Below are 144,179 nucleotides of genomic sequence, written 5' to 3' on the forward strand. Positions count from 1 at the left end.
ATTATTTGTTGTGGTTTTTCACGTATTGACAATGCAGAATAAAGAGCACTTTGGCTCAACCTTGCCTTTCGCTTCCTCTGTGCCGCCACCGTCACAACAGGTATTTATGTTTTCAGGTTTGTCCATCAGCTGGTTTGAATATGTGGACTATTATGGGTCATATACAGAAGACTGAACCCATTATTCTGAGTTGTAGTCCAAACTCTGGTCTATGTAGTTTTGTTCTCATCTCCCCCCACTGCTGTGCTCATCTTTGTTCTCACTGTCAGCGGGAGGGCAGGAGCAGAGTCCAGCGCTGGTTTGTATAAAATGGGAAAAAGTCTCATTTAAATACGAGGAACAACAACCAGTCCACAGTCCAAAAAGCAAACAGTGTTAACAGGCAAAGGTCAGCACTAGGAAGACCAAACAGCAGACTTTGGTAAAAAGGGCAGACACACAGAAACAGAAACATGTTCAGGAAAAGTGGAAAAAAAAACAAGACTACTTTGCATACACCAGCTCAGAAATACAACTCAGATGAGTAATTTTCTAAAGTTAGTTACACATTCTCACCTACACTGGGCTACACAACAGAATTTACTCTAATATCTTTGTAATTATAATTAATTCAGGTAAATTTATTATGTTTTACACATGTTACATCTTGGCCTGCATCTGTTTCCATAACTGGCTGTGAAAATGTGAAAGAGAATGTTAATGTGGGTAAAAGAGAGATGTGTGTGTGTGTGTGTGTGTGTGTGTGTGTGTGTGTGTGTGTGTGTGTGTGTGTGTGTGTGTGTGTGTGTGTGTGTGTGTGTGTGTGTGTGTGTGTGTGTAAATTCTTTAGGATTAATGAGTGGTTCAGCTAACACCTTAAATAGTAATTAGGGTACATGATACATTAGTTACAAAGGGGTTTAGGAAACACTTACAAATTAACAAAAGTACCTTATGATGGAGATCATGATGTACTAACACCAGTGCAGTAATGTGTTTATGAATGAAAATACTCACACAGCTTTTCTGGATGCTGTGACCACTGGAAGCAGTCTCAGTAGACATTCCTCTGATGGGTCATATTTACTCAGGTCAAACTCATCCAGCTCCTCTTCTGAGTTCAGCAACACAAACACCACAGCTGACCACTGAGCTGGAGAGAGACTGGCTCCATGGAGACAATGGTCACCTCCTCTGCTTAGGTATGTCTGGACTTCCTGTACTAGAGAATGATCCTTTAGTTCATTCAGACAGTGGAACAGATTGATGGATTTCTCTGGAGAGGGATTCTCCCTGATCTTCTCCTTGATGTAGTTGACTGTTTCCTCTTTGCTGTGAGAGCTTCTTTTCCTCTGTGTCAGTAGGCCTTGTAAGAGAGTCTGATTGGACTCCAGTGAGAGACCCAGAAGGAAGCGGAGGAAAAGGTCCAGATGTTCGTTCTCACTCTGTAAGGCCTTGTCCACTGCATTCATAAGGAAGTCAGACATGGTTGATCTTTTAAAGAGACCTTTCTTTTGCTGTTTCAACACATTTTTTCTTTTTGGAGATGAAGGAGAGATATGTATATAAAGCAGCCAGAAACTCCTGAATGCTCAGATGCACAAAGCTGAACACCTTCCCCAGGTGAAGCCCAGACTCCTCTCTGAAGATTTGGGTACACACTCCTGAGTACAGTGACACTACTTTGACATCAATGCCACACTCTCTTAGGTCTTCCTCATAGAAGATCAGGTTGCCCTTTTCCAGCTGTTGGAAAGCCAGTTTTCCCAGTGACAGAATTGTCTTTTTAGTCTGTTGAGGATCAGTGTCAGTGTTTCCATGGTACTTTCTATCCTTGTGTTTGATCTGAAAGATCAGAAAGTGTGTGAACATTTGAGTCAGAGTCTTGGGGATCTCTCCACTCTCTGCTTCACCCAACATTCTCTCTAGAACAGTGGCTGCAATCCAACAGAAGACTGGAATGTGACACATGATGTAGAGGCTTCTTGATGACTTCATGTGTGTGATGATTTTGTTGGCCAGGCTCTGATCACTGATTCTCTTCCTGAAGTACTCCTCTTTCTGAGGGTCACTGAACCCTCGTACCTCTGTTACCTGATCAACACACTCAGGAGGGATCTGATTGGCTGCTGCAGGTCGAGAGGTTATCCAGAAGAGAGCAGAGGGAAGCAGATTCCCCTTGATGAGGTTTGTCAGCAGCACATACACCGAGGTCGACTCTGTTACATTCCACAAGTTCTCATTGTTCTGGAAATCTAGAGGAAGTCGACACTCATCCAGACCATCAAAGATGAAAATGACTTTGTAAGCATCACAGTGTATTAATTGTAATTGTTTTGTTTCTGGGAAAAAGTGATGAAGCAGATCCATCAGACTGAACATTTTCTCCTTCATCAAATTCAGCTCCCTAAAAGGAAGTGGAAATATGAAGAGGACGTCCTGATTTGCTCTTCCTTCAGCCCAGTCCAGAATGAACTTCTGAACAGAGACCGTTTTCCCAATTCCAGCAACTCCTTTAGTCAGCACTCTTCTGATGGGTTTGTCTTTAAAGAGGTCATTGCATTTGATGGGTGTCTCCTGTGTTGCTGGTCTCCTGGATGCTGTCTCAATCTGTCTCACCTCGTGTTCATTATTGACCTCCCCACTCCCTCCCTCTGTGATGTAGAGCTCTGTGTAGATCTCATTCAGAAGAGTTGAGCTTCCTTGTTGGGAAATTCCTTCATTAATTCTTTTAAATGTATCCATTAGTTTGTGTTTGAGATTTCGTTGATATTCAGAGAATAGCTCTAATAAACAGAAGAACATGATCACAAATATTTTATTTTCTTGTTATCTTTGATGTTGAAGTTTATCAAAACCATTTATCAAAACCATGAAACACTTTGCACAAACACAGAGGACAAAATTTAGTTATAGTGATACTGTCATCATAAAGCCATGATCCAGAGCTCTTACTGGTCTGTAGTGTGTTAGCAAGGTCTGTCTGGTTCATGTTCCCCAGCACATGCAGTGTGATCTTCAGCGCCCCCTCTCTGGCACTGCTCTGATCCTCCTCATCCTCCATCTCTCTCTCAGAGCATGCTGGGTAATCTGGACTCAGCAGCTTCTTAAACTTCTTCAGCTCCTTCTTCACCAGAGAGACGACTTTGTGCTCCAGCTCCTGGTTAGGAATAAACAGCAACAGACAATCAAAAAAACACCACCATTGTTACAGAGAGAGATCACTACATGATTTTGTTTCATGATGGAGAACATTCTGGCAGTGTTTGGGTAGTTACTTAAAAAAAGTAATGCATTACTCATCACTTATCTAAAATTGTAATGGGATTACTGTACTCATTACTTAATGGAAAAAGTAATCTTATTACTGCTGTTACATCCTAAAACCCAAATATACTAGAAATCACCCCCACACTTACATACCTTGAATATGGACTCCAATTGTTTTCTGTAGGTGAGTTCTGCTTTTTCTCTTTGTACACTGTGGACAAACACAACAGACCTTTATGGAGGAATATGTAGCACATTCATACCTGCACAACACATGATTATACAGACAAGTAGATATTATACAAGATTATATATTATCAACACTTGTGTTTCTGCATTTCATAATAGATCTGTGATGCTGCCTGGTGTGCGGCAGCAGAAAGGATCAGGATGCAGGTGTGAGTGTAGAAACTCAAAAAGGCATTTAATAGAAAGTGAAAGTAAAGCAAATGTGCTAAACACACTCAGCCACAAGAAAACAAAGGTCAACAAACAAGAACAGGAAGACAGGAAACAGGAGAAGTATATACATGGACGAATCTGGGAAGAGAACAATGCAGAGACTAAGGACAAGTGGCTGAAATGGCAGGTGGAGTTAGTTCAGAAAGTGGCAGGAATGGTGGGTGGAGTTAGGCTGGAAAGTGGCAGGAATGGTGGGAGGAGTTAGGCTGGGGAGTGGCAGGAATGGTGGGAGGAGTTAGGCTGGGGAGTGGCAGGAATGGTGGGAGGAGTTAGGCTGGGGATTGGCAGGAATGGTGGGTGGAGTTAGGCTGGAGAGTGGCAGGAATGGTAGGTGGAATTAGGCTGGGGAGTGGCAGGAATGGTGGGTGGAGTTAGGCTGGGATGTGGCAGGAATGGTGGGAGGAGTTAGGCTGGAAAGTGGCCGGAATGGTGGGAGGAGTTAGGCTGGGGCTTTGGCAGGAATGGTGGGTGGAGTTAGGCTGGGGAGTGGCAGGAATGGTGGGAGGAGCAGGGAGAAGGACAACACACAGATGCAACAATAAACAAAGGACGACACGGGAAAGCAAAACAGACAAAAGGGCTCCTTTACAAGATGATTTGTTAGAAAATAATTACATTTTATTTATAGAGCACATTTACCACAACAGCAATGATCAAAGTGCTGTGGAAAGTTAGGAAAAATATCTTAACAAAAACCTGTGAAATGTAAAACAAAAGGAAATGTGCCATCAAACATAAACATGGACAGAGAAATGAAAATGTCAGAGTAAAAAGAAGTGTTTGAAATCTGCACAAGAGGGAGCAGAGCTGATATTCAGAGAAGGACTGTTCCACAGCCTCAGTGCTGCAACTGAACAGACACAGTCACACTTCAGCTTCAGTCGAGACTGTGGAACAGACACAGTCACACTTCAGCTTCAGTCGAGACTGTGGAACAGACACAGTCACACTTCAGCTTCAGTCGAGACTGTAGAACAGACACAGTCACACTTTAGCTTCAGTCGAGAATGTAGAACAGACACAGTCACACTTCAGCTTCAGTCAAGACTGTGGAACAGACACAGTCACACTTCAGCTTCAGCCGAGATTTTAGAACAGCCAACAGCTGATCTGAACAACTCTGAGTGCCAGTGAGTAGATGACTTGTTCCTAAGCATGAACAAAGAATTTGATTTTGGGAAATTTCTCTGAACTTGTAAAAATTATTCCTAATAACAGAATTGATTTGCTGATCAAATCTGAGCTCTGGATCAAAGATAACACCAAGATTTTTGTATTTCTAGGAATAATACAAGCAGATTAATCAACTGTTACACAAGTGTTAACCCCTCACTATCTATGTTTACATGTACACCCATGATCTTATATTAGTCTACAACTGTCTTACTTAGATATGATCATGTTAATATTACAGTCTGATTGTTATAGTGTGACATAGTGTCTTAGTTGACCTAAGCTTAGGCTGATTAAAACATGTGTTCTAGAATAATATTAGCCAGACTATGTGCACATGTAAACACACACTGATCCACGGACTAAACATTTGTGCTACATGTCTGGCAAAGCCTGATAAACATATTATACATATATTGTACATACATTGTTTTATATATATATATATATATATATATATATATATATATATATATATATATATATATATATATAGAGAGAGAGAGAGAGAGAGAGAGAGAGAGAGAGAGAGAGAGAGAGATATTTCCTTATGTACCCCTGTTTTTTTCCCTCAGTTTGGACAGAGCACTCTCAAACCATTTCACTGCGAGTTATCTATGTACATGACAAATAAACCAAACTTGAAACTTAAACTGTAATTTAGAGTTTGTTTTTGTCTTGTCATTAAAAGAGGAGCTCAGCAATGTTCAGTAACAGCATTACTACTGTAACTAAATCCAGCTCATCTACCTACAGCTTGATCCTGCCCCAACTCCTCTTCTTAAGTGTTCTTCTGCTATTTCTCCCATGTCTTCTCATTAATACTTCCCTTCGGATTCTGTCCCTACAGCTCTCAAAACCTCAGCTTTAACTGCCATTCTTTATAAAACAGGACTAAATGCTGCACTACTTGATAATTACTGACCCATTTCCAATCTCCCCTGTCTAATCAGGGTTCCAGCCTCTCAACTGCAATCTTTCTTAAATACTCAGGATCTATTTGAACCTTTCCAATCTGACTTCCATACTATGCACAACACTGAGAGAGCCCTGTTACATGGTTTCAATGATCCCCTTCTCTCTACTGACTCTGGTGCCCTGTGTGTTCTCCTCCTTCTAGATCTTCTAGATAGAAGTGCTGTGTTTGACACAATTAAACCATAACATACTTATCAGCTGCCTCTCAGACATTGGGATTACTAATACAGTTCTTGAATGGTTTATCTCCTATATCTCTAATAGATCACATTTTGTCACACTTGGTAAACACAAATCACACACTGTTATCGTTACCCAAGATGTTCTCTAGGGATCGGTGCCTGGTCCTCTCCTATTTAATCGATATGTTGCCCCTTGGTCAGATTATCCGCAGGCATGGTCTCCGTTTCCACTGTTATGCTGATGACACTCAGATTTATAGTAACACCAAAGGTAACACTACCTTACCACTTCCTGCTTTACTCTCTTGTATCAAAGATCTCAAACAGTGGATGAACATAAACTTCCTAGAGTTAAATCCTTACAAAATAAAATTTTAGTTATTGGTTCTAAATCCATAATCGCTAAATTAACTGATTTTAAACTCAGTCTAGATGGGTCTTGGTCAAATCATCAACTGCATTTTGGAACTTTGGTGTACTCCTTACTCTTTCAACCCCACATCATGTCAATGGTTAAAAATGCCTTTTTTTTTACAGTCACAATATCAGTAGACTTAGGCCCATGCTCTCCAGACAAGGTGCTGAAACTCTGGTTCATGCTTTCATCACATCCCATCTTGATTACTGCAACTCTCTCTTCATTTACATCCCAGAATTCTCTTAGATGTTAAAAAATGTCAGCCCACAACACCCCGATTCTACATCAGTTACACTGGCTCCCTGTCCCTCAACACATTCAGTATAAACTCGTCCTGCTTACATTCAAAGCTCTGCATGGTCTTGCACCTCCCTACTTAGCTGAACTCCTACATCCATACTGCTCCACCCATACACTTAGGTCTTCTGATGCAGGTCTTCTCTCTATCCATAAGTTAAGATTGGTCTCTGTAGGGGCAGATATTTTAGTGTCATGGCCTCAAAACTAAAACTATGGATGAACTGATGGAGCTCATGAAGGGCTTCATAATGAGCTGAGTGAGTTTGATCAGGTGGGATTGGGAGTGAGGAACACTGTCCTAAACCAGGAGATCATCAACTCTCATCAGAACACTCTCCCTCTCTGAAGTGTAAGTGGAGGACTCCATCTTACCTGAGCTCAGGAGAACAGTCACATTCCCTACATCATCCTAACCTGAGCTCAGTAGAACAGTCACATTCCCTACATCATCCTTACCTGAGCTCAGTAGAACAGTCACATTCCCTAAATCATGCTTACCTCAGCTCAGTAGAACAATCACATTCCCTACATCATCCTTACCTGAGCTCAGTAGAACAGTCACATTCCCTACATCATCCTTACCTGAGCTCAGTAGAACAATCACATTCCCTACATCATCCTTACCTGAGCTCAGTAGGACACACTCCCTCTCTGAACTGACGTTTAGGGTCCATCGACTTGTCACTCTTCATGGACACACAGCTGGGTTCCGGGGAGTCTGATCTCTTACCCTGCATCAGACTAACATACACAATTAAAAACATATTGTTGTAATGCCAAAATACTAATGTGTGTATAAATGGTGCAAATATAAATTAATATGTATTTATCTCTATCGATGGTCTATCAAGACCATCACCTCTCATCAGAACACGTTCCCTCTCTGAAGTGTAAGTAGAGGACTCCATCTTACCTGAGCTCTGGAGAACAGTCACATTCCCTACATCATCTTTACCTGAGCTCAGAAGGATACACTCCCTCTCTGAAGTGTAAGCGGAGGACTCACTCTTACCTGAGCTCAGTAGAACAGTCACATTCCCTACGTCATCCTTACCTGAGTTCAGTAGGATACACTCCCTCTCTGAACTGTAATGGAATGTCCATTGACTGGTCACTCTTCATGGATACACTGCTGGGTTCCGGGGAGTCTGATCTCTTACCCTGAATCAGACTAACATACACAATTAAAAATATATTATTTTAAGGCCAAAATACTAATGTGTGTATAAATGGTGCAAATATAAATTAATATGTATTTATGTCTATCGTTGCGATTTTTATTGAATGTTTTTTAAAGAATTCATACAAAGATGTTGAAAACACTAAATTCATTATTATGTTTCTTGTTATTTACTAAGTGATCTTCAAGTTGACCAGAGTTATACCAGAGAGCAACTTTACATTACATTAAGCTGGTCTTAAACTTTCTGAAGTTTATACTTATCTTTCATCTTTGTATTATGCATTGTGTCTCTGTCTCAGTAGAGACAACTGTTTCTGGCAGTATCTGATTTAAGATTGTTACCTGCTGGTACTATTCAAGGGTTTTGTGAATGGATATCAAAGCACTTTTAAGAGGTCTGTGTGGCTAAGAACATCTACTAAATGCAATAAATATAGATTTATTCAGATATCCCAAGTAAATAAGTGCACAAACCTATGCACTGCAAGTATGTTTATTTATGTTCTCTCACCTGTCTCTTTTCTGTGTGTGCTGTTCCCCAGAGACACGTATTTTGGAGGTCATGTCTCCTCCTACAGATTATAGCTGTACACCTGCAAACACGCACATGCAGATTAATAATCAGAACACATATCCAATTACAATATTTACATTTACTGCATATGGCAGACACCCTTGTCCAGAGAGACTTACAGAAGTGATTTGTTGTGTCGCTACAAAAAACATAAATAAAGCACCTTTGTAAGTCGCTCAGGATAAGAGTGTCTGCTAAATTTTATAAATGCAAATGTAAACATCCTCATGTGATCACAGAGAGGTTAGTGTCAAGATCACTACCAGGCTAAAGCCCTGGCTAAACTGCAAAAGAGGGCAGTAAAGATGTGTTTTTATAATAAGTGCATACTCCAAATCACTGTCACACAAATAAACAGCGCAGAACTTCATAAATTATTAGCTAGATTTACATGCGCACCGTTGGTACAATACTAGTCTGACACTGTTAGTTGAACTAACACACGATCGTATAAAATCACTGTCTTAGCCAGTTCAAAACACGTAGCCGAGTTGGACGTGTAAACACGTTCTGTCAGATCTACTGGTTCACAGTCCGAACTGCAGCCAAGATCTCCGTTTAACGAGTCACGACCAAGACATTCACGTGCCTATAAGTGAAACATTACAGTATTTTCTCGCTTAATGTTCTCAGAAGAGAAACAGTCATTCATGTTTTTGAAGAGCTTTGGTGTAGACAGGCACCTTTACTAACTTTATAAGTACAAAATATAGTTTATTAAAATGAGCAAATAATGCATAAAGTTTAAACTGTAATCTTACAGCACTAAAACAAACTCAAAAACGTGGGTGTAGTGAAGAGTATCACTGCAAAGTGGAAAAGAAGACAGAGGCAGGAAAAATGTGTTCTATAAGTGCATAGTGGGTCACAGACTAACTCAATCACTGTCATACAAAGAAACAGTGTCGAAATATCACTTAATAATATTACTAATAAATATTATAAATATTACTTCTTTAGTTACACTGACATGCACACTATTGGTACAATACTAACCTCACACTGTCAGTCTAATTACGACATGATCGTGTAAACAGCACGGTCTTAGCCTGATAAAACAACTAGTCTACATCTAGTTGGACACCTAAACACTTACTGTTAGATCTACTGGCTCACAGTCCGAGACATTTGTGACACTTCCTGCAGTACGACGCCTGTTCTATTTGCGCAGTTTGTTTCTGCGGAGAGGACAAAATAGAAATATATGAAGTATATAGTGCGTTTATTAGTACTTTTTATACAGTTCATGTAAACATGTTGATTCGGAACAATTTCTTAGATGAGCCTAGAACGACTTTAGTTTGGTTATTCTGAATCAGACGACCTCAGTTCTATTGCTCTATTTCGCGTAAACGAAGACACCTACTGCAACAGAATAGCGGCTAAAAGCTTTACGTTTTCAGACATTAACCTTGTTAATATTCAATTCTGTTAATATTAAATTTAAGAACTTGTTCTTTGAGTAATATAAGTTCATATAATTCTTGATTGACAGCTCAGATTCAGATACTCAACGGCTTTGTTTTCTAAAGATATTTGTATTCCGCTTCTTAAAATGGAGCACAAAAATTTCACTTTCGCGTTAAACCGGACTGAACCGGTTTTGTCAAGGATAATTGTTTTTTAGGGGCCGGACTGCTGTGACCAGTCACAACACTTTATCCAACCTTCTGCGGGAGAGAGAAATCAGAGCTACAGTATAGAACTGTATTTAAATAACACAGAATAGCGTAGAACAGTGACAGTAAATTACCAGTGGATTTTGACTGTGGGAGAATTTTATTTGTCATGGAGCTTATACAGCACAGCTGTTCTGAGCAGACGTTTACTTAGGTTTTCACACACACACTCACACACACACACACACACACACACACACACACACTCACACACACACACACACACACACACACACACACACACACACACACACACACACACACACACAGAGAGAGAGAGACAGGTTATTAGTTTGTGTGTAATACCTATTCTGTGCTCACAAACTCTATATAAAATGACTATTTTTTGTCATTAAGTTTCGTTTCTAGCATACACTCGCCTGAGATGACAGTTCAAACCATTTTGAGTGTTTGAATTAACCATTTTAAAATGGTATCTTGGGTCTCTCCTCTGCTGATCGCCATGTCCAGAGCATATGCCCAGTGATGTAGTGGTATAAGACAGTATGTGAACGTTTAGTTTGTGCCAAGACATGTATCTGAGAAGAAGACGACCCAAAGACGTTAATCAGGCAGATCTATTTACTAGTAGGTAACATCTAAGGTCAAGGTTATGATGGAGCTGTAGACATAAGTGAATGTTTTAAGGGACTTCAGACAAAAATTCTGAATAAAAGGTCAAAACACGACAAGGGACATAATCTGCATTAATTGGAAAAAGCGCAAAATCAAACATCTGTTTTGTTTTTTGTTTTTTTCACACAGTATTGACGTGTAACTCGCAGCATTCACGGATCTCCTTTGCTCGCATGCAAAATCTACATGTGCTCACTCATATTTGCTCTGCTCTCGCTTACATTTACTTTGCTCTGCTACAAAACTGCTTGCACGTGTTTAGATATATCCTGCTCTTACACAAACTTGCTCTTCTGCACACACAAACACATACTGTACGCTCGCGAATGTTTTTGTGTTCTTGCGCACAAGAACACAATTCTTTAATTTCATTATTATTAACTGTGAATGAAAAGGAAAGTCATTCATGATCATGATACAAATGTTATTATAAAACAGTTAGAACTTTAAAATAATTGCGGCACATTCATATACATAATATTATGTGCCATTTCACAAAACAAAAATATGAATGTATTTAACACATATTGTTCTTATACTGTATAATATGTATGACTGTGGAATTTGCTCAAATAGATAAAGAAATAATATGATTTGAACTTACAGTAATATGCTCTGCTATATAAAGGAAAATTACCAATCTGCTACCATTTAGTGTTAGTAACCAACTTTGGTAGAGTACAAATTCAGTCATTAGCCACATTATTTACCACTAATATCTGTAGCTCTGAAATTGACCACCTTGTGGTTTCCGTTACGTCTCCTTCCTGATCAGGTTTATCAGAGGCATGACAATGGTTTTACTGCTTGATAAAAGTCAGACACTTAAAGTCAAATTGCCACTGCTGGCGTTACTGCGTCAGTGAACTGTTCCACTAAGACGCATTAATGTAATTATGACATCACAACCTAAGGAAAGTGTAAGTTATTTAAAAGCGTTCCAACACACTAAATACCTACATGCTTTTCTGAAGGAGGACAAGGTGATTTTCAAGGTATAGTGCGACCAGAATTATTGCATATTCTAATAGTTTTCAGCAATAGTATCAATATTACTTGCATTATTTATTATATCATTAAATTAAGTGCGCCGTTAATTATAGAAATATCTAAAATATTTTATATTATCCGTGTATCCCCTGGATTCAGGAACGATCGTGAAAGGCCAAATTAAATCAATAGAGAAACATGATGAGTTTTCCTCAACATGGGAAATTGTTGACCAGGAACAAAACGTGGACACTAAAAGAAATGACGCAGGTATGCAATTTTACTGCCAAGCTGCCAAATAATATTTGTCTGTCTGAACATCCATCCGATCTGTTTGCTCTTTTTTTTAATCCAGACGATATCCGAGCTGCAGAAGGACAACTTTAACCTGCGCATGCGTATAAGCTTCCTCAAGTATGAGGGCGGCTCGCAGAAGTGCAGCAGTTGTACAGAACAGATTTACAACGCGGCAGAGGAGCGTTTCCCAGTGGCGACGCAGCAAAACTTAGACGTGAGGAGACCCGAGTCTAGTTTTTGTAATCAGAGCCGGTTAATTGAGCGGACGAGACTGGGGACACTTGTTAATCACACTCCGCACCTAGATAAAGGGAGGGCGCTAAAAAATCTAAATACAACTTGAAAAGGCAATAAATTGACCTTCTCAAATGCATAAATTATTCTGCCCAAGCCTCTTTATTCTCTTCCTTTTTAGAATAGTTTTAACTGCTACTGCAGTAGGAGGACCAGACACGTCTCTTGAATTGAATTATTTGTTCATTTCACGTAATGCTCTTCATCCACCTGTCAGGAGCTGAGCAGGTGCAGAGAGGAACTGGAGAAGATGGAAGCGCTTTTCCATCAAGAGAAGACTCTCCGCCTACAGCTAGAGAACCAGCTACAAGCCTACACATTACAAGACCCGCCCTCTGAGGATCAGAGCCAATCAAAGGAAACCTTTGAAGAGCTGCACAGGTCGGTACAGGCCTATATTTAATTCTGATAAGAAACATTGTTCATGGAAGATTTCCCAGTTAGAAACTCGGGCTGTTTCTCCAGGACAACCACATCAAAACAACAAAATTATTTGACATATTTCCATTTTAAATGCTAATTTCTGACCACTTAAGTTAAACCTTAGGGCCTTCATTAAACAATAATAATCCTTAGCTAGTAAATCGCTGTACTTTAATTATAGAAGAAATTATCCTTAGAAATGCTTTGTTTTTTATTCTTAGCAAAAGACAATTATATTATAGTACCTAGTCCTGAGCTGGCACACACCATTCTAATGTGACAGTGATTTCAGTGGAGTTTCTCCATGTAGTTCCATGTAATTGGAATGTAATTCCAAGATGAATCTGTGTGCAGAGAGTCCATCTCATAGCTCTAAATGAACATGTGAAATAAAATGTAGCCTAATCGAGTGTGTGTGTGATGGCTGTCAGGTACATAGAACAGCTGCAGGGGGAGCTCAAGGCTCAGAACACCATAATCAATCAGCTGAGGAACAGGAGCACCAATCAGAGCAGTGGACACCAGCCTGGCCACGCCCACAACTCCACACTCACCACCCTGAGAGAGGATGACATACGTGTGAGTGTGTATGTGTGTGCAGGTGCATGTTCCTGCATACATGTATGCTTATTAAACTGTTACTTTAAGACACTAAAAACTTTAATGTTTTAATTAGGCTATGAGAATACATTAAAAATTATAAATTGTATACTATATAGGGAAATCCATTTGTACTAAATGTTTAGTATATTTGTACTCTATGTATTCTCTCTCTCTCTATTTAGGATCTGAAGAACTTGTTGGAGTTGAAAGACTTTGAGCTGCAGGAGACCAAAATCAATCATGAGGCCAGTAAAAACGACCTCCAACAGGTCCTGATGGACAAAGAGAAACAGATTCAGGTGGGTGTCTCCAAACACATGGCAACCTACAGGTAAAAACAGGCGTCCAAAAATATGCTCTTAATACAAAAGACCTATAGAGCCTCATTTAACCCCTGCCTGAACTCTGACCCCTGCAAGAGAAGGACTCTGCACCAATATTCCTCATCACACCAGGGGGGTCAGCAGGGAGTAACACTGCAGCAGGGGTTGTGTGCATTTATGAGGGTGATTGTTGATGTGTGTGAGCAGGGGCTGCATGACATTCTGGAAGGTTACATCCAGGATCTAGCTGAGAAAGATGCTGCGCTAGCAGAGAGCAGGTCAGAGCTGAAGAATCTGGAGGCTGATGTGAGCAAACTCACTCTACAGCTTGAGAACAGAAAGCAGCAGTTCCAGGTAGCAACCCGACGTTTCATTCAGTCAGACCAGGTGCAGGGCGGAGTTTAGTGTTTTTAACATACTAAAAATACACCTGATTCACAACTCATCTGATATAATGGACCGGTACTCTAAAGATTAAGACTAGGTTTAGTCTGGATGCAAAGAATGGTTCCTTAAGTTGAATTGACTCTATTGAATCTCACACTCTGAATTTGATGTTTATTTACTTTGTTCATGTTTATATTCAGACTAAGGAGCTAAACTAAGGTTTAGAATCATCACAAAGGGAAGTGATGCAACTAGTGCTGTCCTAGACAATAAAATGTATAATATCATTTACCCAACATAAGACATTTCTGATTATTTCAGTATAAGGGCTCTGATCCTTGTTTGGAGTCATTATTTCTAATTACTGGTTTCTCTGTGTTTATGATTGCACACACACATACAAGGAAGAGGATCCAATTGCAAGAGGTTTTATTAGTGAAATCAAACAGATCAGAGGGGTCAGGCATGTATTCGTAGTCCTGTTGATTCAAGGTCCATAACATGGGGCAGAGTCCAGGGGTGTCCAGGGGTCAGGCAGAAGTCGAAAACCAGAAAGACAAAACCATAACTGAACCACTTGGTATGCAAAATAAGGTTGGCAATACTTCATGACGTGAGTGTGAGGGAGGGGAGCTTAAGTAAGGGAGCAGTGATGAGAGAAACAATGATCAGGTGTGTGCTAGTATTCCAGTAAACCAGATTGGAGGCATGTGTGGGAAGAGGTAGGCGTGGCAGTGCAGGGCTGAGCGTGATTCCTGGGGTTTGTAACACTCTGTCTCTCTGTGATGATCTTAGCTCATGTCTGGGCAGCTACAGGAGAGTGTGAGTGAAAGTCAGCTCCTGAAACAACGCCTGAGATACACAGAGGCCTTTACACATCCTACATACCAGATCCAAGGTGCACTCTGCACTGTGGGACTGATGGGGTCTTTCATTTTTGTCAAACTACTCTTGCTAAGTTATTTTCAAAGTGAAAAACCAAATATAGATGTAACATATATCTATAGCAACCTTGTAACCTGCTGCTAAAGATTTTTCTTATTTTAATACCCTGTACATAATTGTTTGCATTATAACTATTAAAAATGCTGTTGACAAAAATATAAGAAGCTCCTGATGTGGTTTTATCAGCAGTGGAGAAGCATATGTTGGAGATTCATCAACTGAAACCAACACTGCTGGGGACCATCAGGAGGACCCAGGACCTGTACAGACATCTGCAGGGCGCTGAGCGAGGTGCACACACCAGTTCTACAACACGAGGACACAATCCAGAATTAGCCAAGCTATCCTCATTTACTAAAAATGTTCTCTTGCGGAACCTGAAAAATCATGTCTTCCATTTCCACTTGAGAGTAGATGAAGATGGTGGTGAGTGTAATGATTTAATGAAGGTGTAACAAATGACTTCAGCAGAAAGATAATGACTTAATAGAATTTGTACAGTTACACCTGCAAGGTGTTTTAAGTGGCACCATTTAATGAAAGGTTGTCAGAAAACAGATGCACATTACAGAAATGACTGGAGGTGTGGAAGGTATACTTTTAATAACCTCTTTACCGTTGCTCATCGTTGTTTTGTTGTTTTGTGCTGTGTAATCATGTCACATTAATGCACTCTTGTTCATCTTGCTCTCGTAGCTTCAGTAAAGAAGGACCATTCTGGGAGGGACAGTGGCAGTGTGTGCAAGAGCAGCTTCAGATCAGTGATCAAAGCGTCGGTCTGCTGCTCAGATCCTGCCCAGCCCTGCCTCTCCTCCAGGGCCCATGTTCATGGCCTCCACGTCCTGGTTCCACGTGAGATCTATGACACGCTGCTGGAACAGATGTGTGAGGGGAGGGGTCTGATCAGTCATGCAAGCGAACTGATCCAGCATCGCCTGCAGACCCAAGGCCGACATCACATGCAGGTCCACGTGAGCCCAAGCACGCGACACACAGATTCAATTGGTTAATCGTCACATTTCATGGATAATTTTCACTGAGCTGATTTTCCTATTTCAAATGGACCATTTGTCACTGACTGTGAAGATTATTGAAGGATAAAGAGGCCCAGCGGAGGGCGAGTGGGGAATATTAATCCTTCATGTCTGTTTCAGCCAGTGGACCAGAACCTGCTCAGAAGCCTCTTAAACATCATCAATGTCACTCAGACAACTCTAGAAGAGGCCAGTAAACTGTTGACATCTTCATCAGATGTCTCTAAAGAACAGAACCACGACAGAGAAAGAGATGATGTAGGAGTTATTTACCACTTTTTGCATCTTTCATAAGTACCACACCAGTAAGAAGTGAAATTCATTTAGCTGTTAGCTAAGTCTATTTACTGGAAGAACTTCATATTGGACTAAATTATGTTTTTTTGATTGACACATACGAATAATATGATTATTTTGGATTTTTGCACATTTGTAAATTATTGATTTATTTATTTTTCTTTAGTTCTGCCATCCTCAAAACCTCAAAATGAAGAACAAGCTGAAGAAACCAAAAGTGGAGAAATCATATAAGATGAATAAGATGCTTTCAAAACACTACGGCGATTCAAACATTGAGCAACACTGACATTAAAATGATCTCCTGTGATTATTTTCTCTGTGATGGTCATATTCCACCCCTCTATCATCCATCAGTCTGTGCACCATCATACATTCACTCTTTCATTGTTGTTGTTTTTAGTAATTAAAATAAAATAAGTGTTGAAATAAAACTACATTCTGAGTATAGATTTTTTTCAGACTTATTGATGATTCTTCATTATGATTTAATTTTTTTACACCCTTACATACTAATAATTAAAAATTGGACAATTCCATGCAACATTTATTTATTAGAATGAATTTTGAATGTCCAAAAATAATAGCATTCTGCAGCAGTCAAGACAAACTTGCAAAAAGTCAGCAAGTTTATTTCTTTTAAAGATCCTTAAGAGACTCAAAATTATGCAAGTACAATAAAACTGTGCAAGTATAAAAGCAATGTAAGAAAAATAAATAAATTTAGCTAAATCAAAATAAATTCAACAATACCTCTTGATAGTTTTTCCTCATGTGAAACGCTTCTACATCACTAAATCAGGGTTTTGCAGTCTCAAAGTTGTAGCTACTATAATAGTTTGCTAAATGAGTAGAAATTAAATAATTTTCACACATCAGGCTACAATCTCTTATGTAGTGATTTAGATACAGTAAACTAAAATATGTAATAATAACACTAGGGAAGCTTAAAAGTGAAGGAACTGAACCAGTTAGGAAGACAAGCAAGACTGGTGTTAATAAGAAATGTTTTACCAGCCAAAGCATGTGCTTTTGTGAATATAAGGATGTGTATTTCACAGTGCAGGGTGAGGTAATAATATGATATTGTAGAATATGGATGGTTGGCTTCAGCATAAAGCCTCAGAAGGCCTCTTTGACAGGCCTCTAGGGGCCTCAGTTGGGGGATCCTTGGTTCAAGGATGGGACACCCCGGCCCAGCACCGGAAGAAAGAATATGGGCATCTGGTGCTATGAAAAAGGATCACCAGAAGAAGCAATATGGGCACCTGGCGGTAGGAAATAAGATTGCCTTTTTAAAAAAAATAGAAGTAGTTTAGGTTGAACATAATGATACCAAGAACCAGTTGGTGTAAGTATTGAATATCAATTTGCATATATTGAATAAAGTATGATTTGAACATAATAGTGTAAACCTGGAAAAGTATTATAAATGTCACGGGACGCCCCCCCCACCCCACACACACAAGTCACATGGTACGGCCTGCCGCGTGCAGGGGGTTTAATGTTTGTAACCATGCCCTTTGTAATTGTATGCACCTGTATGGGGCTTAATGTCTTGTGTCTTTTGTCTATTTAAATCTCTGATAGTGTGTGTACTGTGTTGGTCATTGTTAGTCTGCTGTTAAATGTAAAATGCGTATGTAATCTTCGTTCAATGTTACTAGAGTCTGTGTTTTGTTACGTGTATGATTCATGTCTTTCCTTCATGTTGTATATGAGTGCCACTATTGTTGTTTGTGTCTTTTGTTAATAAACGTGTCACTTCATCGAGGGAATCTGTGCATCCTGCTCCACGCCCATCAGCACTCAGGCCAGCAGATTCGTTACAATAAAAAAATTTAAATGGTTATGTAAGTGTCCTTGAAGAAAATATATAAAGGTCATGCCCACCTGACACTGTTAGACATTCTCCGGACAATGCCTCGTTTGTAACATTGAGCTCAGAATAAAGACGGGACCAGCTCTTCTCTTCAATTCATTCCAGAGTCTGCATCTTTATTTCTATTTAATGTGTATTGAGTAAACAGTCTTGAATTTAGGAAAATCTATGAACACCATTAATTGGTGGCTGTACCACAGGGATCAATTGGATTGACTGGCAACGGACCCACGCTGTCAGCAGGACAAAGCACCAGCTGACGGACAACCCAAAGCTGCACTGTTCTGTGAGTCTGAATCCACACGCGCACTACCAAAGGTACTTAAATCCCTGTTAAAACATTCTGCATAGGTGGTATTCAGACCTGGTCCACAGAGCTTTGTAGTCAGGTTTTGGGGGTCTTAAGGGTGCAGACTGGGAATTGAAGGAGTGAGAATTGTCTGCTAAAAATATAAAATAACAAAAAATGGAGTAACAGTTAGAAAATCAACCGGTAAAAGTGAAAACAGTTTCACAAAAACTTACTGTAAAGGGAAATAGTGAAAAAAAAAACAGTTGAATAAAGAAAGATAAAATAAAGAAAAATGTGCAGTGAATAAAGAGAATAAAGAGAAATAAATAGAGCTCCAGAGAAAAAAAGCGCTGAAGAGATGAATGTTAACAGGTATGTTTGTTCCAGTTGTTTCTGTATAAATGTGACCACAACAAGTGAAGTAAAGAAAATGTGCAGAATAAAGAGAATAAAAGAATAAAAGAGAATAAAGAGAATAAAATAATAAAAGAATAAAAAGAGAATAAAGAGATTAAAAGAATAAAGAGAAGAATAGTAGATCTCGTGAGTAAAGCAGCACTAAGAGAAAAGTGTTAAATGTTTTGTCTGTAAAAACTGTTTGTGTTGATGTGGCCAACGCGAGTTAACAGATTATCAACAATGACGTATTGCATGACGCATACCAGCATAACAGTTTTTTCTGGATTATAATTAAGATTATTTTGGTTTGGTCATTTAACAAAGGAAGTGAATGGATATGCAGACAGATCTGTCTAAACGTCATTATTAATATCTCATTATAAAATGCGTGCATGCAAAACATATAGACATTGTTTTAGTAATAAATATAAAGTAAATGATAGAGGTATCGTATACAAAACTGGTAACAGTTAAAGCAGTAGCGAGCATACATATGATGGACATTTTAAAATAGCAGCAATAGGAGAAGAGTAAAGTTAAAATATACAGGATAAGAAATTTAACCAGAGCGAGTGGCGGTTAATAGTATTTTTGGAACACTGAATATCTAATTTACCCAAGTAAGTTCTGGCTAAATCAATATTCAATAATCAATAAGCAGTTAAATCTAACAAAATAACTTAGAATCAAGTGAATAGATTTGCGACTAAAATAATCACATGGATAGCAATTTGTTAAATGAGATGCAGGGAGTGCAAATGCATTTTTGGCTTGAGAAAATATATAGAAACTCTGCAGGTGTGGCGTGTCGGAAATCGCTAGACTTAATACATTTTAAATTGTATCGGCTGACTAAGTGACATAAATTGGATGAATAAGGAATAAGGAGGATTTGGAAAAGTGCTCTGTTGGCTGCAGTTGTTGTTTAGCCAAGTGCCTGTAAGAGCAACAGATGGAGTGGAGCGTTTGCCATTGGGACCGTTTGAACCACGGCCAGTGCTGGATGATGGGAGGCGGTGTGTAGGGTTAAAGATTTGAATAATGACAGACAAGAGACAGGTTTACTGGGATAGAGGGCTGGCTACGTCCATATTGGTGAACAGAATTAACTCATTGAGCTCAGAGAATTGGAGGCAGACACCTGTGCAGAAAGCTACAACTGTAAGAAAAAAAGTATTACTGTGATGAATTCCACAGTGTGTCCTGATTGTTTTTATTGTACAGGAGGAAAAATGTGGGAAATTTCACAAGGAAATGTTGTAGGATTTGGATTATGGATTACACTGAACCTGTTATATTTCAACTTTTAACAATACCCATTATTTTGACAACTCCAATGGAACTTTTGTAGAACAAGACCTGGTTAATCATGCACGTCTCATGCAGAAATATGATGGTGTCGTAATTCCGGATGCTCATTGGGTATGTGGGGGTAAGAGTCATGTTGATTGTGTCATTTCCTATGGTTCCTGTACCTGAAGCTGTACTTCCCACACAACGATGCTTATCATTGTGTTCAGCAACGTGAGGCACCGAAGGGTAGTTTGGATGATAAAGTATCATTGATGCTATTGGAGTTCATAGGGGGGCTTCGGATTAATTTAAGGCTAGAAATCAAATTGCTGCGGGATCTGAATCAATTCTCTGGTGGTTTACTATAAACATAACTATTGATTGTATAAATTACATATACTATAATCAGCATCATTTTATTAATTATACTGATGCACTAATAGCAGTGGCGGTGCAATTGGAAGCTATGTCATTAATGACCTGGCAAAATCGTATAGCTCTGGATAAGTTTTTGGCCGAGAGGGGAGGTGTATGTGTTCTGTTCAGAGAATTCTGCTGGAATTTTATTCCAAATAACAGTATTAACATAATTTATAAACTGAAGTAACTGTATAACCTAAGATATTTGTGTGATAATATAAGAAACCTTCGCCATGCCCAATGGATGTTGGCCACATAAGTAAGAAAAGAATGTTACAGGGCACGCAGTTAAATTCAATAGTTCATATTAGAAATAATAAACTAAAGTCACAACATTGTTAACATTTATATAAAACAATGACACATTAAGTAGAGACAGCGGGACAATAGTTCATGACAAAATCGTGAAAGGGGGGAATGAGGTGATCAAATGTTTTGAGGCAAAGGAAAGGCCAAACGTTAATCTGTATTTTCATGAGACGATCTGTGATCTAATTAAAATAGGCTTTGAAGCTCCCTGTCACACGTGCAGAGTGGTGCAAGACTGTCTGAAAGCATAAAGATGAATAATGTTTCTGGGGTATCTTAAGGTCAGAGACCTTTTTGAGTCTATATGTGCAAAACAGAGGCTCTGATGCAGGTGGTTTCAAGGCCTCTGTATAAGTCTAAGGCAGATCACACTGGATTGTTCCCATGAGAAATAAATTCATTAGTGTTGGAAAAGATCTCTGTTTTTAAAAGACTAGAAAGCTTCCATAAACTGTAAAATATGGTCTTTAGCACTTTTCTTATAGATGATTTCAGTCTTACATCAAATAGTGAATTCCACTACATGCACAATGCTACATTTTCAGGGTGGGCGTGGCCTGGGGTGATGGGAAGGTGGAGCCCAGTGTCATATCTTTTCATGGGGCCCAAAATCCCTGACGGCGCCCCTGAGTCAGCTTCAAAAGCTTCCACAACCAGCATTGCTCTAAGGGATTATTAAGAGTACACCACCCACTTTAATTAAGAGAACACCACCCATTTTAATTAAGAGTACACAACCCACTTTAATTAAGGGAACACCACCCACCTTAATGAAGAGTACACATAATTCAGCCTCTTTATAACTGAGTGAATCTTAGCTCAACCAGCTGGAGTTTTGGACACACTATTTTGTCATCGATAAGATTTTATTGGGGTCCATTTTCCTGTTGAAGAGACTCTTGGTCAGAGTCAGATGGCTCAAACATGGAGCTAAACCACACTGATCCTGCCAGCTGTTTCTCTCACGCAGCAAGCAGGATCAGTGTGGTTTAGCCCAATGTCTGAGCCATCTCTCACTAACACTGGGATGTTTACATTGCCAGGGAGACACCACTATTAAACATTATGTGAACAATATGAATGTAAACATGTCACTAACATCTACACATGTGCACACAAACATATGCCTGTAGGGCACTATGCTTGTTCTCATCCTAATACCTTTTCACTTATGAGGTCATACTGACCTCAGCATGCAGAAACAACAGGCGATGACCCAGGTGTTCATTAATGCAAACCACAGGCTTTATAAAGCTAGGAGCCTCTCCCCTCTTTCTGTCCACAAATATCACACACCACAAGGCAGAGGAGCACTGCTGGGCATATACAGTGCCTGGCCAAAAAAAAGGTCACACACTCTAAAATTTCGTTGGACCGCCTTTAGCTTTGATTATGGCATGCATTCACTGTGGCATTGTTTCCACAAGCTTCTGCAATGTCACAACATTTATTTCTGGCCAGAGTTGTATTAATTTTTCCCCAAGATCTTGTATAGATGATGGGAGATTTGGACTACTGCACAAAGTCTTCTCCAGCACATCCCAAAGATTCTCAGTGGGGTTCAGGTCTGGACTCTGTGGTGGCCAATCCATGTGTGAAAATGATGTCTCATGCTCCCTGAACCACTCTCTCACAATTTGAGCCCGACGAATCCTGGAATTGTCCGTGCCGTCAGGTAAGAAAAAATCCATTGATGGAATACCCTGGTCGTTCAGTATATTCAGGTAGTCAGCTGACCTTATTCTTTGGGCACATAACATTGCTGAACCTAGACCTGACCAACGGTAGCAACCCCAGATCATAGCATTGCCCCCACAGGTTTGTACAGTAAGCACTAGGCATGATGGGTGCATCACTTCAGCCGCCTCTCTTCTTACCCTGATGCGCCCATCACTCTGGAAGAGGGTAAATGTGGACTCATCAGACCACATTACCTTCTTCCATTGCTCCAGAGTCCGATCTTTATGCTCCCTATCAAATTGAAGCTATTTTTGCCAGTTAGCCTCACTGATAAGTGGTTTTCTTAAGGCTACACAGCTGTTTAGTCCCAATCCCTTGAGTTCCCTTCACACTTATATTCAGCTTTTCTATTGTAACACGCCTAGCTCTACATGATTAGGTAACATTGACATCATCTAACACATTCAGAATTAAGACTTTATGAATGAAAGACCCAGCAGGAATAAGCAAAATGCTTTTTGCTTATTGCTTGTCACACTGAATAATGTTGCATTGCTCTTCATTTAACACAATAAATCCAAGCAATGACTAAGAATTTGCACATTATTACAAACTAATACATTTTTATTTATTGTATTTTTTGAGTTGAAGATTGTTCCATTAACTGCTCTGACCAGATGTAGCCATTTCATTATCATGAGCCCCCACCCTCTTCTTGTGCATATAATATAATCTCTGTTAATCCCCTCCTGTATAAACTGGTATTTTCAGAGACTTGCAAGTGTTTTTGGGAACTGTAGGCAGTGAGTGGAATTAGTTGAGGTTGCAGTTTCCTTGTACTTGGTTCTGCTGATGGTGTGAGGTGCTCTTTGTGCTTTGGGGGTGGAGCACCCTCTTCACACTAGGAGGGGCCACTGCTGTGCTGGTCTGGGTTTATGGACTCTTTAGACTTCTAATCTGAGACATCACATCATCCTGAGACATCAACTATAACCTTGAGTGGAACATATTTTTCCTAATAATGTAGCATCTAATAAATACAGAAACCGAGCAACATCTGTAAACAGGAAGGAGTCTGAGAAAAAAAAGGATCTGGTAAACAAAGACAGCAAAGAAGGTTTTCACGTGTCATCAGGATCTCATGAGGATATTACCTGTGTAAGGTTGTGATTATATGAGGATATTACCTGTGAAAGGTTGTGATCATACACATATATGAGGATATTACCTGTGTAAGGTTGTGATTATATGAGGATATTACCTGTGAAAGGTTGTGATCATACACATATATGAGGATATTACCTGTGTAAGGTTGTGATCATACACATATATGAGGATATTACCTGTGTAAGGTTGTGATCATACACATATATGAGGATATTACCTGTGAAAGGTTGTGATCAAACACATATATGAGGATATTACCTGTGTAAGGTTGTGATCATACACATATATGAGGATGTTACCTGTGTAAGGTTGTGATCATATGAGAGTATTACCTGTGAAAGGTTGTGATCATACACATATATGAGGATATTACCTGTGTAAGGTTGTGATCATATACATATATGAGGATATTACCTGTGAAAGGTTGTGATCAAACACATATATGAGGATATTACCTGTGTAAGGTTGTGATCATACACATATAGGAGGATATTACCTGTGTAAGGTTGTGATCATATGAGGGTATTACCTGTGAAAGGTTGTGATCATACACATATATGAGGATATTACCTGTGTAATGATGTGATCATACACATATATGAGGATATTACCTGTGACAGGTTGTGATCATACACATATATGAGGATATTACCTGTGAAAGGTTGTGATCATACACATATATGAGGATATTACCTGTGTAAGGTTGTGTTCATACACATATATGAGGATATTATCTGTGTAAGGTTGTGATCATATGAGGGTATTACCTGTGAAAGGTTGTGATCATACACAAATATGAGGATATTACTTATGTAAGGTTGTGATTATACACATATGAGGATATTACCTGTGTAAGGTTGTGATATGAGGGTATTACCTGTGAAAGGTTGTGATCATACACATATATGAGGATATTACCTGTGTAAGGTTGTGATCATACACATATATGAGGATATTATCTGTGTAAGTTTGTGATCATATGAGGGTATTACCTGTGAAAGGTTGTGATCATACACATACATGAGGATATTACCTGTGAAAGGTTGTGATCATACACATATATGAGGATATTACCTGTGTAATGATGTGATCATACACATATATGAGGATATTACTTATGTAAGTTTGTGAATATACACATATGAGGATATTACCTGTGTAAGGTTGTGATATGAGGGTATTACCTGTGAAAGGTTGTGATCATACACATATATGAGGATATTACCTGTGTAAGGTTGTGATCATACATATATATGAGGATATTACCTGTGTAAGGTTGTGATCATACACATATATGAGGATATTATCTGTGTAAGTTTGTGATCATATGAGGGTATTACCTGTGAAAGGTTATGATCATACACAAATATGAGGATATTACCTGTGTAAGGATGTGATCATACACATATATGAGGATGTTACCTGTGAAAGGTTGTGATCATACACATATATGAGGGTATTACCTGTGAAAGGTTATGATCATACACAAATATGAGGATATTACCTGTGTAAGGATGTGATCATACACATATATGAGGATGTTACCTGTGAAAGGTTGTGATTATACACATATATGAGGATATTACCTGTGAAAGGTTGTGATCATACACATATATGAGGATATTACCTGTGTAAGGTTGTGATCATACACATATATGAGGATATTACCTGTGTAAGGTTGTGATCATACACATATATGAGGATATTACCTGTGAAAGGTTGTGATCATACACATACATGAGTATATTACCTGTGAAAGGTTGTGATCATACACATATATGAGGATATTACCTGTGTAATGATGTGATCATACACATATATGAGGATATTCCCTGTGAAAGGTTGTGATCATACACATATATGAGGATATTACCTGTGTAAGGTTGTGTTCATACACATATATGAGGATATTATCTGTGTAAGGTTGTGATCATACACAAATATGATGATATTACCTGTGTAAGGATGTGATCATACACATATATGAGGATATTACCTGTGTAAGGTTGTGATCATACACATATATGAGGATATTACTTATGTAAGGTTGTGATTATACACATATGAGGATATTACCTGTGTAAGGTTGTGATATGAGGGTATTACCTGTGAAAGGTTGTGATCATACACATATATGAGGATATTACCTGTGTAAGGTTGTGATCATACATATATATGAGGATATTACCTGTGTAAGGTTGTGATCATACACATATATGAGGATATTATCTGTGTAAGTTTGTGATCATATGAGGGTATTACCTGTGAAAGGTTGTGATCATACACATACATGAGGATATTACCTGTGAAAGGTTGTGATCATACACATATATGAGGATATTACCTGTGTAATGATGTGATCATACACATATATGAGGATATTACCTGTGAAAGGTTGTGATCATACACATACATGAGGATATTACCTGTGAAAGGTTGTGATCATACACATATATGAGGATATTACCTGTGAAAGGTTGTGATCATACACATATATGAGGATATTACCTGTGTAAGGTTGTGTTCATACACATATATGAGGATATTATCTGTGTAATGATGTGATCATACACATATATGAGGATATTACCTGTGAAAGGTTGTGATCATATGAGGGTATTACCTGTGAAAGGTTATGATCATACACAAATATGAGGATATTACCTGTGTAAGGATGTGATCATACACATATATGAGGATGTTACCTGTGAAAGGTTGTGATCATACACATATATGAGGGTATTACCTGTGAAAGGTTATGATCATACACAAATATGAGGATATTACCTGTGTAAGGATGTGATCATACACATATATGAGGATGTTACCTGTGAAAGGTTGTGATTATACACATATATGAGGATATTACCTGTGAAAGGTTGTGATCATACACATATATGAGGATATTACCTGTGTAAGGTTGTGATCATACACATATATGAGGATATTACCTGTGTAAGGTTGTGATCATACACATATATGAGGATATTACCTGTGAAAGGTTGTGATCATACACATACATGAGTATATTACCTGTGAAAGGTTGTGATCATACACATATATGAGGATATTACCTGTGTAATGATGTGATCATACACATATATGAGGATATTCCCTGTGAAAGGTTGTGATCATACACATATATGAGGATATTACCTGTGTAAGGTTGTGTTCATACACATATATGAGGATATTATCTGTGTAAGGTTGTGATCATACACAAATATGATGATATTACCTGTGTAAGGATGTGATCATACACATATATGAGGATATTACCTGTGTAAGGTTGTGATCATACACATATATGAGGATATTACTTATGTAAGGTTGTGATTATACACATATGAGGATATTACCTGTGTAAGGTTGTGATATGAGGGTATTACCTGTGAAAGGTTGTGATCATACACATATATGAGGATATTACCTGTGTAAGGTTGTGATCATACATATATATGAGGATATTACCTGTGTAAGGTTGTGATCATACACATATATGAGGATATTATCTGTGTAAGTTTGTGATCATATGAGGGTATTACCTGTGAAAGGTTGTGATCATACACATACATGAGGATATTACATGTGAAAGGTTGTGATCATACACATATATGAGGATATTACCTGTGTAATGATGTGATCATACACATATATGAGGATATTACCTGTGAAAGGTTGTGATCATACACATACATGAGGATATTACCTGTGAAAGGTTGTGATCATACACATATATGAGGATATTACCTGTGAAAGGTTGTGATCATACACATATATGAGGATATTACCTGTGTAAGGTTGTGTTCATACACATATATGAGGATATTATCTGTGTAATGATGTGATCATACACATATATGAGGATATTACCTGTGAAAGGTTGTGATCATATGAGGGTATTACCTGTGAAAGGTTGTGATCATAAACATATATGAGGATATTACCTGTGTAAGGTTGTCACCAAACACATATATGAGGATATTACCTGGTTGTTGGTTAGTTCTCGTCGGTCTTTGTTTCGCTTTGTTTTGGTTAGAGTGTGTTTGTCTTTCATTGTGTTTGTGATAAGAACCTGTGATATACCTAGCTCCTTGCTCCTGTTTTGTTTGTTTACATCTCATTTGTGCTCTCCCTCTGTATTTGCCGTCTACGCTGCCTTTCCCGTAAATGCTTACCCGGTATTGCTGTCTGTCTTTGATTTTGTTCAGTGTTTGTTTGTTTATTAAAACTAAGTGTTTCTTTATCCTATTTGTCACGATCGTTTTGGTTTTACTTGTTAGTTCCATTTCACGTAACACGCAAGGTGTCGGCACTTCACACGTGTGTTCCTGTTGTTTTTCTATCCTTTATATTTCATTTTGTTAAAATCATGCTATATGGAGCTGTCTTTAATCGTATTAGCTTTTCAAAGCTTCAAATGTGAAGTTTTACATTCATTTTTGTAGACATTTGTTAATCCCAGTTATCTCACTCTTTCTTGCATTATGCACTGGCTCACCGTATCACTGTATGTGACAGTTTCTCTTTCGAAAGCTTGCCTGAACGTTGGCATATTTTGACAGTTTTCAGTCTGTTCTGCCTTGCTTTCCTTTATGCAGTTTTCCATGCTTGGTTAAATATGTGGGTTCAGAGCTGGAATAAATAATAACATACCCATTAAAGATGCTCCTACATGCTGCAGTGTGTCTTTCCATTTTTTATTTTGGTTTATTTATTTTTTTTGGCAACTAATAAGTTAAAAACAATTTGCAGACACTTCAATACTGAACAAAGCAGAATATCCCGATACATTTTACATCAGTGTCCAGGATACATTCCAAGAACAGATCTTAAGCTTTACAGCATTTGGCAGGCGCTCTTATTCAAAGCAAATTACATTTTAAAGCAAATTCTAGCTGGTTATTCATTAATAGGTCTTTGTTATTGCTGTACATCAAAAAAGCTGTAATACCAATAATATACAAGAATCTTTCTAAAAGAGCAAGAATTTGCCTCTCAAAAACAAGACATGCCTCTCTTGTCTGCATCAAAATTTCTGTTTGTCTTAAAAGTCAAATCCTAAAACCTTAGCCGGTTACTTGTGCACAACCAGAATTTTTGATGCACTTTGTTCCTCACTGCACTAGTGCTCTGCATATGTAAAAATGAAGACCCAGAACATGCAAAGATGTCATCAAAATATAGAATAGTTGTTTTGAGGAATCTAACATCTATGATTGTCAATATTTGTTTATCACAGCATAATCACAGCTGCTAGCTAGTGTAACTAGTTAAGAGTGCATTTTGACCAATATCTACCTAAAGTAAGCTACTTTGAGTGGTTAACTACCTAACCTAGCTATTTCCTTTACTTAGCTATTTTGTCTTGACATGTTTGAATCAAAACAAAATGAAAATCTATCCTGATTGTTTGCTAAATCAATTCTTGATGATTCAGGGTAGCTAGCTAACCTAGTGAATTTAGCCACCTGGTCAAAGTGTAAAAGCCATGATTATTAAGGTTGTCTGCCAGATTTAATTAAAAAAAAGAAAGAAACAAGTTCACATGAAATGGGCCTTAATGAAGACATTGCTTTAGCCAAAAAAACAAAAAGTATCAGGGAGATGAGGAAGAAAATATGTTACTTGCAGGTTTGTCAGCATGGGGAGATTTACATGTGGGTTCTTATAATGCGCCACATAAAAAAGTGAACAGAGCTCGAATGATCTGATATTGTTAAGGGACTGAGGGGGCAAAACATTCAATTAATATTAGAAATACAAGAAATTTTATACACATTTACCGTGTATATGTGAATGGTTTATACATTGAAAAAATGCATCAAAAACAAATAAGATGAACAGTTGCATAGCTGGATAGGCCTAATATATTAATGGACAGAACACCGGAGCTTTTTGCCGAAGCAACGTCTGCGCTTGAGAGGAAATAAGATATTTTAACTTACACTAACTATCAATCAAAAGGTCCAGTAATACACAGTCCAGAAGTACATTTTAGTAATGCTAAAACGAGACAGCCGTGTTTATGTCGTCACACCTGGTGTTTGTGACGTCACAGAAAAAGGCTTAACTGGCGTCATGGTTACCATTTTGACAGAGTGCGCACACTGGACAAATCAAACTACGAACTACAAGGAAATTCAACAATTGTTATTTCACATTTTCCTGTGGATAAATTGGATTATTGTCAGTTATAGATTTCTCCGATATCAAAGGTAGGCCTAACTATCCTCTTTAAGGCAAACTGGGAAACGTCTATATGAAAAGAATGCACAAAGGAAATAATTTCCATGTGTTATTTAGATTGAGACGTCGTGTGTTTATATACAAAGCGTATTATTTCTCTTGAAAAGTGCTGGGTTTTGGATTCGTTTCTGATTTCCCTTAAATTCGCAACCCTTTTATCATCGATGGCACGTGCGTTCACTTAAATCAGCGCTTGGTCTAAAAGGAAGAACATCCACATTTATGGCGTTTGTATACTTGTCGGCATCAAAAAGTATCAGCAATGTAGTTTAAGATATATTTGTAATACAACTTTTGTATTTTGATTAAAATTAATTTTCGTTTCACGAAATATCAGTTGCGCTGCGTTTTGACATTGTGTGAAATTATAGGAGTTTTCAGATTATAATCATGAACGTTTTCAGATTCTGTCATTAGAAACACGGTGACTAAAACATGCGCGTTACTTAAATTAACTAATAAATGAAGGAAAGATTGCTTGAAGATGAAACATTAACATTTTTACTTTCAAAAAGTGGTGTGGATAAAAATAGCCATTTAGGAATGTTACAATCTCATTTTCAACCGTAGTGACATGTAGCATCCCCATCATAATTTACGCATATGTCCGTGAACAAATTAAAATTGTTACTTGTGTGCTGATCATTTTAAGAGAATATTGAATAGATTAAGAAAAGTGTCATGGCCCGAGTCCTGCAGGGCAAGGAGCAGAACTCACAGACCTCTCTCGTCCCAGACAAACATTTATTAGACACGAAAGATTAGTAATCAACGGTAACTGCACTCATATGTAACAAACCATTGAATATAGGGACAGGCAGAAACACACACAACGAGTACAACCAGTAAACAATGAACAATAACACTAACACGAACCTGTACACATGTACGATGACCGACATCGAACGAAACACACACAGTTTATAGAGGTATAATTTAATATTTATCTGTAAAGTATTAAAAGATTTAATATATTTTCTGGTTTTCCCCAGTGAGATCATCATGAGGGGAACAGGAAGTACAAAGAAGAACTTCTTCCCTGATGTGAAGACCATCCCAGCTCCACAAAAAAGCCACAAAAAAGAGGCAATGGCCAACCCAAATATTTCTCCTTTTCATTTTGTTAATTCGCAAAGAGGAGGAAGCAGCCACTATTTCCCAGAAATTTCTGGAGTCCCCCAGAGGAAGCCATATAAACCTCAAGTCTCTCAAAACCTGAGAAAATCTGGCACGGGCACAACATTAGCGGCACTGCTGAAGGCCACCGATGGAAATAATGGTGGAAAGTCAATAGGCAGACTCCTGGATGAAGGTCAGCGATGCAGCAAATCCCGGTTCCCTTCTCTGGTTGTAGAGCCACACACCAAGAGCAGTGCTGTGAGTGTGAAGGCTGATCACACCCCACCAGCTCCATCCATCTCAAGGCTACCCGCCCTCCACCCAAAGCTGGCTGCTCTCAAACAAAAAAGCCCAAAGCCTGCTGTGACCCTGCATGTCCCCCACAAACATGTCAGGGAAGTCCCAGGAAAGGTGCAGGACAAGCACAGTGAGGTGAACTCCACATTTTACACCAGGCCAGAAGTGGGTGAGGTCCTCTACCAGGACCTGGAGAGGCTAACGTCAGCCCGTCAGTGTGCCTCCAAGGTCGAAGCTTCCCAGCACCAGTATGACCTGAGCTGCCACAAACCGCTGCTCATCAGGAGGGCGACCTTACATAAGGTAGAGAGCAGAGCTGCGCGCCCAGCTCCGCCTGCCCCCTCCCTGGTGCCACGTCGCAACCATGTGCCCCGGCCATGCAAGACTGAGGATAAAAACAAGAGGCAGGACAAGTGCCAGGATGGCCAGGCTGCCTCTACTTCCCCTGGAGCCAAAGAAACATCTGTCGTGAAGATTTATTTCTCTCTGTTGTTAACAGGGAGAAGGAACTGTGGGCTTGACCAGTTGGGACAACAGACAGGTGAGCATAGGGGCATCAATGGGTTAAAAAAAATGACTTCGTTTGACATTTATTTCACCATCGAATACTAGAGTATTGAGTATTGAGTCAGATTTGTTTTATTTGTCTGTTGTGTCTCAGCACCTGCACCAGTGCATGTGAAATGAATGGACTTCACCTGCTCTGTAGATGACCACGGTCAGTTGCCTTACAGCCTTTGTAAGCAACAGAAACCTTCAGGGCCATGTTTGCACATTTGCTCTCCCACCTGAGATTGTCTGACATCCAGAATTCCTGACACTTATTACTTCCTGAGAGAGAAAAAAATAAATAAAATCTTTAAATAAATGCAATTTTAAATGTATGCCGAGATGTTTTTCTGTGATATTTCTTTTTCAGTTATCTTGAGTGTGTTTAAAAATGGGTGTACGTTTGTTATCTTTCTTCACAACTGCTTCCTCTCCAACATACATATACTTGTGTTCTTCTTTCTACTGGACAAATACAACACACATTACATTTACTTTGACTTAAAGCACAAAGTTACACATCTGACTCTTGGTCTCTTCTGATTCAGCAAACACCAGTTCTCTTCTGCTGGTTGATAATCAGGGAAAAAAAAACTTTATCAGCTATGTAATGAGTTATGTTTTAGAAAGTCACAAATGACACCAAACATAATTACCCAAAGCTGATTTTAAAGACTGCATAGACCTATAGAACATTATGTAAATGACCACATTACTTAAAATAAGTAATTTATAGATAACTGTCTCTAAGCCCCATTAACCACATTAGTATTTTAATACTGGTTTTTGAAAAAAGAAAAAAAGAAAAAAAATAGTACAGTAGAAATTGCCAAATCTTACAGCTGTGAAAGTCAAAGGCTGTCACTCTTTGGTGGTAGTGGAACTGATTTGGCATTATGGGAAAATTCATAGATATAGTAATCATACGTTCTCTGTATGAGTGAGCATTTAAACCCCATTAAAAGTAGGACTTCAATATAAATAGATTTTTTTTAAAAAACTGGCACAGTAGAGTTTTTTCAAATTTGATCTGATAACCAAGTGCCTTCAAGCTGTATGATAAACCTCTGAGAAGCACTCTATAGGAAAATCATTTTGAGCCGTGCTTATTATGCTACTTTAACATATTTTTAATAGTGTTGATGCAATATCCATTCAAAGTATACATACCAGCAATGTGTACTTTCATGCAGCAGCATATCTTCCTACATTATACACATTATATATATATAACATCAGTATTCTGATGGCTAAGGGGAGCCTTGGAAGGGAGACAGATTAGAGGGGGAAAACTGGAGATGGGAAGGGATGCGTAAAAACACAGACACCATTGCAGCACAGAAGTGAGGTGTATCACAAGGGCTCACAGACCTCAATACCTGAAGGTAGCAGCTAGGAGCTTTGCTCAGAACTTTGGCAAAAACCCAGCACTGAGTGACTAGGTCACTGGGCTTATATAGGCCTAGCCCAGCTGTTGGGCGTTAAGTCTGATTAGTGGTATGACTAAGTCGAGGCCTCCCTCTGGTGGCCGGAGGGCCATCGGCCTGCACCGAGCCTTACAGATATTTATTGTTTGATTTATGTACAGGTACAGGTTCGATGACCATACTTGATATGCAGTTGCTTGGGTATGTTGTTTTATGTATGTTCTAAGAAAATGACACAAAGAGGTAAATTACAGCACTATAAGCAGGACACATAGAATATCAACAAATATATTCAACCACAAAGGCTAATTATTTACATTAATGGCATTTAGCTGATGCCTTTTGATTCTGTTATTTGCATGTATTATTTATTGTCACTTTGACAATTACAGCCTTGTCCATTAGGGATGTGCTTCAGAGATGACACTGCAATTTAGTTCCGCATTAGTCCAGGACTAGATTATTATCTAGGAAAACAACACTTGGTCAACCCGCAGAGAAGCCATTCATGAATCGCAGCAAAAGACTATAGAAAGAGTCTGAGTCCCATGTTATTTAAATAACATTGAAGTATTTAGTAAGTAAATTTTAGTGTATGTCCTATTCATTAATGTAACATTCAGATGGAACTTCATGCCTATATTCCTTGAAAGCATATATGAATAAATGAGAACATTAGATCCTTTTAAATGACCCATTGACTCACTGATTAATTGACACGCAGAGATGTCAAGGCGCAGTGTACATTTACTAACAAGTTGGTACTAACGCCACGATAACGACACTGCAGGAACCTGTTCTAATGGATCTACTCGACCAATCTCTTACAAAGAGACACCCTTCAGGTGTGTGTGCATACATGTGTGTACATATGTGTAAGAGTGCATGTGTATTTGGTGTACATCAGCCTCTCTTTCACTGTCTCTTCCTCTTTCTCTGTTTCTGTCTCTGTTTCTCTCCAGAGGAAGGCACCTGAACACCTGAAGCCATGCTGGCAGCCTTACCCAATCACATGGCCCATACACCAGTGAGCTCATCAGGCAGGATGAATTTACAGGTCAGTGCTGATGTCATATTCAACTGTTTATAACCAGTTCATGACAAGCTATAATCATTGTTTTTTCTTACACACACACACACACATTTATGAAAGTCTGTATGTATTATAGGCATGTATGTACTAAATTAGTATTGCTGTAATAAACTTTTTAAGCATATTGTCAATACATCAATTCATTTACTTAATACTCATCATAGACCTTATATGCACCAAATACTTAAATTCCATCTCCAACTCCCCCGGTCCAATTGAATTTGCTTCATTGTACTTCATTGAACTGTTACTAAAGCAGTGTTAAAGTGGCATTAATGCTATACTAAAGCTATTCTAAAACTATACTATAGTTATACTAAAAAAATACTAAAGCAGTAGTAAATTAGTACTGCAGTAGAATCAACATGTCCCATGTTTTCATAAAATGTTTACTTTCTGCTGCATTCTGTGTTTACTACGGACAAAGCATCATTATCACTTGTTTTAATGATGTATTGTTTGTTTGTTTAGCTCATGCCTTTGCATTGCTCTACTGGTGGCTGGGAACAGCATGGCACAGCCTGACCTCTGGAATCTCTCTGCTTGATGTTTTTCTGCTCAGCAGGTAAGTTTGTGTTTGTGCATATACTCTGTATTGTACTCTGCATTGCTATGTTCTCCCTCTGTCTCTCCACAGACACACTGCATATGTGAGGAAGGCTATCTTCCTCTTCCTCCTCTTGCTGCTTTTCGGTGAGTCTGCATTTCTGAGTCACTACATATCAAATCATCTCATGTCCGAGCTCCTGTGTGGGTAAAAAAACATTTGTACTCAATACACAAAAGACACAATGACAGAAATGCACATGTAACGATGCAGTGTAAGCTGACAGGTCTGCTGGTAGCAGTTAGGAAATGACAGCAGATATATTGGTAAGAAATGTTTTGATAACTGGCATGTTAGTGACATGTGTAGTTGACAGGGACTTTAGTGATGGGTGTGTTATTTTTTTTTACTGGAGCACGGGACTGGTTCTCCTTAGTCACTGATTGATTGCACACACGTTCACACACCTGTCCGAGCCCCTCTGGTTGTGAGTACTCTCACTGGCTGAAGAGTAAATGCAGGAATGAAACCATACACGTTTATTGGATGCCTCCTATGTGCTAGAACATAAACTGTTAATACTGGTAATAAACCCACTGTTTCAAAATTCTTCTCTCTCTCTCTCTCTCTCTCTCTCTCTCTCTCTCTCTCTCTCTCTCTCTCTCTCTCTCTCTCTCTCTCTCTCTCTCTCTCTCTCTCTCTCTCTCTCTCTCTCTCTCTCTCTCTCTCTCTCTCTCTCTCTCTCTGCAGCCTGGGACCTACCCTGTTAAGTGTTGGGCATTCCGTGGTCCCCAAAGATTACTCACATTACCTTGGAACACATCCCTCATAACTTGTCATCCACTGGACACATCAACATTGCTCCAAAGGACTTCACCGTTCATGTGAGTCGTGAAAAACACACACACACACACCCGCACACACACAACACCAAATTATTTAATTAATAAGTTGCCCTGTCATCTCGTGATAGAGCTGCTCCTTTTTAAGGGGTTCCAGGGTGTAATGTTTTCACATTTCAAGTTCAAGTTCAAGTTCAAGTTCGGTTTATTCGTCACATACATAGTCATACACAGTATAACACGCAGTGAAATGGTGGAGAGTGCTCTGTCTAAACTGAGCAAGAGAAACAGGGGTACATAGAGAAAAATATATATATATGCAGATAAATATATATATTCTATGTATGTACAAAAATATATTAACAATGTATGTACAATATATGTATATTATGATTATATACACAATGTACAATGTATATGGTTGGGTATATATGTACACAATCTACAGAATGTACAGATCCATTTTGTATAATACCATATCTACAGTTGTTGTGTAACAGGGTAATTGAGTATAAATCTAAATCTATATATACAGATGTACAGATATACAGTCATGTTACATGGTGGTGGTGGTGGTCCCCACAGTTTATCAGTTTCCCTGATTCAGGGCCCGAATGGCCTGTGGGAAGAAGCTCCTCTTCAGCCTCTCTGTCTTGGTCTTCAGGGAGCGGAAGCGCCTCCCTGACCTCGACAGAGAGAAGAGTGTATTGTTGGGATGGGTGGGGTCCATCACAATTTTCCTGGCCTTGGTCTGGCACCGCTTGTAGTAGATGGTCTGCAGGTCAGGAAGTTCCGAGTGAGTGATGCGCTCTGCTGAACGCGCTACCCTTTGGAGTGCTTGTCTGTCCTGCTTGGTGCTATTCCCAAACCAGACTGTGATGTTCCCCGTGAGGATGCTCTCGATAGTGCAGGTGTAGAAGTTCCACAGTACCTTGGAGGGCAGTCTGAAGTCCCTTAGGCGTCTGAGGTGGTAAAGACGCTGACGAGCCTTCTTTGCCAGGGAGCTGGTATGGCGGGACCAGGACAGGTCCTGCGAGATGTGAACACCAAGGTACCTGAAACTATCTACTCTCTCCACCGTGGTCCCACTGATCCTCACAGGTTGGTAGTGCCGCTCCTGCTTCTTGCTGCAATCCACGATCAGCTCCTTTGTCTAACTGACGTTTAGGAGGAGATTATTTTCCTGGCACCAGTTTTCCAGGTGTTTAATCTCCTCCAGGTAGGCCCTCTCGTCGTTGTCCGAGATCTGACCCACGACAACGGTGTCGTCAGCAAACTTGACAATGATGTTAGAGCTGGAAGTGGCTGTGCAGTCGTAGGTGTACAGTGAGTAGAGCAGGGGGCTTAGGACACAACCCTGAGGAGCTCCAGTGCTGAGGGTGAGGGTGGTTGAGGAGCAGTTGCCCACCCGTACTGATTGTGGTCTGTCTGTTAGGAAGTTGGAGATCCAGTCGCACAGGGATGTATGCAGTCCTAGATCTCCCAACTTAGTAGTGAGTAGGGAGGGGATGATAGTGTTGAATGCTGAACTGTAGTCGACAAATAGTATTTTAACATAATTTCCCCTCCCTTCGTCCAGGTGAGTCAGTGTAGTGTGGAGCAGATGTGCAATCGCATCGTCAGTGGAGCGGTTGTGGCGATATGCAAACTGCAGTGGGTCCATGGAGGCTGGCAATGAAGATGTGATGAAGTCTCTGACTAGCTTTTCAAAGCACTTCATCACGACTGATGTGAGGGCGACAGGGCGGTAGTCATTGAGGTCGGAGGAGGGTCAAGGTTTCTTCGGGACGGGGACGATGGTGGACCGCTTGAAGCTGGACGGGACAATACCGAGCGTCAGGGAGAGATTGAAGATGTCGGTGAATACCGGGGCTAGCTGATCTGCGCAGGCTTTGAGGACCCTCCCGCAGATACCGTCTGGTCCCATCGCCTTCCTGGTATTCACCCTTTTAAACACTCTCCTCACGTCACTCTCCGTGATGATGAGAGGGCGCTGTTCTATGGTGGGCCCCGCGCATGTGCCATTGGCTGCGCCGATAGTGCCATTAGCACTAGCGCCGTTAGCATTAGCGCTGTTAGCACTAGCGCTGTTAGCACTAGCGCCGTTAGCATTAGCGCTGTTAGCATTGGCGCTGTTAGCACTAGCGCTGTTAGCACTAGCGCCGTTAGCATTTGTGCTGCTACCATTAGCGCTGCTAGATGTAGCCTCGAAGCGAGCAAAGAATGTATTCAGCTCGTTCGCCAGAGACTCATCCGCACTCATCATTTTTATACACTCCTGCTCTTCCAGGCACTGACACATGAAAACGAGGAAGGAAAACCTCTTGGAACATTTACTTATGACCAAGATGGAGAACCCATCCAGACCTACCAACTTCCTGTAAGAAAGTTGTACAGTAACTCACCAAAATATAGAAAGATGGAAATATTTACACATCACTTTTTATTCCGATAATGTTAGCAGTGTTCATATTATTAATAATGTATTATTGGTGTTAGTGTATTGAATGTATTTATATATACTTTACTTTATATATACACTATAATCTTTTGTACTCAAGTTGATAACATTTATTGACACTTTGGCCCTTTAAAACATCTACAGTAATACATCTCCCTCTGGTGGACAAATTAATGTACCACATCTCAAATGCATCTCTAAAGAAAAAGTTCAACATTGTTTCACTGATCTTAGGCCAGTTTTGCTGTTGCTCCACTTAAGAATAAAAAAAAATTAGGGGCAAAAATTTGTACAACACTCGAAAAATAGAACATAAATGGTGCCACACTAAGCTTGTAGTCTTCCAGCTTGCATGGAAGGAGAGCCTTCCATAGAATAGCACTTATTAACACTCCAACATCTTATCTCTCAAACCTCATAGAAAATAACTAAAATAATGCTATATTTCTTTTTAGTACAATTGCACATCTACTAAGAAATATTCTGCTCTCACACGTTTCATAAGGAAATCCTACCCGAAGTAACTGAACCTTTACTAAAAATGTAGGCTTTCAGTCAGTGTTTAGGCCTAATCATAGTACAGAGACAGCACAAATTAAAGTAGTTAATAACCTGTTGTTGGCTTCTGACCAGGATTATGTCTCTTTGCTTGTATTACTTGATCTGAGTGCAGCATTTGACAATATAGATCACATCATTTTAGTACATAGACTCAAAAATGTTGGAAATCCTGGCAGTGGATCTAGAACACATACACATACACACACACACACACACACACACACACACACACACACACACACACACACACACACACACACACACACACACACACACCTTTCCGTAACACCCCTCCCCATACACAAACAACAAAACATGCCCAAAATTTCAACATCTGGAAAGAGCATCTGCCACTACATTTTCTGAACCCTTTTTATGTTTGATGTCAATATTAAACACTTGTTTAATCAGAGACCAACGCATTAAGCGTTGATTGGCATTAGCCATATTCTGCAAGAACACGAGCGGATTGTGATCAGTGTATATGGTAATGGGGCCCGGAAGACCACCAAGGTACACCTCAAAATGTTGTAACACTAGGAGGAGCGCAAGGGCCTCCTTCTCAATAGTGCTATAGGCCAGTTCAGAGAGAGAGAACTGGTGTTTGCTGAATCAGAAGAGACCAAGAGTCAAATGTGTAACTTTGTGCTTTAAGTCAAAGTAAATGTAATGTGTGTTGTATTTGTCCAGTAGAAAGAAGAACACAAGTATATGTATGTTGGAGAGGAAGCAGTTGTGAAGAAAGATAACAAACTTACACCCATTTTTACACACACTCAAGATAACTGAAACAGAAATATCACAGAAAAACATCTCTGCATACATTTAAAATTGCATTTATTTAAAGATTTTTTTATTTATTTTTTTCTCTCTCAGGAAGTAATAAGTGTCAGGAATGCTGGATGTCAGACAATCTCAGGTTGGAGAGCAAATGTGCGAACACGGCCCTGAAGGTTTCTGTTGCTTACAAAGGCTGTAAGGCAACTGACTGTGGTCATCTACAGAGCAGGTGAAGTCCATTCATTTCACATGCACTGGAGCAGGTGCTGAGACACAACAGACAAATAAAACAAATCTGACTCAATACTCAATACTCTAGTATTCGATGGTGAAATAAATGTCAAAAGAAGTCATTTTTTTTAACCCATTGATGCCCCTATGCTCACCTGTCTGTTGTCCCAACTGGTCAAGCCCACAGTTCCTTCTCCCTGTTAACAACAGAGAGAAATAAATCTTCACGACAGCTGTTTCTTTGGCTCCAGGGGAATTAGAGGCAGCCTGGCCATCCTGGCACTTGTCCTGCCTCTTGTTTTTATCCTCAGTCTTGCATGGCCGGGGCACACGGTTGCGACGTGGCACCAGGGAGGGGGCAGGCGGAGCTGGGCGCGCAGCTCTGCTCTCTACCTTATGTAAGGTCGCCCTCCTGATGAGCAGCGGTTTGTGGCAGCTCAGGTCATACTGGTGCTGGGAAGCTTCGACCTTGGAGGCACACTGACGGGCTGACGTTAGCCTCTCCAGGTCCTGGTAGAGGACCTCACCCACTTCTGGCCTGGTGTAAAATGTGGAGTTCACCTCACTGTGCTTGTCCTGCACCTTTCCTGGGACTTCCCTGACATGTTTGTGGGGGACATGCAGGGTCACAGCAGGCTTTGGGCTTTTTTGTTTGAGAGCAGCCAGCTTTGGGTGGAGGGCGGGTAGCCTTGAGATGGATGGAGCTGGTGGGGTGTGATCAGCCTTCACACTCACAGCACTGCTCTTGGTGTGTGGCTCTACAACCAGAGAAGGGAACCGGGATTTGCTGCATCGCTGACCTTCATCCAGGAGTCTGCCTATTGACTTTCCACCATTATTTCCATCGGTGGCCTTCAGCAGTGCCGCTAATGTTGTGCCCGTGCCAGATTTTCTCAGGTTTTGAGAGACTTGAGGTTTATATGGCTTCCTCTGGGGGACTCCAGAAATTTCTGGGAAATAGTGGCTGCTTCCTCCTCTTTGTGAATTAACAAAATGAAAAGGAGAAATATTTGGGTTGGCCATTGCCTCTGTAGGGCTTTTTTGTGGAGCTGGGATGGTCTTCACATCAGGGAAGAAGTTCTTCTTTGTACTTCCTGTTCCCCTCATGATGATCTCACTGTGGAAAACCAGAAAATATATTAAATCTTTTAATACTTTACAGATAAATATTAAATTATACCTCTATAAACTGTGTGTGTTTCGTTCGATGTCGGTCATCGTACATGTGTACACGTTCGTGTTAGTGTTATTGTTCATTGTTTACTGGTTGTACTCGTTGTGTGTGTTTCTGCCTGTCCCTATATTCAATGGTTTGTTACATATGAGTGCAGTTACCGTTGATTACTAATCTTTCGTGTCTAATAAATGTTTGTCTGGGACGAGAGAGGTCTGTGAGTTCTGCTCCTTGCCCTGCAGGACTCGGGCCATGACACTTTTCTTAATCTATTCAATATTCTCTTAAAATGATCAGCACACAAGTAACAATTTTAATTTGTTCACGGACATATGCGTAAATTATGATGGGGATGCTACATGTCACTACGGTTGAAAATGAGATTGTAACATTCCTAAATGGCTATTTTTATCCACACCACTTTTTGAAAGTAAAAATGTTAATGTTTCATCTACAAGCAATCTTTCCTTCATTTATTAGTTAATTTAAGTAACACGCATGTTTTAGTCACCGTGTTTCTAATGACAGAATCTGAAAACGTTCATGATTATAATCTTAAAACTCCTATAATTTCACACAATGTCAAAACGCAGCACAACTGATATTTCGTGAAACGAAAATTAATTTTAATCAAAATACAAAATAATACAAGTTGTATTACAAATATATCTTAAACTACATTGCTGATACTTTTTGATGCCGACAAGTATACAAACGCCATAAATGTGGATGTTCTTCCTTTTAGACCAAGCGCTGATTTAAGTGAACGCACGTGCCATCGATGATAAAAGGGTTGCGCATTTAAGGGAAATCAGAAACGAATCCAAAACCCAGCACTTTTCAAGAGAAATAATACGCTTTGTATATAAACACACGACGTCTCAATCTAAATAACACATGGAAACTATTTCCTTTGTGCATTCTTTTCATATAGACGTTTCCCAGTTTGCCTTAAAGAGGATAGTTAGGCCTACCTTTGATATCGGAGAAATCTATAACTGACAATAATCCAATTTATCCACAGGAAAATGTGAAATAACAATTGTTGAATATCCTTGTAGTTCGTAGTTTGATTTGTCCAGTGTGCGCACTCTGTCAAAATGGTAACCATGACGCCAGTTAAGCCTTTTTCTGTGACGTCACAAACACCAGGTGTGACGACATAAACACGGCTGTCTCGTTTTAGCATTACTAAAATGTACTTCTGGACTGTGTATTACTGGACCTTTTGATTGATAGTTAGTGTAAGTTAAAATATCTTATTTCCTCTCAAGCGCAGACGTTGCTTCGGCAAAAAGCTCCGGTGTTCTGTCCATTAATATATTAGGCCTATCCAGCTATGCAACTGTTCATCTTATTTGTTTTTGATGCATTTTTTCAATGTATAAACCATTCACATATACACGGTAAATGTGTATAAAATTTCTTGTATTTCTAATATTAATTGAATGTTTTGCCCCCTCAGTCCCTTAACAATATCAGATCATTCGAGCTCTGTTCACTTTTTTATGTGGCGCATTATAAGAACCCACATGTAAATCTCCCCATGCTGACAAACCTGCAAGTAACATATTTTCTTCCTCATCTCCCTGATACTTTTTGTTTCTTTGGCTAAAGCAATGTCTTCATTAAGGCCCATTTCATGTGAACTTGTTTCTTTCTTTTTTTTAATTAAATCTGGCAGACAACCTTAATAATCATGGCTTTTACACTTTGCCAGGTGGCTAAATTCACTAGGTTAGCTAGCTACCCTGAATCATCAAGAATTGATTTAGCAAACAATCAGGATAGATTTTCATTTTGTTTTGATTCAAACATGTCAAGACAAAATAGCTAAGTAAAGGAAATAGCTAGGTTAGGTAGTTAACCACTCAAAGTAGCTTACTTTAGGTAGATATTGGTCAAAATGCACTCTTAACTAGTTACACTAGCTAGCAGCTGTGATTATGCTGTGATAAACAAATATTGACAATCATAGATTTTAGATTCCTCAAAACAACTATTCTATATTTTGATGACATCTTTGCATGTTCTGGGTCTTCATTTTTACATATGCAGAGCACTAGTGCAGTGAGGAACAAAGTGCATCAAAAATTCTGGTTGTGCACAAGTAACCGGCTAAGGTTTTAGGATTTGACTTTTAAGACAAACAGAAATTTTGATGCAGACAAGAGAGGCATGTCTTGTTTTTGAGAGGCAAATTCTTGCTCTTTTAGAAAGATTCTTGTATATTATTGGTATTACAGCTTTTTTGATGTACAGCAATAACAAAGACCTATTAATGAATAACCAGCTAGAATTTGCTTTAAAATGTAATTTGCTTTGAATAAGAGCGCCTGCCAAATGCTGTAAAGCTTAAGATCTGTTCTTGGAATGTATCCTGGACACTGATGTAAACTATCAAAAAATGTATCGGGATATTCTGCTTTGTTCAGTATTGAAGTGTCTGCAAATTGTTTTTAACTTATTAGTTGCCAAAAAAAATAAATAAACCAAAATAAAAAATGGAAAGACACACTGCAGCTTGTAGGAGCATCTTTAATGGGTATGTTATTATTTATTCCAGCTCTGAACCCACATATTTAACCAAGCATGGAAAACTGCATAAAGGAAAGCAAGGCAGAACAGACTGAAAACTGTCAAAATATGTCAACGTTCAGGCAAGCTTTCGAAAGAGAAACTGTCACATACAGTGATACGGTGAGCCAGTGCATAATGCAAGAAAGAGTGAGATAACTGGGATTAACAAATGTCTACAAAAATGAATGTAAAACTTCACATTTGAAGCTTTGAAAAGCTAATACGATTAAAGACAGCTCCATATAGCATGATTTTAACAAAATGAAATATAAAGGATAGAAAAACAACAGGAACACACGTGTGAAGTGCCGACACCTTGCGTGTTACGTGAAATGGAACTAACAAGTAAAACCAAAACGATCGTGACAAATAGGATAAAGAAACACTTAGTTTTAATAAACAAACAAACACTGAACAAAATCAAAGACAGACAGCAATACCGGGTAAGCATTTACGGGAAAGGCAGCGTACACGGCAAACACAGAGGGAGAGCACAAATGAGATGTAAACAAACAAAACAGGAGCAAGGAGCTAGGTGTAACACAGGTTCTTATCACAAACACAATGAAAGACAAACACACTCTAACCAAAACAAAGCGAAACAAAGACCGACGAGAACTAACCAACAACCAAGAGAGACATATTATCAAACACATATCAACGAAGGCACAAGGAGAAACAAAAGCTAACCATAAGCGAGGAGAAACAATAACTGTCAAACAAGATACATAGGAACGTTTTTTTTTTGTATAAGACTATAATCAGGGATACATCAGAAACAGTTGGAGACAAAGGGGAGGAGACAGGCATCCATAGAGAATGACAAAACCCCAGAAGTTACTAGGTTGCCTGGGAAACGGGGAATGCTCCGGTCTGTAGACGTGACAGGCACACAGCATCATGGGAGTCACCTTGCTCCCCTCCACTCTCCTGACTGGATCCCACGTCAAAGATCAGAGCAGATGTCACATATATAAATATACACTGTCATGGCATGGCCCCCTCCTCCTAGACTCCTCGCTGTTTGTTTGACGTCACGTGTGTGTGTCTTCATTGCCACACCCCACCCATGTGTCATACCTGTCTCTGGTTATCTCCCTTGTTAATGTGAGAACTATGACAACAGTAGTCTCCGGTCAGACGTGGATTCCGATCGCTTTATGTACTCTTCAATGAAGGTGAAGGAGTCCCTCCACGAGGATCCCACTTTTGGGGTTGGAAATGGAATCAGGAAACTCCAATGACGATGAGCCCCTTGAGTCTAAGTCTTCACCCAGAGCACTCTCATCAGCAGTCTCATTCAGAAATACCTCACATTATTTTCAGACGTTTCCACTCGTACAACTGTCCTTCAGCATGACATTGATGTTGATTCTCATTCACCCATTAGACAACACCCATATCACACCAATCCCCAGAAATGTACATTGCTAAATCAAGAAACCAAGTATTTGTTAGAAAATCATCTTGCTATCCCTAGTGTTAGTGCCTGGTGTTCCCCATGCTTTCTGGTGCTAAAACCAGATGGCACATACCGCTTCTACACTGACTACAGAAAAATTAATGCAGTTATTGTTTCTGGTTCCTTCCCAATGCCTAGAATGGAGGATTGTGTGGATAAGGTGGGGTTCAGCTAGATTTGTAAGTAAGCTTGATTTACTTTAGGGATATTAGCAAGCTCCATTAACCTCTCATGCATCTGACATTTTGGCATTTGCTACCCCTGACTGTTTTCTACAATAGACGGTAATGCCTTTCAGTCTTAAAATGCCCTTCTACCTTTCAGCGTTTGATGATTATGATTTTAGATGACGTGCCTAACTGTGAAGTCTGTTTGGATGATGTGGTTGTGTATACCAAAACTTGGGAACAACATGTGCAGTTGCTTGATCTTGTTTTTAAGAAGCTATTGGATGCCTCCATTGTGCTTAATCTTGAAAAATGTGATTTTGGTAAGAGTGAGGTTGCCTACTTGGGGAAACTGGTGGGTTGTGGTAGTGTGCGTCCTATTGATGCCAAAGTACAAGCAATCAAGTCTTTTCCTGCCCCAGAGATGAAAAGACAACTCCGACGCTTTTTGGGCATGGCAGGTTTTTATCGTTGCTTTTGTAGGAACTTCTCTGATGTTGTTTAACCCCTCACAAATTTGCTTTGTGACACCACCCTTTTTGAATGGTCACAACCCTGTCAAGATGCATTTGACTCAGTGAAAGCTGATTCAGCACTCCTGTTCTAGCAACCGCTGATTTTACTCGTCCTTTTACACTTGAGGTAGATGCCAGTGGTAGTGGAGCCGGTGCTGTCCTCCTGCAAGAGGACTCACAAGGTCTAGATCACCCTATTTGTAATTTTTCTAGAAAGTTTGTGAAACATCAGCTGGCCTATAGCACTACTGAGAAGGAGGCCCTTGCGCTCCTCCTAGTGTTACAACATTTTGAGGTGTACCTTGGTGGTCGTCCGGGCCCCATTACCATATACACTGATCACAATCCGCTCGTGTTCTTGCAGAATATGGCTAATGCCAATCAACGCTTAATGCGTTGGTCTCTGATTAAACAAGTGTTTAATATTGACATCAAACATAAAAAGGGTTCAGAAAATGTAGTGGCAGATGCTCTTTCCAGATGTTGAAGTTTTGGGCATGTTTTGTTGTTTGTGTATGGGGAGGGGTGTTACGGAAAGGTGTGTGTGTGTGTCATTGAGAGAGGATAATGACTGTGTGTGTGTGTGTGAGAGGATTCTGATGGTATGTGTGTGTGCGCGCGCGTGTGTATGAGGATACTGACTGTGAGTGTGATGATATTGAGTGTGTGTGTGTGTGTGTGTGTGTGTGTGTGTGTGTGTGAGGATACTGACAGTGTGTGTGAGAGGATACTGACAACATCCTCTCATGCTGTGTATGTGTGTGTGCTTGCGTGTGAGAGTGAGAAGATATTGACTGTGTGTGTGTCTGTGTGTGCCTGTGTGTATGTGAGAGAGAGCAAGTCAGTAACTCACTGTAGTTTCTCCAGTTTACAGTGTGGATTCTCCAGTAGAGCAGAGAGCTGCTTCACTCCTGAGTCTCCTGGTTTATTGGAGTTCAGATTCAGCTCTCTCAGATGTGATGAGGGGTTTGACCTCAGAGCTGAAGCCAGAGCAGCACAACCTTTATCTGTAATACTGCAGTTAACCAGCCTGCAGAGAGAAGGAGAAAAATTCCTCACACTTACAGATCAGTACATATGTGCAAACACACACAATACATGTTGTGATAGTGATACAGTGATAGTGTGTATATAGAAAGAATGAGTGAGTGAGTGAGTGAGTGAGTAAATGTGAAGCTAATTAATACAATGATGGTATGTGTGTGTCAGAAAGAGGAAGGGGGTAAAAGCAATTATATGTGTTTGTGTGTGTGTGTGTGTGTGTGTGTGTGTGTGGGAGAGAGAGAGAGAGAGAGAGAGAGAGAGAGAGAGAGAGAGAGAAAGAGTATAATGACAATGTGTGTAGGGGGTGAGAGGATTCTGACTGTGTGTGTGTGTGTGTGTGTGTGTGTGTGGGTGTGTGTGTGTGTGTGTGTGTGTGTGTGTGCCTGTGTGTGAGTGAGAGAGGATAATGACTGTGTGTGTGAGGATACTGACAGCGTGTGTGTGTGTTTGTGAGAGAGAGTGAGAGGACACCCACTGTGTATGTGTGCGTGTGTGTATGTGAGAGAGAGCGAGTAAGTCAGTAACTCACTGTAGTTTCTCCAGTTTACAGTGTGGATCCTTCTGTAGAGCAGAAAGCTGCTTCACTCCTGAATCTCCTGGTTTATTGAGGTTCAGGTTCAGCTCTCTCAGGATTGATGAGGGGTTTGACCTCAGAGCTGAAGCCAGAGCAGCACAACCTTGATCTGTAATACTGCAGTTATACAGCCTGTAGAGAGAAGGAGAAATTCCTCACACTTACAGATCAGTATACATACACATGTTGTGATAGTGATGCAGTGATGGTGTGTGTGTATATAGAGAGAATGAGTGAGTGAGTGTGTGAGTGAGTAAATGTGAATCTAATTAATACAGTGATGGAATGTGTGTGTCAGAAAGAGGAAGAGGGTAATAGCAATTATATCTGTGTGTATGTATTTGTGTGTGTGGGGATATTGACTCCATGTTTGTGTGTGCATGTGTGTGTGTGTGGATACTGAATGTGTACACGTGAGAGGATACTGACTGTGTGTTTGTGTGTGTGAGAGAGAGAGGGAGAGAGAGAGCTTAATGACAGTGTGTATTTGTGCGTGTGTGTTTGAGGATACTGACTGATGATATTGAGTGTGCGCATATGTGTGCGAGGATATTGGGTTTGACTGTATGTGTATGTATGTGTGCTTGTGTGTGTGTGTGTGTGTGTGTGTGTGTGTATATAAAGAGACAGTAAATCAGTAACTCACTGTAGTTTCTCCAGTTTACAGTGTGGATCCTCCAGTAGAGCAGAGAGCTGCTTCACTCCTGAGTCACCTGGTTTATTGTGGTTCAGATTCAGCTCTCTCAGGTGTGATGAGGGGTTTGACCTCAGAGCTGAAGCCAGAGCAGCACAGCCTTCATCTGTAATACTGCAGTTATCCAGCCTGCAGAGAGAAGGAGAAAAACCCCTCACATTTACAGATCAGTACACGCACACACACCCTATGCTAATGAGCATGTGCGCACACACATGCTTACACAAATGCAAACACATAATCACAATCACACTGCCTCACCCCCACACAACCACACACACAAAAAGTTACAATGTGTGGTGTTGGGGGGGGGGGGGGGTGACACACTGTGTGTGAGGTGTGTTAATTCAGAGCACTGTTAACAAGAAAATAAACAAATTAAAACTGCTTCTTTGTTAGCTCCACTGCTCACTAAGTTTGGAAACAGTCCCACAAGTCAACAGGCAAACAATACATTGACAGTGCAAACTGATTTACTATAAACTGATCAAAGACACTAACAGTATAAACAGCCACTGATTCAGACACTAAAGTATTGGAGGACAGACAGAAGTGTCATGGTACAGCCCCTAACCCCTCAAATGTGTGCGTGTGCGTGTCTGTCCGTATTGCCACGCCCTCTTGTGTTGTGCACCTGATCCTTGTTGTGTGTAATTGTCATGAGTGTATATAAGTCTCGTGTCGTATCGTCAAGGTTGTCGGTGTTTGACATATGTAGTGTGTTTGTGTGTGTTGAGTTGTGCTTATGATTAAAATGTATGTTATGTTTAACGTGCCTCGTCCCCGCATCCTCCTTAACCTGTTAAACATCACAGAAGGGTGAATACAATTTTATAATCATGGAGTTCCATATTCCTGTGGAGGAAACTGAACAAAACTGTTAGTTTGTGTAACAGAGAAAGAAGCAGTGTGATGATATTGTGCAGAGATTAAGTGCAGGCAGTTCACACTGAGCAGTGGGGAGTGATATCCACACAAACCCCAGAAGAGGAGAAAGCCCTGGATATACTGGCTCATCAGTGTCTCTTAGGATAAGAGGAGGAACTGATGTGTGTGGAGAAGAATGTCCATCTCCATCCCCTCAGCCTGTCTCTCCACAGTACCCTTCACCTGCTCTAGTCCTGCTGCATCTGCTGGGTGTCTCAGGCAGGACCCAGCTGAAGATCACCACTTGAGCCTGAGAGAGCAGCATTTGTGGGTGCAGCCAGGAGCTTATATTAATAGAAGACGAGAAGCTACTCTTTAACAAAGTTGCTCTTTTAGAGACACACTATGCAAGGCCTTCAATATCAGTTTCAATAATCTTGAACAAGGGAAATGTAAAATATTACCATGTATTCACTGAATAAACATGGATCAAAGATAAATAAATAAAGATTTATTTATTTAGTAAAGACTTGCTTAGTAAACTATACTTATTTTCAGACACATCAGTGACTAGTCAGAGAGAAGACCTGTCATTTCTTTTTTTAAACAGTTTTAAGGGATTGCTTATATTTGCCAGGTGTCACGGTTGGCCGGGCATCCAGAAGGAGGGACACGCCCACTCCTGCTAGGGAGCGCACTACATCCCTGCCTTGTTCCCAGTCCCCTGCCTACTAATCACCTTCACTTGTCCCGTGTTCTCTCTCTCTATTTAAACTCACAGGTCCTGAGAGAAAGCGCTGCATATTAGTGGAACGCCGGACTACTCACTTCCACCCTGTACATCGCTACACAGAGTGTTAGGACTGAGTATCGTTGATTATTTGTTGTGGTTTTTCACGTATTGACAATGCAGAATAAAAAGCACTTTGGCTCAACCTTGCCTTTCGCTTCCTCTGTGCCGCCACCGTCACAACAGGTATTTATGTTTTCAGGTTTGTCCATCAGCTGGTTTGAATATGTGGACTATTATGGGTCATATACAGAAGACTGAACCCATTATTCTGAGTTGTAGTCCAAACTCTGGTCTATGTAGTTTTGTTCTCATCTCCCCCCACTGCTGTGCTCATCTTTGTTCTCACTGTCAGCGGGAGGGCAGGAGCAGAGTCCAGCGCTGGTTTGTATAAAATGGGAAAAAGTCTCATTTAAATACGAGGAACAACAACCAGTCCACAGTCCAAAAAGCAAACAGTGTTAACAGGCAAAGGTCAGCACTAGGAAGACCAAACAGCAGACTTTGGTAAAAAGGGCAGACACACAGAAACAGAAACATGTTCAGGAAAAGTGGGAAAAAAAACAAGACTACTTTGCATACACCAGCTCAGAAATACAACTCAGATGAGTAATTTTCTAAAGTTAGTTACACATTCTCACCTACACTGGGCTACACAACAGAATTTACTCTAATATCTTTGTAATTATAATTAATTCAGGTAAATTTATTATGTTTTACACATGTTACATCTTGGCCTGCATCTGTTTCCATAACTGGCTGTGAAAATGTGAAAGAGAATGTTAATGTGGGTAAAAGAGAGGTGTGTGTGTGTGTGTGTGCGTGTGTGTGTGTGTGTGTGTGTGTGTGTGTGTAAATTCTTTAGGATTAATGAGTGGTTCAGCTAACACCTTAAATAGTAATTAGGGTACATGATACATTAGTTACAAAGGGGTTTAGGAAACACTTACAAATTAACAAAAGTACCTTATGATGGAGATCATGATGTACTAACACCAGTGCAGTAATGAGTTTATGAATGAAAATACTCACACAGCTTTTCTGGATGCTGTGACCACTGGAAGCAGTCTCAGTAGACATTCCTCTGATGGGTCATATTTACTCAGGTCAAACTCATCCAGCTCCTCTTCTGAGTTCAGCAACACAAACACCAGAGCTGACCACTGAGCTGGAGAGAGACTGGCTCCATGGAGACAATGGTCACCTCCTCTGCTTAGGTATGTCTGGACTTCCTGTACTAGAGAATGATCCTTTAGTTCATTCAGACAGTGGAACAGATTGATGGATTTCTCTGGAGAGGGATTCTCCCTGATCTTCTCCTTGATGTAGTTGATTGTTTCCTCTTTGCTGTGAGAGCTTCTTTTCCTCTGTGTCAGTAGGCCTTGTAAGAGAGTCTGATTGGACTCCAGTGACAGACCCAGAAGGAAGCGGAGGAAAAGGTCCAGATGTTCGTTCTCACTCTGTAAGGCCTTGTCCACTGCATTCATAAGGAAGTCAGACATGGTTGATCTTTTAAAGAGACCTTTCTTTTGCTGTTTCAACACATTTTTTCTTTTTGGAGATGAAGGAGAGATATGCATATAAAGCAGCCAGAAACTCCTGAATGCTCAGATGCACAAAGCTGAACACCTTCCCCAGGTGAAGCCCAGACTCCTCTCTGAAGATTTGGGTACACACTCCTGAGTACAGTGACACTACTTTGACATCAATGCCACACTCTCTTAGGTCTTCCTCATAGAAGATCAGGTTGCCCTTTTCCAGCTGTTGGAAAGCCAGTTTTCCCAGTGCCAGAATTGTCTTTTTAGTCTGTTGAGGATCAGTGTCAGTGTTTCCATGGTACTTTCTATCCTTGTGTTTGATCTGAAAGATCAGAAAGTGTGTGAACATTTGAGTCAGAGTCTTGGAGATCTCTCCACTCTCTGCTTCACCCAACATTCTCTCTAGAACAGTGGCTGCAATCCAACAGAAGACTGGAATGTGACACATGATGTAGAGGCTTCTTGATGACTTCATGTGTGTGATGATTTTGTTGGCCAGGCTCTGATCACTGATTCTCTTCCTGAAGTACTCCTCTTTCTGAGGGTCACTGAACCCTCGTACCTCTGTTACCTGATCAACACACTCAGGAGGGATCTGATTGGCTGCTGCAGGTCGAGAGGTTATCCAGAAGAGAGCAGAGGGAAGCAGATTCCCCTTGATGAGGTTTGTCAGCAGCACATACACCGAGGTCGACTCTGTTACATTCCACAAGTTCTCATTGTTCTGGAAATCTAGAGGAAGTCGACACTCATCCAGACCATCAAAGATGAAAATGACTTTGTAAGCATCACAGTGTATTAATTGTAATTGTTTTGTTTCTGGGAAAAAGTGATGAAGCAGATCCATCAGACTGAACATTTTCTCCTTCATCAAATTCAGCTCCCTAAAAGGAAGTGGAAATATGAAGAGGACGTCCTGATTTGCTCTTCCTTCAGCCCAGTCCAGAATGAACTTCTGAACAGAGACCGTTTTCCCAATTCCAGCAACTCCTTTAGTCAGCACTCTTCTGATGGGTTTGTCTTTAAAGAGGTCATTGCATTTGATGGGTGTCTCCTGTGTTGCTGGTCTCCTGGATGCTGTCTCAATCTGTCTCACCTCGTGTTCATTATTGACCTCCCCACTCCCTCCCTCTGTGATGTAGAGCTCTGTGTAGATCTCATTCAGAAGAGTTGAGCTTCCTTGTTGGGAAATTCCTTCATTAATTCTTTTAAATGTATCCATTAGTTTGTGTTTGAGATTTCGTTGATATTCAGAGAATAGCTCTAATAAACAGAAGAACATGATCACAAATATTTTATTTTCTTGTTATCTTTGATGTTGAAGTTTATCAAAACCATTTATCAAAACCATGAAACACTTTGCACAAACACAGAGGACAAAATTTAGTTATAGTGATACTGTCATCATAAAGCCATGATCCAGAGCTCTTACTGGTCTGTAGTGTGTTAGCGAGGTCTGTCTGGTTCATGTTCCCCAGCACATGCAGTGTGATCTTCAGCGCCCCCTCTCTGGCACTGCTCTGATCCTCCTCATCCTCCATCTCTCTCTCAGAGCATGCTGGGTAATCTGGACTCAGCAGCTTCTTAAACTTCTTCAGCTCCTTCTTCACCAGAGAGACGACTTTGTGCTCCAGCTCCTGGTTAGGAATAAACAGCAACAGACAATCAAAAAAACACCACCATGTTACAGAGAGAGATCACTACATGATTTTGTTTCATGATGGAGAACATTCTGGCAGTGTTTGGGTAGTTACTTAAAAAAAGTAATGCATTACTCATCACTTATCTAAAATTGTAATGGGATTACTGTACTCATCACTTAATGGAAAAAGTAATCTTATTACTTCTGTTACATCCTAAAACCCAAATATACTAGAAATCACCCCCACACTTACATACCTTGAATATGGACTCCAATTGTTTTCTGTAGGTGAGTTCTGCTTTTTCTCTTTGTACACTGTGGACAAACACAACAGACCTTTATGGAGGAATATGTAGCACATTCATACCTGCACAACACATGATTATACAGACAAGTAGATATTATACAAGATTATATATTATCAACACTTGTGTTTCTGCATTTCATAATAGATCTGTGATGCTGCCTGGTGTGCGGCAGCAGAAAGGATCAGGATGCAGGTGTGAGTGTAGAAACTCAAAAAGGCATTTAATAGAAAGTGAAAGTAAAGCAAATGTGCTAAACACACTCAGCCACAAGAAAACAAAGGTCAACAAACAAGAACAGGAAGACAGGAAACAGGAGAAGTATATACATGGAGGAATCTGGGAAGAGAACAATGCAGAGACTAAGGACAAGTGGCTGAAATGGCAGGTGGAGTTAGGTCAGAAAGTGGCAGGAATGGTGGGTGGAATTAGGCTGGAAAGTGGCAGGAATGGTGGGAGGAGTTAGGCTGGGGAGTGGCAGGAATGGTGGGAGGAGTTAGGCTGGGGAGTGGCAGGAATGGTGGGAGGAGTTAGGCTGGGGATTGGCAGGAATGGTGGGTGGAGTTAGGCTGGAGAGTGGCAGGAATGGTAGGTGGAATTAGGCTGGGGAGTGGCAGGAATGGTGGGTGGAGTTAGGCTGGGATGTGGCAGGAATGGTGGGAGGAGTTAGGCTGGAAAGTGGCCGGAATGGTGGGAGGAGTTAGGCTGGGGCTTTGGCAGGAATGGTGGGTGGAGTTAGGCTGGGGAGTGGCAGGAATGGTGGGAGGAGCAGGGAGAAGGACAACACACAGATGCAACAATAAACAAAGGACACGGGAAAGCAAAACAGACAAAAGGGCTCCTTTACAAGATGATTTGTTAGAAAATAATTACATTTTATTTATAGAGCACATTTACCACAACAGCAATGATCAAAGTGCTGTGGAAAGTTAGGAAAAATATCTTAACAAAAACCTGTGAAATGTAAAACAAAAGGAAATGTGCCATCAAACATAAACATGGACAGAGAAATGAAAATGTCAGAGTAAAAAGAAGTGTTTGAAATCTGCACAAGAGGGAGCAGAGCTGATATTCAGAGAAGGACTGTTCCACAGCCTCAGTGCTGCAACTGAACAGACACAGTCACACTTCAGCTTCAGTCGAGACTGTGGAACAGACACAGTCACACTTCAGCTTCAGTCGAGACTGTGGAACAGATACAGTCACACTTCAGCTTCAGTCGAGACTGTAGAACAGACACAGTCACACTTCAGCTTCAGTCGAGAATGTAGAACAGACACAGTCACACTTCAGCTTCAGTCAAGACTGTGGAACAGACACAGTCACACTTCAGCTTCAGCCGAGATTTTAGAACAGCCAACAGCTGATCTGAACAACTCTGAGTGCCAGTGAGTAGATGACTTGTTCCTAAGCATGAACAAAGAATTTGATTTTGGGAAATTTCTCTGAACTTGTAAAAATTATTCCTAATAACAGAATTGATTTGCTGATCAAATCTGAGCTCTGGATCAAAGATAACACCAAGATTTTTGTATTTCTAGGAATAATACAAGCAGATTAATCAACTGTTACACAAGTGTTAACCCCTCACTATCTATGTTTACATGTACACCCATGATCTTATATTAGTCTACAACTGTCTTACTTAGATATGATCATGTTAATATTACAGTCTGATTGTTATAGTGTGACATAGTGTCTTAGTTGACCTAAGCTTAGGCTGATTAAAACATGTGTTCTAGAATAATATTAGCCAGACTATGTGCACATGTAAACACACACTGATCCACGGACTAAACATTTGTGCTACATGTCTGGCAAAGCCTGATAAACATATTATACATATATTGTACATACATTGTTTTATATATATATATATATATATATATATATATATATATATATATATATATATATATAGAGAGAGAGAGAGAGAGAGAGAGAGAGAGAGAGAGAGAGAGAGATATTTCCTTATGTACCCCTGTTTTTTTCCCTCAGTTTGGACAGAGCACTCTCAAACCATTTCACTGCGAGTTATCTATGTACATGACAAATAAACCAAACTTGAAACTTAAACTGTAATTTAGAGAGTTTGTTTTTGTCTTGTCATTAAAAGAGGAGCTCAGCAATGTTCAGTAACAGCATTACTACTGTAACTAAATCCAGCTCATCTACCTACAGCTTGATCCTGCCCCAACTCCTCTTCTTAAGTGTTCTTCTGCTATTTCTCCCATGTCTTCTCATTAATACTTCCCTTCGGATTCTGTCCCTACAGCTCTCAAAACCTCAGCTTTAACTGCCATTCTTTATAAAACAGGACTAAATGCTGCACTACTTGATAATTACTGACCCATTTCCAATCTCCCCTGTCTAATCAGGGTTCCAGCCTCTCAACTGCAATCTTTCTTAAATACTCAGGATCTATTTGAACCTTTCCAATCTGACTTCCATACTATGCACAACACTGAGAGAGCCCTGTTACATGGTTTCAATGATCCCCTTCTCTCTACTGACTCTGGTGCCCTGTGTGTTCTCCTCCTTCTAGATCTTCTAGATAGAAGTGCTGTGTTTGACACAATTAAACCATAACATACTTATCAGCTGCCTCTCAGACATTGGGATTACTAATACAGTTCTTGAATGGTTTATCTCCTATATCTCTAATAGATCACATTTTGTCACACTTGGTAAACACAAATCACACACTGTTATCGTTACCCAAGATGTTCTCTAGGGATCGGTGCCTGGTCCTCTCCTATTTAATCGATATGTTGCCCCTTGGTCAGATTATCCGCAGGCATGGTCTCCGTTTCCACTGTTATGCTGATGACACTCAGATTTATAGTAACACCAAAGGTAACACTACCTTACCACTTCCTGCTTTACTCTCTTGTATCAAAGATCTCAAACAGTGGATGAACATAAACTTCCTAGAGTTAAATCCTTACAAAATAAAATTTTAGTTATTGGTTCTAAATCCATAATCGCTAAATTAACTGATTTTAAACTCAGTCTAGATGGGTCTTGGTCAAATCATCAACTGCATTTTGGAACTTTGGTGTACTCCTTACTCTTTCAACCCCACATCATGTCAATGGTTAAAAATGCCTTTTTTTTTACAGTCACAATATCAGTAGACTTAGGCCCATGCTCTCCAGACAAGGTGCTGAAACTCTGGTTCATGCTTTCATCACATCCCATCTTGATTACTGCAACTCTCTCTTCATTTACATCCCAGAATTCTCTTAGATGTTAAAAAATGTCAGCCCACAACACCCCGATTCTACATCAGTTACACTGGCTCCCTGTCCCTCAACACATTCAGTATAAACTCGTCCTGCTTACATTCAAAGCTCTGCATGGTCTTGCACCTCCCTACTTAGCTGAACTCCTACATCCATACTGCTCCACCCATACACTTAGGTCTTCTGATGCAGGTCTTCTCTCTATCCATAAGTTAAGATTGGTCTCTGTAGGGGCAGATATTTTAGTGTCATGGCCTCAAAACTAAAACTATGGATGAACTGATGGAGCTCATGAAGGGCTTCATAATGAGCTGAGTGAGTTTGATCAGGTGGGATTGGGAGTGAGGAACACTGTCCTAAACCAGGAGATCATCAACTCTCATCAGAACACTCTCCCTCTCTGAAGTGTAAGTGGAGGACTCCATCTTACCTGAGCTCAGGAGAACAGTCACATTCCCTACATCATCCTAACCTGAGCTCAGTAGAACAGTCACATTCCCTACATCATCCTTACCTGAGCTCAGTAGAACAGTCACATTCCCTAAATCATGCTTACCTCAGCTCAGTAGAACAATCACATTCCCTACATCATCCTTACCTGAGCTCAGTAGAACAGTCACATTCCCTACATCATCCTTACCTGAGCTCAGTAGAACAATCACATTCCCTACATCATCCTTACCTGAGCTCAGTAGGACACACTCCCTCTCTGAACTGACGTTTAGGGTCCATCGACTTGTCACTCTTCATGGACACACAGCTGGGTTCCGGGGAGTCTGATCTCTTACCCTGCATCAGACTAACATACACAATTAAAAACATATTGTTGTAATGCCAAAATACTAATGTGTGTATAAATGGTGCAAATATAAATTAATATGTATTTATCTCTATCGATGGTCTATCAAGACCATCACCTCTCATCAGAACACGTTCCCTCTCTGAAGTGTAAGTAGAGGACTCCATCTTACCTGAGCTCTGGAGAACAGTCACATTCCCTACATCATCTTTACCTGAGCTCAGAAGGATACACTCCCTCTCTGAAGTGTAAGCGGAGGACTCACTCTTACCTGAGCTCAGTAGAACAGTCACATTCCCTACGTCATCCTTACCTGAGTTCAGTAGGATACACTCCCTCTCTGAACTGTAATGGAATGTCCATTGACTGGTCACTCTTCATGGATACACTGCTGGGTTCCGGGGAGTCTGATCTCTTACCCTGAATCAGACTAACATACACAATTAAAAATATATTATTTTAAGGCCAAAATACTAATGTGTGTATAAATGGTGCAAATATAAATTAATATGTATTTATGTCTATCGTTGCGATTTTTATTGAATGTTTTTTAAAGAATTCATACAAAGATGTTGAAAACACTAAATTCATTATTATGTTTCTTGTTATTTACTAAGTGATCTTCAAGTTGACCAGAGTTATACCAGAGAGCAACTTTACATTACATTAAGCTGGTCTTAAACTTTCTGAAGTTTATACTTATCTTTCATCTTTGTATTATGCATTGTGTCTCTGTCTCAGTAGAGACAACTGTTTCTGGCAGTATCTGATTTAAGATTGTTACCTGCTGGTACTATTCAAGGGTTTTGTGAATGGATATCAAAGCACTTTTAAGAGGTCTGTGTGGCTAAGAACATCTACTAAATGCAATAAATATAGATTTATTCAGATATCCCAAGTAAATAAGTGCACAAACCTATGCACTGCAAGTATGTTTATTTATGTTCTCTCACCTGTCTCTTTTCTGTGTGTGCTGTTCCCCAGAGACACGTATTTTGGAGGTCATGTCTCCTCCTACAGATTATAGCTGTACACCTGCAAACACGCACATGCAGATTAATAATCAGAACACATATCCAATTACAATATTTACATTTACTGCATATGGCAGACACCCTTGTCCAGAGAGACTTACAGAAGTGATTTGTTGTGTCGCTACAAAAAACATAAATAAAGCACCTTTGTAAGTCGCTCAGGATAAGAGTGTCTGCTAAATTTTATAAATGCAAATGTAAACATCCTCATGTGATCACAGAGAGGTTAGTGTCAAGATCACTACCAGGCTAAAGCCCTGGCTAAACTGCAAAAGAGGGCAGTAAAGATGTGTTTTTATAATAAGTGCATACTCCAAATCACTGTCACACAAATAAACAGCGCAGAACTTCATAAATTATTAGCTAGATTTACATGCGCACCGTTGGTACAATACTAGTCTGACACTGTTAGTTGAACTAACACACGATCGTATAAAATCACTGTCTTAGCCAGTTCAAAACACGTAGCCGAGTTGGACGTGTAAACACGTTCTGTCAGATCTACTGGTTCACAGTCCGAACTGCAGCCAAGATCTCCGTTTAACGAGTCACGACCAAGACATTCACGCGCTTTAATCAATCACGATCAAGACATTCACGCGCTTTAACGAAGCACGACCAAGACATTCACGCTTTAGCTCGGAATGTGCCTATAAGCGAAACATTACAGTATTTTCTCGCTTAATGTTCTCAGAAGAGAAACAGTCATTCATGTTTTTGAAGAGCTTTGGTGTAGACAGGCACCTTTACTAACTTTATAAGTACAAAATATAGTTTATTAAAATGAGCAAATAATGCATAAAGTTTAAACTGTAATCTTACAGCACTAAAACAAACTCAAAAACGTGGGTGTAGTGAACAGTATCACTGCAAAGTGGAAAAGAAGACAGAGGCAGGAAAAATGTGTTCTATAAGTGCATAGTGGGTCACAGACTAACTCAATCACTGTCATACAAAGAAACAGTGTCGAAATATCACTTAATAATATTACTAATAAATATTATAAATATTACTTCTTTAGTTACACTGACATGCACACTATTGGTACAATACTAACCTCACACTGTCAGTCTAATTACGACATGATCGTGTAAACAGCACGGTCTTAGCCTGATAAAACAACTAGTCTACATCTAGTTGGACACCTAAACACTTACTGTTAGATCTACTGGCTCACAGTCCGAGACATTTGTGACACTTCCTGCAGTACGACGCCTGTTCTATTTGCGCAGTTTGTTTCTGCGGAGAGGACAAAATAGAAATATATGAAGTATATAGTGCGTTTATTAGTACTTTTTATACAGTTCATGTAAACATGTTGATTCGGAACAATTTCTTAGATGAGCCTAGAACGACTTTAGTTTGGTTATTCTGAATCAGACGACCTCAGTTCTATTGCTGTATTTCGCGTAAACGAAGACACCTACTGTAACAGAATAGCGGCTAAAAGCTTTACGTTTTCAGACATTAACCTTGTTAAAATTCAATTCTGTTAATATTAAATTTAAGAACTTGTTCTTTGAGTAATATAAGTTCATATAATTCTTGATTGACAGCTCAGATTCAGATACTCAACGGCTTTGTTTTCTAAAGATATTTGTATTCCGCTTCTTAAAATGGAGCACAAAAATTTCACTTTCGCGTTAAACCGGACTGAACCGGTTTTGTCAAGGATAATTGTTTTTTAGGGGCCGGACTGCTGTGACCAGTCACAACACTTTATCCAACCTTCTGCGGGAGAGAGAAATCAGAGCTACAGTATAGAACTGTATTTAAATAACACAGAATAGCGTAGAACAGTGACAGTAAATTACCAGTGGATTTTGACTGTGGGAGAATTTTATTTGTCATGGAGCTTATACAGCACAGCTGTTCTGAGCAGACGTTTACTTAGGTTTTCACACACACACTCACACACACACACACACACACACACACACACACACACACAATCACACACACACACACACACACACACACACACACACACACACACACACACACACACACACACACACACAGAGAGAGAGAGACAGGTTATTAGTTTGTGTGTAATACCTATTCTGTGCTCACAAACTCTATATAAAATGACTATTTTTTGTCATTAAGTTTCGTTTCTAGCATACACTCGCCTGAGATGACAGTTCAAACCATTTTGAGTGTTTGAATTAACCATTTTAAAATGGTATCTTGGGTCTCTCCTCTGCTGATCGCCATGTCCAGAGCATATGCCCAGTGATGTAGTGGTATAAGACAGTATGTGAACGTTTAGTTTGTGCCAAGACATGTATCTGAGAAGAAGACGACCCAAAGACGTTAATCAGGCAGATCTATTTACTAGTAGGTAACATCTAAGGTCAAGGTTATGATGGAGCTGTAGACATAAGTGAATGTTTTAAGGGACTTCAGACAAAAATTCTGAATAAAAGGTCAAAACACGACAAGGGACATAATCTGCATTAATTGGAAAAAGCGCAAAATCAAACATCTGTTTTGTTTTTTGTTTTTTTCACACAGTATTGACGTGTAACTCGCAGCATTCACGGATCTCCTTTGCTCGCATGCAAAATCTACATGTGCGCACTCATATTTGCTCTGCTCTCGCTTACATTTACTTTGCTCTGCTACAAAACTGCTTGCACGTGTTTAGATATATCCTGCTCTTACACAAACTTGCTCTTCTGCACACACAAACACATACTGTACGCTCGCGAATGTTTTTGTGTTCTTGCGCACAAGAACACAATTCTTTAATTTCATTATTATTAACTGTGAATGAAAAGGAAAGTCATTCATGATCATGATACAAATGTTATTATAAAACAGTTAGAACTTTAAAATAATTGCGGCACATTCATATACATAATATTATGTGCCATTTCACAAAACAAAAATATGAATGTATTTAACACATATTGTTCTTATACTGTATAATATGTATGACTGTGGAATTTGCTCAAATAGATAAAGAAATAATATGATTTGAACTTACAGTAATATGCTCTGCTATATAAAGGAAAATTACCAATCTGCTACCATTTAGTGTTAGTAACCAACTTTGGTAGAGTACAAATTCAGTCATTAGCCACATTATTTACCACTAATATCTGTAGCTCTGAAATTGACCACCTTGTGGTTTCCGTTACGTCTCCTTCCTGATCAGGTTTATCAGAGGCATGACAATGGTTTTACTGCTTGATAAAAGTCAGACACTTAAAGTCAAATTGCCACTGCTGGCGTTACTGCGTCAGTGAACTGTTCCACTAAGACGCATTAATGTAATTATGACATCACAACCTAAGGAAAGTGTAAGTTATTTAAAAGCGTTCCAACACACTAAATACCTACATGCTTTTCTGAAGGAGGACAAGGTGATTTTCAAGGTATAGTCCGACCAGAATTATTGCATATTCTAATAGTTTTCAGCAATAGTATCAATATTACTTGCATTATTTATTATATCATTAAATTAAGTGCGCCGTTAATTATAGAAATATCTAAAATATTTTATATTATCCGTGTATCCCCTGGATTCAGGAACGATCGTGAAAGGCCAAATTAAATCAATAGAGAAACATGATGAGTTTTCCTCAACATGGGAAATTGTTGACCAGGAACAAAACGTGGACACTAAAAGAAATGACGCAGGTATGCAATTTTACTGCCAAGCTGCCAAATAATATTTGTCTGTCTGAACATCCATCCGATCTGTTTGCTCTTTTTTTTAATCCAGACGATATCCGAGCTGCAGAAGGACAACTTTAACCTGCGCATGCGTATATGCTTCCTCAAGTATGAGGGCGGCTCGCAGAAGTGCAGCAGTTGTACAGAACAGATTTACAACGCGGCAGAGGAGCGTTTCCCAGTGGCGACGCAGCAAAACTTAGACGTGAGGAGACCCGAGTCTAGTTTTTGTAATCAGAGCCGGTTAATTGAGCGGACGAGACTGGGGACACTTGTTAATCACACTCCGCACCTAGATAAAGGGAGGGCGCTAAAAAATCTAAATACAACTTGAAAAGGCAATAAATTGACCTTCTCAAATGCATAAATTATTCTGCCCAAGCCTCTTTATTCTCTTCCTTTTTAGAATAGTTTTAACTGCTACTGCAGTAGCAGGACCAGACACGTCTCTTGAATTGAATTATTTCTTCATTTCACGTAATGCTCTTCATCCACCTGTCAGGAGCTGAGCAGGTGCAGAGAGGAACTGGAGAAGATGGAAGCGCTTTTCCATCAAGAGAAGACTCTCCGCCTACAGCTAGAGAACCAGCTACAAGCCTACACATTACAAGACCCGCCCTCTGAGGATCAGAGCCAATCAAAGGAAACTTTTGAAGAGCTGCACAGGTCGGTACAGGCCTATATTTAATTCTGATAAGAAACATTGTTCATGGAAGATTTCCCAGTTAGAAACTCGGGCTGTTTCTCCAGGACAACCACATCAAAACAACAAAATTATTTGACATATTTCCATTTTAAATGCTAATTTCTGACCACTTAAGTTAAACCTTAGGGCCTTCATTAAACAATAATAATCCTTAGCTAGTAAATCGCTGTACTTTAATTATAGAAGAAATTATCCTTAGAAATGCTTTGTTTTTTATTCTTAGCAAAAGACAATTATATTATAGTACCTAGTCCTGAGCTGGCACACACCATTCTAATGTCACAGTGATTTCAGTGGAGTTTCTCCATGTAGTTCCATGTAATTGGAATGTAATTCCAAGATGAATCTGTGTGCAGAGAGTCCATCTCATAGCTCTAAATGAACATGTGAAATAAAATGTAGCCTAATCGAGTGTGTGTGTGATGGCTGTCAGGTACATAGAACAGCTGCAGGGGGAGCTCAAGGCTCAGAACACCATAATCAATCAGCTGAGGAACAGGAGCACCAATCAGAGCAGTGCACACCAGCCTGGCCACGCCCACAACTCCACACTCACCACCCTGAAAGAGGATGACATACGTGTGAGTGTGTATGTGTGTGCAGGTGCATGTTCCTGCATACATGTATGCTTATTAAACTGTTACTTTAAGACACTAAAAACTTTAATATAGGGAAATCCATTTGTACTAAATGTTTAGTATATTTGTACTCTATGTATTCTCTCTCTCTCTATTTAGGATCTGAAGAACTTGTTGGAGTTGAAAGACTTTGAGCTGCAGGAGACCAAAATCAATCATGAGGCCAGTAAAAACGACCTCCAACAGGTCCTGATGGACAAAGAGAAACAGATTCAGGTGGGTGTCTCCAAACACATCGCAACCTACAGGTAAAAACAGACGTCCAAAAATATGCTCTTAATACAAAAGACCTATAGAGCCTCATTTAACCCCTGCCTGAACTCTGACCCCTGCAAGAGAAGGACTCTGCACCAATATTCCTCATCACACCAGGGGGGTCAGCAGGGAGTAACACTGCAGCAGGGGGTGTGTGCATTTATGAGGGTGATTGTTGATGTGTGTGAGCAGGGGCTGCATGACATTCTGGAAGGTTACATCCAGGATCTAGCTGAGAAAGATGCTGCGCTAGCAGAGAGCAGGTCAGAGCTGAAGAATCTGGAGGCTGATGTGAGCAAACTCACTCTACAGCTTGAGAACAGAAAGCAGCAGCTCCAGGTAGCAACCCGACATTTCATTCAGTCAGACCAGGTGCAGGGCGGAGTTTAGTGTTTTTAACATACTAAAAATACACCTGATTCACAACTCATCTGATATAATGGACCGGTACTCTAAAGATTAAGACTAGGTTTAGTCTGGATGCAAAGAATGGTTCCTTAAGTTGAATTGACTCTATTGAATCTCACACTCTGAATTTGATGTTTATTTACTTTGTTCATGTTTATATTCAGACTAAGGAGCTAAACTAAGGTTTAGAATCATCACAAAGGGAAGTGATGCAACTAGTGCTGTCCTAGACAATAAAATGTATAATATCATTTACCCAACATAAGACATTTCTGATTATTTCAGTATAAGGGCTCTGATCCTTGTTTGGAGTCATTATTTCTAACTACTGGTTTCTCTGTGTTTATGATTGCACACACACATACAAGGAAGAGGATCCAATTGCAAGAGGTTTTATTAGTGAAATCAAACAGATCAGAGGGGTCAGGCATGTATTCGTAGTCCTGTTGATTCAAGGTCCATAACATGGGGCAGAGTCCAGGGGTGTCCAGGGGTGAGGCAGAAGTCGAAAACCAGAAAGACAAAACCATAACTGAACCACTTGGTATGCAAAATAAGGTTGGCAATACTTCATGACGTGAGTGTGAGGGAGGGGAGCTTAAGTAAGGGAGCAGTGATGAGAGAAACAATGATCAGGTGTGTGCTAGTATTCCAGTAAACCAGATTGGAGGCATTTGTGGGAAGAGGTAGGCGTGGCAGTGCAGGGCTGAGCGTGATTCCTGGGGTTTGTAACACTCTGTCTCTCTGTGATGATCTTAGCTCATGTCTGGGCAGCTACAGGAGAGTGTGAGTGAAAGTCAGCTCCTGAAACAACGCCTGAGATACACAGAGGCCTTTACACATCCTACATACCAGATCCAAGGTACACTCTGCACTGTGGGACTGATGGGGTCTTTCATTTTTGTCAAACTACTCTTGCTAAGTTATTTTCAAAGTGAAAAACCAAATATAGATGTAACATATATCTATAACAACCTTGTAACCTGCTGCTAAAGATTTTTCTTATTTTAATACCCTGTACATAATTGTTTGCATTATAACTATTAAAAATGCTGTTGACAAAAATATAAGAAGCTCCTGATGTGGTTTTATCAGCAGTGGAGAAGCATATGTTGCAGATTCATCAACTGAAACCAACACTGCTGGGGACCATCAGGAGGACCCAGGACCTGTACAGACATCTGCAGGGTGCTGAGCGAGGTGCACACACCAGTTCTACAACACGAGGACACAATCCAGAATTAGCCAAGCTATCCTCATTTACTAAAAATGTTCTCTTGCGGAACCTGAAAAATCATGTCTTCCATTTCCACTTGAGAGTAGATGAAGATGGTGGTGAGTGTAATGATTTAATGAAGGTGTAACAAATGACTTCAGCAGAAAGATAATGACTTAATAGAATTTGTACAGTTACACCTGCAAGGTGTTTTAAGTGGCACCATTTAATGAAAGGTTGTCAGAAAACAGATGCACATTACAGAAATGACTGGAGGTGTGGAAGGTATACTTTTAATAACCTCTTTACCGTTGCTCATCATTGTTTTGTTGTTTTGTGCTGTGTAATCATGTCACATTAATGCACTCTTGTTCATCTTGCTCTCGTAGCTTCAGTAAAGAAGGACCATTCTGGGAGGGACAGTGGCAGTGTGTGCAAGAGCAGCTTCAGATCAGTGATCAAAGCGTCGGTCTGCTGCTCAGATCCTGCCCAGCCCTGCCTCTCCTCCAGGGCCCATGTTCATGGCCTCCACGTCCTGGTTCCACGTGAGATCTATGACACGCTGCTGGAACAGATGTGTGAGGGGAGGGGTCTGATCAGTCATGCAAGCGAACTGATCCAGCAACGCCTGCAGACCCAAGGCCGACATCACATGCAGGTCCACGTGAGCCCAAGCACGCGACACACAGATTCAATTGGTTAATCGTCACATTTCATGGATAATTTTCACTGAGCTGATTTTCCTATTTCAAATGGACCATTTGTCACTGACTGTGAGGATTATTGAAGGATAAAGAGGCCCAGCGGAGGGCGAGTGGGGAATATTCATCCTTCATGTCTGTTTCAGTCAGTGGACCAGAACCTGCTCAGAAGCCTCTTAAACATCATCAATGTCACTCACACAACTCTAGAAGAGGCCAGTAAACTGTTGACATCTTCATCAGATGTCTCTAAAGAACAGAACCACGACAGAGAAAGAGATGATGTAGGAGTTATTTACCACTTTTTGCATCTTTCATAAGTACCACACCAGTAAGAAGTGAAATTCATTTAGCTGTTAGCTAAGTCTATTTACTGGAAGAACTTCATATTGGACTAAATTATGTTTTTTTGATTGACACATACGAATAATATGATTATTTTGGATTTTTGCACATTTGTAAATTATTGATTTATTTATTTTTCTTTAGTTCTGCCATCCTCAAAACCTCAAAATGAAGAACAAGCTGAAGAAACCAAAAGTGGAGAAATCATATAAGATGAATAAGATGCTTTCAAAACACTACGGCGATTCAAACATTGAGCAACACTGACATTAAAATGATCTCCTGTGATTATTTTCTCTGTGATGGTCATATTCCACCCCTCTATCATCCATCAGTCTGTGCACCATCATACATTCACTCTTTCATTGTTGTTGTTTTTAGTAATTAAAATAAAATAAGTGTTGAAATAAAACTACATTCTGAGTATAGATTTTTTTCAGACTTATTGATGATTCTTCATTATGATTTAATTTTTTTACACCCTTACATACTAATAATTAAAAATTGGACAATTCCATGCAACATTTATTTATTAGAATGAATTTTGAATGTCCAAAAATAATAGCATTCTGCAGCAGTCAAGACAAACTTGCAAAAAGTCAGCAAGTTTATTTCTTTTAAAGATCCTTAAGAGACTCAAAATTATGCAAGTACAACAAAACTGTGCAAGTATAAAAGCAATGTAAGAAAAATAAATAAATTTAGCTAAATCAAAATAAATTCAACAATACCTCTTGATAGTTTTTCCTCATGTGAAATGCTTCTACATCACTAAATCAGGGTTTTGCAGTCTCAAAGTTATAGCTACTATAATAGTTTGCTAAATGAGTAGAAATTAAATAATTTTCACACATCAGGGACGTTTATTGCTACGCTAAATTCAGTATCATAAGTATCAAAGTGATCACAAGTCATAGTTAGAAACCACAATGAGGAAATAGTTTATTTTATCCCTCTTACAACTGGGTTTAGGCTACAATTTATTATGTAGTGATTTAGATACAGTAAAATAAACAAGTGATAATATCAGGAGGGAAGCTTAAGCCTGACCAAGTATGTCTGGTTTAGTAAATGTGACTGTGTAGACCCGTAATATATTATTATTATTATTATTGTTATTATTAATTTAATTACCATCAAAGCAATTGCTTGGCATGTTTAAAAAGTATCTAGAATGCTAGTAAAGCTCTTCATTTGCTTGCTCACGTCTTTGCACAAAACACGTGTTCTTTTCATTCATAAAATAACAAAATATGCAAGCAAATGGATGTTACTCCTGTAGCAGGGGTGAATAAGGGACAAGACCCTCCTTTCTTAGAGTCCACAGATTCTGTTTGAAGAATGAAGAGTTAATGTCTTTGAGTGACAGCAATCCTCACCAAGGTGTGAAGGGGGAAGGGGAGGCGAAGCTATCAAATGACTTCACAACCAATGTCCAAGCACGAGCGGCGTGATTGGCAGCTGTTTCAACAAATAGAGGACGCTTAGATGAATACGCAGACACCTCACCTGCCTTATTTGTTTACCCACTACGTGAGTTTGAAATATGCGCACTGCTTTGTGTTCTAAGCCAGATGAAGTGTAGCACATGCGAGTGATGCTGTTTGGCAAAACTGATACAGTAATCCATATTGTTTTTACTTAATTTGATTACCAATACTAAGGGACATCATGGAAAGGAACAGGCTTATTTTAGCTGAAGTTTATGTGGAGTTCTTTGGGTGCAGTTATAAGATGGAAGCTGAGAGACGGTTCAGTGGCTTCTAGCATGGATTAGCTTCAATGTTTGCATTGCAAAGGACTGGATATTTCCATTCACTGCTGAAAATATTCACAATCCTCCTACAAAATGTAAGTATACATGAGAAAGCATACTATTTCTTTACAGTATTACAGCACTATCCCAGCATAATCATTTAACATAATAACAATGAAGAATTTAATATTGTCTTTTAATAAGTGCATTGTACATTGAGCATTGTTGTGATGTTTTAGCAAAAAGAATATTGCACACTGAATGTATAGTGACTGATGACTTTGTGTGCATTTAGATGTCTAGGACACTTAGTAGAAAATGCTGTGCAGCTACTTGGTAATTTCATGTATATACTCAAGTGTTCAATTTATTAGACAAGACCCTGGTGAATCAGAATATGTAGAGCATGACTGAAAATGAATCTCCAGCATCAAAATACACATTCTAAACCCGCAAAATAAAAGTCATTTTGGTTTTTTTGACATGTTCTTCTGTATTAGAGGAGCTCAACTAGAACCTAAATGAGGGATAAATAAGTCTGGATGTGAATGACTGTCATGTCCCAAGTGTTTACATCAATGTGACTCCTGAATCATTGTACTATGTGTACAATTTCTGATAACTAGTATTAAAGTGATCAAGTACAAATCATTTGAAAACTTAAATCACTTAAAACTGGAGGTGCATGTACAGGCTAAGTATCCACTTCCAGACTTATTCAAACATTGACCAACTCTGACATTAAAATGATCTCCTGTCATTATTTTCTCTACGATGTTCATATTCCACCCCTCTATCACCCATCAGTCTGTGCACCATCATACATTCACTCTTTCATTGTTGTTGTTCGTAGTAATTAAAATAAATAACTGTTGAAATAAAACTACATCTGGAATGTTAGTCTCTTCAGCCTTTATTGTCTATTATAAGTAGAGCTGGGTGATTAAAACTAGATGTCTTCAGACTCATGGATGATTCTCGATTATGATTTTATATATATATATCCTTATGTAATAATTTTAAGAAAATGTATTATTAATTTTTAGTTATATCCATTCAAAAATACCTTTATTGATGTTTTTTCCTCATGTGAAATGTCACTACATTGTGCATCACTACATCAGGGTTATAGCTACTATAACAGTTTATTAATTAGAAGAAATTAAATCATTTTCACAAATCAGATGTTTATATACACAAACCACAACAAAGAAATAGTCTGTGTTTTATCCCTCCTACTACTGGGTGCAGGCTACAATCTCTTATGTAGTGATTTAGATACAGTAAACTAAAATATGTAATAATAACACTAGGGAAGCTTAAAAGTGAAGGAACTGAACCAGTTAGGAAGACAAGCAAGACTGGTGTTAATAAGAAATGTTTTACCAGCCAAAGCATGTGCTTTTGTGAATATAAGGATGTGTATTTCACAGTGCAGGGTGAGGTAATAAAATGATATTGTAAGCAGAAGAATATGGATGGTTGGCTTCAGCATAAAGCCTCAGAAGGCCTCTTTGACAGGCCTCTAGGGGCCTCAGTTGGGGGATCCTTGGTTCAAGGATGGGACACCCCGGCCCAGCACCGGAAGAAAGAATATGGGCATCTGGTGCTATGAAAAAGGATCACCAGAAGAAGCAATATGGGCACCTGGCGGTAGGAAATAAGATCGCCTTTTTAAAAAAAATAGAAGTAGTTTAGGTTGAACATAATGATACCAAGAACCAGTTGGTGTAAGTATTGAATATCAATTTGCATATATTGAATAAAGTATGATTTGAACATAATAGTGTAAACCTGGAAAAGTATTATAAATGTCACGGGACGCCCCCACCCCCCACAAGTCACATGGTACGGCCTGCCGCGTGCAGGGGGTTTAATGTTTGTAACCATGCCCTTTGTAATTGTATGCACCTGTATGGGGCTTAATGTCTTGTGTCTTTTGTCTATTTAAATCTCTGATAGTGTGTGTACTGTGTTGGTCATTGTTAGTCTGCTGTTAAATGTAAAATGCGTATGTAATCTTCGTTCAATGTTACTAGAGTCTGTGTTTTGTTACGTGTATGAGTCATGTATTTCCTTCATGTTGTATATGAGTGCCACTATTGTTGTTTGTGTCTTTTGTTAATAAACGTGTCACTTCATCGAGGGAATCTGTGCATCCTGCTCCATGCCCATCAGCACTCAGGCCAGCAGATTCGTTACAATAAAAAAATTTAAATGGTTATGTAAGTGTCCTTGAAGAAAATATATAAAGGTCATGCCCACCTGACACTGTTAGACATTCTCCGGACAATGCCTCGTTTGTAACATTGAGCTCAGAATAAAGACGGGACCAGCTCTTCTCTTCAATTCATTCCAGAGTCTGCATCTTTATTTCTATTTAATGTGTATTGAGTAAACAGTCTTGAATTTAGGAAAATCTATGAACACCATTAATTGGTGGCTGTACCACAGGGATCAATTGGATTGACTGGCAACGGACCCACGCCGTCAGCAGGACAAAGCACCAGCTGACGGACAACCCAAAGCTGCACTGTTCTGTGGGTCTGAATCCACACGCGCACTACCAAAGGTACTTAAATCCCTGTTAAAACATTCTGCATAGATGGTATTCAGACCTGGTCCACAGAGCTTTGTAGTCAGGTTTTGGGGGTCTTAAGGGTGCAGACTGGGAATTGAAGGAGTGCGAATTGTCTGCTAAAAATATAAAATAACAAAAAATGGAGTAACAGTTAGAAAATCAACCGGTAAAAGTGAAAACAGTTTCACAAAAACTTACTGTAAAGGGAAATAGTGAAAAAAAAAACAGTTGAATAAAGAAAGATAAAATAAAGAAAAATGTGCAGTGAATAAAGAGAATAAAGAGAAATAAATAGAGCTCCAGAGAAAAAAAGCGCTGAAGAGATGAATGTTAACAGGTATGTTTGTTCCAGTTGTTTCTGTATAAATGTGACCACAACAAGTGAAGTAAAGAAAATGTGCAGAATAAAGAGAATAAAAGAATAAAAGAGAATAAAGAGAATAAAATAATAAAAGAATAAAAAGAGAATAAAGAGATTAAAAGAATAAAGAGAAGAATAGTAGATCTCGTGAGTAAAGCAGCACTAAGAGAAAAGTGTTAAATGTTTTGTCTGTAAAAACTGTTTGTGTTGATGTGGCCAACGCGAGTTAACAGATTATCAACAATGACGTATTGTACGACGCATACCAGCATAACAGTTTTTTCTGGGTTATAATTAAGATTATTTTGGTTTGGTCATTTAACAAAGGAAGTGAATGGATATGCAGACAGATCTGTCTAAACGTCATTAATAATATCTCATTATAAAATGCGTGCATGCAAAACATATAGACATTGTTTTAGTAATAAATATAAAGTAAATGATAGAGGTATCGTATATAAAACTGGTAACAGTTAAAGCAGTAGCGAGCATACATATGATGGACATTTTAAAATAGCAGCAATAGGAGAAGAGTAAAGTTAAAATATACAGGATAAGAAATTTAACCAGAGCGAGTGGCGGTTAATAGTATTTTTGGAACACTGAATATCTAATTTACCCAAGTAAGTTCTGGCTAAATCAATATTCAATAATCAATAAGCAGTTAAATCTAACAAAATAACTTAGAATCAAGTGAATAGATTTGCGACTAAAATAATCACATGGATAGCAATTTGTTAAATGAGATGCAGGGAGTGCAAATGCATTTTTGGCTTGAGAAAATATATAGAAACTCTGCAGGTGTGGCGTGTCGGAAATCGCTAGACTTAATACATTTTAAATTGTATCGGCTGACTAAGTGACATAAATTGGATGAATAAGGAATAAGGAGGATTTGGAAAAGGGCTCTGTTGGCTGCAGTTGTTGTTTAGCTAAGTGCCTGTAAGAGCAACAGTTGGAGTGGAGCGTTTGCCATTGGGACCGTTTGAACCACGGCCAGCGCTGGATGATGGGAGGCGGTGTGTAGGGTTAAAGATTTGAATAATGACAGACAAGAGACAGGTTTACTGGGATAGAGGGCTGGCTACGTCCATATTGGTGAACAGAATTAACTCATTGAGCTCAAAGAATTGGAGGCAGACACCTGTGCAGAAAGCTACAACTGTAAGAAAAAAAGTATTACTGTGATGAATTCCACAGTGTGTCCTGATTGTTTTTATTGTACAGGAGGAAAAATGTGGGAAATTTCACAAGGAAATGTTGTAGGATTTGGATTATGGATTACACTGAACCTGTTATATTTCAACTTTTAACAATACCCATTATTTTGACAACTCCAATGGAACTTTTGTAGAACAAGACCTGGTTAATCATGCACGTCTCATGCAGAAATATGATGGTGTCGTAATTCCGGATGCTCATTGGGTATGTGGGGGTAAGAGTCATGTTGATTGTGTCATTTCCTATGGTTCCTGTACCTGAAGCTGTACTTCCCACACAACGATGCTTATCATTGTGTTCAGCAACGTGAGGCACCGAAGGGTAGTTTGGATGATAAAGTATCATTGATGCTATTGGAGTTCATAGGGGGGCTTCGGATTAATTTAAGGCTAGAAATCAAATTGCTGCGGGATCTGAATCAATTCTCTGGTGGTTTACTATAAACAAAACTATTGATTGGATAAATTACATATACTATAATCAGCATCATTTTATTAATTATACTGATGCACTAATAGCAGTGGCGGTGCAATTGGAAGCTATGTCATTAATGACCTGGCAAAATCGTATAGCTCTGGATAAGTTTTTGGCCGAGAGGGGAGGTGTATGTGTTCTGTTCGGAGAATCCTGCTGTAATTTTATTCCAAATAACAGTATTAACATAATTTATAAACTGAAGTAACTGTATAACCTAAGATATTTGTGTGATAATATAAGAAACCTTCGCCATGCCCAATGGATGTTGGCCACATAAGTAAGAAAAGAATGTTACAGGGCACGCAGTTAAATTCAATAGTTCATATTAGAAATAATAAACTAAAGTCACAACATTGTTAACATTTATATAAAACAATGACACATTAAATAGAGACAGCGGGACAATAGTTCATGACAAAATCGTGAAAGGGGGGAATGAGGTGATCAAATGTTTTGAGGCAAAGGAAAGGCCAAACGTTAATCTGTATTTTCATGAGACGATCTGTGATCTAATTAAAATAGGCTTTGAAGCTCCCTGTCACACGTGCAGAGTGGTGCAAGACTGTCTGAAAGCATAAAGATGAATAATGTTTCTGGGGTATCTTAAGGTCAGAGACCTTTTTGAGTCTATATGTGCAAAACAGAGGCTCTGATGCAGGTGGTTTCAAGGCCTCTGTATAAGTCTAAGGCAGATCACACTGGATTGTTCCCATGAGAAATAAATTCATTAGTGTTGGAAAAGATCTCTGTTTTTAAAAGACTAGAAAGCTTCCATAAACTGTAAAATATGGTCTTTAGCACTTTTCTTATAGATGATTTCAGTCTTACATCAAATAGTGAATTCCACTACATGCACAATGCTACATTTTCAGGGTGGGCGTGGCCTGGGGTGATGGGAAGGTGGAGCCCAGTGTCATATCTTTTCATGGGGCCCAAAATCCCTGACGGCGCCCCTGAGTCAGCTTCAAAAGCTTCCACAACCAGCATTGCTCTAAGGGATTATTAAGAGTACACCACCCACTTTAATTAAGAGAACACCACCCATTTTAATTAAGAGTACACAACCCACTTTAATTAAGGGAACACCACCCACCTTAATGAAGAGTACACATAATTCAGCCTCTTTATAACTGAGTGAATCTTAGCTCAACCAGCTGGAGTTTTGGACACACTATTTTGTCATCGATAAGATTTTATTGGGGTCCATTTTCCTGTTGAAGAGACTCTTGGTCAGAGTCAGATGGCTCAAACATGGAGCTAAACCACACTGATCCTGCCAGCTGTTTCTCTCACGCAGCAAGCAGGATCAGTGTGGTTTAGCCCAATGTCTGAGCCATCTCTCACTAACACTGGGATGTTTACATTGCCAGGGAGACACCACTATTAAACATTATGTGAACAATATGAATGTAAACATGTCACTAACATCTACACATGTGCACACAAACATATGCCTGTAGGGCACTATGCTTGTTCTCATCCTAATACCTTTTCACTTATGAGGTCATACTGACCTCAGCATGCAGAAACAACAGGCGATGACCCAGGTGTTCATTAATGCAAACCACAGGCTTTATAAAGCTAGGAGCCTCTCCCCTCTTTCTGTCCACAAATATCACACACCACAAGGCAGAGGAGCACTGCTGGGCATATACAGTGCCTGGCCAAAAAAAAGGTCACACACTCTAAAATTTCGTTGGACCGCCTTTAGCTTTGATTATGGCATGCATTCACTGTGGCATTGTTTCCACAAGCTTCTGCAATGTCACAACATTTATTTCTGGCCAGAGTTGCATTAATTTTTCCCCAAGATCTTGTATAGATGATGGGAGATTTGGACTACTGCACAAAGTCTTCTCCAGCACATCCCAAAGATTCTCAGTGGGGTTCAGGTCTGGACTCTGTGGTGGCCAATCCATGTGTGAAAATGATGTCTCATGCTCCCTGAACCACTCTCTCACAATTTGAGCCCGACGAATCCTGGAATTGTCCGTGCCGTCAGGTAAGAAAAAATCCATTGATGGAATACCCTGGTCGTTCAGTATATTCAGGTAGTCAGCTGACCTTATTCTTTGGGCACATAACATTGCTGAACCTAGACCTGACCAACGGTAGCAACCCCAGATCATAGCATTGCCCCCACAGGTTTGTACAGTAAGCACTAGGCATGATGGGTGCATCACTTCAGCCGCCTCTCTTCTTACCCTGATGCGCCCATCACTCTGGAAGAGGGTAAATGTGGACTCATCAGACCACATTACCTTCTTCCATTGCTGCAGAGTCCGATCTTTATGCTCCCTATCAAATTGAAGCTATTTTTGCCAGTTAGCCTCACTGATAAGTGGTTTTCTTAAGGCTACACAGCTGTTTAGTCCCAATCCCTTGAGTTCCCTTCACACTTATATTCAGCTTTTCTATTGTAACACGCCTAGCTCTACATGATTAGGTAACATTGACATCATCTAACACATTCAGAATTAAGACTTTATGAATGAAAGACCCAGCAGGAATAAGCAAAATGCTTTTTGCTTATTGCTTGTCACACTGAATAATGTTGCATTGCTCTTCATTTAACACAATAAATCCAAGCAATGACTAAGAATTTGCACATTATTACAAACTAATACATTTTTATTTATTGTATTTTTTGAGTTGAAGATTGTTCCATTAACTGCTCTGACCAGATGTAGCCATTTCATTATCATGAGCCCCCACCCTCTTCTTGTGCATATAATATAATCTCTGTTAATCCCCTCCTGTATAAACTGGTATTTTCAGAGACTTGCAAGTGTTTTTGGGAACTGTAGGCAGTGAGTGGAATTAGTTGAGGTTGCAGTTTCCTTGTACTTGGTTCTGCTGATGGTGTGAGGTGCTCTTTGTGCTTTCTGGTGGGTTTGGCACGCTGTAAATCTGGGTCTGCAGGAGGGTGGAGCTCGGGTGCTGGAGGGTGGGGCCCGGATGTTTGGGGGTGGAGCACCCTCTTCACACTAGGAGGGGCCACTGCTGTGCTGGTCTGGGTTTATGGACTCTTTAGACTTCTAATCTGAGACATCACATCATCCTGAGACATCAACTATAACCTTGAGTGGAACGTATTTTTCCTAATAATGTAGCATCTAATAAATACAGAAACCGAGCAACATCTGTAAACAGGAAGGAGTCTGAGAAAAAAAAGGATCTGGTAAACAAAGACAGCAAAGAAGGTTTTCACGTGTCATCAGGATCTCATGAGGATATTACCTGTGTAAGGTTGTGATCATATGAGGGTATTACCTGTGAAAGGTTGTGATCATACACAAATATGAGGATATTACCTGTGTAAGGATGTGATCATACACATATATGAGGATATTACCTGTGTAAGGTTGTGATCATACACATATATGAGGATATTACTTATGTAAGGTTGTGAATATACACATATGAGGATATTACCTGTGTAAGGTTGTGATATGAGGGTATTACCTGTGAAAGGTTGTGATCATACACATATATGAGGATATTACCTGTGTAAGGTTGTGATCATACATATATATGAGGATATTACCTGTGTAAGGTTGTGATCATACACATATATGAGGATATTACCTGTGAAAGGTTGTGATCATACACATATATGAGGATATTACCTGTGTAAGGTTGTGATCATATGAGGGTATTACCTGTGAAAGGTTGTGATCATAAACATATATGAGGATATTACCTGTGTAAGGTTGTCACCAAACACATATATGAGGATATTACCTGGTTGTTGGTTAGTTCTCGTCGGTCTTTGTTTCGCTTTGTTTTGGTTAGAGTGTGTTTGTCTTTCATTGTGTTTGTGATAAGAACCTGTGATATACCTAGCTCCTTGCTCCTGTTTTGTTTGTTTACATCTCATTTGTGCTCTCCCTCTGTATTTGCCGTCTACGCTGCCTTTCCCGTAAATGCTTACCCGGTATTGCTGTCTGTCTTTGATTTTGTTCAGTGTTTGTTTGTTTATTAAAACTAAGTGTTTCTTTATCCTATTTGTCACGATCGTTTTGGTTTTACTTGTTAGTTCCATTTCACGTAACACGCAAGGTGTCGGCACTTCACACGTGTGTTCCTGTTGTTTTTCTATCCTTTATATTTCATTTTGTTAAAATCATGCTATATGGAGCTGTCTTTAATCGTATTAGCTTTTCAAAGCTTCAAATGTGAAGTTTTACATTCATTTTTGTAGACATTTGTTAATCCCAGTTATCTCACTCTTTCTTGCATTATGCACTGGCTCACCGTATCACTGTATGTGACAGTTTCTCTTTCGAAAGCTTGCCTGAACGTTGGCATATTTTGACAGTTTTCAGTCTGTTCTGCCTTGCTTTCCTATATGCAGTTTTCCATGCTTGGTTAAATATGTGGGTTCAGAGCTGGAATAAATAATAACATACCCATTAAAGATGCTCCTACATGCTGCAGTGTGTCTTTCCATTTTTTATTTTTGTTCATTCATTTTTTTTGGCAACTAATAAGTTAAAAACAATTTGCAGACACTTCAATACTGAACAAAGCAGAATATCCCGATACATGTTTTGATAGTTTACATCAGTTTACAGCATTTGGCAGGCGCTCTTATTCAAAGCAAATTACATTTTAAAGCAAATTCTAGCTGGTTATCAATTAATAGGTCTTTGTTATTGCTGTACATCAAAAAAGCTGTAATACCAATAATATACAAGAATCTTTCTAAAAGAGCAAGAATTTGCCTCTCAAAAACAAGACATGCCTCTCTTGTCTGCATCAAAATTTCTGTTTGTCTTAAAAGTCAAATCCCAAAACCTTAGCCGGTTACTTGTGCACAACCAGAATTTTTGATGCACTTTGTTCCTCACTGCACTAGTGCTCCGCATATGTAAAAATGAAGACCCAGAACATGCAAAGATGTCATCAAAATATAGAATAGTTGTTTTGAGGAATCTAAAATCTATGATTGTCAATATTTGTTTATCACAGCATAATCACAGCTGCTAGCTAGTGTAACTAGTTAAGAGTGCATTTTTACCAATATCTACCTAAAGTAAGCTACTTTGAGTGGTTAACTACCTAACCTAGCTATTTCCTTTACTTAGCTATTTTGTCTTGACATGTTTGAATCAAAACAAAATGAAAATCTATCCTGATTGTTTGCTAAATCAATTCTTGATGATTCAGGGTAGCTAGCTAACCTAGTGAATTTAGCCACCTGGTCAAAGTGTAAAAGCCATGATTATTAAGGTTGTCTGCCAGATTTAATAAAAAAAAAGAAAGAAACAAGTTCACATGAAATGGGCCTTAATGAAGACATTGCTTTAGCCAAAGAAACAAAAAGTATCAGGGAGATGAGGAAGAAAATATGTTACTTGCAGGTTTGTCAGCATGGGGAGATTTACATGTGGGTTCTTATAATGCGCCACATAAAAAAGTGAACAGAGCTCGAATGATCTGATATTGTTAAGGGACTGAGGGGGCAAAACATTCAATTAATATTAGAAATACAAGAAATTTTATACACATTTACCGTGTATATGTGAATGGTTTATACATTGAAAAAATGCATCAAAAACAAATAAGATGAACAGTTGCATAGCTGGATAGGCCTAATATATTAATGGACAGAACACCGGAGCTTTTTGCCGAAGCAACGTCTGCGCTTGAGAGGAAATAAGATATTTTAACTTACACTAACTATCAATCAAAAGGTCCAGTAATACACAGTCCAGAAGTACATTTTAGTAATGCTAAAACGAGACAGCCGTGTTTATGTCGTCACACCTGGTGTTTGTGACGTCACAGAAAAAGGTTTAACTGGCGTCATGGTTACCATTTTGACAGAGTGCGCACACTGGACAAACCAAACTACGAACTACAAGGATATTCAACAAGTGTTATTTCACATTTTCCTGTGGATAAATTGGATTATTGTCAGTTATAGATTTCTCCGATATCAAAGGTAGGCCTAACTATCCTCTTTAAGGCAAACTGGGAAACGTCTATATGAAAAGAATGCACAAAGGAAATAATTTCCATGTGTTATTTAGATTGAGACGTCGTGTGTTTATATACAAAGCGTATTATTTCTCTTGAAAAGTGCTGGGTTTTGGATTCGTTTCTGATTTCCCTTAAATTCGCAACCCTTTTATCATCGATGGCACGTGCGTTCACTTAAATCAGCGCTTGGTCTAAAAGGAAGAACATCCACATTTATGGCGTTTGTATACTTGTCGGCATCAAAAAGTATCAGCAATGTAGTTTAAGATATATTTGTAATACAACTTTTGTATTTTGATTAAAATTAATTTTCGTTTCACGAAATACCAGTTGTGCTGCGTTTTGACATTGTGTGAAATTATAGGAGTTTTCAGATTATAATCATGAACATTTTCAGATTCTGTCATTAGAAACACGGTGACTAAAACATGCGTGTTACTTAAATTAACTAATAAATGAAGGAAAGATTGCTTGTAGATGAAACATTAACATTTTTACTTTCAAAAAGTGTTGGGGATAAAAATAGCCATTTAGGAATGTTACAATCTCATTTTCAACCGTAGTGACATGTAGCATCCCCATCATAATTTATGCATATGTCCGTGAACAAATTAAAATTGTTACTTGTGTGCTGATCATTTTAAGAGAATATTGAATAGATTAAGAAAAGTGTCATGGCCCGAGTCCTGCAGGGCAAGGAGCAGAACTCACAGACCTCTCTCGTCCCAGACAAACATTTATTAGACACGAAAGATTAGTAATCAATGGTAACTGCACTCATATGTAACAAACCATTGAATATAGGGACAGGCAGAAACACACACAACGAGTACAACCAGTAAACAATGAACAATAACACTAACACGAACGTGTACACATGTACGATGACCGACATCGAACGAAACACACAGTTTAGAGGTATAATTTAATATTTATTTGTAAAGTATTTAAAGATTTTATATATTTTCTGGTTTTCCACAGTGAGATCATCATGAGGGGAACAGGAAGTACAAAGAAGAACTTCTTCCCTGATGTGAAGACCATCCCAGCTCCACAAAAAAGACCTACAGAGGCAATGGCCAACCCAAATATTTCTCCTTTTCATTTCGTTAATTCGCACAGAGGAGGAAGCAGCATCTATTTCCCAGAAATTTCTGGAGTGCCCCAGAGGAAGCAATATAAACCTCAAGTCTCTCAAAACCTGAGAAAATCTGGCACGGGCATAACATTAGCGGCACTGCTGAAGGCCACGGATGTAAAAAATGGTGGAAAGTCAACAGGCAGACTCCTGGATGAAGGTCAGCGATGCAGCAAATCTCGGTTCCCTTCTCTGGTTGTAGAGCCACACACCAAGAGCAGTGCTGTGAGTGTGAAGGCTGATCACACTCCACCAGCTCCATCCATCTCAAGGCTACCCGCCCTCCACCCAAAGCTGGCTGCTCTCAAACAAAAAAGCCCAAAGCCTGCTGTGACCCTGCATGTCCCCCACAAACATGTCAGGGAAGTCCCAGGAAAGGTGCAGGACAAGCACAGTGAGGTGAACTCCACATTTTACACCAGGCCAGAAGTGGGTGAGGTCCTCTACCAGGACCTGGAGAGGCTAACGTCAACCCGTCAGTGTGCCTCCAAGGTCGAAGCTTCCCAGCACCAGTATGACCTGAGCTGCCACAAACCGCTGCTCATCAGGAGGGCGACCTTACATAAGGTAGAGAGCAGAGCTGCGCGCCCAGCTCCGCCTGCCCCCTCCCTGGTGCCACGTCGCAACCGTGTGCCCCGGCCATGCAAGACTGAGGATAAAAACAAGAGGCAGGACAAGTGCCAGGATGGCCAGGCTGCCTCTACTTCCCCTGGAGCCAAAGAAACATCTGTCGTGAAGATTTATTTCTCTCTGTTGTTAACAGGGAGAAGGAACTGTGGGCTTGACCAATTGGGGCAACAGACAGGTGAGCATAGGGGACCTCGCATCAATGGGTTAAAAAAAATGACTTCTTTTGACATTTATTTCACCGTCGAATACTAGAGTATTGAGTATTGAGTCAGATTTGTTTTATTTGTCTGTTGTGTCTCAGCACCTGCTCCAGTGCATGTGAAATGAATGGACTTCACCTGTTCTGTAGATGACCACGATCAGTTGCCTTACAGCCTTTGTAAGCAACAGAAACCTTCAGGGCCGTGTTTGCACATTTGCTCTCCAACCTGAGATTGTCTGACATCCAGCATTCCTGACACTTATTACTTCCTGAGAAAAAAAAAAAATCTTTAAATAAATGCAATTTTAAATGTATGCAGAGATGTTTTTCTGTGATATTTCTGTTTCAGTTATCTTGAGTGTGTGTAAAAATGGGTGTACGTTTGTTATCTTTCTTCACAACTGCTTCCTCTCCAACATACATATACTTGTGTTCTTCTTTCTACTGGACAAATACAACACACATTACATTTACTTTGACTTAAAGCACAAAGTTACACATCTGACTCTTGGTCTCTTCTGATTCAGCAAACACCAGTTCTCTTCTGCTGGTTGATAATCAGGGAAAGAAAAACTTTATCAGCTATGTAATGAGTTATGTTTTAGAAAGTCACAAATGACACCAAACATAATTACCCAAAGCTGATTTTAAAGACTGCATAGACCTATAGAACATTATGTAAATGACCACATTACTTAAAATAAGTAATTTATAGATAACTGTCTCTAAGCCCCATTAACCACATTAGTATTTTAATACTGGTTTTTGAAAAAAGAAAAAAAGAAAAAAAATAGTACAGTAGAAATTGCCAAATCTTACAGCTGTGAAAGTCAAAGGCTGTCACTCTTTGGTGGTAGTGGAACTGATTTGGCATTATGGGAAAATTCATAGATATAGTAATCATACGTTCTCTGTATGAGTGAGCATTTAAACCCCATTAAAAGTAGGACTTCAATATAAATAGATTTTTTTTAAAAAACTGGCACAGTAGAGTTTTTTCAAATTTGATCTGATAACCAAGTGCCTTCAAGCTGTATGATAAACCTCTGAGAAGCACTCTATAGGAAAATCATTTTGAGCCGTGCTTATTATGCTACTTTAACATATTTTTAATAGTGTTGATGCAATATCCATTCAAAGTATACATACCAGCAATGTGTACTTTCATGCAGCAGCATATCTTCCTACATTATACACATTATATATATATAACATCAGTATTCTGATGGCTAAGGGGAGCCTTGGAAGGGAGACAGATTAGACGGGGAAAACTGGAGATGGGAAGGGATGCGTAAAAACACAGACACCGTTGCAGCACAGAAGTGAGGTGTATCACAAGGGCTCACAGACCTCAATACCTGAAGGTAGCAGCTAGGAGCTTTGCTCAGAACTTTGGCAAAGACCCAGCACTGAGTGACTAGGTCACTGGGCTTATATAGGCCTAGCCCAGCTGTTGGGCGTTAAGTCTGATTAGTGGTATGACTAAGTCGAGGGCTCCCTCTGGTGGCCGGAGGGCCATCGGCCTGCACCGAGCCTTACAGATATTTATTGTTTGATTTATGTACAGGTACAGGTTCGATGACCATACTTGATATGCAGTTGCTTGGGTATGTTGTTTTATGTATGTTCTAAGAAAATGACACAAAGAGGTAAATTACAACACTATAAGCAGGACACATAGAATATCAACAAATATATTCAACCACAAAGGCTAATTATTTACATTAATGGCATTTAGCTGATGCCTTTTGATTCTCTGTTATTTGCATGTATTATTTATTGTCACTTTGACAATTACAGCCTTGTCCATTAGGGATGTGCTTCAGAGATGACACTGCAATTTAGTTCCGCATTAGTCCAGGACTAGATTATTATCTAGGAAAACAACACTTGGTCAACCCGCAGAGAAGCCATTCATGAATCGCAGCAAAAGACTATAGAAAGAGTCTGAGTCCCATGTTATTTAAATAACATTGAAGTATTTAGTAAGTAAATTTTAGTGTATGTCCTATTCATTAATGTAACATTCAGATGGAACTTCATGCCTATATTCCTTGAAAGCATATATGAATAAATGAGAACATTAGATCCTTTTAAATGACCCATTGACTCACTGATTAATTGACACGCAGAGATGTCAAGGCGCAGTGTACATTTACTAACAAGTTGGTACTAACGCCACGATAACGACACTGCAGGAACCTGTTCTAATGGATCTACTCGACCAATCTCTTACAAAGAGACGCCCTTCAGGTGTGTGTGCATACATGTGTGTACATATGTGTAAGAGTGCATGTGTATTTGGTGTACATCAGCCTCTCTTTCACTGTCTCTTCCTCTTTCTCTGTTTCTGTCTCTGTTTCTCTCCAGAGGAAGGCACCTGAACACCTGAAGCCATGCTGGCAGCCTTACCCAATCACATGGCCCATACACCAGTGAGCTCATCAGGCAGGATGAATTTACAGGTCAGTGCTGATGTCATATTCAACTGTTTATAACCAGTTCATGACAAGCTATAATCATTGTTTTTTCTTACACACACACACACACACACACATTTATGAAAGTCTGTATGTATTATAGGCATGTATGTACTAAATTAGTATTGCTGTAATAAACTTTTTAAGCATATTGTCAATACATCAATTCATTTACTTAATACTCATCATAGACCTTATATGCACCAAATACTTAAATTCCATCTCCAACTCCCCCGGTCCAATTGAATTTGCTTCATTGTACTTCATTGAACTGTTACTAAAGCAGTGTTAAAGTGGCATTAATGCTATACTAAAGCTATTCTAAAACTATACTATAGTTATACTAAAAAAATACTAAAGCAGTAGTAAATTAGTACTGCAGTAGAATCAACATGTCCCATGTTTTCATAAAATGTTTACTTTCTGCTGCATTCTGTGTTTACTACGGACAAAGCATCATTATCACTTGTTTTAATGATGTATTGTTTGTTTGTTTAGCTCATGCCTTTGCATTGCTCTACTGGTGGCTGGGAACAGCATGGCACAGCCTGACCTCTGGAATCTCTCTGCTTGACGTTTTTCTGCTCAGCAGGTAAGTTTGTGTTTGTGCATATACTCTGTATTGTACTCTGCATTGCTATGTTCTCCCTCTGTCTCTCCACAGACACACTGCATATGTGAGGAAGGCTATCTTCCTCTTCCTCCTCTTGCTGCTTTTCGGTGAGTCTGCATTTCTGAGTCACTACATATCAAATCATCTCATGTCCGAGCTCCTGTGTGGGTAAAAAAACATTTGTACTCAATACACAAAAGACACAATGACAGAAATGCACATGTAACGATGCAGTGTAAGCTGACAGGTCTGCTGGTAGCAGTTAGGAAATGACAGCAGATATATTGGTAAGAAATGTTTTGATAACTGGCATGTTAGTGACATGTGTAGTTGACAGGGACTTTAGTGATGGGTGTGTTATTTTTTTTTACTGGAGCACGGGACTGGTTCTCCTTAGTCACTGATTGATTGCACACACGTTCACACACCTGTCCGAGCCCCTCTGGTTGTGAGTACTCTCACTGGCTGAAGAGTAAATGCAGGAATGAAACCATACACGTTTATTGGATGCCTCCTATGTGCTAGAACATAAACTGTTAATACTGGTAATAAACCCACTGTTTCAAAATTCTTCTCTCTCTCTCTCTCTCTCTCTCTCTCTCTCTCTCTCTCTCTCTCTCTCTCTCTCTCTCTCTCTCTCTCTCTCTCTCTCTCTCTCTCTCTCTCTCTCTCTCTCTCTCTCTCTCTCTCTCTCTCTCTCTCTGCAGCCTGGGGCCTACCCTGTTAAGTGTTGGGCATTCCGTGGTCCCCAAAGATTACTCACATTACCTTGGAACACATCCCTCATAACTTCTCATCCACTGGACACATCAACATTGCTCCAAAGGACTTCACCGTTCATGTGAGTCGTGAAAAACACACACACACACACCCGCACACACACACACACAACACCAAATTATTTAATTAATAAGTTGCCCTGTCATCTCGTGATAGAGCTGCTCCTTTTTAAGGGGTTCCAGGGTGTAATGTTTTCACATTTCAAGTTCAAGTTCAAGTTCAAGTTCGGTTTATTCGTCACATACATAGTCATACACAGTATAACACGCAGTGAAATGGTGGAGAGTGCTCTGTCTAAACTGAGCAAGAGAAACAGGGGTACATAGAGAAAAATATATATATATGCAGATAAATATATATATTCTATGTATGTACAAAAATATATTAACAATGTATGTACAATATATGTATATTATGATTATATACACAATGTACAATGTATATGGTTGGGTATATATGTACACAATCTACAGAATGTACAGATCCATTTTGTATAATACCATATCTACAGTTGTTGTGTAACAGGGTAATTGAGTATAAATCTAAATCTATATATACAGATGTACAGATATACAGTCATGTTACATGGTGGTGGTGGTGGTCCCCACAGTTTATCAGTTTCCCTGATTCAGGGCCCGAATGGCCTGTGGGAAGAAGCTCCTCTTCAGCCTCTCTGTCTTGGTCTTCAGGGAGCGGAAGCGCCTCCCTGACCTCAACAGAGAGAAGAGTGTATTGTTGGGATGGGTGGGGTCCTTCACAATTTTCCTGGCCTTGGTCTGGCACCGCTTGTAGTAGATGGTCTGCAGGTCAGGAAGTTCCGAGTGAGTGATGCGCTCTGCTGAACGCGCTACCCTTTGGAGTGCTTGTCTGTCCTGCTTGGTGCTATTCCCAAACCAGACTGTGATGTTCCCCGTGAGGATGCTCTCGATAGTGCAGGTGTAGAAGTTCCACAGTACCTTGGAGGGCAGTCTGAAGTCCCTTAGGCGTCTGAGGTGGTAAAGACGCTGACGAGCCTTCTTTGCCAGGGAGCTGGTATGGCGGGACCAGGACAGGTCCTGCGAGATGTGAACACCAAGGTACCTGAAACTATCTACTCTCTCCACCGTGGTCCCACTGATCCTCACAGGTTGGTAGTGCCGCTCCTGCTTCTTGCTGCAATCCACGATCAGCTCCTTTGTCTAACTGACGTTTAGGAGGAGATTATTTTCCTGGCACCAGTTTTCGAGGTGTTTAATCTCCTCCAGGTAGGCCCTCTCGTCGTTGTCCGAGATCTGACCCACGACAACGGTGTCGTCAGCAAACTTGACAATGATGTTAGAGCTGGAAGTGGCTGTGCAGTCATAGGTGTACAGTGAGTAGAGCAGGGGGCTTAGGACACAACCCTGAGGAGCTCCAGTGCTGAGGGTGAGGGTGGTTGAGGAGCAGTTGCCCACCCGTACTGATTGTGGTCTGTCTGTTAGGAAGTTGGAGATCCAGTCGCACAGGGATGTATGCAGTCTTAGATCTCCCAACTTAGTAGTGAGTAGGGAGGGGATGATAGTGTTGAATGCTGAACTGTAGTCGACAAATAGTATTTTAACATAATTTCCCCTCCCTTCGTCCAGGTGAGTCATTGTAGTGTGGAGCAGATGTGCAATCGCATCGTCAGTGGAGCGGTTGTGGCGATATGCAAACTGCAGTGGGTCCATGGAGGCTGGCAATGAAGATGTGATGAAGTCTCTGACTAGCTTTTCAAAGCACTTCATCACGACTGATGTGAGGGCGACAGGGCGGTAGTCATTGAGGTCGGAGGAGGGTCAAGGTTTCTTCGGGACGGGGACGATGGTGGACCGCTTGAAGCTGGACGGGACAATACCGAGCGTCAGGGAGAGATTGAAGATGTCGGTGAATACCGGGGCTAGCTGATCTGCGCAGGCTTTGAGGACCCTCCCGCAGATACCGTCTGGTCCCATCGCCTTCCTGGTATTCACCCTTTTAAACACTCTCCTCACGTCACTCTCCGTGATGATGAGAGGGCGCTGTTCTATGGTGGGCCCCGCGCATGTGCCATTGGCTGCGCCGATAGTGCCATTAGCACTAGCGCCGTTAGCATTAGCGCTGTTAGCACTAGCGCCGTTAGCATTAGCGCTGTTAGCACTAGCGCTGTTAGCACTAGCGCCGTTAGCATTAGCGCTGTTAGCATTGGCACTGTTAGCACTAGCGCCGTTAGCATTTGTGCTGCTACCATTAGCGCTGCTAGATGTAGCCTCGAAGCGAGCAAAGAATGTATTCAGCTCGTTCGCCAGAGACTCATCCGCACTCATCATTTTTATACACTCCTGCTCTTCCAGGCACTGACACATGAAAACGAGGAAGGAAAACCTCTTGGAACATTTACTTATGACCAAGATGGAGAACCCATCCAGACCTACCAACTTCCTGTAAGAAAGTTGTACAGTAACTCACCAAAATATAGAAAGATGGAAATATTTACACATCACTTTTTATTCCGATAATGTTAGCAGTGTTAATATTATTAATAATGTATTATTGGTGTTAGTGTATTTAATGTATTTATATATACTTTACTTTATATATACACTATAATCTTTTGTACTCAAGTTGATAACATTTATTGACACTTTGGCCCTTTAAAACATCTACAGTAATACATCTCCCTCTGGTGGACAAATTAATGTACCACATCTCAAATGCATCTCTAAAGAAAAAGTTCAACATTGTTTCACTGATCTTAGGCCAGTTTTGCTGTTGCTCCACTTAAGAATAAAAAAAAATTAGGGGCAAAAATTTGTACAACACTCGAAAAATAGAACATAAATGGTGCCACACTAAGCTTGTAGTCTTCCAGCTTGCATGGAAGGAGAGCCTTCCATAGAATAGCACTTATTAACACTCCAACATCTTATCTCTCAAACCTCATAGAAAATAACTAAAATAATGCTATATTTCTTTTTAGTACAATTGCACATCTACTAAGAAATATTCTGCTCTCACACGTTTCATAAGGAAATCCTACCCGAAGTAACTGAACCTTTACTAAAAATGTAGGCTTTCAGTCAGTGTTTAGGCCTAATCATAGTACAGAGACAGCACAAATTAAAGTAGTTAATAACCTGTTGTTGGCTTCTGACCAGGATTATGTCTCTTTGCTTGTATTACTTGATCTGAGTGCAGCATTTGACAATATAGATCACATCATTTTAGTACATAGACTCAAAAATGTTGGAAATCCTGGCAGTGGATCTAGAACACATACACATACACACACACACACACACACACACACACACACACACACACACATACACACACACACACACACACACACACACACACACACACACACACACACACACACACACACACACACACACCTTTCCGTAACACCCCTCCCCATACACAAACAACAAAACATGCCCAAAACTTCAACATCTGGAAAGAGCATCTGCCACTACATTTTCTGAACCCTTTTTATGTTTGATGTCAATATTAAACACTTGTTTAATCAGAGACCAATGCATTAAGCGTTGATTGGCATTAGCCATATTCTGCAAGAACACGAGCGGATTGTGATCAGTGTATATGGTAATGGAAGACCACCAAGGTACACCTCAAAATGTTGTAACACTAGGAGGAGCGCAAGGGCCTCCTTCTCAATAGTGCTATAGGCCAGTTCAGAGAGAGAGAACTGGTGTTTGCTGAATCAGAAGAGACCAAGAGTCAGATGTGTAACTTTGTGCTTTAAGTCAAAGTAAATGTAATGTGTGTTGTATTTGTCCAGTAGAAAGAAGAACACAAGTATATGTATGTTGGAGAGGAAGCAGTTGTGAAGAAAGATAACAAACGTACACCCATTTTTACACACACTCAAGATAACTGAAACAGAAATATCACAGAAAAACATCTCTGCATACATTTAAAATTGCATTTATTTAAAGATTTTTTTTTTTCTCAGGAAGTAATAAGTGTCAGGAATTCTGGATGTCAGACAATCTCAGGTTGGAGAGCAAATGTGCAAACACGGCCCTGAAGGTTTCTGTTGCTTACAAAGGCTGTAAGGCAACTGATCGTGGTCATCTACAGAACAGGTGAAGTCCATTCATTTCACATGCACTGGAGCAGGTGCTGAGACACAACAGACAAATAAAACAAATCTGACTCAATACTCAATACTCTAGTATTCGACGGTGAAATAAATGTCAAAAGAAGTCATTTTTTTTAACCCATTGATGCGAGGTCCCCTATGCTCACCTGTCTGTTGCCCCAATTGGTCAAGCCCACAGTTCCTTCTCCCTGTTAACAACAGAGAGAAATAAATCTTCACGACAGATGTTTCTTTGGCTCCAGGGGAAGTAGAGGCAGCCTGGCCATCCTGGCACTTGTCCTGCCTCTTGTTTTTATCCTCAGTCTTGCATGGCCGGGGCACACGGTTGCGACGTGGCACCAGGGAGGGGGCAGGCGGAGCTGGGCGCGCAGCTCTGCTCTCTAGCTTATGTAAGGTCGCCCTCCTGATGAGCAGCGGTTTGTGGCAGCTCAGGTCATACTGGTGCTGGGAAGCTTCGACCTTGGAGGCACACTGACTGGCTGACGTTAGCCTCTCCAGGTCCTGGTAGAGGACCTCACCCACTTCTGGCCTGGTGTAAAATGTGGAGTTCACCTCACTGTGCTTGTCCTGCACCTTTCCTGGGACTTCCCTGACATGTTTGTGGGGGACATGCAGGGTCACAGCAGGCTTTGGGCTTTTTTGTTTGAGAGCTGCCAGCTTTGGGTGGAGGGCGGGTAGCCTTGAGATGGATGGAGCTGGTGGAGTGTGATCAGCCTTCACACTCACAGCACTGCTCTTGGTGTGTGGCTCTACAACCAGAGAAGGGAACCGAGATTTGCTGCATCGCTGACCTTCATCCAGGAGTCTGCCTGTTGACTTTCCACCATTTTTTACATCCGTGGCCTTCAGCACTGCCGATAATGTTGTGCCCATGCCAGATTTTCTCAGGTTTTGAGGTTTATATTGCTTCCTCTGGGGCACTCCAGAAATGTCTGGGAAATAGATGCTGCTTCCTCCTCTGTGCGAATTAACGAAATGAAAAGGAGAAATTTTTGGGTTGGCCATTGCCTCTGTAGGGCTTTTTTCTGGAGCTGGGATGGTCTTCACATCAGGGAAGAAGTTCTTGTTTGTACTTCCTGTTCCCCTCATGATGATCTCACTGTGGAAAACCAGAAAATATATAAAATCTTGAAATACTTTACAAATAAATATTAAATTATACCTCTAAACTGTGTGTGTTTCGTTCGATGTCGGTCATCGTACATGTGTACACGTTCATGTTAGTGTTATTGTTCATTGTTTACTGGTTGTACTCGTTATGTGTGTTTCTGCCTGTCCCCATGTTCACGCTGCAATGGTTTGTTACATATGAGTGCAGTTACCGTTGATTACTAATCTTTTGTGTCTAATAAATGTTTTTCTGGGACGAGAGAGGTCTGTGAGTCCTGCTCCTTGCCCTGCAGCACGCGGGCCGTGACACTTTTCTTAATCTATTCAATATTCTCTTAAAATGATCAGCACAAAAGTAACTATTTTAATTTGTTCACGGGCATATGCGTAAATTATGATGAGGATGCTACATGTCACTACGGTTGAAAATCAGATTGTAACATTCCTAAATGGCTATTTTTATCCCCAACACTTTTTGAAAGTAAAAATGGTAATGTTTCATCTACAAGCAATCTTTCCTTCATTTATTAATTCATTTAAGTAACACACATGTTTTAGTCATCGTGTTTCTAATGACAGAATCTGAAAACGTTCATGATTATAATCTGAAAACTCCTATAATGTCACACAATGTCAAAACGCAGCGCAACTGATATTTCGTGAAACGAAAATGAATTTTAATCAAAATACAAAAGTTGTATTACAAATATATCTTAAACTACATTGCTGATACTTTTCGACGCCGACAAGTATACAAACGCCATAAATGTGGACGTTCTTCCTTTTAGTCCAAGCGCTGATTTAAGTGAACGCACGTGCCATCGATGATAAAAGGGATGCAAATTTAAGGGACATCAGAAACGAATCCAAAACCCAGCACTTTTCAAGAGAAATAATACGCTTTGTATATAAACACACGACGTCTCAATCTAAATAACACATGGAAATTATTTCCTTTATGCATTCTTTTCATATAGACGTTTCCCAGTTTGCCTTAAAGAGGATAGTTAGGCCTACCTTTGATATCGGAGAAATGTCTAACTGACAATAATCCAATTTATCCACAGGAAAATGTGAAAAAACAATTGTTGAATATCCTTGTAGTTCGTAGTTTGGTTTGTCCAGTTTGCGCACTCTGTCAAAATGGTAACCATGACGCCAGTTAAGCCTTTTTATATATCTGCTTCTGTGACGTCACAAACAGCAGGTGTGACGACATAAACACGGCTGTCTCGTTTTACCATTACTAAAATGTACTTCTGGACTGTGTATTACTGGACCTTTTGATTGATAGTTAGTGTAAGTTAAAATATCTTATTTCCTCTCAAGCGCAGACGTTGCTTCGGCAAAAAGCTCCGGTGTTCTGTCCATTAATATATTAGGCCTATCCAGCTATGCAACTGTTCATCTTATTTGTTTTTGATGCATTTTTTCAATGTATAAACCATTCACATATACACGGTAAATGTGTATAAAATTTGTTGTATTTGTAATATTAATTGAATGTTTTGCCCCCTCAGTCCCTTAACAATATCACATCATTCGAGCTCTGTTCACTTTTTTATGTGGCGCATTATAAGAACCCAAATGTAAATCTCCCGATGCTGACAAACCTGCAAGTAACATATTTTCTTCCTCATCTCCCTGATGCTTTTTGTTTAATCTTGCTACCTATTATTTTTATTATTATTATTATTATTATTATTATTATTATTATTATTATTATTATTATTATTATTAACATTTATATAGCACCTTTCTCAGACTCAAGAACACTTTACAAGCAGGTATCAGCTGTTATAGTCACTCACATGCCGATGATTAGTTAACATGTTACCTTAAACTTCAACCTAGATTTTGGTGTTTTTTCTCCTCCTGTAATGGTACATTGGAAATGATTAGATTTCTTTGGCTAAAGCAATGTCTTCATTAAGGCCCATTTCATGTGAACTTGTTTCTTTCTTTTTTTTAATTAAATCTGGCAGACAACCTTAATAATCATGGCTTTTACACTTTGACCAGGTGGCTAAATTCACTAGGTTAGCTAGCTACCCTGAATCATCAAGAATTGATTCAGCAAACAATCAGGATAGATTTTCATTTCGTTTTGATTCAAACATGTCAGGACAAAATAGTTAAGTAAAGGAAATAGCTAGGTTAGGTAGTTAATCACTCAAAGTAGCTTACTTTAGGTAGATATTGGTCAAAATGCACTCTTAACTAGTTACACTAGCTAGCAGCTGTGATTATGCTGTGATAAACAAATATTGACAATCATAGATTTTAGATTCCTCAAAACAACTATTCTATATTTTGATGACATCTTTGCATGTTCTGGGTCTTCATTTTTACATATGCAGAGCACTAGTGCAGTGAGGAACAAAGTGCATCAAAAATTCTGGTTGTGCACAAGTAACCGGCTAAGGTTTTAGGATTTGACTTTTAAGACAAACAGAAATTTTGATGCAGACAAGAGAGGCATGTCTTGTTTTTGAGAGGCAAATTCTTGCTCTTTTAGAAAGATTCTTGTATATTATTGGTATTACATCTTTTTTGATGTACAGCAATAACAAAGACCTATTAATGAATAACCAGCTAGAATTTGCTTTAAAATGTAATTTGCTTTGAATAAGAGCGCCTGCCAAATGCTGTAAAGCTTAAGATCTGTTCTTGGAATGTATCCTGGAAACTGATGTAAACTATCAAAAAATGTATCGGGATATTCTGCTTTGTTCAGTATTGAAGTGTCTGCAAATTGTTTTTAACTTATTAGTTGCCAAAAAAAATAAATGAACAAAAATAAAAAATGGAAAGACACACTGCAGCATGTAGGAGCATCTTTAATGGGTATGTTATTATTTATTCCAGCTCTGAACCCACATATTTAACCAAGCATGGAAAACTGCATAAAGGAAAGCAAGGCAGAACAGACTGAAAACTGTCAAAATATGCCAACGTTCAGGCAAGCTTTCGGAAGAGAAACTGTCACATACAGTGATATGGTGAGCCAGTGCATAATGCAAGAAAGAATGAGATAACTGGGATTAACAAATGTCTACAAAAATGAATGTAAAACTTCACATTTGAAGCTTTGAAAAGCTAATACGATTAAAGACAGCTCCATATAGCATGATTTTAACAAAATGAAATATAAAGGATAGAAAAACAACAGGAACACACGTGTGAAGTGCCGACACCTTGCGTGTTACGTGAAATGGAACTAACAAGTAAAACCAAAACGATTGTGACAAATAGGATAAAGAAACACTTAGTTTTAATAAACAAACAAACACTGAACAAAATCAAAGACAGACAGCAATACCGGGTAAGCATTTACGGGAAAGGCAGCGTACACGGCAAACACAGAGGGAGAGCACAAATGAGATGTAAACAAACAAAACAGGAGCAAGGAGCTAGGTGTAACACAGGTTCTTATCACAAACACAATGAAAGACAAACACACTCTAACCAAAACAAAGCGAAACAAAGACCGACGAGAACTAACCAACAACCAAGAGAGACATATTATCAAACACATATCAACGAAGGCACAAGGAGAAACAAAAGCTAACCATAAGCGAGGAGAAACAATAACTGTCAAACAAGATACATAGGAACGTTTTTTTTTTGTATAAGACTATAATCAGGGATACATCAGAAACAGTTGGAGACAAAGGGGAGGAGACAGGCATCCATAGAGAATGACAAAACCCCAGAAGTTACTAGGTTGCCTGGGAAACGGGGAATGCTCCGGTCTGTAGACGTGACAGGCACACAGCATCATGGGAGTCACCTTGCTCCCCTCCACTCTCCTGACTGGATCCCACGTCAAAGATCAGAGCAGATGTCACATATATAAATATACACTGTCATGGCATGGCCCCCTCCTCCTAGACTCCTCGCTGTTTGTTTGACGTCACGTGTGTGTGTCTTCATTGCCACACCCCACCCATGTGTCATACCTGTCTCTGGTTATCTCCCTTGTTAATGTGAGAACTATGACAACAGTAGTCTCCGGTCAGACGTGGATTCCGATCGCTTTATGTACTCTTCAATGAAGGTGAAGGAGTCCCTCCACGAGGATCCCACTTTTGGGGTTGGATAATCTTTGTTCTCACTGTCAGCGGGAGGGCAGGAGCAGAGTCCAGCGCTGGTTTGTATAAAATGGGGAAAAGTCTCATTTAAATACGAGGAACAACAACCAGTCCACAGTCCAAAAAGCAAACAGTGTTAACAGGCAAAGGTCAGCACTAGGAAGACCAAACAGCAGACTTTGGTAAAAAGGGCAGACACACAGAAACAGAAACATGTTCAGGAAAAGTGGAAAAAAAAACAAGACTACTTTGCATACACCAGCTCAGAAATACAACTCAGATGAGTAATTTTCTAAAGTTAGTTACACATTCTCACCTACACTGGGCTACACAACAGAATTTACTCTAATATCTTTGTAATTATAATTAATTCAGGTAAATTTATTATGTTTTACACATGTTACATCTTGGCCTGCATCTGTTTCCATAACTGGCTGTGAAAATGTGAAAGAGAATGTTAATGTGGGTAAAAGAGAGATGTGTGTGTGTGTGTGTGTGTGTGTGTGTGTGTGTGTGTGTGTGTGTGTGTGTGTGTGTGTGTGTGTGTGTGTGTGTGTGTGAAAGAGTGATAGGACACCCACTGTGTGTGGGGGGGGTGGGTGTGTGTGTGTGCTTGCATGTGAGAGTCAGAGGATATTGACTCTGCGTGTGTTTGTGTGTGTGTGTATGCATGTGAAAGGATACTGACTGTGTGTGTGTGTGTGTGTGTGTGTGTGTGTGTATGTGTGTGAGAGAGTGAGAGAGAGGATTCTGACTGTGTGTGTCTGTGTGTGAGTGAGAGGATAATGACTGTGTGTGAGAGGATACTGACAGCACGTGTGTGTGTGTGTGTTTGTGAGCGACGGTCAGAGAGTGAGAGGACACCCACTGTGTGTGTGTGTGTGTGTGTGTGTGTGTGTGTGTGTGTCTGAGTGTGAGTGAGAGAGGATACTTACAACATCCTCTCACACTGTGTGTGTGTGTGTGTATAAAGAGGCAGTAAGTCAGTAACTCACTGTAGTTTCTCCAGTTTACAGTGTGGATCCTCCAGTAGAGCAGAGAGCTGCTTCACTCCTGAGTCTCCTGGTTTATTGTGGTTCAGATTCAGCTCTCTCAGGTGTGATGAGGGGTTTGACCTCAGAGCTGAAGCCAGAGCAGCACAACCTTGATCTGTAATACTGCAGTTATACAGCCTGTAGAGAGAAGGAGAAATTCCTCACACTTACAGATCAGTATACATACACATGTTGTGATAGTGATGCAGTGATGGTGTGTGTGTATATAGAGAGAATGAGTGAGTGAGTGTGTGAGTGAGTAAATGTGAATCTAATTAATACAGTGATGGAATGTGTGTGTCAGAAAGAGGAAGAGGGTAATAGCAATTATATCTGTGTGTATGTATTTGTGTGTGTGGGGATATTGACTCCATGTTTGTGTGTGCATGTGTGTGTGTGTGGATACTGAATGTGTACACGTGAGAGGATACTGACTGTGTGTTTGTGTGTGTGAGAGAGAGAGGGAGAGAGAGAGCTTAATGACAGTATGTATTTGTGCGTGTGTGTTTGAGGATACTGACTGATGATATTGAGTGTGCGCATATGTGTGCGAGGATATTGGGTTTGACTGTATGTGTATGTATGTGTGCTTGTGTGTGTGTGTGTGTGTGTGTGTGTGTATATAAAGAGACAGTAAATCAGTAACTCACTGTAGTTTCTCCAGTTTACAGTGTGGATCCTCCAGTAGAGCAGAGAGCTGCTTCACTCCTGAGTCACCTGGTTTATTGAAGTTCAGATTCAGCTCTCTCAGGTGTGATGAGGGGTTTGACCTCAGAGCTGAAGCCAGAGCAGCACAGCCTTCATCTGTAATACTGCAGTTATCCAGCCTGCAGAGAGGAGAAAAACCCCTCACATTTACAGATCAGTACACGCACACACACCCTATGCTAATGAGCATGTGCGCACACACATGCTTACACAAATGCAAACACATAATCACAATCACACTGCCTCACCCCCACACAACCACACACACAAAAAGTTACAATGTGTGGTGTTGGGGGGGGGGGGTGACACACTGTGTGTGAGGTGTGTTAATTCAGAGCACTGTTAACAAGAAAATAAACAAATTAAAACTGCTTCTTTGTTAGCTCCACTGCTCACTAAGTTTGGAAACAGTCCCACAAGTCAACAGGCAAACAATACATTGACAGTGCAAACTGAATTACTATAAACTGATCAAAGACACTAACAGTATAAACAGCCACTGATTCAGACACTAAAGTATTGGAGGACAGACAGAAGTGTCATGGTACGGTGTTTGACATATGTAGTGTGTTTGTGTGTGTTGAGTTGTGCTTATGATTAAAATGTATGTTATGTTTAACGTGCCTTGTCCCCGCATCCTCCTTAACCTGTTAAACATCACAGAAGGGTGAATACAATTTTATAATCATGGAGTTCCATATTCCTGTGGAGGAAACTGAACAAAACTGTTAGTTTGTGTAACAGAGAAAGAAGCAGTGTGATGATATTGTGCAGAGATTAAGTGCAGGCAGTTCACACTGAGCAGTGGGGAGTGATATCCACACAAACCCCAGAAGAGGAGAAAGCCCTGGATATACTGGCTCATCAGTGTCTCTTAGGATAAGAGGAGGAACTGATGTGTGTGGAGAAGAATGTCCATCTCCATCCCCTCAGCCTGTCTCTCCACAGTACCCTTCACCTGCTCTAGTCCTGCTGCATCTGCTGGGTGTCTCAGGCAGGACCCAGCTGAAGATCACCACTTGAGCCTGAGAGAGCAGCATTTGTGGGTGCAGCCAGGAGCTTATATTAATAGAAGACGAGAAGCTACTCTTTAACAAAGTTGCTCTTTTAGAGACACACTATGCAAGGCCTTCAATATCAGTTTCAATAATCTTGAACAAGGGAAATGTAAAATATTACCATGTATTCACTGAATAAACATGGATCAAAGATAAATAAATAAAGATTTATTTATTTAGTAAAGACTTGCTTAGTAAACTATACTTATTTTCAGACACATCAGTGACTAGTCAGAGAGAAGACCTGTCATTTCTTTTTTTAAACAGTTTTAAGGGATTGCTTATATTTGCCAGGTGTCACGGTTGGCCGGGCATCCAGAAGGAGGGACACGCCCACTCCTGCTAGGGAGCGCACTACATCCCTGCCTTGTTCCCAGTCCCCTGCCTACTAATCACCTTCACCTGTCCCGTGTTCTCTCTCTCTATTTAAACTCACAGGTCCTGAGAGAAAGCGCTGCATATTAGTGGAACGCCGGACTACTCACTTCCACCCTGTACATCGCTACACAGAGTGTTAGGACTGAGTATCGTTGATTATTTGTTGTGGTTTTTCACGTATTGACAATGCAGAATAAAAAGCACTTTGGCTCAACCTTGCCTTTCGCTTCCTCTGTGCCGCCACCGTCACAACAGGTATTTATGTTTTCAGGTTTGTCCATCAGCTGGTTTGAATATGTGGACTATTATGGGTCATATACAGAAGACTGAACCCATTATTCTGAGTTGTAGTCCAAACTCTGGTCTATGTAGTTTTGTTCTCATCTCCCCCCACTGCTGTGCTCATCTTTGTTCTCACTGTCAGCGGGAGGGCAGGAGCAGAGTCCAGCGCTGGTTTGTATAAAATGGGAAAAAGTCTCATTTAAATACGAGGAACAACAACCAGTCCACAGTCCAAAAAGCAAACAGTGTTAACAGGCAAAGGTCAGCACTAGGAAGACCAAACAGCAGACTTTGGTAAAAAGGGCAGACACACAGAAACAGAAACATGTTCAGGAAAAGTGGGAAAAAAAACAAGACTACTTTGCATACACCAGCTCAGAAATACAACTCAGATGAGTAATTTTCTAAAGTTAGTTACACATTCTCACCTACACTGGGCTACACAATAATAATAGCTAGCAAGATTAAACAAAAAGCATCAGGGAGATGAGGAAGAAAATATGTTACTTGCAGGTTTGTCAGCATGAGGAGATTTACATGTGGGTTCTTATAATGCACCACATAAAAAAGTGAACAGAGCTCGAATGATGTGATATTGTTAAGGGACTGAGGGGGCAAAACATTCAATTAATATTACAAATACAAGAAATTTTATACACATTTACCATGTATATGTGAATGGTTTATACATTGAAAAAATGCATCAAAAACAAATAAGATGAACAGTTGCATAGCTGGATAGGCCTAATATATTAATGGACAGAACACCGGAGCTTTTTGCCGAAGCAACTTCTGCGCTTGAGAGGAAATAAGATATTTTAACTTACACTAACTATCAATCAAAAGGTCCAGTAATACACAGTCCAGAAGTACATTTTAGTAATGCTAAAACGAGACAGCCGTGTTTATGTCGTCACACCTGGTGTTTGTGACGTCACAAAAGCAGATATATAAAAAGGCTTAACTGGCGTCATGGTTACCATTTTGACAGATTGCGCAAACTGGACAAACCAAACTACGAACTACAAGGATATTCAACAATTGTTATTTCACATTTTCCTGTGGATAAATTGGATTATTGTCAGTTATAGATTTCTCCGATATCAAAGGTAGGCCTAACTATCCTCTTTAAGGCAAACTGGGAAACGTCTATATGAAAAGAATGCATAAAGGAAATAATTTCCATGTGTTATTTAGATTGAGACGTCGTGTGTTTATATACAAAGCGAATTATTTCTCTTGAAAAGTGCTGGGTTTTGGATTCGTTTCTGATGTCCCTTAAATTCGCATCCCTTTTATCATCCATGGCACGTGCGTTCACTTAAATCAGCGCTTGGTCTAAAAGGAAGAACGTCCACATTTATGGCGTTTGTATACTTTTCGGCGTCGAAAAGTATCAGCAATGTAGTTTAAGATATATTTGTAATACAACTTTTGTATTTTGATTAAAATTCATTTTCGTTTCACGAAATATCAGTTGCGCTGCGTTTTGACATTGTGTGAAATTATAAGAGTTTTCAGATTATAATCATGAACGTTTTCAGATTCTGTCATTAGAAACATGATGACTAAAACATGTTTGTTACTTACATTAATTAATAAATGAAGGAAAGATTGCTTGTAGATGAAACATTAACATTTTTACTTTCAAAAAGTGTTGGGGATAAAAATAGCCATTTAGGAATGTTACAATCTGATTTTCAACCGTAGTGACATGTAGCATCCTCATCATAATTTACGCATATGCCCGTGAACAAATTAAAATTGTTACTTTTGTGCTGATCATCTTAAGAGAATATTGAATAGATTAAGAAAAGTGTCACGGCCCGCGTCCTGCAGGGCAAGGAGCAGGACTCACAGACCTCTCTCGTCCCAGAAAAACATTTATTAGACACAAAAGATTAGTAATCAACGGTAACTGCACTCATATGTAACAAACCATTGCAGCGTGAACATAGGGACAGGCAGAAACACACATAACGAGTACAACCAGTAAACAATGAACAATAACACTAACACGAACGTGTACACATGTACGATGACCGACATTGAACGAAACACACAGTTTAGTGGTATAATTTAATATTTATTTGTAAAGTATTTAAAGATTTTATATATTTTCTGGTTTTCCACAGTGAGATCATCATGAGGGGAACAGGAAGTACAAACAAGAACTTCTTCCCTGATTTGAAGACCATCCAGGCTCCACAAAAAAGCCCTACAGAGGCAATGGCCAACCCAAAAATTTCTCCTTTTCATTTCGTTAATTCGCACAGAGGAGGAAGCAGCATCTATTTCCCAGAAATTTCTGGAGTGCCCCAGAGGAAGCAATATAAACCTCTAAACCTGAGAAAATCTGGCACGGGCACAACATTATCGGCAGTGCTGAAGGCCACGGATGTAAAAAATGGTGGAAAGTCAACAGGCAGACTCCTGGATGAAGGTCAGCGATGCAGCAAATCTCGGTTCCCTTCTCTGGTTGTAGAGCCACACACCAAGAGCAGTGCTATGAGTGTGAAGGCTGATCACACTCCACCAGCTCCATCCATCTCAAGGCTACCCGCCCTCCACCCAAAGCTGGCTGCTCTCAAACAAAAAAGCCCAAAGCCTGCTGTGACCCTGCATGTGCCCCACAAACATGTCAGGGAAGTCCCAGGAAAGGTGCAGGACAAGCACAGTGAGGTGAACTCCACATTTTACACCAGGCCAGAAGTGGGTGAGGTCCTCTACCAGGACCTGGAGAGGCTAACGTCAGCCCGTCAGTGTGCCTCCAAGGTCGAAGCTTCCCAGCACCAGTATGACCTGAGCTGCCACAAACCGCTGCTCATCAGGAGGGCGACCTTACATAAGGTAGAGAGCAGAGCTGCGCGCCCAGCTCCGGCTGTCCCCTCCCTGGTGCCACGTCGCAACCGCGTGCCCCGGCCATGCAAGACTGAGGATAAAAACAAGAGGCAGGACAAGTGCCAGGATGGCCAGGCTGCCTCTACTTCCCCTGGAGCCAAAGAAACATCTGTCGTGAAGATTTTTTGTTGGTAGGCAAAAGCAATGTTTACAATTTTAGGAAAAGCATCCATGAGCTATGTAACATGACTCCTAGAGTTGGAGATAACACGTGTTCACTGAAATGGCCTGGGTTGGCTCTTACCTTCAACGTGATAGCGGACCTGGCGTGTGTGACAAAATAAATTGCGCACTTCCGCAAAGGTAGTTATCAAGCCGTGGGTGCAGACACTGAGACCGGGGGTGGCATAAAGCGAATGGCTCCCTTTTGGGGTAGAAAGGGAAGCCAAATCTGAACAGCTTGTTTTAGTTCATGTTTTCTGACATAGGCAGCCCACTAAAATGCTGACTGATGTGGTGGAATTTTGAACAAACAGCAAGTCACACGTGATTAAGAGAGTCATTTAATAACGAAAATAGGACACACAAAAGGACACACAGCTGTGTGAGGGCTAATGCTCGAAAGCGAAAGCTCTAAAGGGGTAGACTGACTACTCCTTATATCTAAACTTCAACCCCCTCCCCAGGGAGGTGGTGCTCTGTGATCTTGTTCACGCACTCCCTGCTCCATTTGGTGATGAACATTCCTGCATATGCCAGGACACTTCAAAGGACAGACACCATTTGCAAGAAAACAAAAGCCTAATCCCTCTTTACGACCCCTGCAGGTCACAACACAATCATTTGTTCACACAATATACAGAGACAGAGTATGCAGACTAAACCATTCATATAGGATTATATGATGGAAAGGATTAACATAATTATATAGGAATCATCACATATGAATCACATGATAATACATGATCAAATAATATTTTCCATCACACTGAGTTGTCTTATTTCACAGTTGGTGTGTTGGTAGGCACTCAAGATAGCCAAATATATGTGCACAAGCACTTAAAAGGTTAATTTTTCATATGTGCCCTTTAAATAATGAATACACGCATGCATGAATCAGAAAGAATGACTGAATAGCACTGTTATTCAGTCTTTATGACTTTTTCTACTTTTGTGCCAAATGTGGCCTGCAGATGAATATCAAAGTAATAATGAAAACGTTTTAGCAAATTAGCCTTAAAAATAGAGACAACATATTTTTTGTGGCGTTTTTTTAGGCTGTTACTCTGTATCGGGTAATTCCTCTTTTGCCAACATTTGCCTATTTTTTTTTAAATGTTTTCTCTCACGTTGCTACGTGTAATTTTGCATATTGTAGTCTGGGAAAACAAGATGTTTTGACATAAATTTAGATCACCAAGGTGATCGAATGTTATGTGGAACGGTGACGAAGCCAAAACCCTAAAACCATTCAGTCGTATACCGACCCTCAAACTAACAAGGCGCTTTCCTACATTACACTTAAACAGAATCCTCTGCTATGAATATGAAGTTTCTTCTGCGTGTCCTTAGTATCCGGCTTCGACCGGCGGTCCTTTGTGCCGCTGGCATTTCAGCCGTAGCTGTCACTTCTTTTCTTGTTTACAGGTGGCGTGTCCGGGATCGGCAGCAGGCGGTGGAAGAAGCTGCGACCCACACTGAGCCCAGCGACCGTGAGTTAGCTAACTAACCAAGCTAGCGAAGAACGGACTATTGTATTTGAAAGTCAGGCCAGCTAACTACATAAGTTATCTAGCTAACTAGCTGCCGTAGCTTGATTCCTCGCAGAACTAACTACTATATGACGCTGGCTAGTTGCTTAGCTTAGCTTAGCTAACGCTAGCTTGTTCGTGTTTTAATCACACTCTTCTACGACTTTTGTAACATCACCTTCCGCCGTCATGGATACAACATAGTGTTTCTCTTCGGTCAGACCCCGTCTATTTAATAACTAAATTTAGCATAAAGGGTTTTTTTTGTTTGCATTTTATTGTTTCTAAGGCAACGGATTGCTGCAGTAACAAAAAAGAAATTCAGCTTCTTAGCTAGCGCTAACTAATTTACCCTTTTAACGGCTAATATTTAGCTAAGGCTATGTTGTAGCTAGCTAGCCACATTCTTTTTGTTAAATATTTCACTGGTTATTTAAACATCTTTCGCAGAACTGGAGGATCGGGAGCCTTTTCCGTTGGATCAGGACAAGTTTGATGCGACCTGTACTCTGATCCTAAAGGTACCTGGCGACATAGCTAGCTAGTTAGCTGGCTAATTGCTCATACTTGAGAACTCTAGCTAGCTTCATTCAGTTTATACTCGCGTTTGTCTGTTATCACTGCTGCAGGAGGAGGTTTCTGTGCAGAACAGCTAACTTCCACTGCGTCTTTTTTCGCGACGCTATGGTCATAGTTATTGTAAAATATAGATCTTGCACATTCTTCTTAAATGCAATGTAACAAGTTTTTGTTTTGCTTTCCCTTCATAGTTGCAATCTTGCCTAAACAATGTATTTTCTTTTTTTTTACTGACCATGTATCAGCCTCTCCAAACTCTGCACAACGCAAACAGGATGTTTGCCTACACCTTATCGCAGATGTTTTCTGCAGATACAAAGGTTCCCTTGAATTTTTAATCATTTTATAATAGGCCTTTTGGCACAGAGAAACATTTTGTTAGCTGAGAGTTTCCACTAGCCGGTGTCGTGGTAACGTTGATTGAGATGCTTTTTTTCTGCATGATTGTAGATGGTAGAGGTGAAGCTCCAGCACAAATCCATCTACAGTGGGCTGGAGAGCGAGCACTGGTGGGTGCTCAGCAATACATTTTACCACGTGTGTGCAGAGGTGAGACTAAGTCATGGGAACAAGTTCCCAATTTCAGTGAGAATGGACATGACGGTTGTTTCCCTCACCTAACCTTTTTATTGCTTTTGCAGCTTACCCTCCAGAACTTTGCCAGCGTTAATGCTGTGGCCTGCATCAAGGTAAATATCTGTCTCAACTAAAAGCATTTTAACTAGCTTGTCCCATTTTGAGTCACATTAATCAGGATCTACTCCGTTAATTCAGCGCAGAGGAACCGGCATCACTGGGGCGACCTTCTACCTGTGCGCCGAGTCAACAGAGTCATCGGTGCAGAATATTTTTCTGGTTAGTGCTTTCTCCTGCCTGAATGCATCTGTTTGAATTAGACTTGCTTGAGATGTGGGCATTTTAAGAAAATTATATTTTGTGACATTTTTACTCTGTGTGTATTTTGCAGCAAACCATGGTGTCCATGACGTTTAAGGGTGTTTCCATCGATTCAGATGGCCTTTTCAGGTCATCTGAGTACAGTCACACCCAGACCGTCGAGACGCTGCACCCCGCTGTGTTTTCTAACGGACCATGATCACCAAGAGGACCCCCTCCACCTCCTCCTCCAGGCGTTTAATAACCCACAGAACACTTTGATTGACATTATACACATTTAGGATTTATTATATGCTATGTATCATACAATTTCTTTTACCCTCAATGCTCTTGTATGCATGTGGGTGTTTTTCAGATGCAGTCTGTTTTCACATAGCCATGTGAGGCCTAGGTCTTGACCTGTTGGCGCAAGAAGCTTGAGCATCACATGGACTGATCACCAAACTGGAGCAGTTTAGGTCTGTACCTTTCTTCTCTTTTCCCTTTACCCCCTACACCTGTTTAATTTTCCATCTTTTTAGGTTTGTGTCACCCTAAAACATCTCCCAGATTTCTCAGTAAAACATCTAACCATGTTTGGTGAGTCTTTTTCCTGCTTTTCCATCATGCAGGTCTCCAGTGCAGGCTTTTTCCTGGATTACAGACAACTGGACAACCTGAAACTCACCAAGAAACCCACCAGGACAAGAGGCCAACATCAGTTTTTGGACCAGGCCAGAACAACAAGGCTTTACAAGATGTTCTTCAGGATAATTTGAGACTTTGTGGTCTACACCAGACTACAAAGACAAGGCCAATCAGCGGACCGATCGCCATAGAGAATTGATCCTTCAGGATTATTAGTGCCATCACCATCGTCGAAGAGTTGGACAAAATCACCATCCATGGAGTGGTCATCACCAGATCATCACCACTGCAGTCGTCCTCATCATGTTTTGTACATTTTGTAAATAATGTTTGTTACAGCTTTATAAATATTTATCAATAAATGATTTTCTTTCATTGTAAGGGAGTCACATTTTCTTGTTTTCACCTTCAGTGTTTGTTGTATGCATCATTAGTGAGTTACAGGCTAACATGTTTTACGTTGAATGTATCCAGAAATGGCATTTGAGTGATTCAGTATTTTCCTCATTAACTCTTATGCGTGGTCCAACCAGTTAATCAGTCAAGTAATATGCATAAACAAAAGTAGCTTTTGTTAATCTAAACTATGACTGAAAATAAGATGGGGGAATAAATCTGGGATATATCTCCTTATTCCATCATCAGGAGGGGCTTATGTTTTGTTGAATAACCTACAAGCACTCACTTTACAATTTAAGTTGAGAGCCAGTATAATGAAGTGGGTGTGTCTAGGGGCAGAATCCTTTCCAAACTCCAGTCGACAAATATGCATTCAAGGTGTAGATCTACACTGCGTTCTAAGACCCACCTAACTACAAAGACATGACCATCACCTGATGGATAGAAAGCTCAGAGATCCACATTGATCTCTGATCCTGTACTGGTCAGTCCCCACAGGATTTGATCCAGAGATGGAATAAGAACAAATAAACTATGAAGAACATCCCAAGGCCGTTATCATAGAGGTAGGTTTGGTTGAGACACCCAAACTATAAGAAGAAATAGACAGACAGCTGGGAGAAGAATGAATTTGTTTACTGCTGTTGAGCAGTTTTGGGAAGTAATATCCACCTGTCTTATGCTACCACATGAATCCAAGGCAAAACGTGAATGTCCTTAATTTCCTAAAGCTCAGCATGATCAGAAACAACAAATATGCAGTAGATTGTGCTGAGAAAAGCACATTAAGATGGGAGTTGAATTAGTAGTGACCTGATACAATTAGACATTATTCATTTATGTTTATTTTTTGTTGGTAGGCAAAAGCAATGTTTACAATTTTAGGAAAAGCATCCATGAGCTATGTAACATGACTCCTAGAGTTGGAGATAACACGTGTTCACTGAAATGGCCTGGGTTGGCTCTTACCTTCAACGTGATAGCGGACCTGGCGTGTGTGACAAAATAAATTGCGCACTTCCGCAAAGGTAGTTATCAAGCCGTGGGTGCAGACACTGAGACCGGGGGTGGCATAAAGCGAATGGCTCCCTTTTGGGGTAGAAAGGGAAGCCAAATCTGAACAGCTTGTTTTAGTTCATGTTTTCTGACATAGGCAGCCCACTAAAATGCTGACTGATGTGGTGGAATTTTGAACAAACAGCAAGTCACACGTGATTAAGAGAGTCATTTAATAACGAAAATAGGACACACAAAAGGACACACAGCTGTGTGAGGGCTAATGCTCGAAAGCGAAAGCTCTAAAGGGGTAGACTGACTACTCCTTATATCTAAACTTCAACCCCCTCCCCAGGGAGGTGGTGCTCTGTGATCTTGTTCACGCACTCCCTGCTCCATTTGGTGATGAACATTCCTGCATATGCCAGGACACTTCAAAGGACAGACACCATTTGCAAGAAAACAAAAGCCTAATCCCTCTTTACGACCCCTGCAGGTCACAACACAATCATTTGTTCACACAATATACAGAGACAGAGTATGCAGACTAAACCATTCATATAGGATTATATGATGGAAAGGATTAACATAATTATATAGGAATCATCACATATGAATCACATGATAATACATGATCAAATAATATTTTCCATCACACTGAGTTGTCTTATTTCACAGTTGGTGTGTTGGTAGGCACTCAAGATAGCCAAATATATGTGCACAAGCACTTAAAAGGTTAATTTTTCATATGTGCCCTTTAAATAATGAATACACGCATGCATGAATCAGAAAGAATGACTGAATAGCACTGTTATTCAGTCTTTATGACTTTTTCTACTTTTGTGCCAAATGTGGCCTGCAGATGAATATCAAAGTAATAATGAAAACGTTTTAGCAAATTAGCCTTAAAAATAGAGACAACATATTTTTTGTGGCGTTTTTTTAGGCTGTTACTCTGTATCGGGTAATTCCTCTTTTGCCAACATTTGCCTATTTTTTTTTAAATGTTTTCTCTCACGTTGCTACGTGTAATTTTGCATATTGTAGTCTGGGAAAACAAGATGTTTTGACATAAATTTAGATCACCAAGGTGATCGAATGTTATGTGGAACGGTGACGAAGCCAAAACCCTAAAACCATTCAGTCGTATACCGACCCTCAAACTAACAAGGCGCTTTCCTACATTACACTTAAACAGAATCCTCTGCTATGAATATGAAGTTTCTTCTGCGTGTCCTTTTCCTAAGTGCGGGCAGTTTGAGACGAACAGCTCTACTTAGCAGAGAAGAGTCGATCCACAGTAGCGCCCCTCTCTCTGCGTCTACCTCTGTTCACTCACTAGAGAGAATCTGCTTAATATAAACAATTTAATTTGATAATTTTGACCATTAACACTTTGTGCGCTGTGTGAGCGAAAACAATGTATGTATTCGGTGCTTTCTAACTTTCACAGTAGTTGTCGGTTATGTGTTGATTCTGTCAGATGCCCTCACGGTTATAAAATCATTTTAGCGGTGCCGAGCCACAGGTTGAATATTTGGAAGTGACTGTTGGTTAACACGTAAGCTAGTGTTAATGGGTGCATTTCAGTCGCTGTCATACTCGTCCCGTTGTCTGAAACGGAAAAAAAAATATATGTAATAGAATTATCAAAAAAAAAAAAGGACTTATTGCTTGAAGCAGTGAAGCGAAAACGTGTTTTATGTTATGAGCAAATCTTTTGGCCCTTAACTCAAAAGAGAGTTCCATTTGAGAGTTCCAAAGTCTAGAGTTTAAAAGTACCTTGTTAATGGCTATAAATGAACAGTTTAAATGCGTAAAAAGAGCAGCTGACCTGTTGCTTGCCATATGGGCTAGTTAGCTCACCTTCATATGTACCGCTAACCTGACTGGTTACTTATCTTAGTTTGTCTTCTCCAACAGTCACCATTACGTGGGGTCAGATATTTGTTAGCTAATAAGTTACTTCCATATACCCACCAACACATTCTACAGCTCAACACATTCCTGCTGCCCCTTTTGTGTATGTGTCATGACTGTTTACTTAATGATGTTTAAGTTGTTTGTGACCTAATTATTAACCACTAATAAAATCAGTTTAAACCATTCATAAACTTTTTGTATTCAATGCAGTAAGATTTAGCCTTTGGAACTAATGGTTTAGGGATATGCATACCCAGCTGCTTGCCTGTTGAAATTTGCCTGTAAAGGTGTGCTGCCATTCTGATTGCTTTCTTGCCTGTTTTCTGTCCTCCATGAGTGTTGGCCTGCATACTGACAGTCTTTCTGAACTGACTGCCATTCACATGTATAACTGTCTGCCTTCTGATCCTCAAGCCTGCCTGCTTACATGTTAGATTGCTGTCTGTCCACCAAACTGTAAAAATGATTTATGCTTTTGACTTCATATCGCCTTTTCAGAACAAAGTATTCCAGGAGAGTCCTAAGAAAACTTGGACCAGGACAAATGGAGAAACAGAAGCGTCTTTTTGGCAGGAAGATGTAAGGCCTTTGCACTACAATGTTAAAAAATCTTAGAATAACAATATTAATTTAAAATGATTCTTATTTATATAGCATATTCCTTATAGAACCCAAAATCTCAAGGTGCTTTACACTGCAATGAACGAACAGTATTCAGTAATAAAACATTGATCAAATAAAACAGTTAAAAGTCACAAAATATAAATGTAGAAAATGAAATTAATTGAAACAGAATTTAAATTAAACTGGCTAAACAAGCTGAACAATTAGACCAAGCTAAACAAGCCACTCTTTAATCTGTATTAAACACCAATAGAGCTTGCACTCTAAATACTTTCTGGACTATTCCAAAGTATCGGAACGATGAAACATGAAACAGATGAAACATGTTTCATCAGCCTTGTTATTTTAAAAGATTAGGAAGTAATGTTAAAGGAATTAGTCTTATTTTCCTTATAATGTGCTAAAGTAGAATAAAATAATTTTGATTGTATTGTGCAATTAACAAAATACAACATGGACCTGAGCTCTATGAGTGATTCATCCATTAAATAGAGAATAAGAATAACAATCTATAAACTTAGACACAAGCTCTCTCAAAATAATTTGATCATGGATTTTAGTTCAGGCTGTTGATGTTTGAAGAATGACAAACGAACAACATTTCCTTATATATTTTTGTTGTTTCCATAGTAAAATTCCTTCACCTCCAAAAGTGGCATGGGCTTCTTCAGTATTTAAAAAGGTGAGTTTAAAATGGCCAAATTTGTTATTCATCAGAAAATCGAATTGTTGCTAATAAGTGAGATGTCAGCACAGTTGTTATGTTATCCTGATATTTAATTTCTTTTTATTCAACCTCTTCTATGGTTCTCAAAACAAGAGCAAGTCAAAAAGCGCAAGACAAGACGAGAATAAACCTGTGAGGAATGACAGCAAAATGCTCCTTGATAGAGCCAAAAAAATCATCCCAGACTTGGAGAAGCTTGATATTGCACCAATCTTGACCCATTTTGTGATGGATCTGACTAATGAGTATGCCATTTTTAAACCTTTCCTTCTTCTTCTTCTTCTTCTTCTTCTTCTTCTTCTTCTTCTTCTTCTTCTTCTTCTTCTTCTTCTTCTTCTGCTTTTTCAATTTATCATTTTTATTTTTGGTATACTTTTGAATGTATGAGATTTTTAGAATAAATATTAATTATAGTTCTAAAGAATGCTTTTATTCACATTCTTTTAGGCAGTGGACATCTATCCGGAAAGCAATCCCTAGTCCAGTAAGTCATACTACATTGCTTACACATCAACATATTTTAAATGGGATTCATATTAATTCTAAACCAAACAACCAAAACCATTTTGGAGCAATTTTCAATGTTCGCCTTTCTATGTTATCTCTCCTTTCTTTCACAGGAGACAAAGGTCATGATCTCTCATATGGGTTCATTCATTGCCGACATTGTCAATGAAGTAACTGTGATGGGTCTTCTTTCATCTCTGGAAGAAATGTTAGATGTTGATCTAAGATCAGTGTTGCTTGCAAATTCCAAGAAGGAAACTGCAGATTTGCTGAATGCTTTCCGTACCAGATCTTGTGAGATAAATCATTCAGCTTCAGTCCACGTGAAGGAGGGGACAGCTCATATAGACTCTCTAAGCAGAGATGTTAGGACTGCAGTTATTGATACGCATCACAGTTGCCTGGATGACCATGAGAGAGACCAAATTGTGATGAAATTCCACTCGACCATGGAAGATACAAATTCAGAAGCAATGAGTGAGCTTCTGATAGGAGATACTGAGAGTTTGACATCGTTATCCTCAGATGTCCATGACGATGGTACATCTAGACCTATAAGTACCATTCCTATAGCTGGCTCTCCGGTTTCGGATATGCTTCAGCGCTTTGATGATGAGATGGAGGAATTTGCTGAACTGTCGCAAGACATCAATCCCCACATAAAAGGAAGGACACATTTTTTGTCCCATCATTTAATAAATCCTGACCTTGAAGGGGTCTCATCTTGTGAGCTCTGTGGTATGGTCATGCCAATCTACCTAGAGCAGGATGACTTGAAATCATCACAGGCATCATCAGAGCTATGCACAGATAGTAGGAACACCTCCTCCGACGTCATGGCAAGCCAAGTTATGGAGTTGGTTGTCCCACCCTCTGTGAAGAAGGCTCAAGAGTCCCCCAGTGTACACAATGACTGGTCTTCCCTGTTCAGCATCGATATACATAGCTCTCCATCACTACAGTCTGAGATGTCTGCTAGGTCACCATGTACTGAGCCTGCTCTGGACAATCAGAGCAAAACCATGAAAGCCCAGAAGGGGAGATTGCATTTCCTATTCCCCTTCAGTAAGGTCTCAAAGGACTTAAAGGTAAAACATTTGACTTATTTCTTATTTAGATTTTGTTACATTATTCATTTTTAAAGTAGTGCATATTTGAATTTCCTTTCACACTGAATGTGTATATATCATTTTGCATAAATGACATAATTTGTTCTAAATTATATTCTGTTGCATTATTACTGGTTTGTATCTGTACTTTTAGTTATAAATTTACTTATGCTCTGATATTTTTCTACTAAATCATTGTTTTGTTTTTGTTAGAAACTCAAAAAGAAAAGCAAGGAGCACCCTAACACTGTAGCTGCTGCTGCAACTACAGGTAAGAACATATTGCTAGAAACACATATGACAATTTAGTTGTTAGACAGAATATCACAGTTATATCCATTTTTTAAAAATCAATAACTTTTTTGTCTTATGATAGGTAGTGAAGATGTTTCCCCCATCTCGTCACGTTTCACGAGGATGTTATCGTTCTTTACAAGGCAACGCTCAAATCATCAATAAAGCCTGAAACATCAATTTGCTGAAAATGTGCAAAAATGGCTGGTTTTTGATTACATTTACATTTACATTTACAGCATTTAGCAGATGCTCTTATCCAGAGCGTCTTACAAAAGTGCTTTGTCCTTTACTCATAGAATATCTTAGTACAGTACAGTAGGTTAGAGTCCCACATACCAATGAACTAGAATACTGTAGAATACAGGGATCAATGCTGATACCTAGAAGTACAAAATACATAAGGTCTATCTTAAACAATGATAAGTGCAATAAACAATAAGTGCTAGAGTTTTTTAAACAACATAAACAATACTCTACAATAAGTACAAATTTAGTCAGTCAATATGGGAGCAGTGTCAGTTGTCCTTTAACTAGTCTGCAAATAGATGGGTCTTCAGTCTGCATTTGAAAACTGCAAGGGACTCTGCTGACTGGACAGCAAGTGGGAGTTCATTTCACCATCTTGGAGCCAGGACAGAAAATAGTCTCGATGCTTGTCGTCAATGAGAACTGAAGCAAGGAATTTCAAGCCGAGCCGTACTTGAGGTTCAAAGTGCTCAAGCAACGGATCAGGCTTTGACCATTGACTTCATGTATGAAGGGGATGATTCATTTTTGGCTTTTGTAGGCAAGCATCAAGGTTTTAAATCTGATGTGTGCAGCTACTGGGAGCCAGTGAAGGGAGTGCAGCAGTGGAGTAACGTGTAAACTTCGGAAGATTGAAGACCAGTCGTGCTGCTGCATTCTGGACAAGTTGTAGAGGGCTCTTAGAGGAAGACCAGCAAGTAGCGAGTTGCAGTAGTCTAGCTTTGAGATCACAAAAGACTACACAAGCACCTGGGTAGCGTCCTGCGAGAGATAGGGCAGAATCTTTCATATGTTACAAAGGAGAAATCTGCAAGACCGTGTTAGATTAGAGAAGAATGTCAAAGGCTGCTGAAAGGACTAGAAGAATCAAAACAGATGACTGTTTGGCAGCTTTACCAGCATGAAGTTTTTTCGTCACATGCTATGAGGGCCGTTTCTGTAGAATATGCCGGTTTGTAGCCAGACCGATTGATCACTTTATGCAAGTGCATGTACAACCAATGTTTCAGGAACTTCTTACTTCTTAGGTTTCATACCTCAAATGTTAATCAAAATGAAGATTTTGAGGAAAATAAGTTTAATATGTAACTTTTCTCCAAAATATACCCACCACTTTACTGGATATTATTGATCCTGATTTGTTCACAAACAGTAAATGTCATGCTTTACAGTACAAATCTTTGTAAATTTTGCAGATAATTAATCTCTTATTAGTATTCTTTAAGTCTTTGGTTTGGTCTTTTTTGGGGCATATTTTGTTTGAAATTGGATGTTTGACAAATCACATTATTTTTTTGTTACACATAAAAGGGTCTCTTTACATGAAGAAAAAAAAATTGAAAGTCATATAAGGGTTCTTTTGAAGAAAGATGCACCCATCTACCAGTACCCATCTATCAGCTACTTACTCGGCTGCTGCTAAAAATAGGGATTTCAAATATTTTTTGAACTATTGACTTATTTTCCCAATAACCAAAATGTCAGTGCAGCATTCTAGAAATGTCACAATGCATATGACATCACAACATCTTTGACGTCACTACAAGTATATAAAGGTGAGCGCAAGCATTTATATGTCATTTCACTTGACAGATTTCAGCAGTTATAAAGTTGGAAGACAATAGAGTGAATTAAACCTAATCATAGGTGAACTTTACTGAACAAGGTACGGTTGAATAAGTCAATTTTGTAATTACAGAAGGCTATTTTCCATCTAATTGTATGTGTATGTATCTGCGTTGGCGCATATAGGGGTTAATTGGCATTACTGATTTGTTACAATTTTTAATTATTTTTTTTATCAACTTAGAGTTCATTTGATGACTTTATTGGCAAGAGATCAGCCTGCTGTTTAAAAAGGAGCTGTCCAAGGTGTAAGGTATCACTCAGGGTTCAAAAATATGTAAAATGACTAAAATGCATTTCTTTTCCAAATTCAAAGAGAAATTTTGCAATATTTCAAGAAACGGGTATTATTCCTCATCTTTGATTTAAGACTAGAATCAATGCTAAACATGCTTGCAATGCACTGAATTTGTTTTATGAGAATGTTTCAGTTTTCAAAGACGATTCAACGTCACGCCAGTGGATCATTGAAGGGTAAGGAATAGGCTTTATGCAAGTTCAGAGGACTGTCATTAAGAGTTTTATAGTGTTTTGAAATATATCCACTTGTGGGAACCACACACAGTAACTCTGTGCTAAAATTTTGACTATTCAAATAACATGATAGCCTTACCCTCACAAAGGTTTTTCCAGAACATGTGCATTGATAAGAATTGTTGATGATTTATGTCGTAGCCATGGCCGAGAGGACAATGGACTAGAAATCCATTGGGGTTTCCCTGTGCAGTTTTGAGTCCTGCTGACTATGTGAGTGTGCTCTACTGTTCATGATCTGTGAGTCTGCACTCAAAACTCACTTTGTCTGTGAGGGAATCCAAGCCATCTTCTCATTGTGACCTTCTACGTGCTGAGCTGTTTTATTTGGCCATCAAAGGTGTGGTGGAAAAATGAGAACACATCAAACACGGACAGCCGTATGCATTGAGTAGTAATAAGTTTATTGAGTTCTGTCCCCTGTATAACAGAGAAAGAGAACTGACTCACAGTACAAGTCCCTCTCCCCTTGTACACAGAGAAGAAAAGAAAGAAAAAACAGCTCCTACAACGTATCTGAACTTTATGTTTTGGTTAGCCTGAGCGCAGGTGGGGTCTTCTATCTCTACGGTTAGAACAGTCTTCTTCTAGCTCTCTTGGTAGAACAGCATGTTAGCCGCTGATGTCCTTGGCTCTCACGCCTAGGTACGGACTGTTATGCTGTGACTATAGAAACACAAAGCAAAGTAAAGCGAAGCAAAGTACATTTCCACAACAAAAGGTATGATAATTTCCATTATTAGAAATCCAATGGGGTTTCCCCACGCAGGTTTGAGTCCTGCTGACTATGTGAGTGTGCTCTACTGTTCATGATCTGTGAGTCTGCACACAAAACCCATTTTGCTATTTGTGAAGGAATCCAAGCCATCTTCTCATTGTGACCTTCCACGTGCTGAGCTGTCTTATTTGGCTATCAAAGGCATGATAATTTCAGGCTTTTTTTATGCCTTTGGCTATGCTGTGTTTCCACCATAGCTGGCTTTCTTACTTCACCCAAATGTTACGAAGAGGTGTATCTGTAATAGGTACCGAAAGACAACCCATTTCTGGCCCTGTAGTTCTTCCACCCTACAGAGCCTAGTTGCAAGCCAAATATAACTTGACTGTTACATTATAGCCAGTCCTTCGATATCATCTTTACATAGCCTTTGAAAAGAACACTCCTAAGGCCTGCACACTAGTGCTTTGACCTATCGACACCAAACTTGCTGGTTCTAATCTAAGCCTTGACCAGATGGTGCACGGATATTTTCTTGGCGCTGCATCATTCGGCCTCAACGTGTTTAGCCTGTGAAATACACATTGGAAATGACAGGGCAAAATGCACTTAAAAAAAAAAAAAAAACATGACCGTGAGGCTTGTGCATCAATGATTTCATTTAGCCACATGAAATTCAATGGCTTTAATCTAGGCCTTGGACAGAGGGAAGTCACCGACTTTTAAAGCGCTAGCTTTAATGTTGTTCCTAGGGCGACCCATTTATCTCTAGACATAGACATTGCTTTAAGGTGAGGGTTGCCATTGTAAATTCCTAAAAACATAACAAGCCAATTTTGGACCCAGAGAGTTTATTTCTAAACCCAAGGTAACACAAGTGTTAGAGTTAATGCACTCTTTCATTTATTTTAGAGTAAACAGTACAAAATGTATTCTCTGTGGGACACTGGATCACCAGGAAAGGACGTGGGCACCATTGCTTTGTCTGAAGCTGAACTTCACTTACCAAAATTAAACACAAACCTAAATGCTCTCACAGCAACCAGTGTTTCAAGGTCAAGGTGGGCTTTTGGGCCAGTTGAACATAGGAACTCTTGCACCCAAAGCTACTATCGCAAGCCTAGAATAACAAGCCTCTTAGTAGGGCAATCTAGTGCCATTTTTACTGGACATTCGTAAGAAGCAGAAGTCATTTATTTTGCTCATTTCATAAGGAGACAATGACGCATGGTGCAGTGCAACTATGTATCAGAAGTAAAGATGAAAGGCTCATCAACCAATTGAACCTGGGACCACTCACACCCTAAGCAAAAATCAGACACCTAGACCAACGAGCCCATTTCCTGCAGCTAGTTTTGTTAGTGTTTCGACTTTTGGCTCTTGTCCACATTCTGGTCAGTTGGTATTATTGATTTGTTACAATTTTCCTTTTATCAATTTAGAGTTCATTCAATGAATTTATTGGCAAGAGATCAGCATGCTGTTTAAAAAGGAGCTGTCCCAGAGAAAGGTCTCACTCATTTTGCAAAATATATACCATTTTCTTTTTTCCTTTTTTTTCCTGTTGAAATCGAAAGCTAATCAGACGCTGGTATAAAAATTTGACAACATAGCGCACTATGTAAATATGAGTAAATAGCATTGCTTATCCAAATTCAAAGACAAATTTTGCAATATTTCAAGAAACGGGTATTATTTCTCATCTTTGATTTAACACTAGAATCGATGCAAAACATGCTTGCAATGCACTGAATTTGTTTTGTGAGAATGTTTCAGTTTTCAAAGACAATTCAACATCACACCGGTGCATCATTGAAGGGTTGGAAAAGGCTTTATTCAAGTTCACAGGACTGTCATAAAGAGCTTTATAGTGTTTTGAAATATATCCACTTGTGGGAACCACACACAGTAACTCTGTGCTAAAATTCTGACTATTTAAATAACATGATAGCCTTTCCCTCACATAAGTTTTTTCCAGAACATGTGCATTGATAAGAATTGTTGATAACTCCTTCTTGATGTCCTCTTTCTCCAGGTACTCTTGCAGGTTAGCAATCTCTGCCAACCGCCTGAGGGCAGAAGAGACGTGGTGTGAAGCGTAGCCTGCTGTTAAAGGCTACAGATATAGTACATCTCTGAAGCTAACAGAGCTTATTATATGAAGCCTTATAGAGGTAATTTGGAATGATCTCTTTCTCTTAAGCATCTGAGGTGGTAAAGACGCTGACGAGCCTTCTTTGCCAGGCAGTTGGTGTGGCGGGACCAGGACAGGTCCTGCGAGATGTGAACTCCAAGGTACCTGAAACTGTCTACTCTCTCCACCGTGGTTCCATTGATCCTCACAGGTTGGTAGTGCCGCTCCTGCTTCTTGCTGCAGTCCACAATCAGCTCCTTTGTCTGGCTGATGTTAAGGAGGAGATTATTTTCCTGGCACCAGCTCTCCAGGTGTTTAATCTCCTCCAGGTAGGCCCTCTTGTCATATGGATGCAATCCTGGATCCTCCAACTTAGTAGTGAGTCTGGAGGGGATGAGGGTATTAAATGCTGAACTGTAGTTGACAAACAGCATTTTAACATAATTACCTTTGTCCAGGTGGGTCAGTGTGGTGTGGAGCAGATGTGCAATTGCATCATCAGTGGAGCGGTTGTGGCGGTATGCAAACTGCAGTGGGTCCATGGAGGCTGGCAGTGAAGAGGTGATGAAGTCTCTGACTACCTTTTCAAAACACTTCATCACGACTGATGTGAGGGCAATGGGGTGGTAGTCATTGAGGCCAGAGGGTCGAGCTTTCTTTGGGACGTGGACAATGGTGGATCACTTGAAGCTGGATGGGACGATACCGAGCATCAGGGAGAGGTTGAAGATGTTAGTGAATACCGGGGCTAGCTGGTCTGCGCAGGCTTTGAGGACTCTACCGCCGCCTTCCTGGTATTCACCCTTTTAAATACTCTCCTCACGTCACTCTCCATGATGATGAGAGGGCGCTGGCTTATGGTGGGCTCTGCGCATGTTGGCTGCTCCGATAGCACCATTAGCGTTGTTAGCGCTAGCGCTGTTAGCATTAGCACTGCTAGATGTAGCCTCGAAGCAAGCGAAGGACGTGTTTAGCTCATTCACCAGAGACTCATCTGCACTCATCAGTCCGCAGGGTGGGCTTCTGTAGTCCGTGATGGTCCATATTCCCTGCCACAGGGATCTAGAGCCACTCTGCTGGAACTATGTCTCTAGTTTCCTCCCATAGCGCCGCTTCACCTCCCTCACTGCCCTGCGCACTCTGTATGCCACAGACTTGTACTCCTCCATGCTCCCACTGATGATCCCCGCGTTGCAGGTGGCAGTGTGAGAGTTCAGAGCCTCGTGGATGGTTTTGTCCACCCAGGGCTTCAGGTTGGGAAACTTCTTGATAGTGGCTCTTGGAATCCCAATAAACCCTACTACTACCTCCATAAATTCGCTGGCATCATCATTGCTGCACTGAAACATGTCCCAGTCCGTGTCATCCAGAGCATCCTGCAGAGTAGCCAGCAATTGGTCTGTCCAGCGTGTGACCTTCCTCTGAATTGGAGTTTCCCGTTTCAGCTCAGTACCGTTGAGTTCAGCCACGACTCGGTGAAGCAGAGGAGGTTGCAGTCCCGAATGTCCCTCTGGAACTTTATACTGGCCCGGAGGTCGTCAAGCTTGTTGTCCAGAGACTGGACATTTGCTAGCAGGATGCTAGGTAAGGGAGCTTGGTGTGCCTGAGCCCTCAGCCTGTTCCTGACGGTAGCTCGTTTTCCTCGAGGCCTTTTCCTAATGTCGCGTCTTTTGTTCTCCTTCAGGATCTCCGTCGGCCATCTTGGGTCTGGGGTTAGAGACGGCTTGAGGTGAGTGCTATGTAGACTAAGAGAAATAAGAGCATCTCTGCTGTATGAGATGCATATCGTGGTGAAGAAAGAAAGAAGGGCTTTATAGATGTCAGGAATAGCAGGAAGAACAAAAAGGGCAAAGAAGATAGCGAAAAGTGACAGGTGTGGATGGAGCAGTCGTGACGGCAGCCGACTTCACTGGTGCCATCTTGAAATAAATATATATTGTACATACGCGTTTACATCCTCATTTCAGTATAAGGCTCAACCTGTTTTGCTTTCTTAGGAAAGAGAAGTTACAGGGACCATGAACCAGGTTACAAGAAACAAGTGGAAACATCATTCACACAGATCAACAATAAAGACAAGGAGAAAACAGGGACTGTAGATCCTGCACTTCATGTTGAACACAGCCTCAGCCAGCTCTTTAACCAGGTTTCATAAAGCATGTGTTTTTTTAAAAATCTGACTTATCTATTTGATTAATTTAATGATTTAAGTTTGTGCCCCCAACCTCTTCCTTCAACAAATGTTTTTAGAAAAGAAAAAAAAAAAGTTTCTCAAGAAAGGAAGACTTTGTAGTGTTCTTTAAGAGGATGTTCACCTTCTTTCAAAATCACCCTCTTCTAAAAATGACTGGGTGGTGTCTCAGCACCTCACGCAATTTTTACATAAGTGATTTATGTGTTAAACCAAGTTCAACTAAAACTGCATTGCTCCTTCAGCCTCAATAGAATCACTACAGAGGAACCAACCAACTAAACGAAAACACTTCCCATACACCTTAAAGTGAACACCATTTAGGTAAACATGAGCCAGTTTTAAACAACCCTCAATTCAGAATGAGGCCTTCCACACAGTTGTCAATGTACTTTACAGGTCCCATTTCAAATACAGTCTTATGAAGGTTCATGTGAAAATGTGAACTGTAAACAGTCAGAGTGAACTCTGCTGAACATGCACTAAACCCACACAGCTTTAGACCTCAAGCAGTTTGGACATCCTCATTCTAACTAGTGTAATTGTGGCATACAAGAAAAAGGGGGCCAAAAAAACAAACAAACCAAAAAGCCACCTCACTACAGAGTCCCCTGTTTGTCTAGTGTCCCCTTCAAATTTCACACAGCATTGTTTAACCAACAGAAACCAAGCAGACAGCAGTGTTGCCAACACATTTTATTTAAGAAAGCAGGATTAAGAAGAACCAAGAATAGTTTCAGCATCATTTTGTTGAACAGCATTAGCCTGAGCCTAGTGCTTGACCATCCCACTGAACTGAGTAGGAGGCAGTTGGGGTTTACTGTGGTGGTAGTTGGAGTGACTAGGCAAGTCCTGAGTGAAGCTGTAGCTGCTAGAACCACTGGACACACTTGATGGGGAACCAGTGTAGGGTAACTGCACGTCAGAAGATTGTTGGTCCACATTAAAATCTACAGCAGATACTGGCTGTCTTCCACCTGCCTGCATCACAGCATTCTGTCCCCACCCACTAGAGTACCTGCCAAGATGCCCTTTGGACAACCCATTCATGCTGGATGGGGTCTGACTTGCTGGGTTGTATTGGTTGAAGGTTACTGTGCGGGAGGCAGTTTGGGGAGGATTTGGGACCCCCTTCTGGGACTGGTCAGTGTGCAATGCAGTCTGGTGGCTCCAAGTTTGGCCCATGCTCCCAACCTGTGAAGGGGAGGCCCTACATGAGCTGCTGCTTTGAGCAGCATCATTGGATCGCTGGCTGGGGGAGGTCATGGCAGAACTTGTACCGGAACCCTGCAACTGGGCCTGGGCAGACTGGTGGCTTCCTGTCTGCCATGTACTCCCAACCTGAGAATGGAGGAACCTACAGGAGCTGCTTTTTTGTGGAGCATCACTGGCAGACTGTTGGCTACTAGATGTCACACCAGAACCAGCACTGGAGCCCTGCATTTGGGACTGGGCAGTCTGTAGTGCAGACTGTTGGCTAGTGGACTGCCACATACCTGTACCCAGCACAGGTCCAGTCTGTATTGAAGCATGATCATAACTAGAGGGCTGGGTTCCTACACTGTGGGTAAGCACAGGTGCATAATAACTGCTGCTTTTTTGCACATCACCAGCTGACTGCTGGTGGGTGGAGCTCAACCTCTGCATTTGAGACTGACCAGCTTGCTGTGCAGACTGCCAGCCAGTGTTCTGCTCTGTGCCTGCACCCTGGACTGGCAGAGGCCCATAGTAGCTGCTTTTTTGTGGAGCATCACTGGCAGACTGTTGGCTAGTAAAGACATTTGAACTCACACTGGAGCCCCGTGTCTGTGATGCAAATGGTTTGCTCGATGTCAGCCATCTACTTGCAGTCTGAGAAGGACCAGACCCACGACAGCTGCCATGTTGCGCTGCATTCTTGACAGGCTGTTGGCTAGTAGAGGTCAAGCCAGAATCCACACAGGAGCCCTGCATTTGGAACTGGGCAGGTTGCATTGCAGACTGCCAGCCAGTGGTCTGCCCTGTACCTGCACCCTGGGCTGGCAGAGGCCCATAGTAGCTGCTTTTTTGTGGAGCATCACTGGCAGACTGTTGGCTTGTAGAGGCAATAGAAGAACCAGCACTGGAGCCCTGCATCTGCAACTGGCTAGTCTGCCCTCTCCATGTCTGCCATCCATTTGCAAACCGAAAAGGAACAGCCCCGCGAGAGCTGCCATGTTGTTCAGTATCCTTGACGGGCTGTTGGCTAGTAGAGGTTACACCAGAACTCCCACTGGCACTTTGGCTAGCTAAGAGTCTGGATTTCAGCTGTGTGTAGCTTTGAGATTGAGGGGAAGGAACACGAGAAGGTTGGACCTTCTTTGAAGGATGGTATGTTGGGTGGCCTGAGGATGGAGCCCTGTAGTCTCCCTGATGGGTAGGAGCAGATTGAACAGACACAGTGTGCATTGTTGAACCAGTATACCGAGTTGGGAAACCTTGAGCACTGGATATAGAGTCCAAGCTGCCAGCAGACCCCTGATGCCAGACACCTTGTTGAAACAGACCACTAGAAGTCTGGGGGGTGCCAAAGACACGATTAGCACTCTGCCCCTGAAACTGAATTTCACCATTACCAGAAGAATCCTGCAGTTGAGCTTTGGCTACAAGTCCAGGGAATTGCTGGCCACCTTGGAACACAGACTGGTAATACCCAGCAGAGCCACTTGCAGTCTGTGCACTTGAATCCATTTGACTTCTGGAACCGCTCCTTAAACATCCACCCGCAGTCTGACTGGGTTCCAGGCCTTGCTGAGGGAACACAGAGCTACTTTGCTTAGATGCAACACTGGAAGGAGAGCCCTCCATCTTGGTCAGATAAGGTAGGTAGCCAACTTCTTGGGGCTGAGCCACAGAAGCTGATGTTGCTACACCATACCAATGTGGTGCAGATTTGTTCCACACTTGAAGGGGATGAACAGAGCAGAGATTGCTTAAATTCCTGAATATAGACACAAAGCATCACCATTTGTGATTTGATCTGAACAGTTTCTTACCACCAAGCCCCTCTGCATCCCTCAGCTGAAATATGACAAGGAGTAACCAGAGCCTACAAGACAAAAAGGCATTTAAACATGAAAATCAACTCTCTTAAACACATACAAGGTAACGCCATAACATAAGCACAGGATATGACTACCTTCTGCTCCACCACATTGTACTGCTAGACAGGGGAAACCCCAATACTCAGTTTCATACACCAACCCTTCCCCCTGGGAGAAGCACAGACAGACACAAGTTCCCAGTTTGTCTGCATTCCTTTTAAGCCTCTCATTAAAGTTAGCTCATAAGAATCACCTGTTCAAACTCTTTTCAGCCATTATCTAACCAATTCAAGGAACCTACGAGTGAGTACCAAGAGCTAGAAATGATAATGGGCTGATATTAAGCATAACAGTAATATTGCGGTAGTACCAGAGGCTGCATTAATTGTACAGGCCTTAATGTTCACTTCTGGTTTGTTTGTTTCCTTCTCACATGGGTGGAATTGAGTTTGGCTGTTTGTTTGTTGAGCATTTGAATCCATCAAATATCCATGTTTCACTTTATTTTTGTTTAGAAATATTTTGGAGCCATTGTTATTCCTTTCATACATCTAGTCTTGATGAAGGTTAGATGTAGGCTGGAGTTGTGAGGAATACAAAATTATCTTTCAGACACAGAATTATGATCAAAATTATAACAACATGAAGGTTGTTTCTCAAAACGTCCTAACATCCTTTTCAGATAAAATTTTATTTTTCCTTTCCATGAAAATGTATTACATTGATCTTATTAATGTCAGATGGACATGCTTAAACAGAGACACTGCATGGACGTGTCTCTTCACTTTAAACAGAGATAAACATGTAGAAGTGTTCTGTATATTTTACGGGACCTGATAGAGATCTGGTGGGGGAGGGATGTACTGTACAGTTCTGGGTTTGTGGTGGTCCATGCAGAATCCAACAACGCTCACCGTCATATCCAACTAACAATGCTTTGATATTTAGTTATATATATTAGAAATCCCACATGAAGTCTAATGCGTCAGTCATTGTAGTGATGCATGTGAACATGTAGAGTAGCAGTTTTAATGTATTGTATGCTCATATAATATCCTGTGTAGCTGTACCTGTTTATGATAAATGGCTTTATTGGTGTTACTTTTAAAAAGTGAAAGATTCTCATTAGTCAGCTTTCATTCACAGCAAGGCATGCACAAGAGGAAGAGTGGCAATAACATTTTCAGAAAAAAAAAAAATTTCACCGTGAGAAAATGAATACTAGTCAGATACAAATGTTGAAGAGAGTCCTCAGTCTTTCCTGACAACTACCAATCAGATAAATCACCAATAATCCATTCCTCATTGTTTACTGCTGTTTTTCATGGTCATGCTTTCATTCAAAGGAGAGTGTATGAGGATACCGGTAGGTGAAGGAGAGAGATAGAGCCCATAATGCCATTACACTCGTCTCATCCTGCTGTACACACTCATATAGGCTTCATAGATGTACCGAGAGGCTGTCACTTGTTGACTAAAATATATTTTTCCTGTCCAATCTGGTTCATTGAGAGTAAAAAGGAGGGTATGAAGCCACTAAACAGGACAGGGACAAGTGACAATTTAAGAGATGCCTTAGATGATAATGGACTTTAAAAAATTAATAAAATCTCCACACATCATTAAGAATAGTAAAGTACTCCCCAGCATGTGGAGGTGTGGTCATTCAAACAAATACATAACTAAAAAGAAACGAGAGAAGCACCAGAGGAGGGGGGAGACGGTGGGAGAGCAGAGACAACTGGGAAGGAGATTAGTAGACAGAACGAGAAGAGAGGGGGCTGGAGAGAAGTGGAGAGGTTAAAGTGAGAAGAGGTCCTTGATGCACACCCAAATGTACTTGTACATCACTTCCTAAACCTCGGTCACAATATCTGGACTCGTCTTCATACAAATGCATAGATTTCTGAGCATTAGTATACTTTGCCCCTCAATTCTCTTATGAGGGAGTGAATTCCCTGTGACCTGTTCAGTTTATGATTATGGCCTTGCTCTGCATGGCAAGTTTTAAAATTATGCTGAGTGGCAATACAGCATCAGATGAGGGAACACTGGTGAAGAGTGAAGAGTAGAGAAAGAAAAGAGACAAGGCATTTGTACACTGCACAAGAGAATTTCATTTCAATACAACTAAATAACCGAGTAATTACAGAACAGTCACCCAGTAGCATTAGATCTGATTTACACTTCAGGTAAAAGGACAGATTCTCATGGTACAATGCAGTACAACGTGGCCAACATTAGTGCAGGCAGCAGGTCACGTAGTCTACAGTTTGTTACATGGAGACGTGTATTCTGTAACGGCCACATCACCTACAGGAGAGAATAAAGGAAAACAGGTTCTTATTCATGCTACACAGGAGGACATTATAGCACATTTAGTGTAATTATAATTCAGTTCATATGATCTTGTTCCTTAATTACATATTGAAGAGTGACGTGAAATAAGGTTGGTCATTTCTACTTCCAAAAATGACTCATGTAACATCTGTCCCAACCCTCATCTTCCATTATGGAATCTGAGGATAATGGGACTGGTTCTTACTGGGCTGGTAGTAGTCGTAGATCTTCAGCTGGCTTCAGGTTCTGCACCACTATATCCTGCTGGATAACCAGAGTGTAGGTCTCTCCCTTCTTCAGCTCGGGGAAGGGAGACAGCTGCGTCACCATACAAAATCACGTAGACCATTGTTAATGTTTGTCCCAACATACAACATACTGTTCATCTTGCAAGCAAGTTGATCTGAAACTGTTGAACTAGTAAAAGCCTGTTCTTACCCCATTCAAATACATGATGACGTTTCTCTCCGTTTGATCCACATGCTTTACAGTGGCATTCTCCTGTAGACAGATTATTTATAAGCAGACCAGCTAATGCATGATGGGTATTTTCAGTGAGGTCAAAGTTACCGCTATAGAGCCAGATACTGGTATCAATGACCCCTCAACCAGACTGAACCCAGACAGCAGCTTGACCTCAATGTCCGTCTCAGTCCTGTTATCATTATACCCGAAAGACAAATTAAAGCAAAGTCAAAGGGTTACATGGGCAAAGCCATTCTTTCCTCTTGTTCTCTAGTAGAGCTCAGCTGACAGTCACAGTGACCCCCACAGACAGGTTTGGGGTACTGCAGTTTGATGTTGTGTTGAATGAGATACTGAAGGAGGAGAAGTCATTGGGAGGAGGGATGTTGTAGTGCTGGGTGAACTGGAAGAGAAATATTAGTAGCATACAGGATCCCTAGAGTCATTTACACACCCAAGAAACTATTCAAAATGGTCTTCAAGCATATCCACACCATGATCAACACAGGAAGTGGCACCAGACTAACCTGCACAAACACAAAGCCTTGGCCTGATGCCCTGACATTGTAAACCCCAGTCACTTCCTGCAGCTGGATCTGCTGGTACAGTAGTCTTTTATTCCGGTACACCATGAACTGGGTCTTCAAGCCGTGCGGCGACGTCACAGTCACCGCAATGGTGTCTGTTGTACTGTAGGTTGCAGTGCTATATGTTGCCAGAGCCTGAAGAGCCACTACAGTGTCCTGGGCAGAGAAAAGGATTAAAAACAGAGATACAATATTGAGTGGGTTTTAAGAACAGGAGCTGACCCTGCTCCTATACTGACCAAATTGGTACTTATTGTAGGGTATTGTTTTACACTGGTGTTGTCTAACAAACAATAAGGACTAGAGCTTAAGATAGACATTTTGTATTTTGTACTTCTAGGCATCAGCATTGACCCCTGTACATTATTTGAGTTCATTGGTATCTTGGTCCAACCTACTGTACTGGCTAGGATGTATTCTATGAGGAAATGAAAGCACATTTACCTGACACTTTTATCCAAAGCAACTTACAATTATGACTGAGTACAACTTGAGCAATTGAGAATTAAGGGCCTTGCTCAGGGGCCCAACAGTGGCAGGGTTTGAACCCAGACTCTAACAAATATCAAGTACCTTAACCAGTGAGCTACCACTGCCATGAGCGCATTTGCAAGTTGCTCTGGATAAGAGAATCTGGATGGAAAGAGAAGGAAGGGAGAGAGAGAAGGATAGAAAGTGATGGTCCGAGAGGTGGAGGGGGGTGACTGATGTCCGATGTTGTGGTGGTACGGGTGAAGATCAGGTCCAGAACATTGGCCGCTTTGTGAGTCGGAGGAGAGTGGTTGAGAGTGAGGTCAAATGCTGTCAACAGTGGAAGGATGCAGGAGGAATGTAGCTTGTCTGATGGATACACACACACACACACACACACACACACACACAAACACACCAAACGAACACAGGACGCAACACTTGAAAAAATATGCTTTTTTCTCTTATGGTTAGTGTTTTTCAGTAATACTCACATGAATGCTTTATTGTCCAAGACAGGAGACATTATGCACTGTCTGCATTGAAAAACCTTTAAATATAATTTATTTGAATATCAGTTGACCTTCAGTCTGGCAATGGTCATTTTCATGTGTCTTACTTGTCCATTTTATGCTTATTCATATCCCCCAAAAGTCTGTTTAGACAAGCGGTAACTTTAAGCTCTTTCGTGGTGCTCTGTGGTATCTTTACGCACCCCATGTCTTGTCTTAAACTGGTTGTTTTTCCAGAGCCAATAGTTTGATGCTTTATCATGGACGTTGAGCCAAAGCCATCATTTAGGCCCAGCCGACAATTATCTGTCCAAAACGGTATCTGGAAAGAGAGTCTAGCTAACTGGAAGATGTCCACTCTCTTGAAGAAAAATCATGGACAACAAGAAGATGGAAACAGACGGCGGAAAATAAATCATATTATATATATACACACATGTACATATACATAAAAGGAATCATATACATGTACATATACATAAAAGGAATCACATACATATACATAGTATACATATACATATACACATACACATCATACACATATACATATATCTGCTTATATACACGCAGTGCCCCCCCCCCAAAAAAAATCCAACAACTCTACACCAGTTAGATGAAGGAAAACAACACAAGCATTAAGTAAGTATCCATGACAAATCATTGTGTGGGCAACGAATGGAGCGAAAGGTGTTTCCTAGTTGTCTCTGGTTTTGTGATTGTTAATAAATTAATAGCAGCAGACTTCCAGGCCCAAGAGGTCACAAAGTCATGCCCAGCAAAGAAGCTCTAGGGCTAGGCACACTTCAGGCCATTTGACACCTTAATAAATTGAAAAACCAGACTTCCAGGCCCAAGAGGACACACAAGCATGCCCAGCAAAGTAGCTTTAAACCTGGGCACACTTCATGCAGTTTGACCCTTTAAATAATACTACAAGCAGACTTCTAGGTTCAAGAGGTCACACAATCATGCTCAGCAAAGAAACTCTATGCCTGGGCACATTTCAGACCATTTGACCCTTTCTGTCATTCAAAGCACCAGACTTCCAGGCCTCTAAATCACAACCACATGCCCAGCAAAGTGGCTTTAAACTTGAGCAAACTTCAGACCATTTGACGCTTTAAATCATTCAAAGCACCAGACTTCCAGGCCCAAGAGGTCATACAGTCATGCCCAGCAAAGTTGCTTTAAACCTGGGCACTCTTCAGGCCATTTGACCCTTTAAATGATTCAAAGCACTGGACTTCCAGGCCCAAGAGGTCACACAGTCCTGCCCAGCAAAGTACCTTTAAACCTGGGCACAAATCAGACCCTTTCTGTCATTCAAAGCACCAGACCTCCAGGCCTCTTACTCACAAGCACATGACCAGCGAAGCACCCCCTCGTCCAGCCACACTATACCACCTTGCCCATCCTGGAACAACCACACCTCCAGGGCACCACATGCCCATCACTCATTCCCACCAAACTGCACCCTCACCTGGCCACGCCACACCCTGTCTCCCCTTTTACCCTCCAGGTATGCACACCTCCACAAACCTGGCGCACCAGCCGAACCTTTTGGGCCCAGACTTAAGCACCCCTCCTCATACTAAACCCTTTACACCTGCCCCTCTCGAGCTCCAGGCCACTGGTGCATTTCCAAAGAGTCCGGCCACTGCTTCATTTTGGGTTCTGGCAGGTAGAGGGTAACTTGGAGGAGATCAAACCTGAAGGACTGGTCACTTTAAACCAGTTTCTAACAGTCCCCTTGGTTGTGATAGGTTGTGGATCAGTGTGTATTCTGGATCAGCAGGCCTGGGACAAAATAGTTTTTAAAAAGCGAGTTTTAGTTTTTTAAAGACTGCGTGGTACGTATTCGTTTAAGACTGATAACTTTTATTTACTTTAATCACTTGATTATTTCGCAATTAAAAATCTTTTTTTTTAAGTCATTAAAACTATTTTGAGGATCCCTCATTGTGTTTAATTTCATTTTCATATATTATGTCACATCATATCATATATAATAAGAATAATATATATATATATATATATATATATATATATATATATACATATATATACATATATATATATATATATATATATATATATATATATATATATATATATATATATATATTTATAAATATAAAATATATGGGGGGAGCGGTCGGGGTGGTGTGGGGGGGGGCTGACTGACAGCTGTCAAATCAATCAATCAATTTAAGCAATAAATCTTTTTCACCATTAGTATATACTATCTCTCTCTCTTATACACAGTCATGCACGCACGCACTCATACACACACACACACACACACACACACACACACACACACACACTCATACACACACACACTGTTTTTGTATCGGAATAGTTGCTGAAGTCAAATTTCACACACATATATGCACTTCTTTTGCACTCTTGCACATCCTTCCTACTTGCTACTAGAGTACTGTACTATATCAGCACTGTACTCTGAATTGTTCTGGCTGCTACAAGTGACTGCTATGTTCAGTATAGCGTGTCACTGACTCCTATGCACAACCCATTTTACGTATTCCCAATACTGCCTACTGGTAAAAATAAATGCACTGTCTGTTCTTTGTGTATTGGTCCTGTCCTGTATTTATTTATTGTATGACATTATTGCACTGTATTGTATTGTTTGCACTCGTGTAGAGTGCTATCTGTTGCACTTGTTTTGTTTTATGTTGGATCCATGGTCCGGGAGGAATATTGTTTCGTTTTTGCTGTGTACTTGTACATATCTGAAATGACAATAAAAGCCTTTTGAACTTTGAACTTGAACTAATTGGTGGGAACATTTTTATCACACTAATTTCACCTGAGCACTTAGTCTGCATATTTCTAAATGAAAAGAAAAAGTTCTTACAAACAATATAAAGCACACACCTAATTTTTCATATATAAAGTGGCTTCTCCTACTACTAATTCAGTAGTACTTTGCTTGCACAGCTGAAGGACCTCAAATACCTTTCATTACTCAAACACAAAACATTAGAGAATATTCAAGGGAAACAGACAATGTTTAAATATGACTACTCAATTTTTTAAACATCTATGTGCAAATGATTTATTTCAAAGCTTAAGGTTTTGATCACACCATCAAAATCAGGAGTGAAAGACAAGTCAGAGAAAATGTGTATTTGACGATATGCTATTTATTTTGGGAAATTCATTGTGGGAGAACATTCTGGCCTGAGGGCTTGTAATCACCAGCGTGAAAGGGTCCAAGCATCTCTCTCACTTTGGGTGAGGCATCCTTGTGCAGGTAGTGATGGGGCTTTTTGCCACTGTTGTCACGTATGTTGCAGTTGGCACCATGATCACACACCAGAACACTCAGGACCGATTCGTGGCAGTGAAAAGCAGCGATGTGTAGTGGGGTGTAGCCGTCGTAGCTCTTGGTGTTTACGTCAACCCCTGGCCCACCTTGCCGTGATAGAAGAAGGATCTTGCTCATCATTTCGCTGTTTCCTTGTTTAGCAGCCCAGTGAAGTGCTGTGAAACCAGACATGAAGTTTCTCCTCTCTGCCAGCATGATGTCCTGGAGCAGAAGCTGGCAGATTTGATCCTGCTGTCCTGCTGGACACTTCACAAGCCAGTCGTGCTCTCTTGGACCTAGGGGGAAGAAGGCTGACTGCTTTGCACCCAAACCTGGTTTGGTGTCTTTGTTGATGTTTTTCAGGGCTGGTGAAGCAGGTGCCATAGAGTGACTCTGCTTGGTCATGGCTGATCTGTACAGGTCATATCCATCGTTCATTTCAATCAGACATTCTATCGCAGTCCTTTCAGTCCGTTCACGGACCATCTTAAAATCTACCAGAGAAAGTAACATTACTGCTGGATATATATGAAACACATATTGTATGTATTACATACAGCCTGACAAGAATCTACAAACTTGTAAAAAATTAATAATGCCCTAATATTTCAAGCGCTGTTGCATATTTTAAATGAGAGTTTTAGTCATTGCTGATCAGAGGATAAAAGCATTTTCAATAAGTCAGTTTTTGTCCCTTATTGCAAAGATGATTTAGTTTACTGTGTTTTTTTATACATGTGGTTTAAATTCATCCATTTAGAAAGGCAAGTCAAAAAGCAGAAAAAAAAAATCAAACATCCATACCAACAGTAGGAGGTTTTTTCCAATCTATCTTCGTTTTCTTTAGATGCCACTTCTGCTTTCTGCTATTGGTTTGCTTTATTAGTTCTCTCCTGGATCCCACCTCCTTTGTATCTACATTCTCATTCTCTATGCCTCCAGCACACCAGCTCCAGAAATGCCTCATTTTTCGATCTGTCCTCTTCAGTGCCCTTCCAAAGACTGATCTGTAAAGGCATTGTGCATGGAACTCCCCGCGTGTGTGACATGCCCAGCAAAGTAGCTCTGGGCCTGTGCACACTTCATGCAGTTTGACCCTATAAATGAAACTAGAAACAGAGTTCCAGGCCCAAGAGGTCACCCAATCATGCCAAACAAAGCAGCTCTGGGCCTGGGCACACTTCATCACATTTGACCCTTTAAATAACCAATGCTCCAGACTTCCAGGCTCAAGAGGTCACACAGTCATGCCCAATAAAGTAGCTTTGAGCCTGGGCACACTTCATCACATTTGACACTTTAAATAATACTACTACCAGATATTTTATTTACAGAGCAGCTCCTCATTGGTTCAGCTCAGAAGCTTCTTTTTGATGTCCTCTTTCTCCAGGTAATCCTGCAGAATTTGTACATAAGATTATTATGAGATTATTTATAATCAAACGACTACACTATACAATCACATCTTCCTTTTATTTACATATTATACAGATATTTACAGATATTTATATTTTACTTACAGAGCAGCTCCTCATTGGTTTGGCTTAGAAGCTTCTTTTCAATGTCCTCTTTCTCCAGGTACCTCTGCAGTTTAGGCATCTCATCTGCCAACCGACATGGTGTGAAGCTTAGCCTGCTGTTAAAGGCTACAGATATAGTACATCTGTGAGGTTAAAAGCGCTTATTATATGAAGCCTTATAGAGGTCATTTGGAATCATCTCTTTCAATCAACCCTAATGTAACCCTTAAAAACTTTCATGAACTAATTTGAATAACACTACCATAGCCCTTAAGAACTTTCCTAAAATTTTTTAGGATGTTCTGAACAGATTATCTCTTAAAGGTTAAATCCCTTAAAGGTCTTAGTCCTGCTCATCCCACATGCTGATGTGTGAGTGAAACAGTGCATAGGTGTAGAGACCTGGACTTCGCGAGATGCAGGCCTATCCTCGCAGTCTGGTGCTATTCTGTTGCTAGAGGACCTGAACACGCTTCTCCAACAGTATGTTCTTCTGGGCCTGATGACAACGCACACACACACATGCACACGCACACACACGGGCACAAATACAGACATACAGATACTATTTAATTTCTTCACATCTGTAGATACACTAGCATAAGTTGATATATACGTTTATGAGTATGATTATGAGCTGATTTCAACTTGACACGTACAGAGTACATAATATACATAGAGTGCGCATAGTTTTACCAGATTGAGTGCTACAGATTCTTGTGATGAGAGGTAACAAACCCAACGAAATGATGAAAACAAGTACTGGGTTAATCCCTTAAAGGTTTAAAGGAGTCTCCCTTAAATGTCTTAGTCCTGCTCATACCACATGCTGATGTGTGAGTGAAACAGTGCAGAGGTGTAGAGACCTGGACTTGGCGACATGCAGGTCTTTCCTCACAATTAGTGCTGCATTCTGATGCAGGAGAACCAGAACATGCTACTCCACACACACACGCGCACGTGCACACGCGCACGCACACGCACACGCACACACACACGCACACACACACATGCATCATCACTATAGCCAGTACAGTGGAAAGGTGGGAATGTGTACTGAATGTGTACTGCTGCTATAAGTGAAAGGTGGAGGTACTGGTGGATGTGTACTGACACTATAAGGGATCTCTACCTGCAGTGACAGTCTGAGCTTCTCAAGTTCTTCCTCCAGAGATTTCGTCTCCTGTTCACAGGCCATTTTCATATCTGCCAGAGCAAGTATCATTACTGCTGGATATATATAGAACACAGATTGTATATACTGCATAATTACTACTGGATATATAAAATATACTATATATAGTACTATACATATATTAGTATCACTTTTATTGGAGCCTAAAGGCTAACATTCATTATTAGTTATGTTAGTATTATTGCATCTCCATAGTACTTACTCTTGATGGACCTGTTATGCTCCTCCTCCTCCTCCTGCTGTTTCTGCAGGAGCTCTGTCTCCTCCTGCTGCTCGTGTTTCAGCATCTTCTGAAGTACCTGGAGCTCCTTCTGCTTCTGCAACCTCAAATCCTTCAGCTGCTCCAACAAACTGTTCTCCAACTCCTGCTTGTCACGCCGCAAACACTCCAATCGGGCCACAGGCCCCACTACTGACACAGAACACACACACACACACACACACACACACACACACACACACACACACACACACACACAGAGAGACAAACAGAAACAGAGACAGACATATGAAATTAGAAAATGATATAGTGTAGAATTAGATTGATGTTATTCAGGGACCTCATTTATAAATCTTTGTGGATTCCAAAGTGAAAGTGTGTGTATTCTGCACAAATAACAGGAAATGGCATATACCCCCCAAAAAATGAGATTTCTAAAGACTCGAGTATGAATTATTGGGAGATAGAGGCGACAATGCAACGCTAAAGACAAAAAAGGAATTTTAACCGCGGTTATGAGTGGAGGCACCAGCAACCGCAGGTGTGAGTGGCATTATATTTACATTTACCTTCCACATCCTTTGTGTCTATATATTCCTCCTCGATGCGTCCAGTACACCATCTCCAGAAACGCCTCATTTTTTCTCTGTCCTCTTCAGTGTCTTTCCACAGACTGATCTGTAAAGGTGTTGATGGGATTCCCCTCACGTGTGACATCAGGCCACAGGACATATGGGGTTCTAAAGTTCCAAGAGTGTAGATGAGTTGTTTTTCTTTGAATTTCCTAATTTCATTGCTGCCATAGCAACAACTGGCAATGCAAACAGATGTGTCATTAATGCAGTGACTCTACCTCAACCTGGATTGATTAACCATGTACGGCTCACCGGAGACTGTGATACATATAACATCCCAAAGTGTACTTCATTCTGAGCAAAATCTAACTAGCCTCATTACTGCTGAACTATGAGGGGCCATTTAGGGAGAAACCAGGGAAACACTACTTGTACATACATATGAAACATTTTCACATAAATAGCCTACTACTTACATTTGTGTATAATAATTTAAACTTGCATATACACGCACTTACTTACACTGTAGCTTAACTCACTGAAAAGCAACACTGTTCTGTCCTGAGTTTAGAAACTTCCATTTTTTGTGGTTACTTGTAATTAAGAAGCACACGATGTCAGTAGCAGTGAGTCGATTGATGTGTATAGCGATTGGAGAGCGAAAGAACAAGGAGTTATAGTTCATTGTATCTGTGCGAGTCCAGTTGTCTGCATGCCATTTGAAAGTGTTGCAAGTATGTATGTCTTATTTTATTGTTATTTGTAATCACAGATTATTTTGTGGATAACAATTCTCTGTGAAATTTGGTGCATTGTGTATTTCGGTACGAGTTGTGCCGGGTGTGTTGCTGATTGTCTTGATGGGTTTAATTTCACCTTTCCTCATGACGTCAGTAAACCTGTGGACAAGAACTGATCTTTTTCAGTTTTGCTGTCAGCAGAACGTTTCTCTGCCTGTCAACTTGTGTATCGTACACGTACAGAGAACAGAACTTCTACAGCCAAGGCAAGAACAGAAGCATTGCTGAAGCAGAAACGCTAGAAGCTTACTTGCAAGTTAAGCTTAAATTCTGTTTCCTTGAAAACCACACAACGTACTGAACAGTATGTGATAGAGCAGGCAATAGCACAAGCGACAGAACTCCATTTAAGAAAGGATGGTGTTTCAGCAAAACCAGAAACAACCTCTAGCAACAGGTTTCCACCCTCAGCTTTCAAACCTAAAGCCAATTTCAAATCAACACTACTTCCCATTTTAACTCACAGCACCCTTTTCTTGGTGAAGATGGATAAGTCCATGAACCACATGGAGTTAGGTTTGAGAACAACTACGCCCTGCCAATGCAATATTTCACGCCCCAAAATGGCATCCTACTCCCTCATTCAATCCTATGTTTTCAAACACCCATGATAGCAACACAGACGTGAATGACTTTGAGATATCTTACTCATTGTTAGCTTGTGGCTACAGGTTTACTTCAATTTAATGACAAACCTCAGAACTACAGAGCCTGGAAAGATTCCTTTCAGACTGCTACCAGCGGTTTAAAAGTGGTTTAACTCTACCGCCAAATGAGGAGATGGATTGTCTTCTCAAGTGGTTAGGCAAAGAGTCAGCAGACCATGTTGAACAGATAAGAGCAATACACATCAATCATCCAGAAGCAGGACTGGCTATGATATGGAACAGACTGAAACAATCTTATGGCTCAGCAGAAGCAATAGAAGATGCTATGTTCGATTGCACTGATGCCTTTTTTCTAAATTAACAAAGTTGAGTGATCTGCTACTGGAACTACAGTCAGCCAAGGCTGAAGGTGACTTGCCTGACCTCTCTTTTCTCAACACCACAAGAGGTGTAAACCTCAATGTACAGAAGCTTGTGTTTAAGAGGACCAAAGAGAATAATAAGATGGCTCTTTCAATCCAGGATGCATCCTTCATGAAAATAATGAACGAAGGACTACAGAAAAATTCAAATAATAGTTGGACCGTTACCCTTTGAATGTCCATGGCAACGGCTCCCGAACCACAGGCCTCAAGCACTTGAAGCATCTCATGTCTCTCGGGCACACTGTGACTTAGATCATCAGACCACTGTTACGGCCTTGACTAGGCAGCAAAGCTGTAAAAGAGTGATGAGAAAACCAGACAACAAAAGTGAATGTAGAAAGAAGGGAAACACAAGGAAAGACCATGGTAGTTTAAATGTTGCTGGTGTATTATAACACACACACACACACACACGCACGCACACGCACGCACACGCACGCACACACGCGCACACACGCGCACACACACACACACACACACACACACACACACACACACACACACACACACACCTATGGGAAAAAAAATAAGACCACTACAAAATTATCAGTTTCTCTAATTTTACAATTGATGGGTATATGTTTGACCAGGCTGAGCAGATGTGTTTTATTCTATAAACTACTAGCAACATTTCTGCCAAAATCCAGATAAAAATATTGTGTTTTAGAGCATGTTTTTTATGAAAATGACTAATGATCAAAATAACAAAACACTTACAGAAATTTCAGACCACAAATGTGATCTGAGTATGTGTCACTAAGAACAGCTGGTATATAAAAAACGTAAAGACTTTTTAAGTTGCTTTTCAGTTCATTTAAATCATTAGTCAAGCTAATCAAACCCAACCAAGAGAGAATCCAACACTACCTGCACTCAGATGAGCTACAGGTCTCTCCAGGTTTGTCCTCAATTAAACCTCTATTAAAAGTGTTAACTGTAGTGTATTTTAAGTGTGACAGTGTAACCACTGTCTTTGGTGAAACGGGGAAGACTGTAGTCTTCCTTTATTGTGCAGACACCTGCATAGTCCTTTTTGTGAGACTGTATTACTTCACAAAATACTACCGCAATCATCATCATCACCGCCTCTGTGAGTGAGTGTGTGTTGGTGAGAGAATGTGTTGCCACCTCCATGCCATAGTTGCTTTGTGGGTTTAGCACCATGGGGATGTCTCTCCACATGTTGGTCATGGGGTCACAGGCCTCTACACTCTGCAAGTGATCAGCACTATCAAACCCACCCACCTACAAATGCAGAAAAGAGGAGAAAGATTCATCTGGAAGTGTTACTTTGGGGATGAAGTTACATCCATTACTTCACATCTGGGAACTGCAGATCCTGTTATGGTTGGTAAATTCTGCAGTCTTGACAATAGCAGACATTTTGCATATCCTATTACTGTGCATTATACAAACATACGCTAAGCGTGTGTGTGTGTGTGTGTACAATTGTGGCCAAAGGTTTTGAGATTGACAAATTTTGGGTTTTACAAGTTTTTAGATCCTTTTGTCAGATGTTTATATGGCATAGTGAAGTAATTTCATAATATTTTTTTACTTTTTATTGACAAATACATCCAGTTTAAGCAGACTTAATATTTACAATGTTGACCCTTCTGCAATTCACCTTGGCATGCTGGATATCATCTTCTGGGCAAAGTCTTAACTGATGGCAACCCAATCTTGCCTAATCAGTGCTTGGAGTTGATCAGTTTTTCTTTTTCTACCATCTTTTGAGGAGAGACCACAGGTTCTCAATGGGATTGAGATCTGGGGAGTTTCCTGACCATGGACCAAAAATATCAATGTTTTGTTCACCGAGCCACTTGGTTATCATCATTTTGGCCTTGTGACATGGTGCTCCGTCATGCTGGAAAAAGCATCCCACTAGCAAGTCTGGGTTTGACATCCTAAGACGGCGGCTTCGTAGCTAGCAAGCTATAGCGCCAACTAGCTACTGAAACTGTATTTCCATACAATTATGTCGCTATTAACAAGAAAGCGAAGATTAATTAGCTACTTTGTTTCATTCTTTGGAAAGGTGCCATTTATAGTGATATAGATGGCTACTTATGTGGTGTTGCTTAAACGTATAGGTTTGATGGTATAGATTGACGTTTGCTAGCTAATATAGAGCTAACTAGCGAGCTAATAGAAATAGCTAGCTAGCAGCAAACGTTCGCCATTAGCGATCACAAAACCAGGTACAACTAGGAAACTCATTGCGCTCCATTGGTTGCCCGAACAGTTACATTTCTAACAGTGATTTGACATCGTTACTTACTTAATACTTTTGTTGTTTTTATTAATTTAACTGGTGTAGTTTCTGTCAGCCGCGACCCTCATGTTTCTCCAGTGGTGGTGTTCATCTCTGCCCATCTGAATTATTGCATTTAACTACTTGTTGTTTCACGTTGACATTTTTTTTTTATCGGGGACACTGCGTGTATATAAGCAGATATGATTTCTTTTCCGCCGTCTGTTTCCATCTTCTTGTCCATGATTTTTCTTCAAGAGTGGACATCTTCCAGTTAGCTAGACTCTCTCTCCAGATACCGTTTTAGACAGATAAAAGTCGGCTGGCCCTAAATGATGGCTTTGGCTCAACGTCCACGATAAAGCTGTGGAAAAACAACCAGTTTAAGACAAGACATGCGGTGCGTAAAGATACCACAGAGCACCACGAAAGAGCTTAAACGTACCGCTTGTCTAAACAGACTTTTGGGGGATATGAATAAGCATAAAACGGACAAGTAAGACACATGAAAATGACCATTGCCAGAGTGAAGGACAACTGATATTCAAGTAAATTATATTTAAAGGTATTTCAACGCGGACATCACTCCCGTGTGGTGATCTGTGTTAACTCTGAGCATGTTAATAGAGTTATGGTCACTGCACAATATTTTATTTTTTAACCTATCTTCCCTCCTTTTTTAAACAAAGTAAAAGCCAATATGAAAAATATAAATATGTTTTATATATATATATATATATATATATATATATATTGTGTGTGTGTGTGTGTATAGGCTCATAAAAAGAATAACGAGTAAATTATACTGGATGTGGAAGCATGTTCTGGTTCTCCTGCAGCAGAATGCAGCACTAATTGCCAGGAAAGACCTGCATGCCGCCAAGTCCAGGTCTCTACACCTCTGCACTTTTTCACTCACACATCAGCATGTGGGATGAGCAGGACTAAGACCTTTGAGGGATTTAACCTTTAAGAGATAATCTGTTCAGAACATCCTAAAAAAATTTAGGAAAGTTCTTAAGGGCTATGGTAGTGTTATTCAAATGAGTTCATGAAAGTTTGTAAGGGTTACATTAGGGTTGATCGAAAGAGATCATTCCAAATGACCTCTATAAGGTTTCATATAATAATTGCTTTTAGCCTCATAGATGTACTATATCTGTAGCCTTTAAGAGCAGGCTAAACTTCACACCACGTCTCTTCTGCCCTCAGGCGGTTGGCAGATGAGATGCCTAAACTGCAGGAGTACCTGGAGAAAGAGGACATTGAAAAGAAGCTTCTGAGCCAAACAATGAGGAGCTGCTCTGTACGTAAAATATAAATATCTGTAAATATCTGTATAATATGTAAATAAAAGGAAGATGTGGTTGTATAGTGTAGTCGTTTGATTATAAATAATCTCATAATAATCTTATCTACAAATTCTGCAGGAGTACCTGGAGAAAGAGGACATCAAAAAGAAGCTTCTGAGCTGAACCAATGAGCAGCTGCTCTGTAAATAAAATATCTGTATAATATGTAAATAAAAGGAAGATGTGGTTGTATAATGTAGTCGTTTGATTATAAATAATCTCATAATAATCTTATCCACAAATTCTTACACATTTACATAGTAACATTCACTCATATACTCAAATTCCATATCATACTTAGAAAACGTCCACCTCATCTATTTTAAAGTTTTTTCCTGATCAATAATACAAAAAGAAAATAGAAAAAAGTGAACAGCACCCTCTAGCGATGCACCTCAATTATTTCAAGATAACTGTAAAACATGGCTAGGTTAAATCGGCGTTAGCTTGCAGCTAGAACAAAAAAAAAAATGCTCAGATTAACTTGTGTCTCATGGCACGCAGCTGACTTTAAAATTAAACACAATTAAATCAAATTAAATTGACCCAGCTGCAACAAGCTCAGCAGCCACATTTAATTTCACTGATTGGTCAGTTAGCCAGGCTATACAAAACAGGCTATTGTTAGAAATTCTGCACATGTGATTCGCTTAGCTTCACATCTCACACTGCTTATAATTATAAGATAACGTATCCACGTTCGTAATAACGTGGTGAAATCTGCCAAAAATGCTGAGACTGAGCATAATAAATAATAAGACAATCTGAGCACTTAGTGAACATATTTCTAAATGAGAAGAAAAAGTTCTTCCAAACAATATAAAGCACACAATTCTATATGGGAAAACAGTTACATTTGTCATTAAGAGAAGCACTACTTATTACACAAATGTCAATAACTGTCGTAATATTAATAGTTCAACAGTCTTCCTCTGTCTATTATACGCACTGTACACATGTTAAATATTTGCCTTGAAGTTACAATGAAATGACTTCCAGGCGCCCAGAAAATTGTTATATACAAACAGACACCCCATACCAACATAAGCATAGTGCAACTCTATGTTTACGCACCAGGGATTGAGTGGGCAAGTGTGTGTATATGCAAGTTTAAATTATTATACACAAATGTAAGTAGTAGGCTATTTATGTGAAAATGTTTCATATGTATGTACAAGTAGTGTTTCCATGATTTGTCCCTAAATGGCCCCTCATAGTTCAGCAGTAATGAGGCTAGTTAGATTTTGCTCAGAATGAAGTACACTTTGGGATGTTATATGTATCACAGTCTCCGGTGAGCCGTACATGGTTAATCAATCCAGGTTGAGGTAGAGTCACTGCATTAATGACACATCTGTTTGCATTGCCAGTTGTTGCTATGGCAGCAATGAAATTAGGAAATTCAAAGAAAAACGACTCATCTACACTCTTGGAACTTTAGAACCCCATATGTCCTGTGGCCTGATGTCACATGTGAGGGGAATCCCATGAACACCTTTACAGATCAGTCTGTGGAAAGACACTGAAGAGGACAGAGAAAAAATGAGGCGTTTCTGGAGATGGTGTACTGGACGCATCGAGGACGAATATACAGACACAAAGGATGTGGACGGTAAATGTAAATATAATGCCACTCACACCTGCGGTTGCTGGTGCTGCCACTCATAACTGCGGTTAAAATTCCTTTTTTGTCTTTAGCGCTGCATTGTTGCCTCTATCTCCCAATAATTCATACTCGAGTCTTTAGAAATCAAATTTTTTGGGGAATATATGCCATTTCCTGTTATTTGTGCAGAATACACACACTTTCACTTTGGAATCCACAAAGCTTTATAAATGAGGTCCCTGAATAACATCAATCTATTTCTACCCTATATCGCTTTCTAATTTCATATGTCTGTCTCTCTTTCTGTTTGTCTCTCTGTGTTTGTGTGTGTGTGTGGTTCTGTGTCAGTAGTGGGGCCTGTGGCCCGATTGGAGTGTTTGCGGTGTGAGAAGGAGGAGTTGGAGAACATTTTGTTGGAGCAGCTGAAGGAGTTGAGGTTGCAGAAGCAGAAGGAGCTCCAGGTTCTTCAGGAGATGCTGAAACACGAGCAGCAGGAGGAGACAGAGCTCCTGCAGAAACAGCAGGAGGAGGAGGAGCATAAAAGGTCCATCAAGAGTAAGTACTATGGAAATGCAATAATACTAACATAACTAATAATGAATGTTAGCCTTTAGGCTCCAATAAAAGTGATACTAATATATGTATAGTACTATATATAGTATATTTTATATATCCAGTAGTAATTATGCAGTATATAAAATCTGTGTTCTATATATATACAGCAGCAATGATACTTGCTCTGGCAGATATGAAAATGGCCTGTGAACTGGAGAAGAAATCTCTGGAGGAAGAACATGAGAAGCTCAGACTGTCACTGCAGGTAGAGATCCCTTATAGTGTCAGTACACATCCACCAGGACCTCCACCTTTCACTTATAGCAGCAGTACACATTCAGTACACATTCCCACCTTTCCATTGTACTGGCTGTAGTAATGATTCGTGTGTGCGTGTGTGTGTGCGCGTTTGTGTGTGTGTGTGTGTATGCGTGTGTGTGTGTGCGCGTGTGTGTCAGCACGTGTGTGTGTGCGCGCGTGTGTGTGGGTGTGTGCGTGCGTACGCGTGTGCGTATGTGTGTGTTATACCAGCCCATAGAGGAGGACATTATGAGCCTGAAAGTGGCGCTGGAGATGAAGAACCAGGAGATCAAAGATCAGCACGATCATCTGGTAAAACTATATACTCTGTATATATACTATACACTCTGTATGTACTACCTGGTTTAACACTATACCCTCTGTATATATACTATATACTGTTTATGTAGTACCTGGTTTAACACTATACCCTCTGTATATATACTATATACTGTTTATGTAGTACCTGGTTTAACACTATACCCTCAGCTTACTCTAGTCTGCAGATGTGAAGAAATTAAACAGAATGTGTATCTGTGTATATTTGCGCAACTGTGTGTGTGTGTGTGTGTGTGTGTGTGTGTGTGTGTGTGTGTGTGTGTGTGTGTGTGTGTGTGTGTGTCTGTTTGTGTGTGGAGTAGCATGTTCTGGTTCTCCTGCAGCAGAATGTAGCATTAATTGCAAGGAAAGACCTGCATGTCGCCAAGTCCAGGTCTCTACACCTCTGCACTGTTTCACTCACACATCAGCATGTGGTATGAGCAGGACTAAGACCTTTAAGGCAGACTTCTTTAAACCTTTAAGGGATTAACCCTGTACTTGTTTTCTTCATATGGCTGGGTTTGTCACCTTTCATTACAAGAATCTGTAGCACTCAATCTGGTAAAACTATGCACTCTCTATGTATATTATATACTCTGTACGTGTCAAGTTGAAATCAGCTCATAATCAAACTCATAAACGTATATATCAACTTATGCTAGTGTATCTACAGATGTGAAGAAATTAAACAGTATCTGTATGTCTGTTTGTGTGCCCGAGTGTGTGCGTGTTCATGTGTGTGTGCGTTGTCATCAGGCCCAGAAGAACGTACTGTTGGAGAAGCGTGTTCAGGTCCTCTAGTAACAGAATAGCACCAGACTGCGAGGATAGGCCTGCATCTCGCCAAGTCCAGGTCTCTACACCTATGCACTGTTTCACTCACACATCAGCATGTGGGATGAGCAGGACTAAGACCTTTAAGGGATTTAACCTTTAAGAGATCATCTGTTTCACTGCCCGGGCACTGCACAGCCCCCCACATTGTCTCTTTGGGCTGATCCTCTCATACTTCTCATACTTTTGATCATAAGGGTGTTAATGGCTTGTGTTTGTCTAGTCGCCACCTCAGACCTGGTTGCCATGGGAGACCCTACCAGGAGCTAACACTCCTGAGAACGTAACCCTGGAAATCATTAGACCTCCCAAGCACTTCCTTCTTGACAATTCTCCAATCTAGGGAGGAAATGAGACTTAACATCTTAGTCATACTACACTGACCATGTAGCTTCCAATACAATTAAAGGCATATTTTGTGAGAACCAGGAACTGATGAGTATGTAGCCTAAACAATGGATTAAAGTCACTTTCATTAACAGTAAAGTTGCAGAAAACACTTAGTGCTAGAAGGAAATGCTTAGTTAGGGGTAAATATACAAACTAGCACTTATTGTTTATATCACTTATCGTTGTTTAAGATAGACCTTATGTATTTTGCACTTCTAGGTATCAGCATTTATCTCTGTATTCCACAGTATTCTAGTTCAATGGTATGTTTAATTCTAACCTACTACACTGAACTTGGATATATTCTATGAGTAAATGACAAAGCACTTTTGTAAGTCGTTCTGGATGAGCGCGTCTGCTAAATGCTGTAAATGTAAATATACATGTAATCCTGCTGAGTTTGTTTGGTTTTTTTCTGTGTACTTAGGGACAAGATTAGGACCTCTAGAAAGTTAGACTAGAAATTAATTGCTTTTTTTTTCCTCTTAAAATTGTCATTATTGTGGTGACCGTTGTTGGCCAGAGAAGCATGGGCCCCCCTTTGAGTCTTGGTTCCTCTCAAGGTTTCTTCCTCATGTTCTAGGGAGTTTTTCCTTGCCACTGTTGCCTTTGTCTTGCTCACTGGAGGCTTGGACTTGGACATTTGTAAAGCTGCTTTGTGACAACTGTTGTAAAAAGCGCTATACAAATAAATTTTGATTTTGATTTGATTGACTTAGTTGAAGTGATATGGAAGTTGACAGGAAAGAGGATAAGCTATTGCACCACTAAACTATTTTCTGTAAAGAGAACCATGTTTACTGCTGAACTATGAGGGGCCATTTAGGGACAAATCAGGGAAACACTACTTGTACATACATATGAAACATTTTCACATAAGTAGCCTACTACTTACATTTGTGTATAATAATTTAAACTTGCATATACACGCACTTGCCCACTCAATCCCTGGTGCGTAAACATAGAGTTGCACTATGCTTATGTTGGTATGGGGGTGTCTGTGTGTATATAACAATTTTCTGGGCGCCTGGAAGTCATTTCATTGTAACTTCAAGGCAGATATTTAACATGTGTACAGTGCGTATAATAGACAGAGGAAGACTGTTGAACTATTAATATTACGACAGTTATTGACATTTGTGTAATAAGTAGTGCTTCTCTTAATGACAAATGTAACTGTTTTCCCATATAGAATTGTGTGCTTTATATTGTTTGGAAGAACTTTTTCTTCTCATTTAGAAATATGTTCACTAAGTGCTCAGATTGTCTTATTATTTATTATGCTCAGTCTCAGCATTTTTGGCAGATTTCACCACGTTATTACGAACGTGGATACGTTATCTTATAATTATAAGCAGTGTGAGATGTGAAGCTAAGCGAATCACATGTGCAGAATTTCTAACAATAGCCTGTTTTGTATAGCCTGGCTAACTGACCAATCAGTGAAATTAAATGTGGTTCCTGAGCTTGTTGCAGCTGGGTCGATTTAATTTGATTTAATTGAGTTTAATTTTAAACTCAGCTGCGTGCCATTAGACACAAGTTAATCTGAGCATTTTTTTTTGTTTTGTTCTAGCTGCAAGCTAACGCCGACTTAACCTAGCCATGCTTTACAGTTATCTTGAAATAATTGAGGTTGAGGTTCATCGCTAGAGGGTGGTGTTCACTTTTTTCTATTTTCTTTTTGTATTATTGATCAGTGTGTGTGTGTGTGTGTGTGTGTGTGTGTGTGTGTGTGTGTGTGTGTGTGTGTGTGTGTGTGTGTGTGTGTTATACCAGCCCATAGAGGAGGACATTATGAGCCTGAAAGTGGCACTGGAGATGAAGAACCAGGAGATCAAAGATCACCACGATCATCTGGTAAAACTATATACTCTGTATGTAGTACCTGGTTTAACACTATACCCTCAGCTTACTCTAGTCTGCAGATTTAAAGAAATTAAACAGAATGTGTGTCTGTATATTTGTGCCCTTCTGTGTCACATGTGGAGTGACACAGAAGTAAGTGGCATATTTACTGATAGCATATGAGAATACTTCAGTGTAGTAGCCCAGTGATAACCAGTCAGAAGAGAATCTGCCACACTGAAGTGTCGTTAGAAGAACTTCAGGTAAAGCCAACATGTTAGAGCTAAAAAAATGAAATACATGTGTTTTGAAAGCCAGTTCTGAGCAAAGCAGTAAGGGTACAACCTGTACTGTCTTGCCTAACATGTCTCTACCACACACACACACACACAAAAAAAAAAAAAAGATTAATTATTAGAAAATTATTGTAATTATGGGCACAGGAAAATTCAAAAGGCTAAAACCCAGAGAA

The 144,179-nt window shown here is 40.1% G+C and overlaps 2 protein-coding genes and 2 pseudogenes across 2 annotated transcripts; 1 reads left to right on the forward strand and 3 right to left on the reverse strand.

The window, feature by feature from the left end:
• The window catches only part of LOC145655876 (NLR family CARD domain-containing protein 3-like), a 10,685-nt pseudogene extending 528 nt beyond the window's left edge, over positions 1-10,157 (reverse strand).
• A 21,050-nt stretch (positions 10,158-31,207) lies between these two features.
• On the forward strand, positions 31,208-32,359 carry LOC145655877 (uncharacterized). Its single transcript, XM_081709338.1, has 2 exons — positions 31,208-32,075; positions 32,196-32,359. The coding sequence occupies exons 1-2, from the start codon at positions 31,208-31,210 to the stop codon at positions 32,219-32,221; spliced, it is 894 nt and encodes a 297-aa protein (XP_081565464.1). The 3' UTR covers positions 32,222-32,359.
• Positions 32,360-43,741: 11,382 nt separating this feature from the next.
• LOC145655862 (ribonuclease inhibitor-like) lies at positions 43,742-95,834 on the reverse strand (the record flags this gene model as incomplete). Its single annotated transcript, XM_081709327.1, has 5 exons — positions 43,742-46,953; positions 47,497-47,673; positions 48,188-48,364; positions 94,940-95,116; positions 95,629-95,834. Coding segments are annotated over 5 exons (918 nt in total), but the record flags the coding sequence as incomplete, so codon positions are not given.
• On the reverse strand, positions 49,910-60,154 carry LOC145655875 (NLR family CARD domain-containing protein 3-like; annotated as a pseudogene).
• Positions 95,835-144,179: the final 48,345 nt, after the last annotated feature.

This window comes from Electrophorus electricus, unplaced genomic scaffold (assembly GCF_041902795.1).
Source record: "Electrophorus electricus isolate QZ-2024a unplaced genomic scaffold, ASM4190279v1 Scaffold38, whole genome shotgun sequence".
In the NCBI taxonomy this organism is placed as follows: Eukaryota; Metazoa; Chordata; class Actinopteri; order Gymnotiformes; family Gymnotidae; genus Electrophorus; species Electrophorus electricus.

Coding starts and splice junctions, on each gene's coding strand:
- LOC145655877 (XM_081709338.1), top strand. CDS start 31,208: ATGGCCAACCCAAATATTTCTCCTTTTCATTTTGTTAATTCGCAAAGA. Junction 32,076..32,195: donor CCAGTTGGGACAACAGACAG/GTGAGCATAGGG, acceptor GTTGTGTCTCAG/CACCTGCACCAGTGCATGTG.